This window comes from Scyliorhinus torazame, chromosome 20 (genome assembly GCF_047496885.1).
Source record: "Scyliorhinus torazame isolate Kashiwa2021f chromosome 20, sScyTor2.1, whole genome shotgun sequence".
Classification (NCBI taxonomy): Eukaryota; Metazoa; Chordata; class Chondrichthyes; order Carcharhiniformes; family Scyliorhinidae; genus Scyliorhinus; species Scyliorhinus torazame.
Genome location: NC_092726.1, coordinates 17,589,209 through 17,719,677, shown reverse-complemented (window position 1 = coordinate 17,719,677; position 130,469 = coordinate 17,589,209). Strand labels below are relative to the sequence as shown.

The 130,469-nt window shown below is 48.6% G+C and overlaps 2 protein-coding genes across 3 annotated transcripts; both read right to left on the bottom strand.

The window, feature by feature from the left end:
- Positions 1-18,730: 18,730 nt before the first annotated feature.
- On the bottom strand, positions 18,731-19,598 carry LOC140396924 (transcriptional and immune response regulator-like). Its single transcript, XM_072485856.1, has one exon. The coding sequence runs from the start codon at positions 19,493-19,495 to the stop codon at positions 19,175-19,177; it is 321 nt and encodes a 106-aa protein (XP_072341957.1). The 5' UTR covers positions 19,496-19,598; the 3' UTR covers positions 18,731-19,174.
- Positions 19,599-73,207: 53,609 nt separating this feature from the next.
- Positions 73,208-129,961, bottom strand: ido1 (indoleamine 2,3-dioxygenase 1). 2 transcript variants are annotated; one of them, XM_072485854.1, is made up of 10 exons: positions 129,709-129,960; positions 128,121-128,216; positions 116,258-116,377; positions 105,595-105,713; positions 101,908-101,922; positions 97,771-97,870; positions 79,740-79,857; positions 79,205-79,256; positions 74,679-74,827; positions 73,208-73,886 (listed from the first exon to the last, which is right to left on the bottom strand). In XM_072485854.1, the coding sequence occupies exons 1-10, from the start codon at positions 129,802-129,804 to the stop codon at positions 73,516-73,518; spliced, it is 1,236 nt and encodes a 411-aa protein (XP_072341955.1). In that variant the 5' UTR covers positions 129,805-129,960; the 3' UTR covers positions 73,208-73,515. The 2 variants fall into 2 exon arrangements, with proteins under 2 accessions (XP_072341955.1, XP_072341956.1); XM_072485855.1 differs by lacking the exon at positions 128,121-128,216 and having other exon boundaries at positions 129,709-129,961.
- Positions 129,962-130,469: the final 508 nt, after the last annotated feature.

Here is a 130,469-nt window from a genome sequence, read left to right as displayed (position 1 = left end):
CATGCTGTTAGACCCTGCATTATGTTGAATGAGGAGTAACTGGGTTTTGAACAGTGTAATAACTGCTGAATAATTTATTTGGATCTGAAAAACTAATTTAAAAAATCTGTCATATCAGGCTTCTCCATTAAGGTAAAAATGAGTGCACATTTTAATTTATTTAATTTATGATATTTCAACTTCTAGCTTAATCGGATGTGCATGTAATTCCTTGATTTCCAGTGTGTAAGAATAATTTAGCGTTTACCCTGCTTGATAACATCCCTATTGCTCGACACATGGAAATTCATGTCACAGAGATCACTCTGTGGGCAGTTTTCTTCAAGATAAGCAACAAGTACCAATGCTTTGGTACCAAAACCAATGTGTTTTTAAGATAAAGATAGATAGTTTTTTGAAGAATAAAGGGATTAAGGGTTATGGTGTTCGGGCCGGAAAGTGGAGCTGAGTCCACAAAAGATCAGCCATGATCTCATTGAATGGTGGAGCAGGCTCGAGGGGCCAGATGGCCTACTCCTGCTCCTAGTTCTTATGTTCTTTGCTGTTGACCACAAGTTCCAAGCCATTAATGTTTGAACAGGCTTATGGGCAGGCAGTTGCTGTATCTGCCCACTTCTCAGATTCTTCAACCAATATTTTAATCAAAGTTTTACTCAGATGTCTTTAATAGTAAGCAGAACAAAGGAGAAACACAAGTATAATTTCAACAATCTTTATTAAACACTCAATTAACCCATAAATTAACCCAAAATATATAATACCAGAAACACCCAAGATTCGGTTATACTACCCACAAAGATGGCTTGATTGAACTGTGGGTCCGATTCTCGAGTCCCGCTGGTCCGTCGTCACGAAGGTGAGTCTCACTGGCAGCTTCTTCCTTCCTTCCTTCCTTCTCAGGTGTCTCGATTGCCTCTGCCTGGAGTCTTCGCTGCTGATGTGCCTCGGGTGCCTGTTCTAATCCCCTTCCCTTTGCACCTTTTGCCATTTCCTCTGGCTTTCTGCCAATGAGGCCTCAGGAGAGGGTCTCATCATCCAATGGTCCGATTGATGACCATTTGACAAGACACCTGAGCCTGCCCCAGGTATTCCATCTTGGTGGTGTGGTCTGCACATAACCTGTTCCCATATAAGGTAACAGCAGAAACTCTGGGTGCCCAATCTGGGCTACTGACAATAGACCGGTGCATATCAATAGGGTGCGATGATCCCGTGATGGCTGATTGACGGGTGTGTTCCAGACATTTTTCTGGCACTTGGTCTGTGGGTTGTGTATTTGACTTTGGTCAAGTATGAATTCCCAACAGCCTGCCTGAGGTTTGACTGCAGTTTGATTTAAAGTGTCCAATTCTTCAATTCAAAATATCCAATTTAATCGGACTCAAAACTAGGCTCTGTCAGGTTACCACACAGTAGAGGATAGATTGGCTATCAGATGAACTGCACACTCAAACACCTAGGTTGCATGAACACTTTTGAGGCGGAACTTTCTGTATGTTTAAATAACTTGGGAAAGGCAGATGTGCTCATGCTCGTGTCATGGCCTCTCATGGATCACTTCTCATACCAAAATGAACACAGTGTTTTCCTTTGTTCTTCCATGAGATGTGGGGGTCATTGGCCAGGCCAGCTTTTGTTGTCTATCCCTAATTCCCCTTGAACTGAGTGGCTAGGCCATTCCATAGGACAGTTAAGAGTCAACCCCATTGCTGTGGGTCTGGGGTCACATGTAGGCCAGACCAGGTAAGGATAGCATATTTCCTTCCCTAAAAGATATAAGTGGCCGAACTTGCTTCATTATTATTGGGTGGCGAATGTGGACAAGGTGCAGCAGTGGTGGGAAGGAGAAGGGGTAGAGTGGGTTAGGATCTTGTAAGGGGGCTAGTTTGAGGACTATGGTGACGGCAGCATTGCCAATGGCTCCGAGTAGGTATTCAGGGAGCCAGTGGTGCAGTCCACGGTGAAGATATGGAATCAGCTGAGGAGGCATTTTATGGTGGAAGGGATGTCGGTGCTAATGCCGCTGTGCGAGAATCATGGGTTTGAGCCGGGGGGGGATGGATAGTAAATACAGGAGGTGGAGGGAAGTGGGGCTGGTCAAGGTGAGGGATCTGTATTTGGAGGAACGGTTCACCAGTCTGGAGGAGCTAAGGGAGAGGGTAGAGCTGCCGAGGGGGGGTGAGTCAGGTATCTGCAGGTTAGAGACTTTGCGCGAAAGGTCTGGAGGGGGTTCCCTAGGTTGCCAGGTTACACCCTGCGAGCAACTGCTGCTTCCAGATGTAGAGGGGGAGGGAAGAATTGGGGATATATAAAGTGGCTGGGGGGGAGGCATGGAGGCAAGCGGGTGTTGAGGATCAAGGAGAAATAGGAAGCAGAGTTGGGAGGGGAGATCAATTGGGGAGCATGGGGTGAGTAGGGTAAACGGGACTTCCTCTTGTGCAAGGATGAGCATGATACAGTTTAAGGTGGTGCACAGGGTGCATGTGACTCAGGCGAGAATGAGTGGGTTCTTTCAGGGGGTAGCAGATGAGTGTGAGAGGTGTTGGCAGGGGCCAGGGAATCACGCGCACATGTTTTGGGGTTGCGAAAAATTGGGAAGATTCTGGGCGGGAGTGTTCGCGGTCTTAGCTGGGATAGTGGAGGAGGGAGTGGACCCGGACCCTTTGGTGGTGATATTTAGGGTTTCAGAGAAGCCGGAGCTCATGGAGAGGAGGAAGGACAATGTCTTGGCCTTCGCCTCTCTGATTGCATGGCGGCGGATTTTGCTGGAGTGGCAGCCGGCATCGCCACCAGGGGTAGCGGCTTGGTTGGGTGGCCTGTACGACTTCCTGCGATGAAAGAGGATAAAGTATGAGTTATGGGGCTCTTCAGGGGGGTTTGAGGAAGGGTGGGGGATGTTTGTGACCGTGTTTGAGGGGTTGTTCATCGCGGGGCGGGGTGGGGGGTGAAAAAGGGGAAAAATCTGTACAGACTGTTGGGAAGTATGTTTCCCGGAGTGTTTGTTCACTGTAACCTGTTTTGATACATGTTTGTAATAAATTACATTTTTAAACAAAATAAAAGACATAAGTGAAGCAGATGGGTTTTTAAACAATCAATGGTCGTTGTGTGGTCATCATAACTGAGACTAACTTGAAATTCCAAATTTATTTTTAATTAGTTTGCAAATAGCCGGGCGGCACGGTGTGCAGTGGTTAGCACTGCTACCTCACGGTGCTGAATCCAGGTTAGATCCCTGCCCCGGGTCACTGCCTGTGTGGAGTTTGCACATTCTCCCCGTGTTTCCGTTGGTCTCACCCCCACAACCCAAAGATGTGCAGGGTCGGTGGATTGGCCACACTAAATTGCCCCTTAATTGGAAAAAAATGAATTGGGTACTCTAAATTTATTAAAAAGAAGTTTGCCAATACCCCGCAGTCGCAGTGGGATTTGAACCTATGTCTCCAATGCATGCTTGAGTTGAGTATATTCAATAAACTAAGCCCCCATTTTAAATTGCTTTGCTTTAAGTTATTCTGCGATGAAGCCACACAGATTTTAGGACTCGTATTTTAAATTTCCATCTTCAATTTTGATTTAATGTTGTTTTGCATTGTCAATGTGCATCATTGCTTCTCATCGATTTGATGTTGCGTCTCAAGACCCAATTAGCACCATTCTGTAGCTAATGGGACAAGGTCATTTGTTCACACTGGTGGAACCGTGATATTTTTTTCAACAAACTCTGAAGCAAAATTCTCAATGAAGGGTATCCAAACCAGCAGTTTGTTGGAAAAATCTGAAGCCTGGGATGCACATTTCTGTGCAGAAAGGGTCTATTTCTTAACTCTGTAAGCTGATTTTAATATGCCTGCTGTGGAGCTTCACATTGGGTGAGGCAGAGAGAGGCCATTTTAAAATCTGAGAGAGAGAAGCATGTCCTGCCATACACCAGTAAAAAAGGTCCTTGTCTCAGGGCTTATTTGGATGAAAAATAGAGGGTGCTGTCACCTCACTCTGCAAACGCCTGATTAATTTTGGAGCCCTAAGTTTGGCCCTTTATTCAACTTTGCAGCAAGTAAGGCAGTGAGGCCATTTTAAAGCTAGTGAGAGAGGCATTTGTTGAAGGTGAGACACAGAAGCCATTTAAAGTCCTTTGTGATTGTTTAAGGTTTGTGATTTAGTGCTGCAGTCACTTGACACTAATTTTAACCATGAGTGAGAAACACCCAATAAGTGATGGTAGTAAGTCTGCTGTTGTTAAGAAAACAAGAAAAACTTTTACCCTATCAATGAAATTGCAAGTTTTAAAATGTCTTGAAGCCAGGGAACAAGCAGTTGAAATTGGTAGCGCAACAGGGTACAGAAAACAATCTGTGATAACGCTGACAAGAAATGCACCAAGTGTTACACATTCGAATACCAGCAAGGTAAGTTGAAATCGAAGCAGCATGAAGGATAATATGGAAAGACTCATGGTAATTTGATTGAAGACCAAAATCCGCCCCTCTTCATTTGACGGTCATCCAAGCAAAAGCCAGAAGCCTGTATGATGACTTAGAGAATGAGCAGGGTGCGAGTTCTCAGTCAGAAAGTTTCAGTGTTAGTTTTGAAAGGTTTGGGCATTTCAAGAGGCTTTCCCCCCTGCATAACATTAAAATGGCCAATGAAGCAGCTTGTACCATTGCAGAAGCACTGATGAATTTCCTACCTAATTGAAGAGAATCATTGAAGAAACTGACTACTCAACAAAACAAGTCTCTGACTTTGATGAAATAGGGCTTCATTGGAAGCTCCTGCCATAACCTCCAATTCAGCTAGAGTGTCAATAAGCTGAAAAATAACCCCGCATCGAAACGCCACCCCCTTTAATTTTGTCAGCGAAGTGATTGTCAAAAGCTTCCAATTCATGAAAGAGGTGATAGAAATCTTCACAGAAGATGATTCAAACAGATAGCTCAGTGCCAAGGTGAACAAAGGTGATTAGTAGTGGCATTAGTTGCTATATGGTGATGTACCAGCAAAAAGAAAAGGAAGCTGTCCAACAGACCTTGTATAGTTTTTTCAAGATTGTTAACGATCCTGGCCCTTTGATCCATTAACTTCACCAGGACCTGGCTGTTCAAACATGTTCCCTTGAATTCAAACCAAAATCACTCCATCTTAGTCATTGAGCTACTGCATGCACAAGTTGCTTGTGTCTCCACTTACTCAGAATGGGCATGAAAAAATGGGCCAACACCTGGGAAACCTCTTCCAACCAGTTCCCACAGCACAACATATCCTCCTCTCAATTAATATCAACATGAATCATTATCCATACATTGCTCCTGATGAACGCATCGGAATTCATCAATGCCACCACTGTACCAACTCAGCATTCAGTATTTGAAGATCTCAAACCTGAGGTAAAGGTCATAGTTTACTGGGCAGTGATTTTTTGCATTCTTACCTGTGCATTATCCCATCACAGAGTCTGATGACATATTTATCCATCAATGGATGTTTAGTTACATATGAATGGCATAGCTCTGTTCTTTTGTAGAAACGGGATTGGGAAATCAGACAGCCAACATAAAGATAATGGATTTCAGCCTGTCTGTCTCAGGGGAGAATCTTTGTTTGAGGGGTTGGGCGCAGCTCAGAGAAAGAGAAAGAAAGAAAGACTGCTGTTCTGAACAGTTACAGGGAGAAGGCTGTAGAAATCGACCAGAGAGATCATGAAAGTTGCCACTGAGGCAGGCTTTGGATTTTGGAAAAGGGTTCAAAACGAATGAAGAGTCCCTATCAGAAGGAAAATTGCTTTGGAAATACAAGTATTGTCTTTGTCTGCCTGTGAAAGATGGCATGAGAGCTGTATGTTCTGTAGCAGTATTTTTTGATGGGACCTAATGTGTTAAGGTGAAGAAACTGCTTGTAATCTGTTATTGTTAGAGTTGAAGTTTACACGTTTAAATATTTTTCTTTTGTTTTAATAAAGTTTGTGTTTAAAATATCCAAGCTCTGTTTCTTGGAATAAATTGATCTTTCTGCACCATCTTAAAACTTAAAAAAAGGTTTTGGCATCTGGTCCAGTCTCTTAGCCACTGTTGAGAGCTGACCAGGCATCCATAAGAAGTATGGGATAGATTTCAACCTGTACACGGGTTTCTTCCAGGCAAGAAATGTCTGCAAGTACCTAACTCTGCTTTAATATTCATTCCCATGGAAATCTATGATTTACTTAATGTTGTTTCACTTAGTCAAGATTTTACAAAACGTAGCTGCTGCTTTTAGTAAGGACTTACTGTTCTGAGATCGATAGATTTTTGGACTTTAAAGGAATCAAAGATATGGGCAGGAAATTGGAGCTGAGATCAAGAATCAGCCATGATCTTATCGAATGGCAGTGCAGACTTGAAGAGGCATATACCCGCTCCTATTCTGTATGTTCACATTCATTAAAGTGTGTTATGAAGGAGGAAGTACCAACATATTTAAACTGGTAAACAAAAGATAGCATTACACATCCAGTTCAATTTAGGAGAGATCCTAACAGTAGCAACACATTCTGAAAATGATACTGAGCAAAGATATTAATGTAACTAATAGAGGTTTCACATTACATTTAATTCAAGAAAATTGTTGCACTTGTACTTCCCAATTTTTTTTTACTAACTTAGGATGCCACCTTTAGGAGGATTCTATAAATGCATTGTGCATTGACAATTAAATGCTCAGTTATAAGGAAGGGTTTGAAGTTAAAATCTATTAACAATGTACCATTCGTTAGACAATTCAAGACCATTACCAAGTAAAATGGTATTCAGATGTATCATTTTGAAAAATGATCTTCTGACATATCAAAGGGTTTGCAAGTTTGCAGTCAGGATATCTGCAAAAAGTTAAGTTGGCTGCTTAGTTATGACAAATATTTTCCTGCTCCTGTGTCTACAGATTTTAAATATCAGCACATAGGCTTCATCAGAACAGATCTTTATTCAACATTTAATCCTGTTCAAATCGTCTTGAATTGTCAATTTGTTCAGGCCTGGAGCCAAGTTACCTGTGACTTGAAACCACACTTGTGCCTGATACAATGTTACAATCCTCTGACATCAAAAATGGGAACAGTAAGAAGTCTTACAACACCAGGTTAAAGTCCAACAGGTTTGTTTCAAATCACTAGCTTTCAGAGCACTGCTCCTTCCTCAGGTGAAATCAAGGAGCAGTGCTCCGAAAGCTATTGATTTGAAACAAACCTGTTGGACTTTAACCTGGTGTTGTAAGACTTCTTACTATGCTCACCCCAGTCCAACGCCGGCATCTCCACATCAGAAATGGGGACAAGTGACTTTATTGTTTACATTCATTGCTCATGCAGTTTGATTAATTGATCTGGTATGTTAGATCAATAAAAACACTCCAATGTTTCATATTGAATGGGTCACACTGTTGCTGTTGCAGTGCAGGGAGCCTAGTGAAACATTGGAATATTTTTACTGTGCATATATATAAAGTATATAAACTGTTATTGTGGTCCCCTGCGTTCCCTGTGTGATACTAGGCTTGCAATGACGTGATATTGAGATGAATTATCAGACAACATCACAAAATTAAACAAAGCGTGAAGACGTTGATCTGACATTCTTCCCCAGATCAGCAAACGTCTCCCTCAGCTGCTTCCCTGATCTGGTCACAAATGAGACAACATTTGCTTATTGGTATTATAAAGCATTATTTCATAGAATTTACAGTGCAGAAGGAGGCCATTCGGCCCATCGAGTCTGCACCGGCTCCTGGAAAGAGCACCCCACCCAAGGTCAGCACCTCCACCCCATCCCCATAACCCAGCAACCCCACCCAACACTAAGGGCAATTTAGCATGGCCAATCCACCAAACCGGCACATCTTTGGACTGTGGGAGGAAACCGGAGCACCCGGAGGAAACCCACGCACACACGGGGAGGATGTGCAGACTCCGCACAGACAGTGACCCAAGCCGGAATCGAACCTGGGACCCTGGAGCTGTGAAGCAATTGTGCTATCCACAATGCTACCGTGCTGCCCATATTATACTCCAGGTTCAATGGAGACAAAAAAAAAGCTGTGGGATAGAAATTGGTATATCTAATTTAAAGGGTATAAAATGGGTGAAAGGTATAACCACCCAGTAACAGGACAGCCAAAACTGCATCCTACTACACTAAATTAATTTGATGCTTTCCATATCATTCACAGAGGACCTGGATACATGAACTGGGGCCAACACAGAATGTCATTCATGGTATAGAAAGACTTCCACAAAAACAAATCATTCCACAAAAACAAATCATTGCCTGATGGGAAGTGCTATAACACTAAAATGAAATTTAGATGCCTACATTTTTTTCTTACTAATTGGCATAGATTAAACATTATGGCTGTACTTGTGAAACAAGAACATATCTACCGATAGTGTGTTGAGAACATCAATGTGACAGGTCAGAGAAATAACATGCTTCATTTTATCAAGAATATATGAGATTCCTGAAAATCTCAATCAAATGCTCATATGTTCCTGGTTACATTTGTCTACAATCTTAAAAACTGAACAGCACAGCTGAGCACAACCTCTGCTCACCAAAAATGGGTCAGACCATTTAGCCATTATGGTATCTGACCGTGGAGCCTGCTTCATGTTGGTACCAGGTAGCTTATGTTCAATAATTTTGTATCTACTTTGTGCTGGTATTGGGAGTTTTATGCCTGAAGTTACTCACTGTATGGAAATGTTATTCAGATAGCATCATCAAATCTGATTTTAGGCAGTTACTTAAAATAATGTTTGAGGGAGGCTGAGCCTCAGTTCAAATCTTGGTCCTGTAAAAGCTCTGGGGCGTCATTCTCCGAACCCCCAGCGGGTCGGAGAATGGCCGTTGGCCGCCGTGAATCCCGCCCCCGCCGGTTGCCGAAGTCTCCGAAGGGAGAAAAGTCGGCGGGCCGTTAATGGCGCCGCTGACTTCGGAGAATGGCACGGGTCTGCGCAAGGCAGCCGATTTTCGGCCTGCCGATATTCTCCCTTCCGGATGGGCCGAAGTCCCGTCGACGTGATGACCGTTCACGTCGACGTAAATCAAACCTCCTTTTCATCGGCGTGAACCTGTGCTCCAGGTTCACGCCGACCAGCGTGGAGGTGAGTGACGGCCTGGGGGGTTGGCCGCTGGGCAGGCGATGGCGTAGCCGCAGTCTGAATGTGTGGGGAGAGGTGTGTCTCGGGTTGTGTGTGTGTGTGTGTGTGCGGCGGGGGGGGTGGTTAGAGTATGCTGGGCTCCTGTGGAGTGCCGGGAGGGGGGTCCGTGCCGGGGAGGAGGATGGGGGGTCCGTGCCGGGGAGGGGGAATGGGGTCCGTGCAGGGGAGGGGGATGGGCGGCCCGTGCCGGGGAGGAGGTTGGGGTCCGTGCCGGGGAGGAGGTTGGGGGGGTCCGTGCCGGGGAGGGGGATGGGGGGTCCGTGCCGGGGAGGAGGTTGGGGTCCGTGCCGGGGAGGAAGTTGGGGGGGTCCGTGCCGGGGAGGGGGAATGGGGGGGGTCCGAGCCGGGGAGGAGGTTGGGGGGGTCCGTGCCGGGGAGGGGGATGGGGTGGGTCCGTGCCGGGGAGGAGGTTGGGGTCCGTGCCGGGGAGGGGGATGGGGGGTCCGTGCCGGGGAGGGGGATGGGGGGGGTCCGTGCCGCAGAGGGGGATGGGGGGTCCGTGCCGGGGAGGAGGTTGGGGGGTCCGTACCGGGTAGGGGGATGGGGGGGGGTCCGTGCCGGGGAGGAGGATGGGAGGGTCCGTGCTGGGGAGGGGGATGGGGGGTCCGTGCCTGGGAGGAGGTTGGGGTCCGTGCCGGGGAGGGGGATGGGGGGTCCGTGCCGGGGAGGGGGATGGGGGGGGTCCGTGCCGGGGAGGGGGATGGGGGGTCCGTGCCGGGGAGGGGGATGGGGGGAGTCCGTGCCGGGGAGGGGGTTGGGGGGGGTCCGGGGAGGGGGTTGGGGGGGGTCCGTGCCGGGGAGGGGGATGGGGGTCCGTGCCGGGGAGGAGGTTGGGGTCCGTGCCGGGGAGGAGGTTGGGGGGGGTCCGTGCCGGGGAGGGGGATGGGGGGGGGGGCTCCGTGCCGGGAAGGAGGTTGGGGGAGTCCGTGCCGGGGAGGGGGATGGGGGGTCCGTGCCGGGGAGGAGGTTGGGGTCCGTGCCGGGGAGGAGGTTGGGGGGCCCGTGCCGGGGAGGGGGATGGGGGGGGTCCGTTGCGGGGGAGGGGGGTGCGAGGGCAAGTGAGTTGGTCCACCTGGCCAGGTGCCAGCCTCCAACAGTTGGACCCATGCGTTCCATGCCACCTGGCTGGGGGGAAGGATGGGCAATGTTGACATGTCGTCCCCCCCCCCCCCCCCCTCCAACCAGGCCATCATGTTTTCCGATCATCCAGCGATGTTGGCCGCCGTGGCGGCAGCCGCTAATGTCCATGGTGCCCTGGATGAGGAGGAGGAGGAGGAGCGTGCCAGAGAGGCGGCGCAGGCTGCCGCAGAGGGGCAGGCGGCAGCCGCCCAGGCTGGAGGGACACCTGACCGACAGGACGAGGAGGGGGAGGAGGACGTCGCAGCCCCACGGCAACGGAGGCACCCGAGGGCGCCCCGTGTGTACCGGCCCCGGCAGTCATACCAGGACCTCACGGACCGGGAATGCAGGAGGAGACTCCGGATGAGGCGGGAAACCGTGGCACACATCTGCCACCTGCTGGCACACCTGTCACCGCGTGGCACTGGCGGGGGACACCCTCTCCCCGTGTCCGTCAAGGTTACGGTGGCCCTGAACTTTTATGCAACGGGGTCATTCCAGGCACCGAGTGGGAACCTGTCCGGCATATCGCAGACATCGGTGCATCCGGGCAGTGACAGATGCCCTATATGCCATGGCGCACCGCTACATCCGCTTCCCTGTGGACCGGGCCAGCCAAGATGCCCGGGCCGTGGGCTTCTCTGCCGTGGCCGGGTTCCCCATGGTCCAGGGCGCGATTGATGGGATGCACGTCGCCGTGCAGCCACCTGCAGATAACAGGGCCGTGTTCACCAATAGAAAGGGAACCTATTCGATGAACATACAGGTGGTCTGCGACCACCGCATGATGATCCTGCAAGTCTGCGGCCGTTACCCAGGCAGTGTACACGACTCATACGTGTTGTCGCGGTCATCCATCCCCAGCATGTACGAGGGATGCCATCCCCGGCTGAGGGGCTGGTTGCTGGGCGACAGGGGCTACACATTGCGATCGTGGCTGATGACGCCTATACGGAGGCCACGCAATGAGGCGGAGAACCGCTACAATGATGCCCATGTAGCGACAAGGGGAGTGATAGAGAGGTGCTTTGGCGTGCTGAAGATGCGTTTCAGGTGCCTGGACCTCTCTGGGGGCGCCCTCCAGTATTGGTCAGATAGGGTCGGCCGCATCATTGTCGTATGCTGCGTCCTGCACAACATAGCCCAGCAGAGGGGCGATGTGCCGCAGGCAGAGGAGGGCGGAGTGGAGGAGCAGCAGGAAGAGGCGCAGTCCTCCCCAGATGAGGGGGATGGGGGTAATGGTCAGGGCAGACGGGGTAGACACAGGCGGGTGGCTGTCCACCGTTACCGGCTGGCCCAGCGGGCACGGGACAGACTGATAGCCGCCCGCTTCACTGACTAGATGGGCTTGGGAATCGGGTGGTATGGCCACAGACCGCACACCATGGCAACAGCCGACCACCCACACCCCCCACCCATCCGCCCACCCAGCACCCTCACCCCCCTCCCCACCCACATGCACACCACCCCCCCCATTGCCGATCCACCTGCGGCACAACGGGCCGGGCTCACACAGTTGAGGGTGGACGCGTGTCTATTGCAGGCCATGGAGGATGATGACAACCCGCCCTGCGGTGAGCTCCTGGCTCCACATCGTTGGACTATGTCAGACCCATGGCCACAGTACCACCATCCACCCGGACCATCCCTGCATGCGGCTGTGACACTGCAGCGCACAGTCCCGTCCTCTGCCCGAGGGGATATTGATAGCGGCCCAGGGGGAAGGGGGCAGACTCACCTGGGGCTGCGGTAAGACCACCCCTCACACACACACTTGCGCTCAACGTACATGACACCCCTGCATGCTTTGGACAGAGCACAAAGGCAGCTTCTGTAGGTGTAACATTGACTTTAATAACCAAACGAGTTCATGCACGTGCCCTAGCCCCTAAAACTCATCTGTGCCCTGCACCCGTGCCAACTTACTCAGTGTCTAATTGTTTGGCCTTACGGGCCCTTTGACTACGTCTACGTGGTTCCCCAGACGGTACAGCAGAACTGGAGGTGGACTCCTGTGATTCCTGCCCTCTGACACTGGATCCCTTTGGCGGCCGTTTCCTGGGGCGTCCTGGCCTAGATGGGCCAGGCTGCGGCCCGGGTGACGAGCTGCCAGCCTGTCCTGCCCGTTGCCCACCCGATGCACCTGGGACGGAAGGGGGGGAGTCCGAGGTGTCGCGGTGTACCGGGACCTCCCCTACAGAGGGAGCCGGGACGGACCACACCACCTCCTCCTCCCTCGGGGTGCCCGATGGCCCCCAGGCCTCTACATGGGTGGGGGATGCGAACGGACTGGCCATCCGACGCCCCCCCGACATCTGGCGCTGCCAGTCCTGGAGGCCCGTGCTGGTATCGACAGGGGTCTGCAGGTTTGCAGCCATGGAGCCCAGGGGGTTGCCAAACCCTGTCTGTGACAGTGCGACGCCGGCTTGCACATGGCCACTGGCGCCGATGCCCTCAGCGATGGCCTGCAGAGACTGGGCCATGGCCTGCAGAGACTGGGCCATGGCCTGCTGAGACTGGGCTATGGTGTTGAGCGCCTCTGCCATCTGGCGCTGGCACTGGCTCATGGCCTCCTGTGAGAGGGCAGCCATGTCCTGGGCCACAGGCGCCGCCTGCACGGAAAGCTCCAGGCCTCGCAAACCGTTCCCCATGTCTGACACCGTCGCACCCATTGCCTCCACCGCGGACACCACCCGTGCGGTGTCGGCCTGAGTGGCACGTATGACCGGCACCACTTCCAGCTCCTGGACGCGGGTGGACTCCTCCACCTGCGACTGCAGCCGCCGCAAGCCGGCCGTCACCCTCTTCGCTCGTCTCCGGGTCGGTGGTTGCATCGGATCTATGTGTGGGTGTGGAAACTCCAGGAACCCGGGATCCATCTGGGCGGCAGATGTTCGCTTGGGCTGGGCTGCCGTCCGACCGCCCGGCCCCTCTGCTGATCCTACCTCGACCTGCTGTACCGGGACGGCTGTGTTGTGCGCACCAGTGAGTGTAGCAGACGCCTCATCACTAAAGTGCCCAACCGAGGTGAGTGTTTCTGCGATGGTGGAGGGTGTTGGTGACAGCAGTGGCGTTGTGTCGTGCTCTTCGTCCCACTCTGACTCCATGGCACTTTGGGGTGGGGGTTCGTCTCCACCCATCCACTCTGAGTCACTGTCCGGTATTTCGTCTTCCTGGGTAGTGCTGTCCCGGGTAGGGGTGTCCTGGGCAGTGCTGTCCCGGGTAGTGGTGTCTTGGGTAGTGGTGACCTGGGTAGTGGTGTTCTGGGTAGTGGTGTCCTGGGTAGTGGTGTCCTGGGTAGTGGTGTCCTGGCTCGGATGTGACGGGGGCCTGTGGCTGCCCCCCTCGTCGCTGGGTGGTCGCTCCCGCACGTGACGGGGGTGTCGTCTCCCTGTTGCTCCAGGTCTCCCGTGGTGTGCGAGGGGCATCCTGCGGGCGTCGCATGCTAGAGGGTCCGGGTATCTCTGTCTCCCGTGGCCTCCGAGGGGCATCCTGCGGGCGTCGCATGCTAGAGGGTCCGGGTCTCTCTGTCTCCCGTAGCCTCCGAGGGGCATCCTGCGGGCGTCGCATGCTAGAGGGTCTGGGTCTCTCTGTCTCCCGTGGCCTCCGAGGGGCATCCTGCGGGCGGTCTGCATCTGCGGGGATGGGTGCCTGGACGTTTGGTCCTGCGATACGCAATGAAGCATGCATGGTTAGACACGCAGGCAGTGATCAGGTGATATGGGGGAGGGGGATATAGGGGAGGGGAGGATATGGGGGATATGGGGGAGGGGGGATATGGGGGAGGGGGGATATGGGGAGGGGGATATGGGGGAGGGGGGGATATGGGGGATCTGGGGAGGGGGGTTATGGGGGAGGGGAGATATGGGGGAGGGGAGATATGGGGGAGGGGGATATGGGGGAGGGGGGATATGGGGGAGGGGGATATGGGGGAGGGAGGATATGGGGGAGGGGGGATATGCCTCCGAGGGGCATCCTGCGGGCGTCGCATGCTAGAGGGTCCGGGTCTCTCTGTCTCCAGTGGCCTCCGAGGGGCATCCTGCGGGCGGTCTGCATCTGCGGGGATGGGTGCCTGGACGTTTGGTCCTGCGATACGCAATGAAGCATGCATGGTTAGACACGCAGGCAGTGATCATGTGATATAGGGGAGGGGGATATAGGGGAGGGGAGGCTATGGGGGATATGAGGGAGGGGGGATATGGGGAGGGGGGATATGGGGGAGGGGGGATATGGGGGATCTGGGAGGGGGATCTGGGGGAGGGGGGATATGGGGGAGGGGGGATATGGGAGGGGGGATATGGGGGAAGGGGATATGGAGGATATTGGGGAGGGGGGATATGGGGGAGGGGGGATATGGGGGACATGGGGGAGGGGGGATATGGGGGAGGGGATATGGGGAGGGGGGATATGGGGGGGATATGGGGGAGGGGGGATATGGGGAGGGGCTATATGGGGGAGGGGGGATATGGGTGAGGGGGGATATGGGTGAGGGGGGATATGGGGAGGGGGGATATGGGGAGGGGGGATATGGGGAGGGGGATATGGGGGAGGGGGGATATGGGGGAGGGGGGATATGCGGGAGGGGGATATGGGGGAGGGGGGATATGGGGGAGGGGGATATGGGGAGGGGGGATATGGGGAGGGGGGATATGGGGAGTGGGGGGGCTATGGGGAGTGGGGATATGGGGGAGGGGAGATATGGGGGATATGGGGGAGGGGGGTATGGGGGAGGTGGGGATATGGGGAGGGGGGATATGGGGGAGGGGGGATATGGGGATATGGGGGATATGGGGAGGGGGATATGGGGGAGGGGGATATGGGGGAGGGGGGATATGGGGGAGGGGGATATGGGGGATATGGGGAGGGGGAATATGGGGGATATGGGGAGGGGGGAATATGGGGGATATGGGGAGGGGGGTATGGGGGAGGTGGGGATATGGGGGAGGGGGATATGGGGGAGGGGGGATATGGGGGAGGGAGGATATGGGGAGGGGAGATATGGGGGAGGGGAGATATGGGGAGGGGGGATTTGGGGGAGGGGGGATATGGGGGAGGGGAGGATATGGGGGATATGGGGGAGGGGGATATGGGGGAGGGGGGAAATTGGGCAGCGGGGGATATGGGGGAGGGGGGATATGGGGGAGGCTCACACTGCCTGCTCTGATGAGGTCGTTCACCTTCTTGTGGCACTGGGTGCCTGTCCGTGGTGTCAGGGCCACAGCGGTGACTGCCTCTGCCACTTCCCTCGACAGACACCAGCTGTGGCGTGGGGCAACTCTGCGGCCGTGCCCGGGATACAGGGCGTCCCTCCTCTGCTCCACTGCGTCCAGGAGCGCCTCCACATCCCGTGACTCGAACCTCGGGGCTGAGCGGCGGCCAGCCATCCAGTCGGGTGTTCCGGTCAGGTGTTTCCGGTCGGGTGGGGGGGAGCAGCGCGGCCTTATGAGCCGTCACGCCGTGCGGCGCGTATGGCGCTGCACGGCGTCAACCACGTGCGCAAGCGCGGATCCCGTTACGTCGCTGCTAGCCCATTTCGGGCCGGAGACTTTCGACCCATTTTTCCGACGTGACACAAGTCGGATTTGCGCCGTTTTTTGCGCCGATCGGCGGATTTTGGCCCGATAACGGAGAATTTCGCCCCTGAACACTGAAATCAGTTCAGCTAACGTGGTGACAGCAAGTCCATGTTACTGCTTTATAAAATGGCACTTCCTCAACTGGATGTAATTAAATTATACACATAATGGCAGCTATGGAATTTTTCACTGCATGCTCGCATAATTCTGGACATTGGCTGCCTCACCAGTAATGTTTGCTTGTTCACTTCTTCACACAGAAGGCTGTCCTGAAGTCTGTGTGCTCAGGGGGAAAAAGATGTTTGTGATACAACCATCCAACAGTGTATTTGCAACGTACACTGCCTTGCAGTGGAATTCTCTTGATTTTTTGAATATTTCACTTGCTAATTTTTGTTTTAATAACAATTTGGCGTGGAGAAATTGAGACAATGCGTTTCTAGTGGTTTCAAAAGTATAAGGTAAAACTCAGACCTGTCATCCATTATCCTTGTCTTGTGGAACATTTTGGGGTGGAGAGACAAGTGAGGGTAGGAAGCGGCTCAGATACCCTGAAGCTGCTCGACCTAATTATTGAAGTTGTCCTCGAAAGCACTTCATCTATTTCACAGGAACTGTTGTGCCTTTCCATTCAATTCTTCATTAGAATGGCTATTTCACTGTTATTCTGTCATGGATAAACTTGAAAACTATCATAATGCATTCATAGACTTTCACAGCACAGAAGCAGGCCATTTGATCCATTGGGTGGGATTCTCCGACCCCCCGCCGGGTTGGAGAATCGCCGGGGGCTGGCGTGAATCCCGCCCCATCCCGAAGTCTCTGCCACCAGAGATTCAGCATGGGCGGGAATCCTGCACGTCGGCGGGGCGGGAATAGCGCCGTGCCGGTCGGCGGGCCCACCCCCGCCGATTCTCCGGCCCGCGATGGGCCGAAGTCCCACTGCTGGAATGCCTGTCCCGCCAGTGTGGATTAAACCACCTTTTGAATGGCGGGATAAGGCGACGCGGGCGTGCTCCGGGGTCCTGTGGGGGGGGGGGGGGCGCGGAGCGATCTGGCCCCGGGGGGTGCCCCCACGGTGGCCTGGCTCGCGATCGGGGCCCACCGATCCACGGGCAGGCCTGTGCCGTGGGGGCACTCTTTTTCTTCCGCCTTCGCCATGGTCTTCACTATGGCAGAGGCGGAAGAGATCCCCTCCCCTGCGCAGGGATGACCTCAGCAGCCGCTGACGCTCCCCCGCATGCATGGACCCACGTCACCTGGCAAAGACCTTTCGGCCCCGGCTGGCGTGGTGCCAAAGGCCTTTCCCACCAGCCAGTGGAGCGGAAACCGCTCCGGTGAGGGCCTAGCCCCTCAAGGTAAGGGTTTGGCCCTTTGGGGTGGCCCGACGCCAGAGTGGTTCCCTCCATTCCAACACGCCGGGACCCCCCACCCCGCCGGGTAAGGGAGAATCCCGCCCATTATTTCTACACCCGTCATCGAAGATCTGACTGCACTAATCCCATTTTCTAGTGCCTGGTCCATAGCCCTGGAGGTTAGAGCAATTCAAATGAATATTAAAAATACTTCTTAAATGTTACCAGTTTCTGAATCAACCATCCTTTCAGGCAGAGAGTTCCAGACTCCCACCACCCTCTGCATGAAAAACCTTCTCCTCAACTCCCCTCTTCGCCTCTTGCCTTAAATGTCTAGCCCCTGGTTATTGACACACACTTGACGTTTTTGTGCAATCCTCCCACCCCGCCATTCTTCACAAGACGTGAACATTGCACATTTTACAGGGCAATATAGATGGCTGGTTCGACAGGCTGAACAGTGGCAAATGAAATTTAATCCTGAAAAGTGTGAGGGAATGCATTTTGTGAGGACTAACAAGGCAAGGGAATATGCAATGAACCCTAGGAAGTACAGAGGATCAGAGGGACCTTGGTGTACATGTCCATTGATCCCTGAAGACAGGTAGAAAAGGTGGTTAAGGCATATGGGATACTTGCTGTGATTAACTAAGGCATAGAATATAAAAGCAGGAAGGTTATGATTGTTAGGCCACAGCTAGAGTAGTATGTGCAGTTCTGGTCACCGCACTATAGGAAACGATTGCCTCAAAAAGGGGCAGAGGAGATTCAGCAAGATGTTGCCTGGGCTGCAGCGTATTAGCTATCAAGAGAGATTGGATCAGCTGGGGTTGTTTTCCATGGAGCAGAGAAGGCTGAGGGAGGATCAGACTGAGGTGTATGAAATTATGAGGGGCATAGATAGGAGGATGGAACCTTTCCATTTAGTGGAGGGATCAGTAACCAAGGAGCATAGATTTAAGTTAATAGGCAGATTTAGAGAAGATGTGAGGAAAAGCATCTTCACCCAGAGGGTGGTGGGAATTTGGAACTCACTACCTAAAGGGTGGCAGAGGTGGGAACCCTCACAACATTTAATAAGTATTTAGATGAGCACTTGATAGCATACAAGGCTATGGGCCAAGTGCTGGAAAATGGGATTAGAGTAAATAGATGCTTGATGGCCAGGGTGGACATGATGGGCTGAAGGGCCTCTTTGTGAGTTGCAAAAATTATATGACTCTATTTTCCTAAACTTTATAAAGGGATAACGTGCTGGAATAGAAATGGATGAGGCTTTCTGGAAATCTGCTTGAGATACTCTGAAAGTCACCTCAGTGTACCCTCGAATATGCTTATGACCAGCTTCTCATGATGATGAATAATAAAACTTCTCTAAAATGTACTTCGCTTTCAACTTCTTCGTGTCACATTGGTATAGAAAAGCGGAGGGAGGGAAGGGGGTAAACAAGGCCCACAAAGTGACTCAAGAAACGCCCAACACATAAATCTTAGTTTTTAACATTTATTAATGACACTGTAAAATCATTTTGCACGGTTCACAGTAGCAAATCTGTCAATAAATATACAATGTTCCGCCCGAGTTCTTTTTCAAAGTTATCAGGACACAGCCACCAGCCCCTTCCTCCCGAGGTGGGACGGTACAGTTTTTGTTGTGTCCTCCTGATTTTAACTTGACCCTCAAAACGTTTGGGACCGGTGAGCGAGCCCTCGACCGGGCTGCAGAGGGCATGGGGTCTCGCACCTGTCAGATGCAAATCGCGAAGTTTGCGCACTTTCGAACAAATGTGCATCATTCCCCACTCAGCCGAGGCGAGCGATTAGAACTTTTCCAACGTCCTTGCAAGGTTGCGACGCAGTGCGCCTCCCTCATTCAGAACACCACTGGCTGCAAAGCAGTGAAACATGTCCACTCTCCCAGTTCATTTCTGGCTCTAGCTGAAACTGGACAACATCGTGACAGATTCCCTGCCTATCCGAAACAGCTGCATGAATTTCATTCTCTTCCTCAGTTTGAGTGCGACCAGCGATCGGGTGATGTGCTCGTTGTCCTGATTTGTGGCGATGATCCGCGCTCTCTCCTCGGCCCTCTTGTCCCCGGAGCGCTCGAAGAGGCGCTGGAGGGCCGCCTGGTTCACAGCCTCGAAGATGTTGGGCGCCGCTCTCTTGCGGAGGTCGGTGTCGAAGCGCTGCCCGGACACCAACTGAGGGCTGACTCGGTGCGCATAGCACTCGTTCTCCAGTGTCGTGGCCATGCTGCGGGCTTTCCTTTCTCAATAAGAGGCTGCTTTCTGGCGAGAGTCGGTCCCTTGTGCTGACTGTAAGCTGCAGGCGACCAGACCCTGGTATTTATAGAGGATCCGAGACACAGGGAGGACCCCAGAGGACTCTGTAAGAATGACCTCGACATTATCCTGGCGCCCTTGAAATCTCCACCCTCCCGGTCCTTGTACATAGCTAAATTTAAACCGCTTCAGAGTTCACTTTGAATTTACAACTTGCATTGGAGTTTTTTTTAACGAAAGTCAGAGTTTGATTCTCCCCAGAGCAGATCTATTCAGCAAGTTAAAAAAAAATGCGCTGTTTTAATGACGAATGCTTTTAAAATTAAAGGTGAGAATTTCCTAAGCATATTCCGCGTATAATTAAACGTCAGCAAACACCCCTCTAATCCTAATGTACCCCATTCTTACATTAATGAAAAATCTGCACAAGCCCTATGCTTGCTGCATTTGTATATTCTTCCTTTTGATTTACTTCTCAGTCTCTCTGGTTAAAATTTCCCACTCATTCCTTTGTGTACGTTTCCCCTTCATTTTGTCCAATACAGATTCACAGACTTGGAAAAGGGCAGACCAAAATGGTATGTAACGTTGTGGTCATGTCACGGTCATGGGCAGCACAGTAGCTCAGTTGCTTCAGAGTGCCAGCATCCCAGGTTCGATTCCCGGCTTGGGTCACTGTCTGTGTGGAGTCTGTACATTCTCCCTGTGTCTGCCTGGGTTTCTCCTGGGTGCAAGTCCCGAAAGACGTGCTGTTAGGCGAATTGGACATTCTGAATTCTCCCTCAGTGTACCCGAACAGGCACCGGAGGCTGTCTGGCAACTCAGGGATTTTCACAGTAACTTCATTGCAAGCCGACTTGATACAAGAATAAAGATTATTATTAAGTGCTTGCTCAGTCCTGGAGCAGGAACTGGAGCTTGTGGCTAATGTTCACAACAGCCAAAGAGTGACAGATGTTTGAGCACCATAGCAGATTTATTGATGTAATGTCCTGCATATCTCACACAAGGTAGACATACTGCATTTACCACTGATATTTATGGCCACACATAATATTTGTAACTTTTATCGACCACTTTAGAAAGCTTTCATCTTCTGAAAAAGAACTGGGGCGAAATTCTCCCGAAATGGTGCGATGTCTGCCGACTGGCGCCCAAAACGGCGCCAAACAGACGGGCATCGCGCCGCCCCAAAGGTGCGGAATGCTCCGCATCTTTGGGGGCCGAGCCCCAACATTGAGGGGCTAGGCCGACGCCGGAGGAATTTCCGCCCCGCCAGCTGGCGGAAACGGCCTTTGTTGCCCCGCCAGCTGGTGCGGAAATGACATCCCCGGGCAGCGCATGCGCGGGAGCGTCAGCGGCCACTGACAGTTCCCCACGCATGCGCAGTTGGGAGAGTCTCTTCCGCCTCCGCCATGGTGGAGACCGTGGCGGAGGCGGAAGGGAAAGAGTGCCCCCACGGCACAGGCCCGCCCGCGGATCGGTGGGCCCCGATCGCGGGCCAGGCCACCGTGGGGGCACCCGCCCGGGCCAGATCGCCCCGCGCCCCCCCCCCCAGGACCCTGGAGCCCGCCCACGCCGACTTGTCCCGCCGTTCAAAAGGTGGTTTAATCCACGCCGGCGGGACAGGCAATTTATTGGCGGGACTTCGGCCCATCCGGGTCGGAGAATCGAGCGGGGGGGCCCGCCAACCGGCGCAGCCCAATTCCCGCCCCCGCCGAATATCCGGTGCCGGAGACTTTGGCAACCGGCGGGGGCGGGATTCACAGCAGCCCCCGGCGATTCTCCAACCCGGAGGGGGGGTCGGAGAATGACGCCCCTGATTCTGAATTATTTTCATTATTAAATAGCTGCCATGGGAACTTTTGTATTATTCATACAAGATATAAATTATTTTTCCTCCCTGCCTTATTTCTGTCATTTACACAATCATAAAAAATGTATTTGCAGCCTGCCCTGCCTGACTCGGCTGGAGTGTTCAAGGCCAACAACAAAGGAGCTCAGAAATTTCTCTTGTGGCCACAGTGCAAAAATCTGTCTCCCTCTCAGAACACAAAATCAAACCTCATGCCAGATACTTTAACCTCTGAGTTTTTGTTCAAAATAGATGGAATTGGCAATTTTATTCTATCATTGGAATCCATGCTTCCACATCAGGAAAGGAAGGTTCTCTCTCAAAGAGTTTGAAAGAACTAAACTTGCCCTCTCCTGTTGATGTCAAATCAGTTTCAAAACATAACTCACAATCCACCGCGATATGAACAACCTTTTGTAAATGTTAATTAGCATGTTTTTCATTCCCATTAGTAAAATTGTGCTCTCAAAATGAAATGTTTCGAAAATGCATGATTCTGTGATTTTATTTTGCAGGTTGAAAGTGATGTTAAAAAGAATTAGAGTATTAGGAAAGTTGAGATCATCTTCATTCCTTAATGCCCTTGAGAAGATGGTGCTGAGCTGCTTTCTTGAATACAACTGAGTGACTTGTTCAGTCATTTGAGGGCAGTTAAGAGTCAACCATATTGCTGTGGGTCTGGAATCGCATGTGGCCAGACCAGGTAAGGACAGCAGATCTACTTCCCTGAAGGACATGACTGAACCACAGGCATGGTTCTGGCAATTTCATTCTCACATTAGTGATACTAGCTTCACAACTTGAGATTTGTTTAATTGATTGATTTTAATTCTCCAAAGACTATAATGGAGTTTGAACTCATATACAAAGGATCATTAGATCAGTTCTCCAGATTACTAGTCCAGTAACATAACCACCATACTATTCTACACAAATATACATTTGTCACTGTCTTCTTAATAAAGATGGTCATTTATCTGTAAAAGACATTTGAAAACAAAAATTTAAAGGAATTCCAACAAGATAAAAAGATAAAGGGTGAGACTTATGTTGAATAAGGGGAGCTCTGCTCTCCGGAGCTCTCCATTGTAGCGAGAAACGTGTCACGCTCTCTGAGGCACCTAAAACAATCACCCCCCCCCCCCCCACCACCACCACCCCACCCCACCCCCAGCCCGAGCACAATACGGAAGAGTCCCTGCCCAAATCATACCGAGCAACCCCAGCCCAATCGCTCACGTATAAAATGCTAGCTTGGCATCTTGGCAGTGCCAACCTGACACTGCCTGTGCCAGCTGGCAATGCCACCTAGGCACCTTAGCACTGATAGACTGGCACTGACAGGGTACCCAGGTGGCACCAGCAATGCCAGGACTCCCTGCCCAAAGGGCATGCAGCTGGGTCCTCCGATCCCTTGAGAGACCCCCATAGGTGCTGTTGCGTCTGTCCCTATTTGTGGGGACTAGTACTGAACAGCTGCCCAAGGTCTCTGAGGCAAAATGGTTGAATCCCAAAGCCTCGGGAATCTGCACATTAGAGTGAAGCTGACTGCCTCGCTCTAAAATGCAGATTTGTTAAAAAGTGATCCTGCCCATTGTGAGCGGGATTCACTTCACAACGTCTTGCGAGACTGTGTCAAATTTCGCGAGATGTTGCAAACCAGGTAGATCCCAGGAAGGGGGTCTTCCGGTTTTCAATGGCCATGCTGTGCTTCGGAGAGCTGTTTTTCTGGTGCAGCTTGGCTGTTGAATCACTCCCAGAGTTTTAAAAAATTCTTTGATGGGATGGAAGTGTCACGAGCCAGGTGAACTTTTATTTTGCCTATCACTATTTGCCCTTGAGAAAGTGGTGGTGATCCTTCTTGAACTGCTGTAGTCCATCTTGTGCGGGTACACCCACAGTGCTGTTAGGGAGGGCATTCTAGGATTTTGATCCAGCAACAGTAAAGGAAAGCAGATGTAGTTCCAAGTCAGGCTGGTGAGTAAAAGCAAATTACTGCAGATGCTGGAATCTGAAACCAAAGAGAAGAGCTATTCACCAGGGTGGTGAGTAAAATGGAGAGGACGTTACGGTTGTGGCATTCCCATGTTCTGCTGCTGTTGTCCTTCTCCAGTGAGATATAAACAAGCAGAATAGATTAGTGCTAGTTTTATCCTGAATTAGAGTACAGAATCTGCTCAACTTTTACAAAATGAAGAAACTGATGTGGAACATAAACTCTGACACAGACCACTTGGGTCGAATGATCTGCTTCAGAGCCATTTCTGTGCTGCAAGCCAGGGCTCCTGTTGTCACTGATAGCTCCTGTAATTGTGAACTTGGAGAAGGTAGAGCTGCATATGTGGACAGTCAAAGAAATGCACTGTTCATCTGCAAGTTTTTAATGATTGAAAAGAGCTGAAAGTGTAGCTCTTGTACTTGTTGAAATAGAGGTCTTGTGGTGCAGTGGGTAGCGACCCTGGCTCTGAGCCAGGTTTGAGTGCTGCCCCAGGACTTGATGGACAAGGAAGGTACATTCATAAAATCCTTGCAACACACACCAATGGTAGCTGGTAAGAGCAGGAGAGACTCCTGGTTAGCCATTTCTGATGTGGAGTGGTGCCCCTCAAGCTATAAGTGTCTGGCAACAGGCTAGTGACTGGTTCCTTGAAAAGCCTTGCTATGGGAATGGATGAACATCTGCCTGGTGTACCACTAAGTGCAGGAAGAGAAACAACAACTTGTTAAAATGAGAATTGTGGTAAAGTGTTTTTAATTTGAGAAGCTTAACCTCTATTGGCAAGCTTGACTGCAGTTGCCAATGCCCATAACCACTTCTCCAAGGGACATTGATGAACAGTGCACTTAACTATATTTACCTGGTTTCTATCTGCTTTTTTTGGTGTTTCATTGATAGCAGCTGGACAATGTACACGTAAGGACTAACTTCGTTTCTGTACCCTTTCATGAACAAACAACTTGCCAATAAGAATTACCGACATCTGCTAGGTTTTGGTGGGCTGCCGGCATCTATGCAACTGTTTACCATCATGAGTCAGTACATTTAGGAAAAAACTGGGATTCGAAACAGCATTAGAATCACAGAATTGTTACAGGGCAAAAGGTTGGTCCATCGTGTCTGCACTGGCTCTCCAAACAAGCATCATGACTTAGTACCATTCCCCTGCCATTTCCCCATACCCCACACATTGTTTCTATTCGAGTTATATGAACCTGCCTCCACCATACCTCCAGACAGACCCGAACCACTCGCTGTGTAAAAAAAAGTGTATTTCTCACCACATTTCCTTTGTTTGCAAATCACTCTAAATATGTGCCCTCTTGTTCTTGATCCTTTTATACATGGAACAGTTTCTTCCTATCAACTCTGTACAGCCCTCTTATGGGGCGAAATTCTCCCCCAACGGCGTGATGTCCGCCGACTGGCGCCAGAAACGGAATCAGCTCCGCATCTTTGGGGGCCGAGCCCCAACATTGAGGGGCTAGGCCGACGCCGGAGGAATTTCCGCCCCACCAGCTGGCGGAAATGGCGTTTGTTGCCCCGCCAGCTGGCGGAAGTGGCGTTTGTTGCCCCGCCAGCTGGCGCGGAAATGCGGCGCATGCGCGGGAGCGTCAGCGGCCGCCGACAGTTTCCCGCGCATGCGCAATGGGGAGAGTCTCTTCCGCCTCTGCCATGGTGGAGGCCGTGGCGGAGGCGGAAGGGAAAGAGTGCCCCCACGGCACAGGCCCGCCCGCGGATCGGTGGGCCCCGATCGCAGGCCAGGCCACCGTGGGGGCACCCCCCGGGGTCAGATCGCCCCGCGCCCCCCCCCCCCCCCCCCCGGGACCCCGGAGCCCACCCACGCCGCCTGGTCCCGCCGGTAAATACCAGCTTTGATTTACGCCGGCGGGACAGGCAATTTCTGGGCGGGACTTCAGCCCATCCGGGCCGGAGAATTGAGCAGGGGTCCCGCCAACCGGCGCGGCCCGATTCCCGCCCCCGCCCAATCTCCGGTACCGGAGACTTCGGCAGGGGCGGGGGCGGGATTCACGGCGGCCAACGGCCATTCTCCGACCCGGCGGGGGGTCGGAGAACGACGCCCAAGATTCTCAACATTTCTGTCACATCTCCTTTTAGCCTTCTTCTCTCCAAGGAGGACAGTCCCAACCTCGCCAATCCACCCTCATAACTGAAGTTTCCCATCCTTAGAATCATTTTTGTAAGCCTCTTCTGCACTCTCTGTGCTCGGTGAATAGATGAATGCGTCTTATTTTTAAGTGACGCCAATCATTACCACAGCCTATGTTGAAGGAAAGGGACAAAATCTAGGTGGTTGAAGTTACTCAACACTTTCCCATGAAGTGTGATATTCATTTCTGGCAGCAATAAGTCATGACCTCAAATGGACCATAAAAATAACAAAAACATTGTAATATTTAAACAAAAAACAGTTCATTGTACTTCCTGTGTTTCTCAGGATGACTGAACATTCAGTTCAGTTAAAAGGTTGAGATAAATATCATGGAGGACGTCATAAAGCTGTAGCAATTGGTAATAAGGGAATTAGCCCACACAGGTAGGTGGAATTGAGATCCAGTTATCAGTCCCATAATTGGAGACAAACTAGTTTACAACTCTAAGCAATGTAGATAATTTCATTCATTTCAGAAGTGAAATGAATCTACCTCTGGGTTATCTTACATTCTATTCAGATTAACCTTTGTTAATTTCAAAAATAGTATACACTGATTTGTATTTTTTGTCATTACTCTGTGGTACACATGTTTTTAATCTCCATTGTTTGGGTTCCGACGTGGGGAAAGTACAATCGCCATGAAGTGAAATGCCGCCATTTGTTCATATTAGCGGAAAAGGGCAGCACAGTCACAAAGTGTTTAGCACTGCTGCCTCACAGCACCAGGGACCCAGGTTCGATTCCGACCTCAGTTAACTGTGTGGAGTTTGCATATTCTCACTGTGTCTGTCTGGGTTTCCTCCGGGTGCTCCAGTTTCCTCCCTCAGTCCAAAGATATGCAGGTTAGGTCAAATTGCCCCTTAGAATGGAGCTGCATGAATAGGGTGGGGCATTGGGCTGAGATAGGGTGGTCTGCCAAATGATTGGTGCAGACCCAATGGGCCAAATGACCTCCTTCTGCACTGTATGAATCCTATGAAAAGACAATAGTTTTGAAAAATGCTAACTATAATTGCACCAATGTGTTCTTGCAAAAAATAGTGAAGGAGAAAATGTGTTTACAGGTATTAAAAAATATAGCAGAATTTCTGAGCAAGTATTTTGAACAACATTATTTCATGATATTAAGTGGAGTAATAAATTTAGTTCATTTTTATGCTCAGGGATGTTAACAGTGCATAATAGATAACTTTTCCACGTCAAACATAAGGGGCCAACACATTAATATTGATCAGGTATGCTTGCCAACTCCAATCCTACTGCAGAACAAAGCCTCCTACACTTTCCAAATACAATGTTGAGCCACAGCCTTGGAATAGCACACCTGCATGCAGAAATTTCCAATTCCATCATTAATTGAATAGCTTCTGTGGGTAAGGTTGCTAATTGACTGCAAAATTCGGGCTAGTGTTATATGATGAGCCTGCATGCAGAAAATGAAAGGCACTCTCCAAATTTTAAGACAGAATACTATCACAGTTGGAGGTTGCTTCACTGCATTTCAAGCTGAGCTAGATTGAAAGTAATGTCCCAGAGATAAAAGGACAATGTGTAGATTCACAGCACCTGACAATTCACTCATTTTTCATGTGTTTTCCTATCCCTTTTCATTTCTACGTGACCCTCTCCACATTACAGCAGTTTTTTTATTCATTCTTTCAAGGACCTTGGGTATCATTGGAACAGCCAGTTTTATTGCCCTTGTATCACTGCAGTCCATGCTGTCATACAGTGCTGCTAGGAAGGGAGTTTCAGGACTTTGGCCCAGTTACAATGATACGTTCCAAGTCAGGATAGTGTGTGGCTTGGAGGGGAACTTGCAGGTGGTGTTGTTCCCGTGCATCTGCTGCCCCTGTCCTTTTAGGTGATCAGGTCCGCAGGTGAGTAAGTTGCTGCTGAAGAAGATTTGATGAGTTAATACAGTGCATTTTGTAGATGATACACACCACTGCCACTGCATATCAGTGGTGGAGGGAGTGGATGTTGAAGGTGATGGATGGGCGCCAATCAAACGGGCTTCTTTTTCCTGGATAGCTTCTTGAGTACTTTTGGAGCTGTACTCATCTAGGTAAGGGGAGCATATTCCATAACAAGTCTTCAGCTTTGGGGAATCAGGGGAGTTCCTCCATAGAATTGCCAGCCCCTGACATCTCTTGCAGCCACAGTATTTATATGGCTAGTCCAGTGAAGGAACAGTGATATAGTTCCAAGTTAGGATGTTATGTTGCTTGGAGAGGAACTTACAGGTAGTGTTGTTCCCATGCATCTGTGGTCTGTGTCCTTCAAAGTGATAGCGGTCGTGGATTTTGCAGATGCTGTCGAAGGGGCCTTGGTGAGTTACTACAGTGCATCTTGTAGACGGTCCACACTGCTGCTATGGTATATCGGTGGTGGAGGGAATGGTGGATCAGATGCCAATCAAATGGGCTGCCTTGTCCTGGATGGTGTCAAACTCCTTTCCGGCACTCAGGCCTGAAAGTAGAGTATTCCATCACACTCCTGAGTTGTGCCTTGTCAAGGATGAACACGCTCTTGGGGGTATCAGTATGTGAGTTTCTTGCTGCAGAAATCCCAGTTTTTGACCTCTTGTAGTCACAGTTTGGTCCAGTTTCTGGTCACCCAGAATGTTGATAGAGGGGAACTCAGCAATGGTAATGCCACTGAATGTCAAGGGGAGATAGAGTATGGTACCATGGTGTCACGAGTCCTCCAATATTCTCCCAATCATTGATTGTGTGTTCACCTGAACAGAGAGGCTCAGAACGCACCACACCCCACATCATGAAACATGAACTGAAATCTTTATACACAGACTGCAGGAGGTATCGCTGGATGGTGATGAAGAACTAGAATCCATGGTAGATTTCCCAGTTGTGAACATTGAGGTAAATACATTGTTCCAACTGCTACCCCATTTGATATCACCTTGCAAAACAGAGGCCCGGGTTGGGGGGCGAGTGCGGGGGGGGGGGGGGGGAAGAGTTGAATTTTGGACCTTTTTGGTTTTGAGGGTGCTACTTGTTTCCTTAAGCAGCTGAGTGGGGATAAACAAAAACAACCTGAACCGCTTCCCACTCTGATCAGAAAATGGATGTGAGTCAGTGGAGTTAAAGGACAAGGCATTTTGATATGTGCTATCATTCTCTTTTTGTGTGATACTGTTTCAAACAAACAAGACATTTAAACAGAGAGACATTCATGAAGTTAGAACATGAAGGCATGGTCATTTAAATCAAGTCAATGTTTTTTTTAAATTATGTCTGAAAACAAAACTGTTTATGAAAAGGGCAGCACGGTAGCATTGTGGTTAGCATAATTGCTTCACAGCTCCAGGGTCCCAGGTTCGATTCCGGCTTGGGTCACTGTCTGTGCGGAGTCTGCACGTCCTCCCCGTGTGTGCGTGGGTTTCCTCCGGGTGCTCCGGTTTCCTCCCACAGTCCAAAGATGTGCAGGTTAGGTGGATTGGCCATGATAAATTGCCCTTAGTGTCCAAAATTGCCCTTAGTGTTGGTTGAGTGGGGTTATTGGGTTATGGGGATTGGATGTAGGTGTTGACCTTGGGTAGGGTGCTCTTTCCAAGAGCCGGTGCAGACTCGATGGGCCGAATGGCCTCCTTCTGCACTGTAAATTCTAAAAAAAAAAAAAACTGAAAACAGAAGTAAAATAATGGGAGACATGCACAGGTTACTCTATTTGCTGCAGTGCAAGTTTTTTCCAACTATTTCAGAGTTGAAGTGAATTTTATTTTTAGCCGGGACTTGAACTGAATTTTCAAAGCAAGGCTCTTTGGGAATGAAGCCAATGTAGAAATTTGTCAGTGTGGTCACAATATCTCCTTTAATAGCAAAATACTGAAGAATTAAATTTTTCTCGTCCCTCTGCTTTCAAAACTAAGCTTAACTAATGCAACTCCAGTGGAAAATCATTATAGAAGCTATTTTTGTGAGCATGGGCCAATGTTAACAAGAGGCGCCTTAAAAGGAAATCTGATGACACAAGCGCCTCTGTACTGCTTTCCTTTAAGATTGTGAAACAATAGTGGACTTTGGAGTTCAATACAAGGAAACAGCTGAGAGGTTGCAATGACCAGACCTACTTCACCTGCAGGACGTTTTATATGGAGTCAGACAACAAATGCTGCTACACCCAAGGGAGGTGGGATGCTTCTTGCAGCCAAACTGTATCTTTGTAAATTAATTTTTCTTAACCATTCATGTGGGTGTCCCTGACTTGGTCACAAATTATTGTGCATCTCAAAATGCCTTTGAAAAGGTGACAGTCAGTCACGTTCTTGAAACACGTAAAGGTGCTCCCACACAATACTGTTCTAATTAAAGTAAAAAACATTTTGAATCTCGTGTTTATTCTTGGCATATTGCCACAATATTAATTAGCTTGCAAGACATGTTATCCAGCTATTCACACACAAATATATATATTATATGGTCAGGAATACAAGGAATGTTATTAAGTTACTGATCACGTCGGCTTGATTATGTTCAAGAAAAAGTTGAGGAAACGATAATCCAGAGCATCTGGATTACTAGTTCAGTGATGTTACAATTATGCCATTGTCTCCCCCTGAAGGACATAACACCATGAAATCACCACTGAGGATGAGGAGTTGCTCAGTGCAGTGGCCAATGAAGGAACGAAGAAATAGCCAAAAAATTTAAATCAATTAAGTGAAAATAAGAATGAGGTAGGTTCTATGAAATATATATATATATATATATATATATATGATACATAAAGAAAAAATAGCCCTTAGAGATCTACACATAATAGTAACTCAAAACTTTATCTGAAAGAAATGTTGGTCAAATGCTCTCCCCACAGATGTACCAGGCAATGACATCCCCAAGAGAGAGTCTAATGTTAAGCACCTGACAGCCACTTGGTGAAGTAGGAGAGCAGAAGTCAATCTTTACTCAGTTTTAGATTTATCACAAACTGAAACATTAAAAGTGTTTAGCTCCAAATTCTGCTCCCACACCAATGGCAAAAAGTGTCTCTTTACATGTCCCCAAGTAATAATCCTCCTGGAAATACTGGATATTCTATGGCAAGTAGCTCATCTCCTGACTTCCCAAAGTTTGACCATCATCTACAAGGTACAAGTCAGAAGGCGATGGAATCCTTTCATTTATTAACCAAGGCATTGAATATGAGAGCAGAGTTGATGCTCAAACTATGTAAAACATGAGTGTGGTTAGCACTGCTGTCTATGTCGCTGAGGCCGGGTCACTGTGTGGAGTTTGCACATTCTCCCCGTGTCTGTGTGTTTTTCACCCCCACAATTCAAAGATGTGCAGGTTGGGTGGATTGACCATGCTAAATTGCCCCTTAATTGGAAGAAAATAATTGGATACTCTAAATTTTTTTTAAAACATGAGTTCGGCCAAAGCTTGCGTGCCGTGTGCAGCTTTGGTAACCTTATTACGGAAAGGATGTAATTGCATATGAAAGAGGACAGAGGAGATTTACAAGAATGTTACCAGAACTGGAAAATTTAGCTATGTGAAAAGGTAAAATAGGCTGGGGTTGTTTTCCTTGGAACAAAGGCAGAGGGGAAATTTGAGGGAGATGTACAAAATTGTGAGGGGCCTGGATAGAGTGGTTGGCAATGGCCTATTTACTTTAGCAGAGAGGTCAGTCATTCAGGGGGCATACATTTAAAGTGATTGGTAGAAAGATAAGAGGGAAGATGAGGAAAATGTTTCACCCAGTGGGAAGTGGGGGTCTGGAACTCACCTCCTGAAATGGTCGGAGAGGCATAAACCCTCAGCTAATTTAAAAGATGTCCAGATATGCACCTCAAGTTCTGTAATCTGCAGCACATACATGGCAGCACCATCAATTCCAAGTTCCCCTCCAAGTCATACATCGTTCTCAATTGCTGTTACTTCATTGTCATCAGTTCAAAATCTGGAACTCACAACCTAACCGCACTGCCAGAGTACTTTCAACACATTGACTGAGTGGTTTAAGAGGGCAGGTCACCACCATCACCTCGAGGGCCATTATGCATGGGCAATGAATGTTGGGTTTGCCAGCAACAACCAAATCCCAGTAATACGTAAACAAAAATGTCACTCCCTCTGGTAAACACTTAAATTTGTTAAATGGAGGAGCCAGGATAATTACTGGGAGAGGTTGAGTTCAGCTTTGATGAATGTATTCCCGACATCCACTTCATGATGTTTCCTCTTTGGCTCATCCAACAGCAGTTTCAGCAACTGGGGAATCAAATCAAAGTCTGCTATCAGGAACTAAGAGGCTCAGATGGGCGACAGTTCCTTGAAGAAAATAAAGATTTAATCTCTCAAACACAATATCCACAAGGAATCACAGGTTACAATTTGTACTGTAATCTGGAGGCCAAGTTTTTTGAGGCTTGCTCATGGAAAACAAAAGATCTTGTGGTGTACAAGCAATGATGCCTCATTCATCACAATTTCTTTCCACAAGCTGTGAAAGATACTCCAGTAGAATACATACCAATCGGAGAGCAGTATATGGCATGTGTTTAAATCAAGATGCTCAGTGGTGTCCAAACTCTACTTAACGCTAGTTATGGCTTTTTGCAATGTTAAAATAGTTCAAAATTGAGTTTCAAAGGTTCTTCGGTCTTCCATATAGAATTTTTGTTAAAGACTACTTTGCGTCAATGTGATTGACTCTGAATTTTTGGCAAGTATGGTGGTGGAACTGTGAAAATATTACTTTGGAAACGTTTGGTTTATATAGTTTGACAGAATGTTGACATAATAATTTTAAAAGATATTTTCCGAAAGAAAGGTTTCAGACTCTTAAACTCCCACAAATATTCAACATTCAGAAGAATTAAACATTGTGTTTTAGTTACAGAGGCAACAAACAGGACAGTAACTATGTAACTCATTGTTGCAGTCAAGACAGGAAATGTTTTGTGCAGTTGAGATAAGGGAATTACTTCAGAGCTAAAAGGAAATATTGGGCTGCCAAGGTCTTTCAAGTATCCTGGCCGAAGGAGCAGATGACTATAAAAGGTCAGATTCAAAATACATGAGGATCTTAAAACTAATATATACCTGTCAAAACTGACTTGAAACAAATGGCTCCAGTGTTCAGCTGTCCCTTTGTGTTTTCATTGTTCTGTGCATTTACCAACTGGAGCATGTTGTGTATTGCACTCCCACTTCTCTCAGCTACATCACTCATGACCATGCATTCGATCTGGAGGTCACATTCTGAAATATCTTTCTATAACTTCTCTACCGGTCCAAAATCTTTTTCTCATTTACACTCATGCCATAACAAAAGGTTTGGCAAAACAAGCTTTTGGCAGATGCAGAGAAGGCGTTTGACCGGGTAGAGTGGGACTATCTATGGGAAGTGTAGGGGCGGTTTGGGTTTGGTAGGGGCTTTATCGACTGGGTCAGGCTGCTGTGCCAGGTCCCGGAAGCTAGTGTAAGGACGAACAAGACGACCTCTGACTATTTTAGGCTGTACCGGGAAGACAGGGATGTCCCCTCTCCCCACTGCTGTTTGCGCTAGCCATAGAGCCGCTGGCAATTGCTCTGAGAGCTTCTAGGGGCTGGAAAGGGCTGGTTCGGGGCGGGGTGGAGCATAGGGTATCGCTGTATGCGGATGATTTACTCCTATATGTAGCAGATCCAGGGGCAGGGATGAGGGAGATTATGACGATTCTGGGGGAATTTGGCAGGTTTTCAGGATACAAACTGAATATGATGAAGAGTGAGATGTTTGTAGTCCAGGCAACAGGCCAGGAGGGTCGGCTGGGGGAGCTACCGTTCAGGTTAGTGAGGGACAGCTTTAGATATCTGGGGACACAAGTGGCGTGCGACTGGGGCCGGTTACAAGTTGAACTTGTCCCGGCTGGTTGAGCAGATGAGGGGCGGGTTTCAGAGGTGGGATGCGCTCCCGCTCTCACTAGCGGGGAGGGTGCAGACGGTTAAGATGATGATATTGCCGAGATTTTTATTTGCGTTCCAATGCCTCCCGATTTTCATACCGCGGTCTTTTTTTAAGAGAATCAACAAAATCATTTTGGGCTTTGTTTGGGCGGGTCAGTCCCCAAGGTGAAAAAGGTGATGCTCGAGGGGAATCAGGGGGAGGGGGAGCTTGCCCTGCCAAATTTTAGTAATTCTTACTGGGCGGCCAATATTGCGATGATAAGGAAGTGGGTGGTGGGAACGGGGGCTGCTTGGGAGTGGATGGAAGCGGCCTCATGCTGGGGCATCAGCTTGGGGCGCTGATAATGGCACCATTGCCATTCCCGCCGGTGAGATATTCCACCAGTCCCGTGGTGCTGTCGGCCCTGAGGAACTGGCGTCAGTGGAGGAGATTTATTGGTGCAGTGAGGGCATCGGTTTGGTCCCCAATATGTGACAACCATCGGTTCACTCCAGGGAGCTTAGATGGGGGATTTTGGGCATGGCAAAGGGCGGGGATTGAGAAGATGGGGGACCTGTTTCTGGAAGGGAGCTTCCTAGCCTAAGGGCGCTGGAGGAGAAGTTTGGGCTGACAGCAGGGAATGATTTCAGATATCTACAGGTGCGGGACTTTCTGCGCAAGCAGGTACCATCCTTCCCACTCCTGCCACTAAGAGGGATTCAAGATAGGGTAGTGTCTAGGGGATGGGTGGGGGAGGGGAGCATCTCAGACATCTACAAAGAATTAATGGGGGCGGAGGAGACGCATACAGGGGAGCTGAAGCGTAAGTGGGAGGAGGAACTGGGGGGGTGAGATGGAGGATGGTCTATGGGCGGAGGCGCTGAGCAGGGTCAACGCGACCGCTACATGCGTAAGGCTCAGCTTGATCCAGTGTCATGTGAGAGTACCTTTAAGAAATGGGTGTTTAAGAAATTACCTTTAAGAAATGGAGCTGCTCATGTTACTGAAGTGATGTCAGAGTGTGGGTGGAGCTGAGCTCTACTTCTGCTTTTTAGTTTCAGTTTGAGAAAAAGCTTGGGTGTGTCTGTGTTTTTCAGTGAGCTGCATCTGGAGTTAAACAAAGGGCTGTACTGTTGATCTCTGCCATGAAGGACTATTGATCATTTGGTGAATTCAGAAGAATTATAAATGTTTCAGTCTTGAATGCAAACTCTGATGTGCTTCTGTTTAGAGGTTTGTTAGGTCTTTTGGGTGTAAAAGGACAGCATACAGCTTACTTATGTTGTATTCTTTGGGGGTTATCTTTGAATTAATGGTTGCTAAGATATTCACTGTTTGTTTTAAAAAAGGTTAACTTGAGTTCATAGAATAAATATTGTTTTGCTTTAAAAAAAAGGAACTTTTCTTTTTCTGAAGTACCACACGTATAGAGTGCGCCGTGTGCACAATCTATTAAAAGTTGTGGGTCAGGTGAACTCCATGATACACTTTGGGATTCTCTAATTCCTGACCCATAACAATAGTTTAAGGTGGTGCACCGGGCGCACATGACAGCGGCCCAGATGAGTAGATTTTTTGGGGTGGAAGACAAGTGTGTCAGGTGTGTGGGTGGACCAGCGAACCATGTCCACATGTTCTGGGCATGCCCAAAACTTAGGGGATATTGGCAGGGGTTCGCAGATGGCATATCCAGGGTACTGAAGACAAGGGTGGAAATGAGTTCAGGGGTAGCGATCTTTGGGGTGTTGGAGGACCCGGGTGTTCAGGAGGAGAGAGAGGCAGATGTTCTGGCCTTTTCCTCCTTGGTAGCCCGGCGACGGATACTATTCTCTCGATCTATTCCTCTGAACAAATATCTCTTTATACGTATTCAAGTAACCATCTAATCAGTGCTCTCCACCTGTATGTACTTAACCTGAAGTGATACAATTAGCACCCCTACGTGGCCCATAATTAACCACTTGAGCACCTAAATTGACCTAGAGGTGGAGAGGCTGACTTCAACCTTCCCTGTTCCTGACATAACTGGGGGGGGGGGGGGGCCTCATACAAGGCGGTTATTTGTCTCATCAAGTGTGGATACGTTTCCGAATTTGACCCCATCAATGTCTAGCCTACTTTTTGAACAATGCATTTTAGTCGAGAAGTGGAAATAGTTTCTCTCTGTTCCTCTGAATATCTTGTGGGAATGCTGTCTCCATTACATCAGTTGTCAACTGCACATTGTGCTTCCCTGCCTTGGTTAATAAACTAACCCATTTAGTCTACTTTGTCTTTTCCAGGTTTATGGTTCTGTAGGATTTCTAGCTCCAAGCCATTTAGTTTTTGCCTGATTCAGAGCAAATGAATGTGATGAAATGCACATAGATCTGATTCAAGTACATAGATAACTATCAGCAACAAGATATCCTGCTGGTGGTCAAGAATAAATATTGTTTGTGCAATCCGAAAAGAAGGTTTACTCAACATGATATACATGCAATAAGCCAAATTCAAGGATAAACAATTTATTTTTATTTACACATTCGCAGGATGTGAATGTCACTGGCTAGGTCAGCATTTGGTCCGCATCCCGATTGCCCCTTGAGAAGGTGGTGGTGAGCTGCCTTCTTGAACCACTGCAGTCCATGTCGTGTAGGACACCCACAGTGGTTCTGGGAAGGGAGTGCCAGCATTTTGACCCAGCAACAGTGAAGGAATGGAAATATATTTCCAAATCAGGGTGATCTGTGTCTTAGAGAAGAACTTACAGGTGATGGCGTTTCCATTCATCTGTGGCCCTTGTCCTTCCAGGTAGTTGCTGCAATGCATTTTGTAGAAGGTACACACTGCTGCCAAGGTGTGCAATTGGTGGAGGGAGTGAATGTTTAAGGTGGTGGATGGGGTGCGAATCAAGTGGGCTGGTTTGTCCTGGTGGTTTCAAGATTTTTGAGTGTTGCTGGAGCTGCACTCATCCTAGGCAAATGGAGAGTATTCCATCACACTCCTGACTTGTACCTTGTAAATGGTGGAAAGGCTCCCGGGAGTCAGGAGGTGAATTACTGCAGAATTACCAGCCTCTGATCTGTCCTTGTAGCCACAATATTTACACGGCTGGTCCTGTTTAATTTCTGGTCAATGCTAACCCCCAGGATACTGATTGTGGGGAAACCTCCCGGATGTGATTCAGAGATGATAATTCCATTGAATGTCAAGGAGAGATGGTTAGATCGTCTTGTGTTGGATATGGTCATTGCCTGCCACTTGTGTATCACAAATGTTATTTGCCACTGATCAACCCAGCCTGAATATTGTCCACGTCTTGCTGCTTATGTAGATGGACTGCTTCAGTATCAGAGGAGTTGCACATATTGCTAAACATTGTATAATCATCAGCGAATGTCCCCACTTCTGACCATATGCTGGAGAGAAGGTCATTGATGAAGATGGCTGGGACTAGGACACTACCCTGAGGAACTCCTGCAGTGATGTCCTAGGGATTAATGATTTAGCTCCAACAACTGTAACCATCTTCCTTTGTACCAGGTATGACTACAACCAGTGGAAAGTTTCCCCCTTAATCCCATTGACTTAAGTTTTGTAAGGGCTCCTCAATGCTGTACTTGATCATAGGCTACCTTGAACTGGCGGCACGGTAGCACAGCGGTTAGCACTGTTGCTTCACGGCACCAGAGTCCCGGGTTCGATTCCCGCTTGGGTCGCTGTCTGTGTGGTGTTTGCACGTTCTCCCAGTGTCTGCGTCGATTTCCTCTGGGTGCTCTGGTTTCTTCCCACAAGTGCTGAAATATGTGCTTATTAGGTGGATTGGACATTCTGAATTCTCCCTCAGTGTACCCAAACAGGTGCAGGAGTGTGGCAACTAGGGGATTTTCACAGTAACATCATTGCAGTGTTAATGTAAGCCTACCTGTGTCAATAATAAAGATTATTTTTATCGATTATTATGATGTAAAGGGCAATCAGCCTCGCCTCACCTTTGGAATTCAGCTCTTTTGTCCATGGATAAACCAAGGCAGTGGAGTGGCCCTGACCCAAACTGAGCATCAGTGATCAGGTTATTGCTGAGAAAGTTATGCTTGACAGCACTGTTGATGACCCATAAGATCATAAGACATAGGAGCAGAATTAGGTCACTCGGCCCATGGAGTCTGCTCCACCATTCAATCATGGCTGACATTTTCTCATCCCCATTCTCCTGTCTTCTCCCCATAACTCCTGATCCCCTTATTAATCAAGAATTAACCTTCCATTACTTTGCTGATGATCACGACTAGACTGATGGGGCAGTAATTGGCTGGCTCAGATTTGTCCTTTGTGTGTACAGGACATACCTGGGCAGCTTTCCACATTGTCAGGACAATGCCAGTGTTACAGTGGTACTGGAACAGCTTGGCTAGGGGCTTGGTATGTTCTGGAGACAAATCTTCGGGAACATTGTCAGGGCTCATCGCATTTGCAATAGCCAGTGTATTCAGCCTTTTCTTGATATAACTTGGAATTAATCGAATTGGCTGAAGACTGGCATCTGTAATGCTGTGAACCTCAGGAGGAGGCAAGATGAATTATCCACTTACCACTTCTGCCTGAAGATTATAGTAAATGCTCCAGCCTCATCTTGTGCACTGATTACTGGGCACCTCCATCATGGAGGACGGAGATATTTGTCGAGCTTCCTCCTCCAGAGAGTTGTTTCATCGTCCACCAACATTCACGACTGGATGCGGCGGGATATTTACTTGCCCTGAATCCATGAGACTTTATGGAGTCTCGAATCGATGTTGAGGACTCGTTGTTGGGGAACTCCCTCTCAACGGGATACCACTGTGCCATGCCATCTCTGTCCTACCTGCGGGAGAGAACAGATCCAGCAGGAATGGTAATGGTGGTCGTCTGGGACATTTTCTGTCAGATATGATTCCATATGCATGACTATTGTCAGGCTGTTGTTTGACTCGGCTATGGGTCAGCTCTCCCAATTTTGGCACAGGCCTCCAGATGTTAATAAGGAGGGCTTTTTGCAGCATATACAGCATTTGTTGGTGATACCTTATCTGATTCCTCCAGCATGATTATGAACAACCACAATAAACACATCTGCGTAAATTCATTAAATGGTGAAAAGGCTGGTGTAGTTTGTATATAAAGATGTCTTGTCACCTCTGGGCCCAAGATTTGTAGGTTATATGTATGGTGCGATTTTCTTAATTGGCAACTTTTATTACAGCTAAAAGACCGACAGAAAGGAAGAATTATTATTCACAAGTGAGGTAGAACTTGGGTTATCACTTTGGAGGTACCCCAAGTTGTGATTTACTCATATTTCTTTCAATTTAATACACTGTATTAAACTGATTGAGTGATCGCTTTGTGGATCACCTCCGCTGAGTCCGTAAGCATAGCCCTGAGTTTCCAACTGTTTGCAATTTGAATTCACCATCTTGCTCTCATGACCACATTTTAGTCCTCAGCCTGCTGCAGTGTTCCAATGAAGCTGAACACAAGCTGGAGGAACAGCAGCTCATCTGTCAATTAGGCACTTTACAGCCTTCTGGACTCAGCATTGAGTCCTACAATTTCAGTCCATCTACTCTGTTTCTGAATCCTGGCTTACATATTTTTGCTTTTGGGCAGCACTGTTCATTATTATGCCTTGAACACTTAATTTTGACAAATGCTTTGTTTCTTTACTGCAACCACTTTGACTTTTGTTCCATAACATATTTGCCATTTAATCCTTCCCACCATTTACCCTATCTCAGAGCTTTCCTTTTGTTCTTTCTTCAGCTCCCCCACTTTCAACGGCATAAAATCCATAACATTTCTCCCTTCCTTATTGAAAATACTGAGCAGGTACTTCCGGTTGCGGCTATGTGGAGCTAAGCCGCACGATTCGGCAGCTCTCGCGATCACGGACTTTTGGGCTCGCTAGAGGAGCCCCAACGGAATTTTTTTTACAGACAACCCGTGGGGAAGAGAAGAGAGAGGCCCCCTTCCAACTTTTATGGACCGGACCCGAAGTGAAACGGCCAAAAAAGCGGCATTGGAGCAGCAGGAGAAGCGAGGGGGAAAAAGCAAAATGGCGGCGGCCGGGGTCAAAGAGGAGATGCAGGAATTCATCTAGCGCTGCTTCGAGGAGCTGCGTAAGGAGATGCTGGCACCTATGCTGGCGATAATTGAAGGACTCGGGATAACCCAGAAGGCCCACGAGGTGAAGATCCAGGAGGTCCAGAAAAAAGTGAGTGAGAATGAGGACGAGCTCTTGGGCCTGGCGGTGAGAGTGGAGCGGCACGAGGCCCTACACAAGAACTGGGCGGGAAGACTCGAAGACCTGGAGAACAGGTCGAGGAGAAATAATCTGAGGATCCTGGGTCTCCCAGAAGGAGTGGAGGGGGCCGATGCTGTGGCATACGCGGGCACGATGATCGGGGCGTTGATGGGCGCGGAGGCCCCTTCAAGGTTGCTGGAGATGGACGGGGCGCACCGGATGCTGGCGAGGAAGCCCAAGGCAAATGAGCCGCCAAGGGCGATGGTGGTGAGATTTCACCGGTTTACGGACAGAGAGAGAGTTCGAAATGGGCCAAGAAGGAGCGGAGCAGCAAGTGGGACAACGCAGAGATCAGAATATATCCGGACTGGAGCACGGAGGTTGCTAAGCGGAGAGCGAGTTTCAACCGGGCCAAAACGGTGCTGCAACGGAAAGGAGTGAAATTTGGAATGCTGCATATAAGGACCAACACGACTACTTCGAAATGCCTGAAGAGGCGTGGACCTTTATACAAACTGAAAAGTTGGACTCTAATTGAGGGTTTGTGAGGGTGGGGGGTGTTTGAGGGTTGAAGTATGATGGTTGTATATAGGGGGTCAATCACGCGCAGGAAATGTTATATGGGCTGGGGGAGAGAGACAAGGCCGTGACAGGAGCCGCGCCAGAGGGGGCGGGGCAGGCTTTGGAAAGCGCGGGGTTCTTTTCCCGCGCGCGGGAAGAAAGGCGGGAAGGGTAACGAAGGAACGTATATTGATTGGGAGACTCCCACACGGGGGGGTCAAAGGGATGGCGGGGGAAGCCGGGGTCAGCAGGTGTCAGCTGACTTACGGGAGTGATATGGGGGAGCAAAAAAGCTAGACAGGGGTCTAGCGGGGGGGGGGGGGGGGGGGAGGGAGGGGAGGGGGTGAAGGGGGGGGGGAAAAGGGTTGCTGCTGCACTGGCCGAAAGGGAATGGGACACAGAAGAGGTGTTCGGGACGGAGGTCCCCCGGCTGGGGGACTGGAGGGCGAGGGAGACACGGTCACGCGACTGGCCCAGAAAAGGAGATGGCTAGTCGGCAGGGGGGTGAGAGCCCCTCCAATCCGGCTGATAACGTGGAACGTGAGGGGCCTGAATGGGCCGGTGAAGAGGGCTCGATTGTTCGCGCACTTGAAGGGACTGAAGGCAGACGTGGCTACGCTCCAAGAGACACACCTGAAGGTGGCGGACCAGTTCAGGTTAAGAAGGGGATGGGTAGGACAGGTATTTCACTCGGGACTGGACGCAAAAACAGAGGGGTGGCAATTTTGGTGGGAAAGCATGTGTCATTTGAGGCCAAGACTATCGTAGTGGATAATGGAGGGAGATATGTGATGGTGAGTGGTAGGTTGCAAGGGACGTGGGTGGTGTTGGTAAATGTATACGCCCCGAACTGGGATGATGCTGGATTCATGAAGCGCATGTTGGGGCGCATTCCGGACCTGGAGGTAGGAGGCCTGATAATGGCAGGGGACTTCAATACAGTGCTGGACCCAGCACTGGACCGCTCCAGATCAAGGACGGGAAAGAGGCCGGCGGAGGCCAGGGTGCTCAGGGGGTTTATGGATCAGATGGGGGGAGTGGACCCATGGAGGTTTGCAAGACCGCAGGCCAGGGAATTTTCTTTCTTCTCCCATGTGCACAAAGCCTATTCCCGGATAGATTTCTTTGTTCTGGGCACTCATCCCGAGGGTGGAGGGGACGGAGTATTCGGCCATAGCCGTTTCGGACCACGCCCCGCACTGGGTGGAAATGGGGCTGGGAGAGGAGCGGGACCAAAGCCCGCTGTGGCGGCTGGATGTGGGACTGCTGGCAGATGAGGTGGTGTGTGGGAAGGTGAGGGGGTGTATCGAAAGGTACTTGGAGGCCAACGACAACGGGGAGGTGCGAGTGGGGGTGGTATGGGAGGCGTTGAAGGCGGTGATCAGGGGAGAGCTAATCTCCATCAGGGCTCATAGGGAGAAGACAGGGCATGGAAAGGGAGAGGTTAGTAGGGGAGATTTTGAGAGTGGACAGGAGATACGCGGAGGCCCCGGAGGAAAGATTACTTGGGGAAAGACGACGGCTCCAGACGGAGTTTGACCTGTTGACCACGGGGAAGGCGGAGGCACAGTGGAGGAAGGCGCAGGGGGTGACCTAAGAATACGGGGAAAAGGCTAGTCGGATGCTGGCACACCAGTTCCGTAAGAGGACGGCAGCGAGGGAAATAGGGGGAATCAAAGATGGAAGGGGAGCCACGGTTCGGAGTGTAACGAAAATAAACATGGTATTCAAGGCCTTCTATGAAGAGCTGTACAGATCCCAGCCCCCAGGGGGGGGAAGAGGGGATGAGACGATTCCTAGACCAACTGAGGTTCCCGATGGTGGAGGAGCAAGAGGTTTCTGGTTTGGGGGCACCAATCGGGTTGAAGGAGCTGAGCAAGGGTTTGGGGAGTATGCAGGCGGGGAAGGCCCTGGGGCCAGACGGGTTCCCGGTGGAGTTCTACAGAAAGTATGTAGACCTGTTGGCCCCGCTACTAGTGAGGACCTTTAACGAGGCAAGAGAGGAGGGGACCCTGCCCCCGATAATGTCGGAGGCGACAATTTCCTTGATTCTTAAGCGAGACAAGGACCCACTGCAATGTGGATCGTACAGGCCGATTTTGCTCCTTAATGTGGACGCTAAGTTATTGGCAAAAGTGCTGGCCACGAGGATTGAGGACTGTGTCCCGGGGGTGATTCATGAGGACCAGACGGGATTCATAAAGGGCAGGCAATTAAACACTAATGTGCGGCGGCTCTTAAACGTGATAATGATGCCATCGGAGGAGGGAGAGGCGGAGATAGTGGCAGCTATGGACGCGGAAAATGCCTTTGACCGAGTAGAGTGGGAGTACCTCTGGGAGGTGTTGCATAGGTTTGGGATCGGGGGAGGGTTTATCAGCTGGGTTAAGCTCCTTTACAGAGCCCCGGTGGCGAGTGTAGTGTCGAACCGGCGGAGGTCGGAGTACATTTGGCTGTACCGAGGAACGAGGCAGGGGTGCCCCCTGTCCCCCCCTGTTGTTTGCATTGGTGATCGAACCCTTGGCCATATCACTGAGGGTGTCCAATAAATGGAGGGGGGTGGTCCGAGGGGGAGAAGAGCATCGGGTGTCGCTATATGTGGATGACCTGTTGCTGTACGTGGCGGACCCAATGGAGGGAATGGTGGAGGTCATACAGACTCGGAGGGAGTTTGGGGAGTTCTCGGGCTATAAGCGCAATGTAGGGAAGAGTGAGCTTTTTGTATTACAGGCAGGGGACCAAGAAAGAGGGATAGGGGACCTACCGCTGAGGAGGGCGGTGGGGAGATTTTGGTATCTGGGGATCCAGATAGCCAGGAGTTGGGGGGCCCCACATAAACTGAATCTGACGAGGTTGGTGGACCAAATGGAGGAGGACTTCAAAAGATGGGACATGTTGCCGCTCTCGCTGGCGGGTAGAGTGCAGTCGGTCAAAATGGTGGTCCTTCCGAGGTTTTTGTTTGTGTTTCAGTGCCTTCCCATCGTGATCACCAAGGGCTTTTTCAAGAGAGTAGGTAGGAGTATTATGGGGTTTGTGTGGGCGAATAAGACGCCGAGGGTAAGGAGAGGGTTCCTGGAACGCAGTAGGGACTGAGGAGGGTTGGCGCTGCCAAACCTAGGGAGCTACTACTGGGCAGCAAATGTGGCGATGATCCGCAAGTGGGTTATGGAGGGAGAGGGGGCGGCATGGAAGAGGATGGAGATGGCATCCTGTAAAGGAACGAGCTTGGGGGCGTTGGTGACAGCACCGCTGCCGTTCTCGCCATCAAAGTATACCACGAGCCCGGTGGTGGCGGCAACGTTAAGGATCTGGGGCCAGTGGAGACGGCACAGGGGTGCAGTGGGAGCCTTGGTGTGGTCCCCGATCAGGGGTAACCACCGGTTTGTCCCGGGGAAGATGGACGGGGGATTCCAGGGCTGGCATCGGGTGGGGATTAGAAGAATGGGGGACCTGTTCATTGACGGGACATTTGCGAGCCTAGGGGCACTGGAGGAGAGGTTTGAGTTACCACCGGGAAATGCATTTAGATATATGCAGGTGAGGGCTTTTGTGAAGCGACAGGTCAGGGAATTCCCGTTGCTCCCGGCACAAGAAATTCAAGACAGGGTGATCTCGGGTGTATGGGTCGGGGAGGGCAAGGTTTCGGCAATACACCAAGAGATGAAAGAAGAGGGGGACGCGCTAGCAGAAGAGTTGAAGGGTAAATGGGAGGAGGAGCTGGGGGAGGAGATCGAGGAAGGTTTGTGGGTGATGCCCTGGGTAGGGTTAATTCCTCCTCCTCATGTGCCAGGCTCAGCCTGATACAATTTAAGGTGGTTCACAGAGCGCACTTGACGGGGGCAAGGTTGAGTAGGTTCTTTGGGGTAGAGGACAGATGTGGAAGGTGTTCAGGGAGTCCGGCGAACCATGTCCATATGTTTTGGTCATGCCCGGCACTGGAGGGGTTCTGGAGAGGTGGCGGGAGTAATATCTCAGGTGGTGAAAGTCCGGGTCAAGCCAAGCTGGGGGCTAGCAATATTTGGAGTAGTGGACGAACCGGGAGTGCAGGAGGCGAAAGAGGCCGGAAGAGTGGGGGAAACTGGCACGTGCGGGCGAGAGCCAGTGTATAAAGCTATGTAAATATACCATTTTGCCATGTATATATCTTGCTCAGTGCATAGTAATGAGCGATTCCAGGGCACAATGGCAACAGTTGAGGTGAATAAGGCCAAGCCAGACTCCTCGGCACCAGCAGGAGCCAAGACAAAGGAAGGCCAACGGACATTTCGGGACCGCCCAACGATCAGGGAACCGCTCCAGTATTGGAGAAATCGATCCAAGTGATCGGAACGCAGTCTAATCACTTGGAACCAGGTACGGGGTCCGCCCAAAGCGGCGGGAAGCCCCTGGGGACTATAAAGTAAAACCCCCAAGTTCAAATCGTCCTTCTTGGGCAGGGTCACTCAGCAACGCGAAGCAACCCCTGAGAGTGAACTGTCCAGCGGCCGCCAATCAAGTAAGTCTCAAGTCAATGCTCGCTACGAGTTAGGCGCTCCTAGCTACCAGTCCATACCAGCTTTTGAATCCTGCAGACTCAGGACCTGAACGAAAGGCCATTTGTTCCCCTGACCTGGTGGGCCAGTCCGAAGCTAAGTATTGGCCTTTTAGTGATAGGAATAGTCTAGAAAGTAGAGTTTATGCATGAGTAGTGACTTACTGTCTATAATAAATGTGTTTTGATTTGAATCTTACTAATTGGTGTGTTGAGTTATTGATCATTACTTGAACTTGAACCTCGTGGCGGTATCATAAAGATACCTGGCGACTCTAGAGCAAAGGTTAAACAAACAGAGCAAATTACGATTTAAGAGCCAACCAAAAGTTAGCAACACTACGGAGAAGACGGGACGAAACAGACTGAAGAAAAAAAAAAGAAAATTCTTCTACCTACCTGGTAAACTACTAGTAACTAGAACTCAACACACGGAAAGACTGTGAAGTTAGAGATGGAAGGTCTGAAGGCACCTCACCAGCTTCAAGTCACCGGTAATGTAGATGTATGTTTTTAAGCAGCAATTCAAATTTTATGTTGCAGCCTGCATGCACAGCCTGATGAGAGGCGTATTGTGTTGCTGCTCACGGTAGCAAGTCCTCAAGTCATCAAAATTTATAATACCTTCGCGTTCGACAGTAAAGCAGAAAGCAAAACCTTTGAGGAAGTAATAAAATACTTTGATCGACATTGCTCCCTGAAAAAAATGAAACATTCGAGCGTTATATCTTTTGCATGCGTACTCAGAAGGCAAGCAAATTCTTCGATAGTTTTCTAACCAACTTGCCGTTGAAGGCGCAGTCGTGCAATTTTAGTACTTGAAAAGTGTCGATGATTCACGATCAGATAGTGTTTGGGATATTGAACGATAAGGTATGCGAGAGGCTGTTGAGGGAAGAAGAGCTTCAGCAAGAAAATGCTATCAACATTTGTCATGCAAGCGAGCTAGCTGTACAGCAAATTAGTGCACTCAATCTGAAATATTTTGGTGCCAATGTGGCAGAAGATGCCAGTGCCATAAGCATAGTGATGCAGCCAAAAAAAATTGTGGTCTAAGTGCGGGCGGCCATTTTAATTGGCCAACCGAATCTGCCATTTTGTGCCAGTGGTGCGGCAATCGACATTTGCTACGACAATGAACACACCTTCCCAAACACGTGACAAAGTGTGGAAGAACAAATCACTTTGCTACACAATATTTTTCACGTCCAACAGTGGACCAAACAGGACCAGTTAACTTAATTAAAGAGTTACGCATCGAAGACCTGGCTGCTGTTGATATGATTTTGACTGAGGACACGAGTAGTCCGAACAGGCAAAACAGCAAATTCTTCCTCACAATTTGCAGCCATAGTGATGTGGATGCGAATACCATAGAAGATAGATGGACAATTCCGTTGATGGTTAATGGCACACTAATCAAATGCAAGCTCAACATGGGAGCGAGGGCTAACCTTATCTCTTTGTCAGCTTTAAAAGGCTGAAAACTAAATTGAAAATAGTTTGTCGATCAGTACTACTGAAGGACTATAATGGTAATGAGATCACAACGTTAGGAGCATGTGAGCTTGTAGTAACTGTAAAAGACAGAACTTGTGTGATTAAATTTTCCACAGTGGCGACAGAGCGCAAATCTCTCAGGGGTGGAAGCGTGTGAAGCACTTGGGCTCATTAAGCGGGTTTACAGTGTAGAAAGCATGATACCCTGCCAACATGCATCCATAGACTCCATCATAAAGGACTTTCCGGAGATATTTCAAGGTTTTAGCATTCTGCATTTTACGTACCCGCATCCAATTGTAGGAGAATGCGAAGGCAGTTGTACATGTGCTGAGACTGACAAAACATAAATTTCTTTACCCGTCAGTCTGGCCTCAATAAAAGTCGAGATGGATTTGCAGGTACAGCATTAGTTATTTTATTTGACTTGCAAGCCTGACTCAGTTCACAGCGGTACAAAACACATCTTGCTTTCTGTACCTCCGGAATCGAGTGAGTCTGTAGGACAAATGAATCTCTACTGATACATTCAAATGGCATCAAGTTTCACATACACGATTCCCATAGGTCATCCTATACCCCTCCTGACCTGGCCATACATCCTAATTGGCTCACTTCCAATCCCTTTCTCTGGCCCCCTATTACCCAGCATCCTTTTCCCCTCCGTAGCTGGACACACCTCCTCCTTGCTTTGCCATGCGTTCTGAAATCCTTTGTCTGTGAACTCACCAAAATGAGACTGGCCTATCTCTACATTACAGTAACTAATATCTCTAAAACAATTATTTTATATCACATTCGTCAAGACGTTAACCAGCTCCATTGAAGGACAAATTGAAGATCGAGTGAGGCAGAATAACGGCTCTAGGAGTCATCATCGAGGAACCCACAGACTGGGTTAACTCTGTGGTATTCCTCAAGAAGAGGAATAATGACCTACGAATATGCATGGACCCCAAAGACCTGAACCTTAACATCAAGAGAGGTACTACCTGATTCTGAAGAGGGAGGAAATAACTTGCGAGATAGCTGGAGCGGCATCTTTCAGCAAGTTGGACGCATCACAAGGCTTTTGGCAGCTCAAACTGGACAAAGCGAGCACCAAGCTATGTACGTTTAACACAGCCTTTGGCCGCTATTGTTTCCTTCAGATGCCATTTGGCATAATTTCTGTTTTAGAAATGTTCCATCGTGCCATGGAGCACATAGTTGAAGGGTTATCAGGTGTCGGAGTCTATGTGAATGACACAATAATTTGGGGGTCCACAAGCGACGTGCATGACAGAACAAAGAGCCGATGCACATGGGTGAAATCATCACAATTCCTTGGCAGAAGGTGGGCACGGATCTTTTTCACTTCAATGGAAAAGAATACCTTTTGGTCATAGACTACTTCTCTAATTATCTCCAACATGCTAAAGAGATTTTTTTACCGGCATGGGATACCAAACACTGTTATGACTGACAATGGTCCCTACTTCAAAAACTATGAGTGGACTGAGTTCACCCATCATTATGAATTTAAGCACATTACTTCAAGTCCTTTATTTTCTCATTCAAACAAGAAGGCAGAAAAGGGTGTGCACATTGTTAAACAGCTGCTGAAAAAAGCCATTGACAGCCAGGAAGACATATATCTGGCACTTTTGAGCTATCGTTCTGCGCCACTTATCAGTGGGCTGTCACCATCCCAGCTGCTGATGAACAAGCAACTCCGAGCGACCCTGCCTTCCATTACGACTGATCGTGTGGATCGAGAGCTGGAGAGGAAACTGCTTCTTCAGAAAGGAGGCAGAAAGGGTTCTATGATATATCTGCAAGCAAGCTCCAGCCAGTGCATTCAGGTGACACGTTAGACTGGAGGATGCCAGTGGAAATGGGTGGTCAAGGCTGGCAAAGGTACTGCAACAGATAGGTCCACATTCGTTCCTCATCATCACCAAGGATGGCTCAGTCTTCCGGAGAAACCGTACAGCACGGTAGCACAAGTGGATAACACTGTGGCTTCACAGCTCCAGGGTCCCAGGTTCAATTCCCTGCTGGGTCACTATCTGTACGGAGTCTGCACATTCTCCAAATGTCTGCGTGGGTTTCCTCTGGGTGCTCCGGTTTCCTCCCACGGTCCAAAGACGTGCAGGTTAGGTGGATTGGCCATGATAAATTGCCTTTAGTGACCAAAAAGGTTAGGAGGTTATGGGGATGGGGTGGAAGTGAGGGCTTAAGTGGGTCGGTGCAGACTCAATGGGCCAAATGTCCTCCTTCTGCACTGTATGTTCTATGTATGTGGCACTGTTGAAAGCTCAACGTCCCTTCGTTTTGAGTCCAACAGAAGAGTTGGTATGTAATCAAAAAACACTTGAAGAGGATACATACCAACAATCAGAGTCAGCATTTAGAGAAACATCCGCGCAGCAATAAACACAGAACAAGCAGGAACACCAACAATAAATGAAGGTGGAATGTGATCGTCTATTCAGCCATTGCTCAGGAGATCAACCAGATTACATCGTACACCTGAGAGACTGAACTTATAGTGAACTGTGTACAGTTACATGTTTGAAATTGTTATGCATATCATGTTTGGTGAAGCACAGTTACGTTTGTAAATGTTAACACTTCCAAAGGAAGGGGGATGTGGTGATTATGCACAGAAATGTATATAGTTGTCTATTAATGTATTTAGTTATCTATATGACCTCCGACCAGCAAGTGGCAATAGAGGTTCACATGTGACTGCAGAGATCATGCAGTTGGTAGTAAACAGTATGAGTGGAGACTCGCATTAGAAGTAGCTCCAGGAAAATTCCATTATTCGTTACCGTTTGTATTATATTGTTAGTTATCTTTCCACGTTTTCATTTTGTTAAACTATCTTACTGGTCAAAGAACTAGATGTTCTCAGTGCATCGTGACCACGATCACAACACAGAACATAATATCGACTACACCCCTTTGCACCCTGCTGTCGGAAAGGATTCTATTCCATTCTCCCAATTTCTCCATCGCATCTGTTCTGATGATGCTACCTTCCACAATAGCACTTCCAACATGTCTTCATTTTCCTCAGCTGAGGATTCCCACCCACTATGGACAACAGAGCCCTTAACTGTGTCTGACCCATTTCCTGCACTTCTGCTCTCATCCCTTCCCCTTTCTCCCAGAACCATAACAGAGTTTCCTTTGTCCTCACTTTCCACCCCACTAACCTCCATACTCAAAGGATTATCCTCTGTCATTTCCACTAACTCCAGCATGATGCCATTGCCAAACACATCTTCACGTCCCCTCCTCTGTCAGCATTCCGAAGGGACTGCTCCCCTCCCTGACATCCTGGTCCATTCCTCTATGACCCCCAACATCTCATCCCCTTTCCATGGCACCTTCCCATGCAATCACAGGACATGTACCACTTGTCCCTTTACCTCCTGTCTCCTCCTTTTGGGTTCCAAACACTCCTCTCAGATGAAGCAGCGATTTACTTGCACTTTTTTCAGGTTAATCTATTTAACTCATATGCTGACCAAGCATTGCACCTTTTGCATCACATCTACTCCCTTTGCCTGTGTTCAGTGACATCCTTGTCATTTTGTCTCCCACCCAACCTATCCCTGACCAACTTTTTTGCTCCATCTGTCCCTCTGCCCTTTTTCGACAGATTAAACCCATCACATTCCTACTTCTCTTCAGTTTCAAAGAAGAGTCATTTTGGATTTGAAGTTAAGTCTATTTCTTTCTTCATAGATGCTGCCTGACCAGCTGAGTTTTTCCAGCTGTGTTCATCTGATTCCTGGTCAGAAGTCACTTAGAGGAGGGAATTAAAAATTATTGGAGGCCATCAACAGTGAACTGGCCTTTAACTTCTGAAATTATCTTCAAGCCTGAGCCAGAAAGATGGAAAAAAGATGTCTTTCATAGAATTTACAGAGCAGAAGGAGGCCATTCAGCCCATCGAGTCTGCACCGGCTCTTGGCAAGAGCACCCTACCCAAGGTCAACACCGCCACCCTATCCCCATAACCCAGTAACCCCACCCAACAGTAAGGGCACTGTCTTCTGTCCACTGAATTCTGTAGTCATACAGATTATATTTTTAACTTGAGCTGTGTTAATCCAAGCCATTGTGGCACAGGCAAAATGTATAAAGCTGTATAAAACTGACTCAAAATCTTCATCAGCATGAGCAAAATTGGAATCAATGGGAATCAGGGGGAAATGCTCAACTGGTTGGAGTCATACCTGGCACAAAGTAAGATGGCTTTGGTTGTTTGAGGTCAATCATCTAATTTCTAGGACAAAACCGCAAAGAGTTCCTCAGGGTAGTGCCCCAAGCTCAACCATCTTCAGCTGCTTCATCAATGACCTTCCTGTCATCATAAGGTCAGAAGTGGGAAGTAGGCTGATGATTGCACAATGTTCAGCACCATTCATGACTACTTAGATACAGAAGCAGTTCATATCCAAATGCAGCAATACCTGGACAATGTCCTGCTTTAGGCTGACAAGTGGCAAGTAGCATTTGTACCAAAAATGACCATCTCCATCAAGAGAGAATATAACTATCGCCCCTTGACATTCAATGGCAATAATATTGCTGAATCCCTCACTATCAACGTCCTGGGGGTTACCACTGACCATGAACTGAACTGGACTCGCAATATAAATACCATGGCTACAAGAGCAGGTCAGAGGCTAGTAATCCTTCAGCGAATAACTCACTTCCTGGTTCCCCAAAGCCTGTTCAACATGCAAGGTACAAGCTAAAAGTGGGATGAAATACTCTCCACTTGTACAGCTCTTTTAAAAAAAAAAATGATGATTCAAAGTTTTTCCAACGAAAATTTTCAACCAATTAAACCTTCCCCCCGTAACAGAAAAGAAAAAGAGAAAGAACATAACAAAACATAAACATATCAATCCAACATAATACAGAACTTGTACAATGGGTTCCTCCTGCCCATATTAACACTCACATATGTTTATGTTTTTCCTTTTTCAAGTGCCCCTAGGAAAACTCCCTTCCCTGCCCACCCATATACCTCCCCCGAAAGAGACACCCCCCTCCCCTCCCCCCCCGTTGCTCTTTTTAGCCTTAGTTTATTACCTCTGATTATGTCACCTTTGCTCACGAGTCGCCAGGTATCTTTCTGATACCGCCACGTGGTTCAAGCTCGAGTTATGATTAATAAGTCAGCACACCACTTAGTAAGATTGAAATCAACGGTCATTTATTATATACAGCAATTAATACTTATACAATAATGCTACTTATAGACTAATACCTATAACTAACAGGCCAATACTTAACTTTAGGAAGGGCCCACCAGGTCAGGGAAACGAATGGCTTATCGAATCGGATCTGGCCCGCGGGATTCAAAAGGCTGATGCGGGTCGATGGCTAGGAATCTCTATCGGGTAGCGATCGCTGGAGTCAGACTTACGGTTCTTTGTCGAAGGTTCTTGCGAAGGTTGCGAGCAGGTGAAGAAGGGAGAAAGAGAGAGATCTGAACTTGGCCCCTCACTTTATAGGGCCCAGGGGCTTCCTGCCTCTCGGGGCGGCCCTTGACCCTGAGTCCCAAGTGATTGGACTTGTTCCCAATCACTGGGTACGATATGCTCCAATAATGGGGCGATTCCTCGATCGGGGTGTGGTCGTTCACCTGTCTTTGTTTTGGTCACTGCAGGCGCCGAAAGGTCTGGCCCGGCATTCAATTGCTAATATGTTGCAATTGTTCCCGGGAATAGCTGATTAAACTGCAGATGTCTGTGTTGATGTGCTGCTAATAGTCTTAGGTATCGATCTGGGCCGACTTCCCCAGATCCGAATACGCTATTCTGTCTGCAGCTGTCCATTTGTGTCCTGTTGGCTGCTTTTCCCATCAGCCTTTTCGGTTAGCCATTTTAAATCGGGTTTTGGCCAAATTAATAGGGAATCAGCCATTTTAGGTGGCTAGACACCCCCCTCCTCCCTCCCCCCCTCCCTGGGTTGCTGCTGCTGCTGACCGACCTCCTTCTAACGCTCCGCGAGATAGTCTAGGAATGGTTGCCACCACCTGTAGAACCCCTGCGCAGACCCTCTCAAGGCAAACTTTATCCTCTCCAGCTTGATGAACCCTGCCATGTCATTTATCCAGGCTTCCACACTGGGAGGCTTCGCGTCTTTCCATAATAGCAAGATCCTCCGCCGGGCTACCAGGGACGCAAAGGTCAGGATACCGGCCTCTTTCGCCTCCTGCACTCCCGGCTCGTCCGCCACCCCAAATAGTGCCAGCCCCCAACTTGGCTTGACCTGGACTTTCACCACCTTGGACATAGTCCTCACGAAACCCCTCCAGAACCCATCCAGTGCCGGGCACGACCAGAACATGTGGGCGTGATTCGCCGGGCTTCCTGAGCACCTCCCGCATCTGTCTTCCACCCCAAAGTACCTACTCAGCCTCGCCCCTGTCATATGCGTTCTGTGAATAACCTTAAACTGTATCAGGCTAAGCCTGGCACACGAGGAAGAGGAATTAACCCTACTCAGGGCATCAGCACACAGACCCTCTTCAATCTCCTCCCCCAACTCCTCCTCCCACTTGCCCTTCAGCTCCTCTACCGAAGCCTCCTCCTCTTCTTTCATCTCCTGATATATCGCCGAAACCTTGCCTTCTCCGACCCATACACCCGAAATCTCCCTGTCCTGTATCCCCTGTGTCGGGAGCAGCAGGAATTCCCTCACCTGCCGCCTCACAAACGCCCTCACTTGCATGTACCTGAACGCATTTCCTGGGGGTAACCCAAACTTCTCCTCCAGCGCCCCTAGGCTCGCAAACGTCCCATCTATAAACAGGTCCCCCATCCTTCTGATCCCTGCCTGATGCCAGCTCTGAAACCCCCAGTCCATCCTTCCTGGGACGAACCGATGATTATCCCTGATCGGGGACCAAACCGAGGCTCCCATCTCACCCCTGTGTCGTCTCCACTGCCCCCAGATCCTTAGCGTTGCCGCCACCACCGGACTCGTGGTGTACCTTGTCGGCGAGAGCGGCAGCGGTGCTGTCACCAGCGCCCTCAGGCTCGTTCCTTTGCAGGACGCCATCTCCAACCTCTTCCATACCACCCCCTCTTCCTCTATTACCCACTTACGGATCATCGCCACGTTGGCTGCCCAATAGTAGCCACCCAGATTCGGCAACGCCAGCCCTCCTCTGTCCCTACTACGCTCCAGGAACCCCCTCCTTAACATCGGGGTCTTGTTTGCCCACACAAAACCCATGATGCTCCTACCTACCCGCTTAAAAAAGGCCTTGGTAATCATAATAGGAAGGCACTGGAACACAAAAAGAAACCTCTGGAGGACCATCATTTTAATCGACTGTACCCTGCCCTCTAACGAGAGTGGCAACACATCCCATCGTTTGAAGTCCTCCTCCATTTGCTCCACCAGCCGCGTCAAATTAAGTTTGTGCAGGGCCCCTCAACTTCTAGCTACCTGGATCCCCAAGTACCGAAAGCTCCTTTCCGCCCTCCTCAATGGCAGGTCGTCTGGATGCAACACGAAGAGCTCACTTTTCCCTACATTGAGCTTATAGCCCGAGAAGTCCCCAAACTCCCTTAGGATCTGCATGACCTCCACCGTCCCCTCCACTGGATCTGCCACATACAGCAAAAGGGCGTCCGCATACAGCGACACCCGATGCTCCTCTCCCCCTCGGACCACTCCCCTCCATTTCCTGGACTCCCTTAATGCCATGGCCAAAGGCTCAATTGCTAATGCAAACAGCAGGGGGGACAGGGGGCACCCCTGCCTCGTCCCTTGATACAGCCGAAAATACTCTGACCTCCGCCGATTCGTAACCACACTCGCCACCGGGGCTCTATATAGGAGCTTAACCCAGCTGATAAACCCCTCCCCAAACCCAAACCTCTGCAACACTTCCCAAAGATACTCCCACTCCACTCGGTCAAAGGCCTTCTCCGCATCCATAGCTGCCACTACCTCCGCCTCTCTCTCCACCGATGGCATCATAATTACGTTTAGGAGCCTCCGTACATTGGTGTTTAGCTGCCTGCCCTTTACAAATCCCGTCTGGTCCTCGTGGATCACCCCCGGGACACAGTCCTCAATCCTCGCAGCCAGCACTTTTGCCAGCAACTTAGCATTCACATTACTGAGCGAAATCGGCCTATACGACCCACATTGCAGTGGGTCCTTGTCCCGCTTCAGGATCAGAGAGATCAGCGCCCCGGACATTGTCTGGAGACTTCCACTTGTACAGCTCTTGACGAGTTAGTTTTCTTGGTTTCTCTTGTTCCCTAGTCTGGAATATTATGTCAAGTTTAAATTCTATATTTGTATTATTTTGGAAAATGTCACATTGTAATGTTTTATTTCTGACATTCCATTCAACAGCTGTTTTCTGTTCTTTTTCAAATGTTCTGGCACTGAACTTGAATTTGCTTTTGTTAATCCGGGAAGTTTGTATAACCTTTCCAAGTTTTATTAAGTTTGAACTATCTAAACATCAGGAGCAATAGCCAATCACCTCACCAAAAAACAAATTCTCTCTGGCAACAGTGTGAGACTTTAAAATCAGAATTAATCTGTACCCAATAACTACCTATTTGGCACGATTGTGAAGCCAAGCAAGAATTCTAAGTTCACCTCAAAGCTCTGCATTTTGTCAGACCTACTAGATTTTTAATGAGCTTTTGTCAACAAATAAGAGTGAGATTCTCATTCATGAAGATTTTCAACAAAAGCCTAACCTAAAACCTACAAAGTAGTCAAGCTTCACTTTCTTTTCCCTGGCCATTGGTATACAACATCCCTTTGGCTTGCAAAATGGCGAATCATGCAGCACAGGGGGATAAATCTGTTTGCCTTACTTGAACTCGACGCCAAAGCCTTGATTAAATGATCCAAACAGTCGAATTGTTGCTTCAATGTTCTAATTGTGTCCTCCATTCTAAATTTGGTGCTGCCATGTGCGTCCATTGCTATGTGGGGTTTCTTTCTGGTCTCAGGTGGCAAGGTAGCAAAGAATAGTCCTGGTCTTCTAAAAACAGACCTTTCAATCAGGAAGGCCTCTCAATGTGTTGATTTATCCAATTCTTCTGATCATACAATGTACTAAGGGCTAGAAGCTATGCCTAGTTTTTGCTAACAAAAAAAAAGACTTTCAGGAAATGGGATTCAGAAGGAATGGAGTACAAGGAAACTGCACGTTATTCTGATTTCAAAAATTACCTTTAAAGATAATATCTTATCTGCCCGATGAATGTTTGGCAACAAAACAAAACTTGGCCATTTGATGAACTTTACAGTTATCTCTTAAACTGGAACCAGTCTGAGATCATTGCAATCCCAAAATCAGTTGGGTGGCTGCAATTCCAAAAATAAATCTGTAATACTGGAATTACACACTTAATGGGCATGTGGGGGAGGAGAATATTGTACACAGATTCACTGGAACTAACTACTCATCGCAATTACGATACATTTGTTGGAAACTACTTACTGAAAACATCTGATGAATAAGAAATTCTTTAAACATGCCCTTTATTACTTGCAGAATCTAACCAAAACGTAACAGGCACAAATAAACACAAAAAAGGAACTAAAAGACTGCAGTTTTAATTCTCACTATCCCAATGTTACTTTTATTTTAAGCAACCACCTTCCTCACTCTGTTTCAGCCAAGTAACTTTCTTAGTGGTCGAGTGGAGTGGTAGATGCTGCAGATCGCTCCACAACAGACAAGAAATGTTTTGTTTTACCATGAGAACCTGTTTCCCATGTCTTCTATAATTGGAATATCTCATTGTTAAATGGTACTTTTACCAATTGGCGTGGGTCTGAGCAGATGATCTCAAAACAGCAGTATCACAGAATAATAAAATGCACTCTCAATACCATTCATTCAGGGTTGCCAATCTCAATAACAGCTTTTTTGAAAGAGTTTCAATCAAAAGTAAGCCCTTTTTCAGAGCAGTCCTGCAAATGTTGAAAAAGGTTTGATTGCTGGTCACCATCGGAAATCATAGTTTAGCCATTTGAATTTACTGAGGACAGGAATTTCAAATGTCTGTCCCTTCAAGGGGTTATGGTGCTGTGCAATATGTTACAAATATTGGAAGCTTTGGAAGAGGAGCAACCTTTTCAGTCCTTGGAACCTGCTTTATCATTAAATTATAGCTGACCTGCACCACAACTCCAGTCTCCTGCCTTTTCTCCACAGCGGTAAAGCATGGAAATGTGAGCAGCATTGCCACTGAAGAGTTGAATGTCAAGATGGGATACTCGAAAGGGGCATACCACTAAATGAAAGCCACCATCAAATAAAGAGGTTCCCGCTGCATTGACGAAGTTTGCGAACAGAATCAACACAGCCATCCACCTTGGTTGCACCTGACTGCAAATGAGGAAGAATCAGGTTTGAATCAGAAGCATGGCACAAATAAGCATACTCTTCATATTTCCACACATTTCTCGTGAGCAGGATTTTCAATGCAACCCGCTGTATTTCAGGGCGGTGGAGGGTGTCCGCTATTGGCTGGAGGTGAGATCTTCTGGTCCTGCCGTTGTCAACGGGGTTTCCCTTTGAATGCATCCCTTGCCACCAGGAAACCCATGGCAGGGATGCACCATCGGTGGGACTAAAGATCCCGCCAGCATTAACGGCTGGAATATTCCAGCCAGTATGTTCCTCCAAGTGTGGCAGAAACCCAAGCTGGATACAACTGTCTGATATAAAACAAAGTAAGAAGGAAAAGCTTGCATTTATATCACATTTTCATGGCCATTGAATGTCCCAAAGTGCTTTAAGCCAATTAATTATTTTTGAAGTGTAGTCACTGTTGTAACGGGAAAATATAGCAGCTGATTTGTGCAGAGCAAACTCCCACTAAACAGTAATGTGATAGTCTTGTCATGTTGATTGAAGGGTAGGTATTGACCAGGGCACTATGGACAACTCCCTTGCTCTTTGAAATCGTGCTATGGGATGTTTTACATCCGCCCAAGCAGAAAGATGGGACTTGGTTCACCATCTCAGCTAAAAGATGACACTTCAACAGTACAGCACACCCTCAGTGCTTCACTGGAGTGCCAGTCTTGACCCAGAGGTGAGTGTGCTACCAACCGAACCATAGCTGATGTAAAAAAATCAGAAAAGTACCATTTTAATCACTGCACATTACCACTTCCTTACAATCTTTCATTATTCCTGAGCCATATGGCACATGGCACACTTTTTCTCAGAGGTGGAAGGCAAAGTACAGAGGACAAATGCGGAGACATTCAGGAAATTCCTCTAATGTAGGAATGCCAAATTTCAAACGATCACAGCAATATAGACCACAGGAGAAAAGGGTGCTGATTGGCTGGCAAGTCAACTCTGATTGGCCGAAGGGTTGCCCTGGAGACAGTGTGGAGAACTATAGGCTCCCCAAGCTTTGGGTAATTCAAAAAAGGGGCAAGGTTTGAACATTTTCATTTTGTTTTTGGAAAATGAGTCTCTGTGTATGCATGTTGCTCCTAACAAGTGTAAGAGAGCCAGTTTTCTGCAGTCCATTGGGAAGAAGGCATAAGTCTGCAGTGGTCTCTCTTATGAAGGGGAAATGACAGAGAGATGTTTTGACATGTCCAGGTTATGGCTACTTAGTAGTAGCAGAATCTGAAACGCTTCTTGGATCATTAGATCATCTTTATCATCCAAATTATGTAACATTTAGATCTCTAAAGTCAACCCCACTCTAACATCAAACCGACCACCATTATGGCAACAATGTCAGACAAGAGATACGGCAGATTAAGAAGACTCATCGCCATCTTCCCAAGCAAACTAAGGATTTGGCACTAAGTTCTCATGAACAACTACTGAAGAAACAAAAAGTAATTCAGTAAATTAATGACAAGAGTAAAACCAAACTTTAAAATATTGTCTACTCTGAAAAATCAATAATACCAGGAGCATCATGAAGCAACTTGACAACATTTAAAAAAATGTATTATCCCTCTTTAACAAGTCTGCTTGTTAAGCAAACAAGGAATCAGAGCTCGCACAAAACCTGTTTTTTATGGTTTTAGGTTATGCTAAATGAAAAGCTTTGCTCAGAGCTGAAAGCTCAACAGTATAGCACAAGTAAAAGGACTTACATTTTTAAATAAGGTGTTTGCTGGCCGCATGCCTATTGAACTATAATCCAAATCATTTGTAACAAAAGACACAATCTGGACCAATTAATCTTCCAAGCTGTAGTTGGTGCATCTGAATTCTTTCCAGTAACAGGTCTCAGAAAATTACTGTATAATTAACTCAGTTTGGGATTGGTAGATAATTCCTCACATTAAAAACAGTAACTGCACTTCACAAGATAATGCATTGGCTGTACATTGCTTTGGGACATCCTAATGTCAAGAAAAAGACAGCTCATAAATTCATAAAATATAGGAGCAGGATTAGGCCATTTGGCCCTTCGAGTCTGCTCCGTCATTCGATTATGGCTGATCTTATTCTGGCCTTAACGCCGCCGTCCTGCCCGTTCTCCATAACCCTTCAAACCATTACCAATTGAAAATCTGTCCCAACTCCTCCTTAAATTTACTCACTGTCCCTGCATCCACCACACTCGGAGGTAGTGAATTGCACAGATTCACAGCCCTTTGGGAGAAGTAGTTTCTCCTCGCCTCTGTTGGAAATAAAATATCCTATGACTATGCCCACTTGTTCTTTAATTAACTTGCGCAAGCAGCATTGGAACTCCTGCCCGACAGGGCACCTGCACCACATGGACAGCGGCGGTTCAAGAAGGCAGCTTACCGCCATCTTCTCATGGGCAACCAGGTCATGGGCAATAAACGCTGCCGGCATCCCATGAACAAATAAACAAAAAGGTAATGCATTCGGGGAGATAAGCATTTAAGACTTGAGGAATACATTGGTGGGAAGCCCAAAAACGATGGTAGAATGATAAATAAAGGGTGGAAGGGGTTGGGTACTGACCAGCTCCTTGAAGCACACGACCCAGTGCTGGGAGCCCGGGTAATGGGGGCGGGGGGGGGGGGGGGGGGGGGAGGAGGCCCGCGCGCGTGCGCGCGCCGTCTGGCCCGTTAACGGTTCTGGCACGCGGCCAGGAACAGGTGGAGCCGCCATTTTACTTTGATGTCTGGGACCGCGCCATTTCTTCATCCTTCCACCGTCCCGACTCCACGGGGACGGAAACACAAAAAAAAACATAAACTCAGGTAATCTCAAGATTCGTAATTTGGGCCACTTTGAACATTAAAGTGTTTACCGCACCCTCTCGCAAGAGCCACCTCATTTCAAAAACGTCGCGTTTTCGGGGCTGTTTGCAACCGCAATGTGTATTTCCCCCCCCCCCCCCTCCACCCCAAAAACAAAATATAATTTCGTTGTCACTGATTCAGATAAGCACACTGGTGTATTTTCCCCCTTTTGTGCATGAGGGGCGTATGCACAGCTCGGCCATCACAGGCACTCCTGGAGAAAAGATATCTTTGAAGCACCAGAGAAATTCAGATGCGAGTTGATTTTCCGTGTTTCATTTTATGTTCTTCGAAAAAAAACTCTTCCAACGCACATTGCATCTGAACCCCCGCCCACCCACACACATAGACACACACACACATAAATCTCTTCAATGTGGAGGGTTTTATTTGTGAAGGTGCAGCAACAAATTGGAAAGAAGGACTTCTCAGTGACAATCTTAAAAAAACACTTTGGCTGCTAGATTTCACATTATAAATTCTGCTTTTGATGCACACAAATTATAACGGTTTACAGCCTGTTGTAGTGAACCGGGAGATTGAAACAAAGCATTATAATGACACTCCTGAGGAGGCTGTTCAACCCATTGAGTCCGTTTGGAGCAATCCAGTCTGTTCCATTTCCCTGCTCTCTCCCTGTAGCCCTGCAAGTTTATATCGCTCAATTTCCTTTTTGAAATGATTGAATACTTCCATTACCGACTCCCTTGTCGGCAAGGAGTTTCAGGTCATTCCCATCGCTGCTCAGAAGTTCTTTTACACCCCGAGGGCTGAACGTGTGAATTACTTTCCCTTCAGTCCGGATGAAATGATCAATCGAACACCAAGCTGCTTTAACAAATGTTTATTCTCGGCCGGAGCTCACCACTGTATCTCGGAGGGGTACAACAGCAAGCCAAAGTTAATACTTCCAACAGCAGTTTATATACATTTTATGACACTGTTTCTTTTCTTTAGAACAGCCCCCTCGCATTCTGTCTGTGCTTTCAGCTCAATTATAGTTATCATAGATAGAATTTACAGTGCAGAAGGAGGCCATTCAGCCCATCGAGTCTGCACCGGCCCTTGGAAAGAGCACCCTACCCAAGGTCAACACCTCCACCCTATCCCCATAACCCAGTAACACCACCCAACACTAAGGGCAATTTTGGACACTAAGGGCAATTTATCATGGCCAATCCACCTAACCTGCACATCTTTGGACTGTGAGAGGAAACCGGAGCACCCGGAGGAAACCCACGCACACACGGGGAGGATGTGCAAACTCCGCACAGACAGTGACCCAAGCCGGAATCGAACCTGGGACCCTGGAGCTGTGAAGCAATTGTGCTATCCACAAGGCTACCGTGCTGCCTTAATGCTTTTTTAGATTGTGTTTATCTTTAAAGTTAGCAACCATTCCCAAGGCCGTTACTGCAGTTTGTCTGGTGCAAAAGCAGAAGTGATTACAGCTTGCTACAAAAGCCTGTCTTGACATTCCAGCACACAAAAGCTCTATCTCACATTTTATTTTCCCATAAAATTCTATTCCATCTTGAGCCAAACTCTCATTCCCCCCTATTATCATTTCATGATAACTTCTAATCCATAGCTACTCGTCTCAGTCTCTCCCATTCCATCTGTACTTCTATCAGTTTCTTATGTTCCTCAGCACTTTCTTTCACATCCATTAACTCTTCAAGGCCCACTTCATGTTGCTGCATTAACTGTTGAGAAATTACTGCTGCACTGACACGTTTACACAAGCATTTCATTAGGAAGCTAAGCATAATTATTACAAGTATTACAACTACCAGGATTATTAATCCATGCACCAGATAAGGCCCCCATGATCCGGCAAACAACCAATCTAACCACCCATCTCTTGATATTTCATGCAGTTTCTTAACCTCTTTGCGGATATGATCCACGAGGTGGGTGATGTTCTCCGAACTATCGGGGATGTAGGTGCAACATTCCAAACCGATCACGGCACAAGCCTCACCTTTGTTTGCAAGGAGGTCATCAAGGGCCATTCGGTTTTGTAGGGCTACGGTTCTTTTTTTAAAAAAATAATTTTTATTAAAGGTTTTCATAAAATATCAATAACAAAATGAGAAAGAAAAAAGAACCCAACAGGGTTAAGTACAAAACACAATCTAAAAAAGCAGCCCCCCAAACCCCTCCCTCCCCGTACATAAATAATAAATTAACATTAACACCCCGACTTAAGACAACAGGTGTATACGGCCCCTCTGACCCTCCAGTGTAAATAACATAAACAAAAATAAAGTAAACCCACCCCCCCCCCCGAGCTGCTGCTGCCATTGACCAATGTCTATTGTTCCGCCAGAAAGTCTAAGAACGGTTGCCACCGCCTAAAGAACCCTTGTACCGACCCTCTCAAGGCGAATTTCACCCTCTCCAATTTAATGAACCCTGCCATATCGCTGATCCAGGATTCCACGCTTGGGGGCCTCGCATCTTTCCACTGAAGGAGAATCCTTCGCCGGGCTACCAGGGACGCATAGGCCAGAATTCCGGCCTCTTTTGCCTCCTGCACTCCCGGCTCCTCTGCCACCCCAAATATTGCGAGCCCCCAGCCCGGTTTGACCCTGGATCCTATCACCCTCGACACCGTCCTCGCTACGCCCTTCCAAAATTCCTCCAGCGCTGGGCACGCCCAGAACATATGGGTGTGATTTGCTGGGCTCCCTGAGCACCTAACACACCTGTCCTCACCCCCAAAGAACCGGCTCATCCTTGTCCCGGTCATGTGTGCCCTGTGCTGCACCTTAAACTGTATGAGGCTGAGCCTCGCGCACGAAGAGGAAGAATTCACCCTCCCTAGGGCATCTGCCCACGTCCCCTCTTCGATCTCCTCTCCCAACTCCTCCTCCCACTTACCTTTCAACTCCACTACCGAGGCCTCCTCCTCCTCCTGCATCACCTGGCAAGTTTCCGAGATCTTCCCCACTCCCACCCACCCCCCCGAGAGCACCCTGCCCTCATAGAATCATAGAATTTACAGTGCAGAAGGAGGCCGTTCGGCCCATCGAGTCTGCACCGGCTCTTGGAAAGAGCACCCTACCCAAGGTCAACACCTCCACCCTATCCCCATAACCCAGTAACCCCACCCAACACTAAGGGCAATTTTGGACACTAAGGGCAATTTATCACGGCCAATCCACCTAACCCGCATATCTTTGGACTGTGGGGGGAAACCGGAGCACCCGGAGGAAACCCACGCACATACGGGAGGATGTGCAGACTCCGCACAGACAGTGACCCAAGCCGGATCGAACCTGGGACCCTGGAGCTGTGAAGCAATTGTGCTATCCACAATGCTACCGTGCTGCCCCAGTACTGTGTGTGGCAGTAGCCGCGGGAATTCCACCACCTGCCGTCTGGCAAACGCCCTTACCTGTAAGTACCTGAAGGTGTTCCCCAGGGAGAGCCCGTACTTCTCCTCCAGTTCACCCAAGCTCGCGAACTTCCCGTCCACAAACAGGTCCCCCAATATTCGTATCCCTGCCCTGTGACACCCCGAAAACCCTCCACCTGTTCTTCCTGGGGCGAACCGGTGGTTCCCCCGTAATGGGGTCCACGCCGAGGCCCCAACTTCCCCCCGATGCCACCTCCACTGCCCCCAAATTTTGAGGGCCGCCACCACCACCGGGCTCGTGGTATACCTCCTTGGAGGGAGCGGCAACGGCGCCGTTGCCAGCGCCCCCAGACTCGTACCCACACAGGACGCCGTCTCCACCCTCTTCCATGCAGCCCCCTCCCCCGCCATCACCTACTTGCGCACCATTGTCGCATTGGCGGACCAGTAGTACCCACAGAGGTTGGGCAGCACCAGCCCCCCCCCCTATCTCAACTCCACTCCAGGAACACCCTTCTCACCCTCGGAGTCCCTCGCGCCCACACAAACCCCATTATACTCCTGTTAACCCGCCTGAAAAAAGCCTTCGGGATAAACATGGGGAGACACTGGAACAGGAACAAAAACCTTGGGAGCACCGTCATTCTGATTGACTTCACCCTACCCGCCAAGGACAGCGGCAACGCGTCCCACCTCTTGAACTCCTCCTCCATTTTCTCCACCAGCCTTGTAAAGTTAAGCCTATGCAGGGCCCCCCTGCTCCTGGCCACCTGGACCCCCAAATCTCTGAAGCTCCTCTCCACCCTTTTTAGTGGGAGCTCGCCAATCCCTCTCTCCTGGTACCCCAGCTGAACTACGAACAGCTCGTTCTTCTCCATATTGAGCTTGTACCCCAAAAAGTCCCCGAATTCCCTAAGGATCCTCATTACCCACCGGGTCCGCCACATACAGCAGCAGGTCGTCCGCATAAAGCGACACCCTATGCTCCTCCCCACCCCGCACCAACCCCCTCCAGTTCCTCGACTCTCTCAATGCCATAGCCTGGGGTTCAATCGCCAGTGCGAAGAGCAGGGGGGACAGGGGACACCCCTGTCTTGTCCCTCCGTGCAACCGAAAGTACTCGGACCTCCTCCTATTTGTGGCCACACTCGCCATCGGGACCTCATACAACAGCCTAACCCACCTGACAAATCCCTCCCCAAACCCGAACCTCTTCAGCACCTCCCACAGGTACCCCCACTCTACCCTATTGAAGGCTTTTTCAGCGTCCATCGCCACCACTATCTCCGCCTCCCCCTCCCTCGCCGGCATCATGATAACGTTCAAAAGCCTCCGCACATTCGCGTTCAACTGTCTCCCCTTCACAAACCCTGTCTGGTCTTCATGGATGATCTGCGGCACACAATCCTCAATCCTCGGGACTAAGACCTTCGCCAGCACCTTGGCATCTACATTTAGCAAAGAAATCGGTCTGTAAGACCCACATTGCAGGGGATCCTTGTCCTGCTTCAGGATCAAGGAGATCAGCGCCCGGGACATCGTCGGGGGTAAAGCCCCCCCCTCCCTTGCTTCATTAAAGGTCCTAACTAACAGCGGGCCCAACAGGTCCATATATATTTTATAGAACTCGACCGGGAAACCGTCCGGCCCCGGTGCCTTCCCCGCCTGCATGCTTCCTATCCCTTTGATCAGCTCCTCCAGCCCAATCGGGGCCCCCAGTCCCGCCACCAGTCCCTCTTCCACCTTTGGAAACCTCAATTGGTCCAGGAAACGGCCCATCCCTCCCTCCTCCTGTGGGAGCTCAGATCGGTACAATTCCTCGTAGAAGTCCCTGAAGACCCCCTTGATGCCAACCCCACTCCGCACCACGCTCCCTCCCCTGTCCTTAACTCCCCCGATCTCCCTAGCTGCGTCCCGCTTCTGAAGCTGATGCGCCAGCATCCGGCTTGCCTTTTACCCATACTCGTAGACCACCCCCTGGGCCTTCCTCCACTGCACCTCCGCCTTCCTGGTGGTCACCAGTCGAATTCGGCCTGGAGGCTGCGCCTCTTCCTCAACAATCCTTCCTCAGGCTCTTCCGCATATAGTTTCATAGAATTTACAGTGCAAAAGGAGGCCATTTGGCCCATCGAGTCTGCACCGTCTCTTGGAAAGAGCACCCCACCCAAGGTCGACACCTCCACCCTATCCCCATAACCCAGTAACCCCACCCAACACTAAGGGCAATTTTGGACACTAAGGGCAATTTATCATGCCCAATCCACCTAACCTGCACATCTTTGGACTGTGGGAGGAAACCGGAGCACCCGGAGAAAACCCACGCACACACGGGGAGGATGTGCAGACTCCGCACAGACAGTGACCCAAGCTGGAATCGAACCTGGGACCCTGGCGCTGTGAAGCAATTGTGCTATCCACAATGCTACCGTGCTGCCCACTCCTGGCTACCCTCACCATCTCCCCCACCAGCTTCTCCCTCTCCCCCCGCTCCCTCCGCTCCTTGTGGGCCCTAATGGAGATCAGCTCTCCCTCAGCACCGCCTTCAGTGCCTCCCACACCATCCCCACTCGGACCTCCCCATTGTCGTGGGTCTCCCAGTACCTCTCTATACTTCCTCGGACCCACTCGCTCACCTCCTCGTCCGCCAACAGCCCCACCTCCAAGCGCCACAGCGGGCACTGGTCCCTCTCCTCCCCATCTCCAAGTCCACCCAATGCGGGGCGTGGTCCGAAATGGCTATTGCTGAATACTCGGTATCCTCTACTCTCGCTATCAGCGCCCTACTCAAAATAAAAAAGTTGATTCGAGAATAAGCCTTATGGACATGTGAGAAGAATGAAAATTCCCTAGCCACCGGCCTTGCAAATCTCCAAGGGTCCACCCCTCCCATTTGGTCCATAAATCCTCTCAACACTCTAGCCGCCGCCAGCTTCCTACCCGTCCTAGACCTGGAGCGATCCAGTGCCGGATCCAACACCGTGTTAAAGTCTCTCCCCATTATCAGGTCCCCCACTTCCAAGTCTGGGATCCGACCCAACATACGCCGCATAAACCCGCATCGTCCCAGTTCGGAGCATACACATTGACCAGTACCACCCTCTCTCCCTGCAACTTACCACTTACCATTATGTACCTACCGCCATTATCTGCCACAATGCTCGACGCCTCGAATGACACCTTTCCCACCAAGACCGCCACCCCTCGATTTTTGGCATCTAGCCCCGAGTGAAACACCTGACCTACCCACCCTTTCCTCAGCCTTACCTTGTCTGCCACCTTCAGGTGTGTCTCCTGGAGCATAACCACATCCACCTTGAGCCCCTTCAGGTGCGCGAACACGCGGGCCCGCTTAACCGGCCCATTCAGTCTCCTTACATTCCAGGTTATCAGCCGGATCAGGGGGATACTCGCCTCCTCCCCTGCCGACTAGCCATGACCCCTCCTCGGCCAGCCACGCACCCGCATCCCACACCCGGCCCGTTCCCCACAGCGGCATACCCCTGTCTCGACCCCCCCCCACTCGCTCCAGCTCCTCCTTGACCTTAGCAGTAGCAACTCGATTTCCTCCCCCCCCCCCACCAAACCCATCACCCCCCCCCCCCCCCCCCTGAACAAAGGCCCACGCCTCCTCTGGAGACTCAAAATAATGGTGCCGGTCCTTGTAGGTAACCCACAGTCGCGCCGGCTGCAACATGCCAAACTTCACCTTCTTCCTGTGCAGCACCGCCTTCGCTCAATTGTACCCTTCCCTCATCTTCGTCACCTCCGCACTCCAGTCCTGATATATCCGAACCTCCGCATTCTCCCACCTGCTGCTCCTCTCCTTCTTGGCCCACCTGAGCACACACTCCCGATCGACGAACCGATGGAACCGCACCAGCCCGCGGAGGCTCGTTAGCCTTGGGCCACCTCGCCAACACTCTCTGGGCCCCTTCCAGCTCCAGGGGCCCCTGGAAGGACCCCGCTCCCATCAGCGAGTTCAACATGGTGACCACATAGGCCCCCACGTCCGGCCCCTCCAGCTCCTCCGGGAGGCCCAGAATCCGCAGATTCTTCTGCCTCGACCAATTCTCCATCTCCTCGAACCGCTCCTGCCATTTCTCGTGGAGCGCCTCGTGCGCCTCCACCTTTACCGCCAGGCCTAAGATCTCGTCCTCATTCTCAGAGATCTTTTGTCGAGCCTCTCGGATCGCCACCCCCTGGCCGTCTGTGTCTCCAGCAGCTTATCAATAGAAGCCTTCATCGGAAAGGGAAATGGGAAGAAGAGCTGGGGGAGGAGATCGAGGAGGGGCTGTGGGCAGATGCCCTAAGCAGGGTAAACTCGTCGTCCTCGTGTGCCAGGCTAAGCCTGATTCAGTTTAAGGTATTACACAGGGCGCATATGACTGGAGCACGGCTCAGTAAATTTTTTGGGGTGGAGGATAGGTGTGCGAGGTGCTCGAGAAGCCCAGCGAATCATACCCATATGTTTTGGTCATGCCCGGCACTACAGGGGTTTTGGATGGGGGTGACAAAGGTGCTTTCAAAAGTAGTGGGGGTCCGGGTCGAACCAAGCTGGGGGTTGGCTATATTTGGAGTTGCACAAGAGCCGGGAGTGCAGGAGGCGAGAGAGGCCGATGTTTTGGCCTCTGTGCCCCTAGTAGCCCGGCGCAGGATATTGCTAATGTGGAAAGAAGCCAAGCCCCCGGGGGTGGAGACCTGGATAAATGACATGGCGGGGTTTATAAAGCTAGAGCGGATTAAGTTCGTCCTAAGGGGGTCGGCTCAAGGGTTCACCAGGCGGTGGCAACCGTTCGTCGAATACCTCGCAGAAAGATAGATGGAATGGAAAAAAGAAGGCAGCAGCAGCAGCCCAGGATCGGGGGGGGGGGGGGGGGCGAGGGGGGGGGGGGGGGGGAGGAACCAGAAGGACTCTCAGGGTTGTTAATATATACTGTATAATATGTATAGGTCGTTGCTACAGATAATTATATATTGGACTGTTAAATTATATTTTTGGAGAGTGTTACTTGTGATAAGGCAGTTGCCAATTAGGGTTAGTTTTCATTTTTGTTATTTATTATTTATTCATTTTTTTGTTTATAAAATAGGTCATTGCTATTTGTGTTGTTATAATATTGTCTAAAGGATGCACAATGTACTGTGTTGGTTGACCAAAAATTTTCAATAAAATATTTATATAAAGAAAAAGAAGCCTTCATCGGCTCTAGCAGGTCCGTTTTAATCTCTCTGAGGCAGCACTGGATACCCTCCTGTTGCTCCTCCGCCCACGCATCCACGCTGCCTGGTCTCCGCCCGCCGCCATTTTGTCCTTCCCTCCCTTCTTCTGGTCCACCACCACCTTTTTTGTCGCCCCGCTCCTAGTTAAAGCCATATACTGACGGGGAGCTATTATTAACTCCTTCCCACCAAGAAACGTCGAAAAAGTGCCCTTGGGGGCCCTGAAAAGAGTCCAAAAGTCAGTTTTTGCGGGAGCCGCTGAATGTGCGACTTAGCTCCAGATAGCCGTAACCGGAAGTCTCGAGAGGGAATCCTTTTGGCAGTGTTCGCTTCACCAACCTGCCCCAAAAGGTCTGTGGAAACTCCTGAAAAAGGTCTGAGAGTCCGTTCCAGACAGGAGCTGCCGAATGTGCGACCTACTCCTCCATGGCCGCCACCGGAAGCCTCGTCCCCGCTTCTTCAGTGGCCTTGGTGAGATCTATTCACAGTTGTTCCCTCTGCTGCTAGAATTCACCTTTGATAAAGGCCCTCAGGTCAGCTTGCAGCTTTAAGCTTGCCCTTCTCCCGCCTGCATGCTGGAAGAGGCTGTTTATCCTGCAGTTGCAGCCAAATCTTTTACTGTTTCTGCCGGGTCTGGTAACCAAGAGACATACGATTCCTGGGGGACACTGTCGGGGGAATGCTGCAGCCTTCTTCCCACACCGGGAAATGTCAAACAAATGCCATGGGGGCCCTGTGACGAGCCCAAAAGTCCGTTCCAAGCGGGAGCTACCGAACATGCAACCTAGCTCTGCATAGCCGCACCCGGAAGAGGCTACAGTTCTTATTGCCACCATTTCATTATTTATCTCAGTCAATGCTTCAGTGGTGTCGTTTGCTACCTCTTCCAGGATTTTTGCTATCTTCCTTATTATTTCCTTTATTGCAAGAGCTACCCCGATAGGGGGAAGCAGGATCCCAAAGTATCGTTGCGTTTCGGTTATTGCTCTCTTTTGTCGCTTCATCATTTGGTAATGGTCGCCTAAATTGGCGAGGTAGTGTATAAAGGGGACTACATACCCCAGATAACAGGATCCCATCCAATTCTCTGGAAGCCAGGGATATGCCTTGTGGCCACAAATAAAATACGTCCCATTGTACGAAGAGCTAAGAAACACGGACAGTAAAGAAAGAGGGAGCTGTGGAGACATCTATGGACGGTTGCTGGAAAGGGCAAGAACACCACTTGACTGAGCCAGGTGAAAATGGGAGGATGAACCTGGGATAGAAGTGGGTTGGGAACTCTGTAGTAAAGCACTGAGGAGGCCAACTCCACCTCCTCCTGCGCAAGGCTAAGCCTCATTGAGTTTAGCACAGCTAATCAGAACCCAAATGAGAAGCTTCTTCATGGAGGTAGAGGATAAATGTGAACAGTGCCAGGGAGACCCGGCCAACTGCGCCAAATGTTCTGGACCTGCTCCAGACTTGTCGGGTTATGGACAGCCTTCTTCGAGGCAATGTCTAAGGTTGTGGGAGTGAGGGTTGAGCCGTGCATGAGAGTGGCAGTCTTCGATGCATCGGACCAGCCAGATCTTCATATGGGGAAGAGGGCCGATGCCCTGAGAGGGGATGGGGGAACGGGCAGATGGAGAGAATGTATGAAAATTTTGAAGTACTAGGTGCATGTTATGAAAAAAAACTCGATAAAAGCAAATTACCGCGGTTGCTGGAATCTGAAACGAAAGAGAAAATGTTGGAAAATCTCAGCAGGTCTGGCAGCATCTGTAGGGAGAGAAAAGAGCTAACATTTCGAGTCCGATGACAGCTTTGACAAAGAGTCATCGGACTCAAAACGTTCGCTCTTTTCTCTCCCTACAGATGCTGCCAGACCGGCTGAGATTTTCCAGCATTTTCTCTTTCGCATTAGTTGTGAAGTTGTTATTCTGTAAAAAAAACTGAAAATGGCAACAAAAATATTTGGAAAAAGAAAGATGCAGCTGCAGGTATGTTCGTGAAGGAGTCAAGTAGGTTTTTTCATTGTGTTGATTCTCTCACTGCATGCCATTATCCCAGTCTGGTACTGATGTACTTCAGGACAGTTAGTGGTGCTATCGTGCCACTCTTGAAGAGCAGTGATGACCCCAAGCAGAATACATTCTGTGCCCTTGATGCCCTCAGTTCCTTTTCTTAGTTCTTAATATGAAGAAATACTGATTCATCAGCTGAGGGTGGGTGTTCAGTGGTAATCAGCAGGGAATTTCCTTGCCCATGTGGGAACTGATGCTATGGGTTTTCATGGGGCCCAGAGTCAATTCTGAGAACTCCCAGTGACACTCCCTTTCAACAGTATTCAACTATGCTATCAATTCTGATAGTTTTGTCCCACAAACGGGAAATTATATACTCCGGAAAGTGATGGAAGATTTCGCTGAAAGGTGATTCAATGAGTATTTCTATTATCAGGTTATTATTTGACTAGTCTGGGACATAAGAACATAAGAACTAGGAGCAGGAGCAGGCCATCTGGCCCTTCAATGAGATCATGGCTGATCTTTTGTGGACTCAGCTCCACTTTCTGGCCCTAACACCATAACCCTTAATCCCTTTATTCTTCAAAAAACTATCTATCTTTATCTTAAAAACATTGAATGAAGGAGCCTCAACTGCTTCACTGGGCAAGGAATTCCATAGATTCACACCCCTTTGGGTGAAGAAGTTCCTCCTAAATTCAGTCCTAAATCCTCTTCCCCTTATTTTGAGGCTACGCCCCCTAGTTCTGCTTTCACCCGCCAGTTGAAACAACCTGCCCGCATCTATCCTATCTATTCCCTTAATAATTTTATAATTTTTCATAGAATTTACGGTGCAGAAGGAGGCCATTCGGCAAATCGAGTCTTCACCGGCTCTTGCAAAGAGTCCCAAAGTCATCACCTTCACTCTATCCCCATAACCCAGTAACCCCACCCAACACGGTGAATCTCCTCTGCACACCCTCCAGTGCCAGTACGTCCTTTCTCAAATAAGGAGACCAAAACTGAACACAATACCCCATGTGTGGCCTCACTAACACCTTATACAATTACAGCATAACCTCCCTAGTCTTAACACCATCCCTCTAGCAATGAAGGACAACATTTCATTTGTCTTCTTAATTACCTGTTGCACCTGTAAACCAACTTTTTGCGACTCATGCACTAGCACGCCCAGGTCTCTCTGCAGCATGTTTTAATATTTTATCATTTAAATAATAATCCCTTTTGCTGTTATTCCTACCAAAATGGATAACCTCATATTTGTCAACATTGTATTCCATCTGCCAGACCCTAGCCCATTCACTTAACCTATCCAAATCCCTCTGTAGACTTCCGGTGTCCTCTGCACTTTTTGCTTTACCACTCATCTTAGTGTTGTCTTGGACACATTGCCCTTGGTTCCCAACTCCAAATCATCTCTATAAATTGCGAACAATTGTGGGCCCAACACTGATCTCTGAGGGACACCACTAGCTACTGATTGCCAACCAGAGAAACACCCATTAATCCCCACTCTTTGCTTTCTATTAATTAACCAATCCTTTATCCATGCTACTATTTTACCCTTAATGCCATGCATCTTTATCTTATGTAGCAACCTTTTGTGTGGCACCTTGTCAAAGGCTTTCTGGAAATCCAGATATACCACATCCATTGGCTCCCTGTTATCTACCACACTGGTAATGGCCTCAAGAAATTCCACTAAATTAGTTAGGCACGACCTGCCCTTTATGAACCCATGCTGCATCTGCCCAATGAGACAATTTCCATCCAGATGCCTCGCTATTTCTTCCTTGATGATAGATTCTAGCATCTTCCCTACTACCGACGTGAAGCTCACTGGCCTATAATTACCTGCTTTATGCCTACCTCCATTTTTAAACAGTTGTGTCACGTTTGCTAATTTCCAATCTGCCGGGACCACCCCAGAGTCTATTCAATTTTGATAAATTATCATTAGTGCATTTGCAATTTCCCTAGCCATCTCTTTTCGCACTCTGGGATGCATTCCATCAGGGCCAGGAGACTTGTCTACCTTTAGCCCCATTAGCTTGCCCATAACTACCTCCTTAGTGATAACAATCATCTCAAGGTCCTCACCTGTCATAGCCTCATTTCTATCAGTCACTGGCATGTTATTTGTGTCTTCCACTGTGAAGACCGACCCAAAAAACCTGTTCAGCTCCTCAGCCATTTCCTCATCTCCCATTATTAAATCTCCCTTCTCATCCTCTAAAGGACCAATATTTACCTTAGCCACTCTTTTTTGTTTTGTATATTTGTAGAAACTTTTACTATCTGTTTTTATGTTCTGAACAAGTTTACTCTCATAATCTATCTTACTCTTCTTTATAGCTTTTTTAGTAGCTTTCTGTTGCCCCCTAAAGATTTCCCAGTCCTCTAGTCTCCCACTAAACTTTGCCACTTTGTATGCCTTTTCCTTCAATTTGATACTCTCCCTTATTTCCTTCGATATCCACAGTCGATTTTCCCTCTTTCTACCGTCCTTCCTTTTTGTTGGTATAAACCTTTGCTGAGCACTGTGAAAAATCACTTGGAAGGTTCTCCACTGTTCCTCAACTGTTTCACCATAAAGTCTTTGCTCCCAGTCTACCTTAGCTAGCTCTTCTCTCATCCCATTGTAATCTCCTTTGTTTAAGCACAAAACACTCGTGTTTGATTTTACCTTCTCACCCTCCATCTGTATTTTAAATTCCACCATATTGTGATCACTCCTTCCGAGAGGATCCCTAATTATGAGATCATTAATCAATCCTGTCTCATTACAGGACCAGATCTAGGACCGCTTGTTCCTCGTAGGTTCCCTCAACAGTTCTCCCAATTTTGGCACGTCCTCAAATGTTAGTGAGGGAGACTGTACCGGCTTGACTGAGTCTTTGTGACCAAACGTGCACCCAAGTTTATACTTATCTTTGTGATAGCAGTTTGCTAGAGTGCCTTGCCAGACCATTTCAGAGGCCAACTAAGAGTCATTCATGACAAAAAGGCTAGACTTGCTGAGGAGAACAGATTTCATTTTCTAAATAACATTTATTACATAGACCATACAATTATAAATATTGTTAACTACATGTGATTTTGTCAAAAATGCAAGCTTTTAAATTTCTGTTAAAATGTTCTATTTGTTTTGGTTAATTGTTTGTGCGAGTAACTGGTGTCAGTGTTAGCGTTGACCTTTGTCATTAATTGTTCATGATGTTAGCACTGAGCATTTGCCACGGCTAATGTTATCAATAAATAATCTGCATTGCCGACTGAAAAATTCTGTATTAATTACATATAATATTACAATAAATCAGTTAACTTCTGTTTATATCATCAAATTTTCTCGATCATTACTTTTTTAGTTGCGTCTCGGACATCTTTAAGCAAGCACATGATTCCTGAGCCACCAGTTCCCCGTCTCTCTAAGGCAGATGGAGCGTTCTGTAATATTTGTGATGAGCTATTTTGCTTGGCTTTCTCTACTTTTGCTTTGGCTGAAGTTATAATGATATACCGAGTGACAACTGTGATGTGATAGTTCCTCAGAACAACAAGGGCAGCTATGCAATCATTATAGAGCTCACAGAGAACAGGATTGCGGCTGAACACGATGTACTCTCGCACAGATGGACCTGCGGTTATAGTTTGGATAAATGCCTTGTGTGATGGAGGCATGTAATCCCTCATCCGGTGCAAGAATTCAGCTGTAATTCAAATAGAGCATCAATTAGAGATCAGGATTGAGACCAAATATTGTCAATATTAATTTGAATTGTAACCACAGAACGTGTTGGAAAAAATGTCTGGAAGCATCCGCATCGAGAGATAAACAGAGTTAACATTTTGAGTCCACTTCTGCAGAAGAGTCATATTGAAAAGGCCCAGAACCTTGGCTCTTCAGATGTCTCCAAGATGCGAGTCAGGATCTTGTGGAGGTCTGATGCACTGACTCATTGGGAATTGAGTTGGAATTGGAACTTCCACTGGGCCAGTCCCCTGTTCTCCAGGACTTGCCGACAATGTCTCCAACTCTGAGTTAGTGTCAGAGACTTCAGACAGTTCCGACTTACTTACCTGGAGAGTTAGACCCAGGAAATGTTCGATAGCAAAGTCCCAATCTGACTGTGTAAATATACACCTATCCCTCGTTTACCTCGATCCTCCAACTACCCCCTAACCAGATTGAGCTAGCGCTCACCACGTGACTATCTCCTGCCCGACTCAACCTGACTAATTCCATTACACCCCACCCTAAATCCCCTGATCGCCCCCCCAACTCGACCTGATTAGCTCCATCACCTGACTTCCCCTCGAAGCCCAGACTGCCACCAACCCAAGCCTTTACCATCCAACTGAACCCCCACATCTCAACCCGACCAGCTGAATAAGCCCTGACACGTCAATTTCACCACCCAGACCTTTGTTTCTAAAGATGTAACAGTTCAAATTAAAAAAAGATAGGTTGCCATTTCACATGAAATAGTGAACTGTCTTACCGCTTTCTTTATTGTGACAGATTCCCAAAAACTCATCAAAGGATTGCAGAGTGGAACTTTGTGCGGCACTTCCACCTGAGAAGTGCCGAGGTTTATCCCACACTCCTTCATACAATAAGCCTTCGGGAAAGGCTGGGTTATCCATCCACCTGCAAAGAAAAGTGTCATGAATTACAGCACATTTCATGTAAAGCTTCAGTACACCATTTCAACACGGTGAGTCATCCGTTTTGAATTCAGCTACGAAGATGGTACTTGGAGTGCAAGTAATTTATTTGCAGTTCAATATTTTTTAAGTATTGAACTTACTCTGTGATACCTTTTCTCAAAGCTGTCCTCAACCAGTTAGTGTGTTCAATTTCAGGAACAAATATTGGATTTCAGATCAATATTGTATCCTGCTGATTCTGACCCCCTACAAGATTGTTCTGATCTCCGGTTCACTATCCATATGGAGTTTCCACATTCTCCCCTTGGTTACGTGGGTCTCACCCCCACTAACCCAAAGATGTGCAGGATAGATGGATTGGCGATGCGAAATTGGAAAAAAAAGAGTTGGGTACTCTAAATTTATTTTGAAAAATATTGTTCTGATCTCTCCAGTATCTTTCTTCGCTGTCTATGAATAACAAACCAAATACAGAGACTTAGCAACTCTCTACACTTTACCCTTTGACTTCTCGAAATGCATAGTTGGGGTATGGTCCCGTTATTCACCGGTAAAGGCTTGCATTGGTTACAAAACAACTACCAAATCAAACAATGTGAAACAATCTGCTTGTAGCCTTCTGCTGCAACCATAACTCAGTTAAGCCATGTTGTACATCCACTGGCTTGGTGCTACTCAGCATACTCTCCTCCCTGCTCCCACTCTGCACTCTCACATCCCAAGTTCCAGGCTGCAAGCTCTGGCAGTGAGGGAGTTGCAGAGCTCTAGTTGGGAAGAGGGGGGTGGGGGGAGGAGGCAGGTCAGCCTTCAGGCCATAACAATGCCACTGTGCAGAAGAATAGTTGATTCAGAGATTATCAATCCAGTGAATGGCTCCACCAGTTGTCCACCACATCAATTCAAGTCTCTGTTCCTAGGATTTTAGGAAGTGGAAATTTGATTTTACTGGAGGAATGGCCACTGTAAGAGAGAATCATAATTTTAATACGGTCTGGGGAGCTTGGGGTAGATATGAAGCTGAGCAAATCGGAGGTACAGAACCTTTGTGATAGGAGGGTCAAAAGCTAGACAGTTAGGATCTTGAAAGCTCCACTACAACTGAAATGCCAGAGACTTTTTTTCCAGGATGGACACAAAAGGAAGATGGGAATGTGAGTGGAGAGAGAAAAATGAAATTAATTGGAGATGTCCTTAACCATGATTTATATGATGCAAGTAGCAATCAGGTTACATCAAATGGCAAGGGTTGGTAAAGAGTACAGGTTGGAGAGATTTTATGTGGAGGGAGTGATTATGGGAGCATGGGAGACCGGTGAACTAAGAGGAGAAAATGCTTGATCAATTGGCATGAAGGTTGAAATCACCTTGGATGAGAAATTGCTCAATACAGAGGCTGAGGGTGGAAAACTGTGAAGATGCCTCAGTGAGAAAATAAAACAGTTAATGTACATGTAAATCACACTGGGACCTTGACCCCTTTCGTGTGGAGTTTTTTTGTTTTTGTTTTTAATTGTTGCAGCAAAAGTCTGTAAACCAGAAAACAATGGAGAGGAGAGAATTTATACAGCTCCATCTTCCTCCAGAATGTAATATAATTATCGTTATCACTTTTCTTTAAATCTCTGGTATATCCACAAGACTCGAGTTGTTATTGGAACATAAAATTTAAATGCTGAGGAACAATTTATCCATGACTGTACCTTTTTATTAAGTTATTAAACTGTTCACTATAAATTAGGATATAAGAACAGTCCTGATGTTCAGTTTCCCAAATGGTTTGGATTCAGCCTATGACTGCTTCCCATCTTGCATTCTCGTCCCTTCAACTAATGGCAACTTCTTTGGTAAAATCTAGACTTTATGGTAGGGGCTATAGAAAACACAAGTTCACGTATGAATGCAACTTTCTATAAAACCTTAATAAAACAAATCCAAGACAAATGCAGCAGTGAGGTAATGCTAATAAAAAGTATTCTGGGATTTGTATTGTATTGGTCAACATTAGAAATAAAGTATAGTTTTAGGTAGGTTTAATTAAATGTTTCTGTGTCCGGAAGGGTAAAACCTGCAGTTTGATTCATGCTGGACACAGGCGTTTGTATGTGCGGGGGTTGGTTAAGTTCAAACTGTATTTCTATTGTGCTGAGAGCGGGCTATGGCATGAAGAATAAATAAATCAGCAGTGGATGCTCAGCAACGGGGTCTTAAAAACGTATCTACCTTACAGGTTTGATTGCAGTTGGAGATAGGCAGTGAGAGAGAAGGCAGCTCTGCTGGAAACAATTGGTTTTATAAGGGTAAAGAGGGAACATCTCTCTCAGCCTTGCTGGAACAAAAGCTCCATCATGGAGTAATAATTAAGAAAACAGATGCCAGAAATCTAAAGGCCAACTAGTTAGGGAGGGTGGCACGTTAGCACAGTGTGTCAGACATTTTGCTGCTGTTGTATAAAGAGTCAAAGGTTTTGTTCCTATTCCACAAACAGCTTTAATTTACTTCAACAGACTCTGCACAAAACTCTAACATCACATCACCTGACACAAAGGCCACCTGAAGCCACTTTACATATCAGTGTCAATTATTGGATACTTAACATAAATGAGGCAACTAATTGGAATGTCTCTTAACCCATTACTTAACACAGTGGTTAGCACTGTTGCTTCATAGCGCCAGGGACCCGGGTTCGATTCCTGGCTTGGGTCACTGTCTGTATGGAGTCTGTATGTTCTCCCCGTGTCTGCGTGGGTTTCCTCTGGGTTTTCCGGTTTCCTCCCACAGTACAAAGATGTGCAGGTTAGGTAAATTGGCCATGCTAAATTTCCCTTAGTGTCCAGAAAGGTTAAGTGCAGTTACTGAGTTAAGGGGATAAGGTGGAGGTGTGAGCTTAAGTAGGGTGCTCGTTCCTAGGGCTGGTGCAGACTCAATGGGCCGAATGGCCTCCTTCTGTACTGTAAATTTTATGAATCTATGAAACTAGAGAAATAGAGATAAGTTTCCATAAAGTCTGGAATGAAGTGAACAGAGACCAAGGTATTGTTCAGAAGAATTCAAGGAAAAGTAAACAAAGTGTTCTGATTTAAAGAGACAAGCGGGAATCAGATTTAAAATGGGAAAGCAGGCTTCAGAGGAAAATGGTATGTTTGATGTCACTTTAGTACAGTCTGTGAATCGAGAGCTAAACCAATTGTGAACAGTTTGCACAACAGTCAAGACAAAGACTACTAAAGGGGTTGATGTAAAATGCTGGACTGGGTTCACTGTTAAAAGTTGAGCTGAAGCTTTGTTTGAAAGTGTCATTTTTAAGACCTGGTCGGGATGTACAATTGCAAAGTGCTGGGCAGCACAGTAGTTAGCACTGCTGCCTCACGGTGCCGAAGACCCAGATTTGATCCTGGCCCCGGGTCACTCTCCGTATGGAGTTTGCACATGCTCCCAGTGTCTGTGTGGGTCTCGCCCCCACAACCCAAAAGATGTATAGGCTAGGTGGATTGGCCACACTAAGTTTCCCCTTAATTGGAAACATTAAAATAGAAGGAATGCGAACTTCTAAGGAAACGCATTATTGTGATAGAAATTGTCAAAGCATATTTTTGGGAGTGAAATCTTGAATCTCTCACAAGACAATAATCTGGGTGGAATCTGAGGAGATATCCACAGGGCGGCAGGGCGGCACAGTGGTTAGCACTGCTGCCTCACAGCTTCAGGGCCCCGGGTTCAATTCTGGCCTGTGTGGAGTTTGCACATATTTGCATGGGTTTCCTCTGGGTGCTCCGGTTTCCTCCCACAGTCCAAAGATGTGCAGGTTAGGTGGATTAGCCACGCTAAATTACCCCTTAGTGTCCAAAAGATTCGGTGGGTTTACTGGGTTACGGGGATAGGGTAGAGGTGTGGGATTAAGTAGGGTGCTCATCCCCAATTGTCATTGAAGTGAACATTTGAGAGGACAGTTAAGCGTCAACCCCATTGTTGTGAATCTGGAGTCATATGTAGGCCAGACCAGGATAAGGACGGCAGATTTCCTCCCCAAAAGGACATTAGTGAATGATGGCTTTTTAAAACAATCAATGATAGTTGCATGCTTACCATTACTGAGACTAGCTCCATATTTCAGATTTATTAATTGAGTTTAAATTCCATCATATTATTAGTAGATTACCAGCAGATTACTTTTTTTGTGACCAGGAGATGACCAGTTCAGTGACATTACCACTGTGGCATCATCCCCATCCACTGCTTACATAGAGAACCAACATCCATGTGGACATGTTGGGCTAAAAAAAGCAGCTTACGTGCTGCAATTTATATGTAATTATACTTTTTGAAAATCAGGCTCAGTGCTTTAATAGTGAATACGTACCCAGAAAAAAAGAGCCGAATTATTCCATAAAAAGTAACAGGATCCACATGCTCTAGGGATAGAAGAGACAAAATACAGTTTTGATATTTGAACTTGAGACCAAAGGGGTGTTCGTGGAACAGGAAGTAGCTAGAATTTAGACTAAAGTCTGGCTATAGTCTGGCACTGAAGTTTTGTTGCAGTCCAGCATTGGAACTGAGGAGGTAAAATTGTCATCTGCACTAAATTGTATGGCAGGCATGTAGATCTGCAGTTCTGAAGATTCTGATGTCCATCTTGCAACAGTATCTTTCTTAATTGAATCCTTCCATACAGGAAAATCTCAACGGTCACACAAATTCTCCTCGTCATCTTTCACAGTAGCCCTATCTGTCAAAATTCCATCCATCATTTTTTCAATAACCATTGTGTTTCAATATAGTTTAAATAGTGATACTATTTCAGTTATTTAAATAACTAATGGCAAATTGATCGGTCAGCATTACACTCAAATTAGCAAGTAAGCCAATGCTATTATAATTGTGTCTAAACATACCATCCATCTTCTTGAGAGAATTATTCATCTTCCTCATTGATTCAGCCATATCTTGCAAAGCAGTTTTAATTGAATCATCATCACGGTTCAATATTGCTTCAGTTGCAATGGAAATAGCCTGGGGAGGGTGAAAATGTAGCATATTATAAATTCAAATAAACATTTGTTTTTATATCATAAAGTCAACTGTGGCTTAGTTGGTAGCACTCTCAGCTGAGTCAGAAGGTTGTTCTTCAAATCCCAATCCAGGACTTGAACATGAAATTCAAAAGCTGACATTCCAGTGTAGTATTGAGGGAGTGCTGTCCTCAGTACTAGAGGTACCATCTTTTCGATGAGACATCAAACCAAATCTTCACTCTCGAGTGGAAGTAAAAGATCCCATGGAACTCTTATTATGATGTGGAAATGCCGGCGTTGGACTGGGGTGGGCACAGTGAGAAGTCTTACAACACCAGGTTAAAGTCCAACAGGTTTGTTTCGAATCACTAGCTTTCGGAGCACTGTTCCTTCCTCAGGTAATTCACCTGATGAAGGAGCTGCGCTCTGAAAGCTGGTGATTCGAAACAAACTTGTTGGACTTTAACCTGGTGTTGTAAGACTTCTTACTGTACTCCTATTATGCTCAGGTAATAGGCCCGCAAATAGATGGAGATGATGGATAATTTTTACTTTAAAATAACAATATGGCCTATGGACAATTTACCTTGACACAAGATGGCTGCAAAGGTGACCCATGGTGATTTCTGTACAAAGGATTAACTGATGTCTGAACATGCTTCCAGAAAGTTTTTTAAAGTTTTAAAATTCCTTGAATAGGCATACCAAGTCGAAAATAATCCGTGGAATTCATTGTTTGTGGGCTGATCCAAAAATCAAAATCTACAGACTCTCAGACTTACTGTCTCCAAGCTCAAAACTTAACGAGAGGTGCAAAGAAACCAGTCAAATCCAAAGTAGGTGTGAAAGACCACCATCCAAGAACAAAGAACAAAGAAAAGTACAGCACAGGAACAGGCCCTTCGGCCCTCCAAGCCTGCGCCGACATGCTGCCCGTCTAAACTAAAATCTTCTACACTTCCGGGGTTTGTATCCCTCTATTCCCATCCTATTCATGGATTTATCAAGATGCCTCTTAAACGCCACTATCGTCCCAGCTTCCACCACCTCCGGCAGCGAGTTCCAGGCACCCACTACCCTCTGTGTAAAAAACTTACCTCGTACATCTCCTCTAAACCTTGCCCCTCGCACCTTAAACCTGTGCCCCCTAGTAAGTGACCCCTCTACCCTGGGAAAAAGTCTCTGACTATCGACTCTGTCTGTGCCCCTCATAATTTTGTAGACCTCTATCAGGTCGCCCCTCAACCTCCTTCATTCCAGTGAGAACAAACCAAGTTTATTCAACCTCTCCTCATAGCTAATGCCCTCCATACCAGGCAACATCCTGGTAAATCTCTTTTGCACCCTCTCTAAAGCCTCCACATCCTTCTGGTAGTGTGGCGACCAGAATTGAACACTATACTCCAAGTGTGGCCTAACTAAGGTTCTATACAGCTGCAACATGATTTGCCAATTTTTATACTCAATGCCCCGGCCAATGAAGGCAAGCATGCCATATGCCTTCATGACTACCTTCTCCACCTGTGTTGCCCTTTTCAGTGACCTGTGGACCTGTACACCAAGATCTCTCTGACTGTCAATACTCTTGAGGGTTCTACCATTCACTGTATATTCCCTACCTGTATTAGACCTTCCAAAATGCATCACCTCACATTTGTCTGGATTAAACTCCATCTGCCATCTTGCCGCCCAAGTCTCCAAACGATCTAAATATTGCTGTATCCTCTGACAGTCCTCATCGCTATCCGCAATTCCACCAACCTTTGTGTCGTCTGCAAACTTACTAATCAGACAAGTTACATTTTCCTCCAAATCATTTATATATACTACGAACATTAAAGGTCCCAGCACTGATCTCTGCAGAACACCACTAGTCCAATCAGAAAAGCACCCTTCCATTGTTACTCTCTGCCTTCTATGACCTAGCCAGTTATGTATCCATCTTGCCAGCTCACCTCTGATCCCGTGTAACTCCACCTTTTGTACCAGTCTGCCATGAGGGACCTTGTCAAAGGCCTTACTGAAGTCCATATAGACAACATCCACTGCCCTACCTGCATCAATCATCTTTGTGACCTCCTCGAAAAACTCTTATCAAGTTAGTGAGACACGACCTCCCCTTCACAAAACAGTGCTGTCTCTCGCTAATACGACCACTTGCTTCCAAATGGGAGTAGATCCTGTCTCGAAGAATCCTCTCCAGTAATTTCCCTACCACTGACGTAAGGCTCACCGGCCTGTAGTTCCCTGGATTATCCTTGCTTCCCTTCTTAAACAAAGGAACAACAGTGGCTATTCTTCAGTCCTCCGGGACAACACCTGAAGACGGTGAAGATCCAAAGATTTCTGTCAACCATTCTCCATTACATCGCCATAGCTCCTACCTTTATAGTTTTGAGAGAACAATAAGCATACTCACCATGTGGCCAAAGCTATCTACAGATAATGAATCGTATTCCTGCAGGAACCAGTCAGTCTGGAAACCGACAGGAGAAGAAGGACAATTCCTCCCGCCAAAAGAACAGAATCCTACCTAACAACCAGTCAATCCTGCAGTGTGAGATAAGTCTATTTCATTTTCAGCTGCAAAACTTACAGAAACTAAGCCAGAATCTTGCCTGGAAATCCAGAGAACTCTAACTTCCATTCATCTCCAAAAAAAACACTAGACTAAGCCTGCAATATACCATTTGAAGAACCATTATAGCTTCTTGCTATTCTGTGGTAGTCTAGCTGCATGCTTAGTTCTCTGGAATGCGTCTTTATCTGTGAAAGTGTGTCTCTGTGTAGGTGAGTGATTGTGTTTGTTGTATTTACACTTCAGGGTGGTTGTGTGCATAAACATGATCTTCAAATTTAAACATATACCAAAGCCTGTTTCTTGTTTGTTACCAAAAATCACAACATTCAAGTGTTTAAAACACTGCTTGAAATCGAACCCTACATGTTGTTGCGGACAACCAAGAAGGATTTATCCATAATGCTCTTTTAAAAAAGAGCAGGGGAGTTATCCCAAGTGTGCTGGCTGATATTTAACCTCAGTTGACATCACACAAACATTATCTTCTCATTATCACATTGCTGTTTGTGCGAGTTTGCTGTGCGCAAATTGACTGCCATGTTTCATATATTACAACAGCGACGACACTTTAAAGTTACTTCTCTGGCTGTAAAGTGCTTTTAGGACATTTAGAAGTACTGAAAGCTACATGGAAGACTTTCCTCCCTCCCTCAATACTTAGGGAAAGTAACATTGCTGGGTTTTATCTTTTATGGGCGTCATGGAAATTGTGATTCGTGTAGTTTGGTGTCTGCAAATCACAATTCCAGTTCAACACATGATGATATATTGACTTTGATGTCCCTCAACTAGGCATTCAAGCACAAAGCCTGTCAACTGTTTTTGAATGGTGTAACCTTGAATTGGAGCTGAATATTTCTTTTTTTTTTTAAAGTGCTATTAAGAATAGCACAGTTGGTATCTCGAATGCTGCTATTAACAGTTTAGGTCAGGTACATCAAAGTTACTGCAGCAAGTATAGCTGCAGTCGTACCACTCCTTGACAAGTCAACCGTCATATTTTAGGTTGAAGAAAGGTATCATGAATGTCCCTAAATTTGTTACATTGACACAATTACAATTCTTATCTTTCACCAAAATTATTGTCCTTATTTTTGCAAAACAAATTTTGAACCAAAATTTCCCTAAATGAGATCCTATGAAGGCACAGCTATAGTTGCTTGCATTTTCCGAAGGAACATACTGAGGTGCAGATAGACCATAGGATTGTTCTGCAGGAGGCCATTCAACCCATCATTTCTGTTCTGTCTGAATGAGCATTTGCGAGCATTCGCCACTCCCCGGCTTTCTGTAGCCTTGCACATTCTTCCTTTTCACATAATAATCCAATTCCGCCTTGAATGTCTTAATTGGACTTACTTGCACTACTTGCTCAGGCAGTGCATCCCAGATCCAAACCACTTACTGCATGAAATGATTTCTCCTCATGTCTCCATTGTTTCTTTTGACAGTTACCTTAAATCTGTGCCCTCTTGTTCTGAATCCTTCCAACAATGGAACAGTTTTTCCTATGTACACTGTTCAGACCCTTCACAATTTTCAATACTCTAACAAATTTCCTCTCAACTTTCTCTTCTCAAAGGAATACAGTCTAACTTCTCCACTCTATCTAGGTAACTCAAGTTCCTCATCCCTGGAACAATTCTTATGCATCTTTCTGTACCCTCTCTAATCCCTTCACATCCTTCCTAAAGGTTGGTCTCCAGGACTGGATGCAATACACCAATTGATGCTGAACCAGTGTTCTATACAAAAGTGTAACTTTCTTGCTTTTTTACTCTATGCCCCTATTAAGAAAGCCAAGAATGCTGTATGCTTTATTAACCACACTCTCAGCCTGTCCTGCCACCTTCAATGATTCACCATCTGTTCCTGCATCCCCTTTAGAATTGTTTTGTTTATTTTATTTTGTCTCTGTATTCTTCCTCCTAAAATGACTAGTTTCAAACCTCTTGAATTTCACCTGCCATTGTCCACCCATTCCACCCATCTATGTTCTTTTTAAGTGCTACACTATACTCCATTCAGTTAACAATGCTTTAAGATGTTGTGTAATCCACAAATTATGTAATTGTGCCATGTAAACCAAGGCCTAAGTCATTTATGTATCTCAGGAGGAACAAAGATCCTAACACCCACCCAGGGGAACCCCATGACAAACCTTCCTCCAGTCTGAAAAACAACCATGACTGGGATTATCCAGTTACCCCCTCTCGAAGCGGGATTTGAGTTCTGCTCCAGAATAGCGCCTCGGCCCAAAATCAAGATTTGCGGCAGGTATCAGATCTGCCATGAGTCTCCAGGTCCGCTCCGCCGGCAATAATGGGATTCCCATCCCGCAACAACAAGAAAATAGAAAGCACGAATAAACATTCATTCAAATGCAATTAACAGGCTGGAAGCACCAGTGGGCCTATCAGGGAACCTATTCTTTATATATAACAGGGAGTGTCAGATCCTCTGCACTCCCAGTGTAGATAGCAAGCTGAATGCACATGGTTGTACTGCTGTTGGCTTTGTTAATAAAGGGACTCTGGTGAAGGGACTTCTGCCTCCGTGGACTTATTACATATTTAAAAACTGGTTCCTGGTGCCATGGCCCTTTAGGGGGACGAGGGTGTCATGGCTGGAGCTCCTGCTGCAGCTGTGAAAGTCTAGCAACTCACTCATTATATGTTACTTTCAGGCTTCTGGCTGTTTAAACAGTTGAATGCTGTCACTTACACTGGAAAGCCCTGAGGTCCACTGGTCATGTAGATTTCCAATCTGGAAACGCTCATTGTTTTATCAGTACTCTAATCAAAGAGATCAGCGTGGCCAAAGCTGAATCTCAGGATCACCAGGTGCTGGGATACCTCACTCCTTAGATGCATGAGATACCCTCAATTACGACTCAGGAGAGGAGTTTGATAATAGAAAGACTTTAATAACCAGAAAACCAGACAGCTGCCGAGATGTGTGCTCACTGCACGCTGCCTGCTGAACGTAACCTTATATACAGCTTCCTGGGGGTGGAGCCAGAGGCGGAGTCCCCCAGGGTTCCAAACCCGGTCTTAAAGGGGCCTACGCATTACGGGTACATATGTAGACAGATATAATTCACCACATTCACCCCCTGTTTAAAAAAAACGCATAGTCCGTCGGGGGTGAAGTGGAATTACAAGTTCAGTCTTTTGGGTGGTCTGATTGCCCGTGTCGGCCTTCTCAGCTCCAGCTGTGGTGTGGCAGATACGGTTGTCCTCGGTGGTGGTATATCCGGGAGCACGGTTGTCTGAGCCTTTGCCCGCGTTGGAGCAGGGGGGTATCCGGGGTGACTAGGGTGATTGGTGCCGGCACCGGCTGGGGGCGCTATGGGGGGGGGGGGGGGGCGCTGTCGGAGTCAACCGCCGGTGCTGGGAGGGGAGCGTCGGTGGAAGGGGGGGGGGTGCCCGGTCTCGCAGGGAAACGGTGTCCTGCCTGCCGTCGGGGTGCTCGACGTAGGCGTATTGAGGGTTTGCGTGTAATAGTCGGACCCTCTCGACCAGTGGATCTGTCTTATGGCTCCTCACGTGCCTCCGGGGTAGAACTGGAGTCGTCAGCCAACGTGGAAGCAAGACCGCAGAGGTTGACTTCCTGGGGAAGACAAAAAAATGGTTGTGAGGGGTCTCGTTCGCAGCCGTACAGAGGAGTGACCTAATGGAGTGTAGCGCATCGGGTAGGACCTCCTGCCAGCGGGCGATTAGGAGACTTCTTGACCGTAGGGCTAGAAGAACAGCCTTCCAAACTGTTGCATTCTCCCTCTCCACCTGCCCGTTTCCCCGCGAGTTATAGCTGGTCGTTCTGCTCGAGGCGATTCCCTTGTTGAGCAGATACTGACGCAGCTCATCGCTCATGAACGATGTACCCCGGTCGCTGTGGATATAAGCGGGGAAACCAAACAGGGTGAAGATGCTGTGCAGTGCCTTGATTATGGAGGCCGAGGTCATATCGGGGCAGGGGACAGCGAATGGGAAGCGGGAGAATTCGTCGATGACAGTGAGGAAGTAAGTGTTGCGGTTGGTGGACGGGAGGGGCCCTTTGAAGTCCACGCTTAGTTGCTCAAAGGGCCCAGAGGCCTTTACTAGGCGGGCCTCGTCTGGTCGATAGAAGTGTGGTTTGCACTCTGCACAGATCTGGCAAGCTTTGGTCATGGCCTCGACCTCCTCGGTGGAGTAAGGTAGGTAGCGGGACTTGATGAAATGGGCAAGCCGGGTGACCCCCGGGTGGCAGAGGTCATCGTGGATGGCCCGCAGACGGTCTTTCTGCGCGTTGATACACGTGCCGCAGGACAGGGCATCTGGGGACTCGTTGAGCTTCCCCGGACGATATGTAATATCGTACGTGTAGGTGGAGAGTTCGATCCTCCACCTCAGAATTTTATCATTCTTTATTTTGCCCCGTTGTGCGTTATCGATCATAAAGGCGACCGACCATTGGTTGGTGACGAGGGCGTACCTCCTACCGGCTAGGTAGTGCCTCCAGTGCCGCACAGCCTCCACTATGGCTTGTGCCTCCTTCTCGACTGCAGAGTGTCGAATTTCCGAGGCGGTGAGGGTTCGGGAGAAGAACGGTACCTGTCTGCCCGCCTGGTTGAGGGTAGCAGCCAGGGCGACGTCTGATGCATCGTTTCTACCTGGAAGAGAATGGTTTAGACCACCGTGTGCATGGCGGCCTTGATGATATTGGCCTTGATACGACTGAAGGCCGACTGAGCCTCAGCCGTCAGGGGAAAAACTGTGGTCTTAATGAGTGGACGGGCTTTGTCCGCATATCTGGGGACCCACTGGGCATAATAGGAAAAGAGCCCCAGGCACCGTTTGAGTGCCTTGAGGCTACGGGGGAGGGGAAGTTCCTTAAGGGGGCGCATGGGGTCGGGGTCTGGCCCTAGGACCCCGTTTTCCACGACGTAGCCGAGGATGGCTCGCCGGGTTGTGTGGAACACGCATTTCTCTTTATTGTATGCCAGATTGAGGGCCCGGGCGGTCTGGAGGAACTTCCTCAGGTTTTTGTCATGGTCCTGCTGGTCATGGTTGCAGATGGTGACGTTGTCCAAGTACGGGTATGTAGCCCATCAGCCGTACTGGTCCACCATTTGATCCATTGCCCTTTGGAAAACGGAGACTCCGTTTGTGACACAAAAGGGACCCTGAGAAAGTGGAAGAGCCGACCGGCTGCTTCAAAGGCTGTATAGGGGCAGTCCTCTGGGCGGATAGGGAGTTGATGATAGGCCGATTTTAGGTCGACCGTGGAGAATACTCGATACTGGGCGATTTGGTTCACCATTTCTGCTATGCGGGGAAGTGGGTACATATCGAGTTGTGTAAAGCGGTTTATTGTCTGGCTATAGTCCACCACCATACATTGTTTTTCCCCGGAGCGGACTACCAGTACTTGTGCCCTCCAAGGGCTGTTGCTAGCCTCTATGACCCCTTTTAGTAGCCGAAGAAGCTCTGACTTGATGAAAGTCATGTCTTGGGCACTGTACCGCCGACTCCTGGTGGCGACGGGCTTACAGTCGGGGGTGAGGTTCGCGAAGAGGGAGGGGGTGCAACTTTGAGTGTCGCCAGGCTACATACCATGAGCGGGGCAGGGGTCCGCCGAACTTCAGGGTCAGGCTTCGGTGGCTGCACTGAAAGTCCAGACCGAGCAGCAGGGGGTCGCAGAGGTGGGGAGGAAATAAAGTTTAAAACGGGCGTATTTGGCGCCTTGGATAGCGAGGTTCGCGACACAATACCCCGTGATTTGGACCGAATGAGACCCAGATGTGAGGGCGATAGTTTGGGAGGCAGGATAGGTGCACAGGGAGCAGCGCCTTACCGTGTCTGGATGGATAAAACTCTCGTGCTCCCGGAGTCAAAAAGGCAGGGGGTGTCGCTGCCGTTGATTTGAACCTGCATCATTCAGTTTCGCAGGTGCTTCAGCCGAGATTGATCGAGCGTGATCGCTCCTAGTTGCGGGCAGTCAGAGTCCTCGGTTGAATCGGACTCGCAAAATGGCCGCCGCCATCGGTCGCACGTTTTGAGTTTTGAAGATAGCCGCCGCGAAGATGGCCACCCCCATGACTCGCACGAGGCCGATGACACGTCGGAAGTAGGCATGTCCGGCCGCCGCGCGGCCGCGTTGCGGGGCCTGTGGTCCCGGGTGTTCGATTTCTGGGCCCAATGAGGCTTTTGTTTCTGGCCTATGGGCCCAGCCAGGCAGACCTTCGCGAAGTGCCCCTTCTTTCCGCATTCGCCGCAGTTAGCGGAGTGGGCAGGGCAACACTGGCGTGAGTGCTGGTCTTGCCCACAGAAATAGCATTGGGGGCCCCCCGTGTGAGCGGGTCGCCTGAAGCGTGGCCAAGTCTGGAGGGGATCGAGAGGGGTTCGCAAGGTCTGCGGAGTACGTGCAGAGATTATGGTGGGCCGCTTCCAGGGAAGAGGCGAGCGTTACCGTGCCTTGGTGGTCCTTCGCTCCGTCTTCTAGGAGCCGCTGCCGGATGTACGTGGATCGGATACCGGACACGAAAGCATCACGAATATGTAAGTTCATGTGGACTTCTGCCATCACCTCTTTATGGTCGCAGTTCCTGGCGAGCGTGGTGAGTCTCTCCATCTAGCGTTTCCCCGGAGCGCTGGCGGCATGTCGAGAGCAAATGTCTGGCATGTACCTCATTTATCGGCTTTACGAAGTGCTTCTGTAGGATTTCGACCGCCGTTTCGTACGTCGTAGCTTTCTCGATCACGGAGGATAGTCGGTGGCCCACCCGGGCATGTAGTAAGCTCAGCTTGCGAGGTCCGTCAACTTCAGTCTCTGAGAAATTCAGATAGGCCTCAAAGCACCGGAGCCAGTATTTAAACATTTCAGTGGCTTCCGGCGACCGAGAATCCAAATTGAGCTTCTCCGGCTTTAGACCGCTGTCCATCTTGATGTAGTCTGGTTATTAAATTGAGATACCCTCAATTACGACTCAGGAGAGGAGTTTGATAATACAAAGGCTTTAATAACCAGAAAACCAGACAGCTGCCGAGAACTGTGCTCACTGCACGCTACCTGCTGAACGTAACCTTGTATACAGCTTCCTGGGGGCGGAGGCGGAGTCCCCACGGGTTCCAAACCCGGCCTTAAAGGGGCCTACGCATTAAGGGTACATATGTATACAGATATCATTCACCACAATGCACAACTCCACAGCAGATCAAGCAGGGGATTAGCATAGCTGAATTCACACAAATAACATATGCTCCACTGGCTGCTGAAACCCTCTTTGGCACTTAGCCACTGTCAGGATAAAAGCTTCACTGGTGAGATGATCAGCTAACACACTTCCAAAGCTCAGACGATTTCTCGCAGCCCGATAGGTCAACTTAGCCACAATTGTTTCACACAGTTTGAGTGCACGAATCCTGGATCCGGCCAGGAAACATGAACAGAGTTCTGACATAACCTCTGTTGTGGAGATGTGCCCTCACTTTAGCATCTTAACATGGAGCCGCACACCTGCACATTGCGAACATCTCCTCCACACAATGTGGAGCTGCAAGTTGATGTTGAAGTGCCAGGTATTTCAGTGGATGCTCTGCTGGTAGGAGTGCAGAAAATTGTCAGGAAGTAAATGTGTGATGTTAATACTGATCATCCACAGGCCATCCCTCCTTGCCTGTGCCCTCCCAGAATCCATATCGCTCTAGCCTCCTCTCAACTGTCCATCATCAGTTAGATCCCAGCTATACCCTAGGCTCAATATCCAAACATAGCTCAGTGGAAGAGGGAATCACAGGCAGGGCTTGAGCCTCGTGGCAATTGGGCCGCACAGGGATGTCCACTGTCACCAGACCACAAGGCTCACCATCACAGGGAATGAAGGGAGGAGCCACCCTGGTTCAGAGGCAGTGGATGAACATTAGGGTACATGGGCAGTGTAAGTAACTGTGCGAGATTAATGTAGTGACCACCAGCTCAGTAACGCTGCTGCAGGCGGCAGGAATGGTGAGGATAGCTCAGCACTCATACACAGGATGACCATGGGATTTCGAGTAAAAGGACGGTCAGCATGATCTTGCTGACTAATGTTCTCTCTCTCTCTCCTCAACCCCCCCCCCCCCCCCCCCTCCCCCCGCAACAGATATGAAATTTGGAACACAGCCAGCAATGCTTGCTGTCTACCTGGCTGCTGCTTGGTGGTGAGTGGCAGAGCCATCCCAGGCAAAACCCTGCATGACAGGAGCCTGTCCCAAAACAGCAGGGGGCAGTCAGTGAGGCTCAGGTGCCGGGCGTCCATCAGGCTGGGGAGGGGGAATGAAGGCAGCGCATCTATAGGCCTTGTGTCCATTGTTGGTGCTGGGCCTTTGAGGAACTGCTGGGCTCCATGTGCCGACGATGAATCCGCCTAAACAAGGAGACCACGTGGCACCTGTGCCAGAAGGTGGCAGATCTGACATCATGAGGGTTAGGAGGAGGACACCTGCTCCCCGTGGCCATCAAGTTAATAGCTGCCCTCAACTTTAATGCCTCTGGTTCCTTCCAAGGTTTCGAGCGGGGTCTCCCAAGCATCTGCACACAGGTGCATCCGTGATGTGATGGACACCCTGTCTGCCCAGACCTCGGGCAACATCACCGATAACCTGGACCAGGCCCAACAGGATTCCCGGGCTGCAGATTCACTGCCATTGCTGCTATGTCCCAGGTCTATTGGGCTATTGATGACACCCACGTCGCCCTTAGAACATCAGCTCAACTGGGGGTTCCCTTTGTCAACAGAATGAGTTTCCACTCCCCGAATGTGCAACTGGTGTACAATCAGCAGCAGCACATCATGCATGTGTATGCATGCTACCCAGGCAGCATGCATGACACACACCAGAGTTCCTGGCACCTTCGAGGCGCTCCTGCGGATGAGGGGTTAGCTAATGGGGGACAAGACCTACCTGCTGAGGTCATGGCTGATGAAGCCTGTGCGAGGCCCCAGACTGAGGCGGTGACCCGTAATCATGAAGCCTACTCAGCAAGCAGGAGCATCATTGACTGGTGCATCCGGCTGCTGAAGATGTGCTTCCGTTGTCTTGACCGCTCTGGTGGGGCACTGCAATGTAGCCCCTAGAGAGACTCGCACATCGTGGTGATCTGCTCTGTGCTACACAACTTGGTGCAGCAGCGGGGTGACATGCTGGAGGAGGATGAGGAGGAACATCAGGCCTCGTTTGATGCGGAAGACCATGAGGTTGTCCAGGAGGAGCCCGTGGAGGACCCAGAGTTGGCTCGACAACTCATCTGGTCACGATCCAGGCCAACAGTCTGGAAGCTACATCACCACTCCCCATGATTCCCAAGCTCTACTATCCTATTCCCTGTCCCCCCACCCTTTCCCCTTTAATCCTCCTTCGCCTTAAATCCCTCTTACTTTTTAAACTACCCGCCCATTATCCTTCCACCTCACCCTTCCTGTCACCTTTTAGCCCCATCCCTTCCCACCATCCTGTTGCCCCACTCCTTCTGCTGAACATTCCTCTCCCCCACCTCTCTCTCTCTCTTCCCCCCCACCCCAGTCCCAGCCCTTTCCCATGACCAGAGCTCCCCCCCCCCACCCCCCCCACCCCCACCCCCCATCCAAGGGTCATCTCAGTATCACACCAAGGTGATGCGCCTGGGTTGGCAGTGTCTGTGACTCCTTGGTGGGAGGGAGGATGATGATGAATTGCTGTGAGATGAGCTCTGGTGTTCATCATTAACTGAGAAAGCCTGATTCAAATCTTTTTGGTAACATACCACTGACACCCTAATGATCCCAGGTTGTGCAATGAAGCTCCTCTTTATAGGACATGTTCTTTTGGGGGAGAGTGGGTGGTGGGAGATGTAGCAAGGGGTCGTAGACTGGGATGCTGTCATATCAGGATGTCTCACACAATTGCTGTCTTGTCCTGTCAGTTCTGGGTGAGGGTGGAGGGCTTGTCGGACGTCCATGGGTCTGAAGTGCACTAACCTCCCCCAGGCCACAGCCCATGCCCAACCCGCACCTATGGAGAAAAAATAAGAGTGAGAGCCAGCTGTGAGTGGTAGTGCAAATGTGGTTAATAATTTGTATTTACATTAAGTGTCTCCTTCCCCCTGACTCACTATGTGCCAACTTAGTGGTCTTGAATCTTTCTACGCTTCCATGGCCTCCTGCTCCTTCTAGGTGTACCCCCAAATTGCGCATAAGGAGTGGTGGTGGCTGGCTGATTTCCGCATCCTCTGGCCTGTGATGTCCTTGGTGGGCGTCCTCTGGTGGGCATGGTCCTGGAGGGGCCCAGCAAATTTTCAGGTATCATGGGTAACAACGTGTCAGCCTGTTTAGTGCACTTCCCAGGAGATGTGCCGTGTCAGGAGGGGGTATTCAAAAGGGCTGGAGACTTCCAATGCCTCTCTGGCGGGAGGCCCGAGATGGGCCCCATCACGTCTTCCTCTCTCAGGGTGCCCGCTGGCCCCTGGCTACTCCATGGAATGGAGGGGCAGCTGGAATGAGCTCCGGAGGCCTCAATGTCATCTGGCACTGCCAGTCCTGAAGGCCATCATCTGAACCATGGTGCTGATGCCCTCAGCCATGGTGCTCTGCGATTGGGACATGTTCTTTAGCGAGTGGGCCACGTCCCTCAGTGCCTCGGACATGTCCCTCTGTGTCTGTTTATTGTCTGGCCAATGCTCTTGCTGCCCTCAGCCATGACTCTTTGTGTCTAGGCGAAGCTGTGGAGCACTGCAGCAATGTCCATCTGTGCCTGGTACATATCCGCCTGTGGCTGGGCCCTCCTGTCCTGCATCTCAGTCATGGACATCACAGAGTGACCCAAGCCTTGGATGTCCTCACATGGTTCTGATGTCTTGGCCCTGGCTTTCCACTTGTGATGCCATCCTTTCACTGTTGGCCTGGGTGCCACACATCTCCTGCACCTGAAGGCGATTTGACTTCTCCAGTTGTGCTTGCAGGCGCTGAAATGTTGCTGACACCCCTTCCTGAAAGCCTGTACATTTGCACCAATGATAGCCAATTCCACAGGAGCGACATCTATCCTGGGGGCAGCTGTTCCCTGGGATCGGGCAGCCCTCTAACTGCCCGCTCCTATAGGAGTTCCTGCCTCCATCTAATACGCTACAGCAGGTGTGTGCTGCTCACCAGAGAGTGACCCAGGAGCCTGTCTGCTAACATGTCTCACCAAAGTGATTGTGCCTATGCTGCTGGATGTTGCAGGTGAACACAGTGCCGCAAATTCAGTGTCTTCTCTGGAGATTTGCTCCAGGTTGTTCTGAGGGGTTGGGGGGGGGGGGCATGGAGTCCAGATGGTGTGACCACAACTGGTGGATGTCCTGGAATACAAAAGATATGGGTCAGCTCTTGGGAAGGACAAGTCTGTGGGAGATGAAAGACTCACTTGAGATAGAATGTCTCGATCAAGCTGCTTTGGACTCTCACTTCTTCGGCACATGCCGATCTCCATGTCAGCTACTGCTTGAACTCACTCCCCTGCAAGTTCCATGGCCCTCTCCTCAGAAGGTGTGAGAACATGTATCTTGGAGATGCCCTCGCCCGTCTTCTGACTCTCCCCCCTGTTCTGTCCTGTTTTATAATTGGGGACACAGAAAGGACATTGTAATGCGCCAGCAGGGCAGGTTTGGTGGCATTTATAGCAGGTGGCATTTGTCGGCAAGGGACCTAGCCAAAGAGGGTAGGGGTTGTGGTTGAGTTTCTTGGGGGGTGGGTTCTGAGGGAGATGCTGGTAGGTGCTATGTTAGATGGTTACAAGAGCTTAGGGGAAGATAGCGGGGGTTCGAGACTGAAGTGATGCCAGGAGAACACAGGTGGTTAATCACCCTAAATTTCGAACGAGGTCATTTATCATCTTTCTGCACTGCATATTGGACCTCTGGGTCAGGCTGCCAGCACTTACTGCCTCTGCCACCTAATCCCAGGCTGGGTTCATGACAGCTGGCTGATATCTGCATCCCAACCTGGAGAATAGGATGTCCATCCTCTCCTCAACAGGGCCCAAAACTCTTTCAATGTCAGCATCCGGAAACCTTGGTGCTGGTCTTCTTGCAGCCATCTTCTTGCTCGAATGACAGTCTGTGGTGAGCGGAGCGCATAAATGCTGCTCCAGCTTGTCAGGCTAACAAGGTAATTCCCGACCTCAAGAATCACTCGCCTGAGGAATCAGAATCTGGCGAGATCCACATGGGCAGAGTGATAACCCATTTTCATGTTATGAAGCACGCCTTTTCAGTGTTCAATCCGCCAGTGGGAAACACGCTGGTTTTTCTGCTGTCAGGAAGGAGCACTGAGCTGTGGTTTGGCAGGATTGAACCCCATAACCAGTACTGTTTCCTGAAATAAAAATATGAAGTGCTGGAGAAACAAAGCAAGTCTGGCAACATTTGTGGAGAGAGAAGCAGAGTTAACATTCTGAGTCCAATATGACTTCTTTGTAACTCTTTCCTATTACTCAGCCAATTTTGAAAAACAGCTTCTTCCCGCTGTTACCAGACTCCTAATCGACCCTCTTATGGACTGATCTGATTAATACTACATTCCTGTATGCTTCACCCGATGCCGGTGTCTATGTATTTACATTGTGTACCTTGTGTTGTCCTATTACATATTTTTTTTCATGTACTATATGATCTGTTTGAGCTGCACGCAGAAGAAAACTTTTCATTGTACACGTGACAATAAACAAATCCAAATCCATTTTGTGACCATATTGCTATTTCTACTATTCATTTTATTCCTTGAGATTTAACTTTGCTCGTAAGTCCGTTGTGCAACATTTCATTCAATGGTTTCTCAGAAGTGGGCTCGTTTGATTCTGTGGCAATAGTTCACTTGTATAAGTGAAAATTTGTTTCTGAACTTCTTAGTAATTAAGAATAGTCCAGGGTAATCGTACTTTTATAAATATTTGTTTAAGAAAATGACAACATTTATAATTACTGACAGCATTAATTCGTTTTGGAATTTAGTAGAGATTTCATTTGCCTCAGCGAAGAGAAGCTTTAGGATCCAGTGTCCTAAATGAACAAGAGTCTGGACAGCCAAACAAGTCACATCAAATGTTAAATTCAGCTCTAAAGATTACCTCAATACAAACTACACCTAATTAACTCAGTGCATGACAACAATTTTAGGGCAACTGGTGAGACAGAAGTTTTATCTTATATGCTGCTGATCAAAGACACAGTATGACCACAGATCACAATGTAAACTGCATGCATTGGAACAGGATGGGACTTTGAGAATTCAGTGAGTAGGAATTTGGTGCAGGGGTGAAAGAGGTGCTACTTTTGCCTTCAATACGTATAGTGGTTTATATAAGAGCAAGGCAGTATAGTGAGGGGAGCATAACTGTCCTTGACATCAAAACAGCATCTGAGAAAAATTCAAGTCAAGGAAAATCTCCACTAGTTGAGGTCACACATTCCACAAAGGAAGATGGTTGTTGTTGTTCAGGCCAATCGTCTCAGTCCCATGACATTTCTGCAGGGGTTACACAGGGTAGTGTCCTAGACCCAACCATCTTCAGCTGCTTCATCAATGACCTTTCTTTTAACATTTCATGAGAGGTCACCATGTTTGCTGCTGATAATTGCACAATTTTCATTTTCATTTTCCACTCCTCAGATACTGAAGCAGTCCGTGTCCATAAAAAACTATGAATCTTAGTGTTGTATACACTCATCAGCTGAGCATCCAAAGCCCTCAGGTGTGCAGAATTTCAAAGATTCACAGCCCTGTGAACTAAAACTGCAAAACCTTCATTTCAAGGGAAATTAGGCATGAATAACAAATGTTGCTCTTGCCAGCAATGCTGAATCCTGATGGCAAAATAACAAAAAATACCTAAAACTTGGAGGGGTGCAAGAGAGTGCGGAGTTGGAGTTGACATGGTGGATGCTGAAAGGCTGATTCCTGACTGGAGAGTCGAGAACCGGGGATCTTGGTCTCAGAAGAAGGGGTTGGCCATTAAGGACTGAGGAACTGAAAAAATGTTGTCACTCACAGGGTTATGAATCTTTGAAATTCTGATGCCCTGAGGGCTTTGGATGCTCAGCTGATGGGTGTAAATAACACGAATATTCGTAGTTTTTTTGGACACTGGGTGAATCAAGAAATATGGGGAGAGAGCAAGAGAGGTGATGTAGAACTTCTGCTAATACATTATTAAATAGCTGCTGAGACTTCTGCTTCCATTTCTAATGTTCTTTGTGTTAAATAAATTTAGAGTACCCAATTAATTTTTTCCAATTAAGGGGCAATTTAGCATGGCCAATCCACCTACCCTGCACATCTTTGGGTTGTGGGGGTGGAACCCATGCAGAACCCGGGGAGAATGTGCAAACTCCACACGGACATTGACCCAGAGCCGGGATCGAACCTGGGATCTTGGCGCCGTGAGGCAGCAGTACTAACCACTGCGACACTGTGCTGCCCTCATTTCTTATGTTCTAATGAACTCCTCATCTCACTGGTGCTGCTATGGAGATAGATTTTTTCAGGGGACAAGCATCCCTCGACAGAGAGAGTAAAGAGGATAGCTATTCGTAAAATGCTGTCACTTTCTTCCAGAACAACAGCCAAGGACAGCTTTGGAAGAGGCATAGCAGCAGGACATTCATAAGCCAGTCCATGCAGGACACTGAGGGAGGTGATTCAGACAGGTAGGTCACACTAGATTGAGTTACACATACTACTCCGAGTTTGGAAATGTAGCATGTAAACTTCAACCGAGCAGAAATTGTGTCTGTTTCAAAGTAAATGTTTGTTTCACACTATTGGCTATTTCAAAGCCAGTGTGTATCTTGTCAAAAGTAACTACTGGATGTAGTGATATGTGTATATATCGAGATATATAAAGAGTCAATGACTACACCATAGTGTAAGACAACCACTAGATGGCAGCACTAGATTCATGTATTAGAGAGTGTGTTAGAGAGATAGATAATAGCATAGTTAGCACATGTAGTTAAATATAGTTAATACTTTATTCTGAATTACTTAATCACTAGTTATAGTTCTGTAAGAGTGAACAAACTCAATATTAATCAATTCGTTATTCATTAACCCTATTTTGCTTTAAGTTGAAGATTGGTGGTTTCTTTAGAATCAAACCATTCTGGATCTCTAAAGCAAAGAGTAACAACATATTACCAACGAGTAATATAACACTGGATAACAAACTTAAACATGAAATCACCGGTAGATTTTAGACAGTTATTGGAATATCAGAAAATCATGACCTGCTATTGGACCATGCATTGCATTTTTACAACATTAAGCTTGTAACATGTTTTATCTTTTATTGGGTGTACCTTGATGCCTTGTACTGCTGCCAGTTCCACCTCTAGTGTCACCAAGAAGAATCCCTTCATGCTGTCTCCTCCTGGCAGTGTGAAGATAATGTCCAAATTTCTGGAAGAAATATATTACCATCTAGTGGCCATGCAAAGTACCATCTTAAAAGCTACAGATATCAAACGTTCCTCTGCACAATTTTTTTCAACCATCAAATACAGTTTACCTTACTCAGATGTACAAATCTTATCCTTACAGTCTTGACCTGTTAAATTTGTTATAGACTTGAGAAGTAGAGCCTTTTCACTGAACAGAATTGGGATGGAACCTCTTTGAAGAGATTATTTGTACAATTTTATAAGTCAAAATGATATTTAACATTGGGACTATAGAGGAATGACTCAGAATGGTTCATACAAGAAGAACAGTTGAGGCAAGATTTTAAGCCAGGAAACATAAAAAATGAAATGAAAAATGGCAAGAGCTAGAAATATGAAATTAAAATAGATCATTCCTTTCAGTTAGCATTTGTCAAGAGAAAACATAAGCTATAGCATATTGAGTATAGGCCCTTCTGTAGAACAAGTATTTTCTGTTTCTATTTCAGGAAACGTGACGGAGCTGGAGGAGAAATCAAAGCTTTTAAAAGAGCTCTAAAGAGGATGAACATTGTGAGTGACAGATCCACTACCAAAGTAGTGAGGGAAATTGTTTTTTATTGTCGGGATTTTTTAAAAAAATGTTTATGGTATGTGGGAATCGCTGGTTAATTTATTGCCCATCCCTCATTGCCCTTCAGAAGGTGGTGGTGAGTTGCCTTCTTGAACCACTGCAGTCCTTGAGGTGTAGGTACATCCACTGTGCTGTCAGGGAGGACGTTCCAGGATTTTGCCCCAGTGACAGTGAAGGAACAGCAATATATTTCCAAGTCAGGGTGGTAAGTGACTTCGAAGGGAACTTCCAGGTGGTGGGGTTCCCAGGTATCTGCTGCTGTTGTCCTTTCAGATGGTAGTGGTCGTGGGTTTGGAAGGAGCTGTGCAAGGAACCTTGTACATGGTACACACAGCTGCCACTGTGCGTCGGTAGTGGAGGATTTGAATGTTTGTGAAAGGAGGAGCAATCAGGTGGGCTGCTTTGTCCTGGATGGTGTTGAGTTTCTTTTGTCTTATTGGAGCTGAACTCACCCAGACAAGTGGAGAGTACCCCATTGCACTCCTGACTTATGCCTTGTAGATGGTGGACAGGCTTTGGGGGTCAGGAGGTGAGTTACTCACCGTAGCCTTTGACCTGCCCTGGTAGCCACAATATTAATATGGCTCGTCCAGTTCAGTTTCTGATCAATGGTAACCCCCAGGATGTTGATTGTGGGGGATTCAGCGATGGTAATGCCATTGAATTCAAGGGGTGATGGTTAGATCCTGTCTTTTAGAAGCTGGTCATTGCCTGGCACTTGTGTGGCGCAAATGTAACTTGTCAACCCAAGTCTGGATATTGTCCAGGTCTTGCTCCATTTGGACATGGATTGCTTCATTATCTGAGGAGTTGCGAATGGTGCTGAACATTGTGCAGTCATCCGCAAACATCCCCATTTCTGACCTTGTAATGGAAGGAAGGTCATTGATGAAGCAGCTGAAGATGGTTGGGCCCAGGACACTACCCTGAGGAACTCCTGCAGTGATGTCCTGGAGCTGAAATAATTGACCTCTAACCACCACAACCATTTTCCAGATTTTTCAGGTATGACTCCAACCAGCAGAGAGTTTTCCCCCTGATTCCTATTGACTCCAGTTTAACTAGGGCTCTTTGATGCCATACTCGGTCAAATGCTGCCTTGATGTCAAGGGCAGTCACTCTCACCTCACCTCTGGCATTCAGCTCTTTTGTCCATGTTTGAACCAAGGCTGTCATGAGGTCAGGAGCTGAGTGACCCTGGCAAAACCCAAACTGAACGCCCGTGAGCAGGTAATTGCTGAGTAAGTGCCGCTTGATAGCTCTGTTGATTACTCCTTCCATCACTTTGCTGTTGATGGAGAGTAGACTGATAGGGCAGTAATTGGCTGGGTTGCACATTCCTGTTCCTTGAGTACAGAACACACCTGGGCAATTTTCCACATTTCCGGGTAGATGCCAGTGTTGCAGCTGTACTGGAACATCTTGGCTAGGGGTGCGACGAGTTCTGGAGCACAAGTCTTCAGTACTATTGCCGGGATATTGTCAGGGCCCATAGCCTTTGTGGTATCCAGTGCCTTCAGCCGTTTCTTGATATGGCGTTGTGTGAATCGTATTGGCTGAAGACTGACATCTGTGATGCTGGGGACCTCCGGAGGAGACTCAGATGGATCATCCACTCGGCACTTTTGAGCAAAGATTGTTGCGAATGCCTCAGTCTTGTCTTTTGCACATACGTGCTGGGATCCTCCATCATTGGGGATGGCTTTGGGGGTCAGGAGGTGAGTTACTCACCATAGCCTTTGAACTGCCCTGGTAGCCACAATATTAATATGGCTCGTCCAGTAGGTTGTTTAATTGTCCACCACCATTCATGGCTGGATGTGGCAGGAAGCTAGAGCTTAGATCTGATGCGTTCATTGTGGAATCGCTTAGCTCTGTCTATTACTTGCTGCTTATGCTGTTTGGCACACAGGTCTGTGTTGAGCATATGGTGTGGACTGATGCTGAAGAAAAAAATCATTAGATATCATGCAGCAAGACTGTAGATCTCAAAGGGATGCACTTGAGAACCTTTCTAGTGACAAGATACCCCAAAAAAGAAAATTGGATAAAATGTAATTCATAAATAGTAGCCTTACATTCAGGCTTTCTTGGGTAAATCTTCATACCTGCCAGGATGCTAGTTGTCAGTACTGGGAACTTAGATAATTTTAGCATGTAGTATCAAAATAAAGGACCCTGGAATTGAACACAGCAGGGATAGAATGCTCCTTCGAAAGGCTTCATCTAAATACATTCGGTGGTTACGTTTGCCTTTGCAGAATGATCCCCAATAAAGGTCATCATGCCTTTGTTGTGTTTTGTGGATCATTCCAGCTGCCACTATGAAAAACCCAGCTGGTGATCAAATTCACAGCGTGCCGATGCTGCTCATCATACTTTAATTCTGTGAATGCCTAAAAAGTCCCCAGTTTTATCAACAACTGGTGCAACCTGTCTGTGTAGCCAGAATAACTATGCATGCAACAGACATTCACAAGTCCTGTCAACCTGAGGAATCAGACTGTTGCCTGCTGTTGACAAGCATGAATAATATAATGACATGACATTCATGAAACCAACATAATGCATATCCATTCCACAACTCTGATCACATTTCATTCTAATCCCAGAGTCATGTAATCTACAGTGACTTGAATGGGACACTAAAAAAAAAGTATATTTTGCTTGTTGCAAATTGTGCACAGACTTTCATCTGATCTTGTCCAGTGCTAGTGAATTGAGACTACTCAAACTCTTTTCATGTTGGACTCTTAGAAGCCATCAGGGAAAGGACGTTTAAATTATTTTAATCTGATCTGGTAATTGATGGATTGTCAGGTAATTTCAGCCTAGAGCTCCATCAATATCTCCCAAAGATTCTATGTCAAATTTCACAGTGAATATGCAAATGAGGACAAGCAAATTAATGTTCATCTGAAAGTTGATTAATTAACAGAAGTAAACTTAATGATGAAAGATACCTTTCATCCCTACATACAAATGGAAGCTTATGCATGTTAAATTATAAAGTTACCCTTAAAATTTGAAAAGGCATGGAATGCGGAAAAGGCTGATTGGCCCGCAATCTTTCACAAACCATCCATTTCAATCTCCAAATAGAAAATGCTGCAAAATTATCTCCTGAGCCCAAAGCTAGCTGAGAATAGCCCAATATTCCAAGTTCCATTGCTTGTTGTGTTTGCATCTCAGCATTTTAAACACTCAGAAAGATTTCCTTTCAACCTTTCTTGATCTTTTGGAAAGGATTAGAACTTTGTTGACATGTTTTAACTGAACTGCATGAGAAGAGTGAAGGTTGAACCTGGATCAGTTTTGGGAGGAGGATATTCATTCTGTCACCACACTGCTGATGCACATCTTTTTCTAATTTGAGAGGCATTATTTTGAAAGGGAATAGAACAATAATAATCTTTACTTACCCCAGCTCCATTTCCCTGGAAATATTCACCAAAGATTTATGTGAAAGGAATAAAAAAAGTGAGCATTTTCTGAATATTGTATGAAAAGCAAAATTAGCGACCATTGTACAATTTACATAACAGTTCTTTTAATATGCAAGGTGAGACATTTATAATGGAAAGTGAGATGTGTTGGACCACAAATAATATAAGCATTCATAAAACAGGGAATAACGGTTAGGCACCAGGGGAGGGTATAGCAAAGATTGTCTTGTTGTCAATTATTTATTTTCATTTGCATTTCTCAAAGCCAAGACATCAGGGTGAATCTATGGAAACCAGGGTTTGTCAGTAGTTTATCTTGCAATCTGTGGATAAAGCAAGAACTGAAAAGGGATTAATTCACCAAAGTTATTTAAGGGAGAGATATATGCAAAATATGCTAATCGACTTCATTTCTAGCTGGAATGGAAGCAACCCACTCAGAAGGTGAGAAGCGTGTTTTCCTGCATTTCCCATAAACACAGATAAATAATTACAGTGGATTATTGTCTTGTTGACAAAGGATTTGGGAATTCCTCAAAGATATTGTTTGCTGTGAAAAACCTGCTTATGATCTGAGATGCAAAGATTTGTGTGTCAGCTATGCACACTGTTGCCTTCCAGCGACTCATGGTTTATTGGTTTCAAGTCAGTGAATTCAAAGAAATTGGCTTTGTATCTTCAGCAGTGGAAGTGAGTTTTTCAGAATGGGGATCTGTAACTAATGGTGTTCCACAGGGATCAGTGCTGGGACCACTGTTGTTTGTAATATATATAAATGATCTGGAGGAAAATGTAGATGGTCTGATAAGCAGGTTTGCAGATGACACTAAGATAGGTGGAGTTGCAGATAGTGAAGGGGACTGTCAGAGAATACAGCAGAATATAGATAGATTGGAGAGTTGGGCAGAGAAATGGCAGATGGAGTTCAATCCAGGCAAGTGCGAGGTGCTGCATTTTGAAAGGTCAAATTCAGGTGTGAATTATGCAGGAAATGTCAGAACCCTTAGGAGCATTGATATACAGAGGGATCTGGCCGTTCAGGTCCATAGCTCCATGAAAGTGCAATGCAGGTGCATAAGGTGGTCAAGAAGGCATATGGCATGCTTGCCTTCATCGGCACAGGGCATTGAGTTGACAGATCATGGACGGGATTGTCCGAGCCCGTGCATGGTCGGAGAATCGACGGTGACGCGGGAAATTCCCGCCACCCCGCTCCGACGCCGGGACGTGATTCTCCGGCGACCGGAGAATCGGCGCCAATCGTGCCCGCGCGGTCGACACGCCACCGGCCGGGGGCCGCTGAAAGAGTCCCCCTTGGTGATTATCCGCGGTCGACCGGCCGAATTCCAGCCGAGTTCCGCCGAGTTCCAACCTGATACCACTCGGCGGGAGCTTGGACCCATGGCCACGGTGGCCGTCCTGGGGGTGGGGGGGGTATCTGACTCCAGGGGGCCCTCCATGGCATCCAGGCCCGATATCGGGACCTACCGATCAGTGGGCTCCCGTGATCTGGAGCGGGCCTACCTCCTTCCGCGCGGGCCCACTGTCGGTCTCTGCCATGTTGCGTGATGCGGAGATGGCCACCACGCGCATGCGCCAGCGCAGAAAAGGCCACCACGTGCATGCACCGGCATGGGGACGGCCGTCGCGGGCATGCGCCGGCGTGGAGACGGCTGTCGTGCGCATGCATGGACCACCGTGCAGGGCCACCTTTCAGCGGCAGAGCAGCGTGGGGCAGTCCGGCGCCAAATGCTGGCCCCCTGAGGACCGCTGAATCGCTGGGCCAGGAGGCCCGTTGACGCCGGCGTATACCACTCCGGTGTTTACGCCAACCTCAACACTTGGCCAGGATTTCGGAGAATCTTGGCCCATGTTACAGTTGTATAAAACTTTAGTTAGGCCACATTTGGAATAGTGCAGTCCTGGTCACCACAGTACCAGAAGGACGTTGGATGCTTTGGAGCGAGTGCAAAAACGTTTTCCAGGATGTTGCCTGTTCTGGAGGTTGTTAGCTATGAGGAGAGGTTGAATAAACTCAGATTGCTTTTGTTGGAAAGACGGGGATTGAGGGGAGACCTGATAGAGGTATACAAAATTACAAGAGGTATAGACAGGGTGAAGAGTCAGAAACTTTTTCCCAGATTGGAAGACTCAATTACAAGGGGGCACAGGTTCAAGGTGAGAGGGGGAACGTTTTGGGGAGATGTGCAGGGAATGTTTTTCACACAGAGGATGGTGGGTGCCTGGAATGTGTTGCCAGTGGAAGTGGTGGAGGCAGGCAAGATAGCAATGTTAAAGATGTATCTTGTTAGACATTTGAATGGGCGGGGAATGGAGGGATACAGATCATTTGGGCAATAAGTAGTAGGTCTAAAGAAGGAATCTGGATCACACAGGCTTGGTGGGCCGAAGGGCCTGTTCTTGTGCTGTAATGTTCCTTGTTCTAAAGGGGTCAGGATTCAAATACTTTGTTTTTATTGATTTTAGTGTTTCATAGAATTTACAGTGCAGAAGGAGGCCATTCGGCTCATCGAGTCTGCACCGGCTCTTGAAAAGAGCACCCTACCCAAGGTCAACACATCCACCCTATTTCCATAGGAACCCCACCCAACACTAAGGCCAATTTTGGACACTAAGGGCAATTTATCATGGCCAATCCACCTAACCGGCACATCTTTGGACTGTGGGAGGAAACCGGAGCACCCGGAGGAAACCCACACACACATGGGGAGGATGTGCAGACTCCGCACAGACAGTGACCCAAGCCGGAATCGAACCTGGGACCTTGGAGCTGTGAAGCAATTGTGCTATCCACAATGCTACCGTGCTGCATGTAAATTATTCAGTCACACAATTTAACAAGCAACTTGCTTCAATAGCTTCTTGATTTTGAAGGTTTGCATTTTTAGAAATACTTTTTTTAATAGTATGAAATTTGATTTTCTTTTTGGTTGAATTGCATGTTTAAAAATTCTGAACAACTTTTTTTAACGACTTTAACACATTATTGGAGAAGCTGGAAAAGTGTCTTGCAAAACATAGCTCAACAGTTTTTGCTCCCACCCTACTTAAAATGCATAAACAAAATATTAAAGCAAACTTGATACCAAGAAATTATTTCTGTTGTTGAGGAATCTATGACCAGAGGCATAGCCAAAATAATTAGAGCCAGAGTGAAATTCAGAAATACTTCTTTACCCAAAGTATAGTAGAAGTTTGCAATTGATCCTGCAAACTGCAATTGATGACAGAAAATTGTTAATTTTAATTCTGAGATTGATAGATTTTTGTTCACCAAAGGTATTAAGAGTTATGAGGCAAGGCAGTTCAATGGAATTTGTAAATTAGCTAGGATCTCAATGAACGGTGGAACAGGCTCAAGGGACAAAATGGCCTTATCTGTTCCTATATTCCTCTCCCATTATTCATTTGCAAGGCTGACACATGATGAATGAATAATTTCCTGAGGTATTGATTGCCCGCCAGCAAATCCCGACAGATGTTGTCTTCGGATAGTGATTAGTAAAGAAATGAAGTCAGAGGGGAAACTGAAGTATCTTGCAAGACCTTGACCAATTTACCACACCTATCAAGGAAGAAAAACACCAACATAACAAGAAATATTCCCCATACACAAATGGAAGAATCTTTCAAAATTCTTACTTTTTGGGATCCTTTTTCTTCCAATTTGTTAATACACAGTCTGCATGAACTAAGATAGGTGGTAGCCCAATGATCTTGGATATTTCGCAGAATGGAACTGCAAGGCTCTTGGGCAGCACCTAACATTGAAAGTAACGAAAGAAATATAAACACGAGTAGGCCATTTGGTCCTTTGAGCCTGTCTTGCCATTCAGGACAATCATGTCCGATCTTCTTCCTCAACTTCACCTTCCAACGCAATCCACTTTTCCTTTTGTATCCTAAAATCTATTGACCTCTATCGTGAACATGTTGCCCGACTGATTAACCACAGCCCTCTGGGGTCGAGAATTACAAGATTCACAACCTCTGAATGAAAAAAATTATCTTCACCTCAGTCCTAAAAGACCCTCATGACTCGATGAAACTATGACCCCTAATTCTAGACTCTCTAGCAATACCAAGCAATAAAAATCAATCCTTTAGTGCGAGCCATGTAGCCTTCAGTTTTCTCGGCCACCATACTCTGGAATACCTTTTCCACATTCCCCATGTTCTTCACTAAATGTAAGATCCACCCACTTAAACCTCCTACTTTGACAAAGCATGTGTTCACCCCAATTAATCTGGGCTTCTTTGATTTATCTTCCATTTTTAATGATGCAGTGGGAATTATTTTAATTTTAAAAAGGAACAAAATAAATGTGAGTTGTATCAATACCAAATACGTTAGATATGTATAAAGCTGCAATATGGTTGAATTTTAATATCTACAACAATAGTTTAGATTTAACATATTTTGGTATAATATGCACATGACATCTGCAACGTTTTAAAAAAGAACATTCTCTCTCAAACATTATCTGTTCCCAGATTTTTGCCAATACCCATATTTCAACATTACTGGATTTGCTGACTATGACGTTGAATTCTTCTACGTTATTGTGCCCAGCAATTGCCCAGACTCCACATATTGGTATAAATTATGATTGTGCGGAATTGTAAACAGGTGATAACAAACCAGCAGCCGAGGAGAGTGTCATGGAAATCATAATAAAGACAAATTCCTCGAGGTTCGATTTAAGGAAATTTATTTACACAAATATATTTTCAGAGAGAGAGTGTTCTAGCTGCAACGCCAGTGGACTGCACTCTGAGATTCGATTGAAGAATGCATTTCTTTATAGTCTGAAATAACAGCTTGAAGTAAACAGGCATGTTTATATTAAATAGACCTTGGAAAGTACACAAGATGAAACACGTAATACGTATGTTCTTGCCCTTGGCTAAAAACAACTCGAGTACACATTTTGTTACCTTTCGGAGGACAATGTGTTATCATAATAAGGCCGAGACCAGAATATTAAGCAGTATTTTGTTTATGTTACCTGACCTACTTATTTTCGCTATAAAGCAGTGTTGAACTATAGTCAAGCATTTCCCAGCATGCTTCTAAGTTGGCAACTCATTAATTTCCCTTCCACAGAGAGAAACAAAATGAGCTGTCCAAAATCTAAATCTTCCCCATTCTACTAACTGCGTGGTCCTGGTGACAAACGTATTGTATGGAGAATTGTGAAGTGAGCTCAAATCTCCACAGTGGCTCGGTTTAATTGTTTATGGGCACACTCTGCCATCAGGATTTTGTATAGCTCAAAATACTTTTATTGCTGCATTGTATAAGAATACAACAAATGATTAATGGACAAAGGCAGCAGCCTGAACATGATGGGATAGATGCAGATGGAATGACAGTTTTGTGAAAATTTAATTTGTCGCGCAACATGACAAGAGGGCAATAACAGACTTAACTTTCAATGTGGTATTAGATAATATGAAGCTGCGTATATTAGTTACAGAAGTATGCCATCAGGCTATTAATCAACAATCAATTATAAAAGCATATAAAACCAAATCTGAAGAAGAAATAAAAATTCAAAATCTAATGATAATGCTCTGTTCAGATCTCCTCACGGCAGCTGGTGGAATTTAATTCAGTTCATAAGTCTAGAATTGCAAAGCTTGTCTCCGTTATTGTGACCATGAAAAAATTGTCAATTGTTCACTCATGTCCTTAAGGGAAGGAAATCTGTCACCCTTACCTTGTCTGGCCTACACATGACTCCAGACCCACGGTAATGCGGTTGACTCTTAACTGCCCTCTGAAATGGCCGAGCAAGCCATTCAGTTGTACCAAATCACGACAAAGTTAACAGAAGAGAATTGAACCAGGTGGAATACCAGGCATTGACCTCAGCACAATAAAAAACAATGACAAACTCAGCCGTTTCGTCCCTGCAAAGTCCCCCTTCCCCCATATCCCCCTTCCCCCATATCCCCCTCCCCCATATCCCCCATATCCCCCCTCCCCCATATCCCCCTCCCCCATATCCCCCCTCCCCATATCCCCCTCCCCATATCCCCCCTCCCCCATATCCCCCCTCCCCCATATCCCCCATATCCCCCCTCCCCATATCCCCCTCCCGATATCCCCCATATCCCCCCTCCCCCATATCCCCCCTCCCCCATATCCCCCTCCCCAATATCCCCCCTGCCCATACCCCCCATATCCCCCTCCCCCATATCCCCCTCCCCCATATCCCCCTCCCCCATATCCCCCCTCCCCCATATCCCCAATATCCCCCCTCCCCATATCCCCCCTCCCCCATATCCCCCTCCCCCATAGCCCCCTCCCCATATCCCCCTCCCCCATATCCCCCCTCCCCCATATCCCCATATCCCCCCTCCCCAATATCCCCCCTCCCCGTATCCCTCCCTCCCCATATCCCCCCTCCCCCATATCTCCCCTCCCCCATATCCCCCTCCCCATATCCCCCCTCCCCATATCCTCCCTCCCCCATATCCCCCCTCCCCAATATCCCCCCTCCACCATATCCCCCATCCCCAATATCCCCCCTCCCCCATATCCCCCCTCCTCCATATCCCCCATTTCCCCAAGTGAACCCAGCCCTAACCTTAACCTCTGCAATGCACGCGCAACCGATGGCGTGCATTCATATACCTGCCTAACAGTGTTGCCTTTTACCCCTGCCCCCCCCCCCCCACTGGAGAAGCGCGCACACAACAATAGGGAGAATGTGAGGACTGGAGGAGGCCCCGCTGATGAGAGGCCACTGACCGAACACGAAAGGGCCCTGGATCTGGCTGGCGGACATGAGGACCGTGAGGTTGCTGATGCAGAGGTCGGGGGCGTACTAGCAAGTGAGCCACCGACAGCCCATCCCCATATCCCCCCTCCCCTATATCCCCCTCCCCCATATCACCTGATCACTGCCTGATGTCTAACCATGCATGCTTCATTGTGTATCGCAGGACCAAACGTCCAGGCACCCATCCCCGCAGATGCAGACCGCCCGCAGGATGCCCCTCGGAGGCCACGGGAGACAGAGAGACCCGGACCCTCCAGCATGCGACGCCCGCAGGATGCCCCTCGGAGGCCACGGGAGACAGAGAGACCCGGACCCTCCAGCATGCGACGCCCGCAGGATGCCCCTCGGAGGCCACGGCAGACAGAGAGACCCGGACCCTCCAGCATGCGACGCCCGCAGGATGCCCCTCGGAGGCCACGGGAGACAGAGAGACCCGGACCCTCCAGCATGCGACGCCCGCAGGATGCCCCTCGGAGGCCACGGGAGACAGAGAGACCCGGACCCTCCAGCATGCGACGCCCGCAGGATGCCCCTCGCACACCACGGGAGACGGAGAGACCTGGAGCAACAGGGAGACGACACCCCCGTCACGTGCGGGAACGACCACCCAGCGACGAGGGGGGCTGCCACTGGCCCCGTCACATCCGAGCCAGGACACCACTACCCAGGACACCACTACCCAGGACACCACTACCCAGGACACCACTACCCGGGACAGCACTGCCCAGGACACCCCTACCCGGGACAGCACAACCCAGGAAGACGAAATACCGGACAGTGACTCAGAGTGGATGGGTGGAGACGAACCCCCACCCCAAAGTGCCATGGACTCAGAGTGGAACGAAGAGCACGACACAACGCCACTGCTGTCACCAACACACTCCACCATCGCAGAAACACTCACCTCGGTTGGGCACTTTAGTGATGAGGCGTCTGCTACACTCACTGGTGCGCACAACACAGCCGTCCCGGTACAGCAGGTGGAGGTAGGAGCAGCAGAGGGGCCGGGCGGTCGGAGGGCAGCCCAGCCCAAGCGAACATCTGCCGCCCAGATGGATCCCGGGTTCCTGGAGTTACCACACCCACACATAGATCCGATGCAACCACCGACCCGGAGAGGAGCGAAGAGGGTGACGGCCGGCTTGCGGCGGCTGCAGTCGCAGGTGGAGGAGTCCACCCGCGTCCAGGATCTGGGAGTGGTGCCGGTCATGCGTGCCACCCAGGCCGACACCGCACGGGTGGCGTCCGCGGTGGATGCAATGGGTGCGACGGTGTCAGACATGGGGAACGGTTTGCGAGGCCTGGGGCTTTCCGTGCAGGCGGCGTCTGTGGCCCAGGACATGGCTGCCCTCTCACAGGAGGCCATGAGCCAGTGCCAGTGCCAGATGGCAGAGGCGCTCAACACCATAGCCCAGTCTCAGCAGGCCATAGCCCAGTCTCAGCAGGCCATGGCCCAGTCTCAGCAGGCCATGGCCCAGTCTCTGCAGGCCATGGCCCAGTCTCTGCAGGCCATCGCTGAGGGCATCGGCGCCAGTGGCCATGTGCGAGCCGGCGTTGCACTGTCACAGACTGGGTTTGCCAACCCCCTGGGCTCCATGGCTGCAAACCTGCAGACCCCTGTCGATACCAGCACGGGCCTCCAGGACTGGCAGCGCCAGATGTCGGGGGGGGCGTCGGATGGCCAGTCCGTTCGCATCCCCCACCGATGTAGAGGCCTGGGGGCCATCGGGAACCCCGAGGGAGGAGGAGGTGGTGTGGTCCGTCCCGGCTCCCCCTGTAGGGGAGGTCCCGGAACACCGCGACACCTCGGACTCCCCCCCCCCCCCCTTCCGTCCCAGGTGCATCGGGTGGGCAACGGGCAGGACAGGCTGGCAGCTCGCCATCCCAGTCGCCCGGGCCGCAGCCTGGCCCATCTAGGCCAGGACGACCCAGGAAACGGCCGCCAAAGGGATCCAGTGTCAGAGGGCAGGAATCACAGGAGTCCACCTCCAGTTCTGCTGTACCGTCTGGGGAACCACGTAGACGTAGTCAAAGGGCCCGTAAGGCCAAACAATTAGACACTGAGTAAGTTGGCACTGGTGCAGGGCACAGATGAGTTTTAGGGGCTATGGCACGTGCATGAACTCGTTTAGTTATTAAAGTCAATGTTACACCTACAGAAGCTGCCTTTGTGCTCTGTCCAAAGCGTGCGGGGGTGTCATGTACGTTGAGCGCAAGTGTGTGTGTGAGGGGTGGTATTACCTCAGCCCCAGGTGAGTCTGCCCCGTTCCCCCTGGGCCGCCATCAACATCCCCCCGGGCAGAGGACGGGACCGTGCGCTGCAGTGTCACAGCCGCATGCAGGGATGGTCCGGGTGGATGGTGGTACTGTGGCCATGGGTCAGACATAGTCCAATGATGTGGAGCCAGGAGCTCACCGCACGGCGGGTTGTCATCATCCTCCATGGCCTGCAATAGACACGCGTCCACCCGCAACTGTGTGAGCCCGGCCCGTTGTGCCGCAGGTGGATCGGCAATGGGGGGGGGCGGGTGGTGTGCATGCGGGTGGGGTGGCTGGGGTTGGGGGGGGGTGAGGGTGAGGGTGCTGGGTGGGTGGATGGGTGGGGGGTGTGGGTGGTCGGCTGTTGCCATGGTGTGCGGTCTGTGGCCATACTACCCGATTCCCACGCCCATCTAGTCAGTGAAGCGGGCGGCTATCAGTCTGTCCCGTGCCCGCTGGGCCAGCCGGTAACGGTGGACAGCCACCCGCCTGTGTCTACCCCGTCTGCCCTGACCATTACCCCCATCCCCCTCATCTGGGGAGGACTGCGCCTCTTCCTGCTGCTCCTCCACTCCGCCCTCCTCTGCCTGCGGCACATCGACCCTCTGTTGGACTATGTTGTGCAGGACGCAGCACACCACAATGATGCGGCCGACCCTATCTGACCGATACTGGAGGGCACCCCCAGAGAGGTCCAGGCACCTGAAACACATCTTCAGCACGCCAAAGCACCTCTCTATCACTCCCCTTATCGCTACATGGGCATCATTGTAGCGGTTCTCCGCCTCATTGCGTGGCCTCCGTATAGGCGTCATCAGCCACGATCGCAATGGGTAGCCCCTGTCGCCCAGCAACCAGTCCCTCAGCCGGGGATGGCGTCCCTCGTACATGCCGGGGATGGATGACCGCGACAACACCTATGAGTCGTGTACACTGCCTGGGTAACGGGCGCAGACGTGCAGGATCATCATGCGGTGGTCGCAGACCACCTGTACGTTCATCGAATAGGTCCCCTTCCTATTGGTGAACACGGCCCTGTTATCTGCAGGTGGCCGCACGGCGACGTGCATCTCATCAATCGCGCCCTGGACCATGGGGAACCCGGCCACGGCAGAGAAGCCCACGGCCTGGACATCTTGGCTGGCCCGGTCCACAGGGAAGTGGATGTAGCGGTGCGCCATGGCATATAGGGCATCTGTCACTGCCCGGATGCACCGATGCGCCGATGTCTGCGATATGCCGGACAGATCCCCACTCGGTGCCTGGAATGACCCCGTTGCATAAAGGTTCAGGGCCACCGTAACCTTGACGGACACGGGGAGAGGGTGTCCCCCGCCAGTGCCACGCGGTGACAGGTGTGCCAGCAGATGGCAGATGTGTGCCACGGTTTCCCGCCTCATCCGGAGTCTCCTCCTGCATTCCCGGTCCGTGAGGTCCTGGTATGACTGCCGGGGCCGGTACACACGGGGCGCCCTCTGGTGCCTCCGTTGCCATGGGGCCACGACGTCCTCCTCCCCCTCCTCGTCCTGTCGGTCAGGTGTCCCTCCAGCCTGGGCGGCTGCCGCCTGTCCCTCTGCGGCAGCCTGCGCCGCCTCTCTGGCATGCTCCTCCTCCTCCTCCTCCTCCTCCTCATCCAGGGCAACATAGACATTAGCGGCTGCCGCCACGGCGGCCAACATCGCTGGATGATCGGAAAACATGACGGCCTGGTGGGGGGGAGGGGAACGACGACATGTCATCATTGCCCATATCCCCTCCTCCCCCCAGCCAGGTGGCATGGACTGCATGGGTCCAACTGTTGGAGGCTGGCACCTGGCCAGGTGGACCAACTCACTTGCCCTTGCATCCCCCTACCCGGCACGGACCCCCCATCCCCCTCCCCGGCACGGACCCCCCCAACCTCCTCCCCGGCACGGACCCCAACCTCCTCCCCGGCACGGACCCCCCATCCCCCTCCCCGGCACGGACCCCCCCCCAACCTCCTCCCCGGCACGGACCCCCCCCCCAACCTCCTCCCCGGCACGGACCCCAACCTCCTCCCCGGTACGGACCCCCCCATCCCCCTCCCTGGCACGGACCCCCCCCCAACCTCCTCCCCAGCACGGACCCCCCCAACTTCCTCCCCGGCACGGACCCCCCCCAACCTCCTCCCCGGCACGGACCCCCCAACCTCCTCCCCGGCACGGACCCCCTCCCGGCACTCTCCCGGAGCCCAGCCCACTCTAACCCCCCCCCCCCCCGCCGCACACACACACACACACAACCCGAGACACACCTCTCCTCACACATTCAGACTGCGGCCACGCCATCGCCTGCCCAGAGCCAACCCCCCAGGCCGTCACTCACCTCCATGCTGGTCGGCGTGATCCTGGAGCACAGGGTCACGCCGATGAAAAGGAGGTTTGATTTACGTCGACGTGAACGGTCATCACGTCAATGGGACTTCGGCCCATCCGGAAGGGAGCATATCGGCAGGCCGAAAATCGGCTGCCTTGCGCAGACCCGTGACATTCTCCGACGGCAGCGGCGCCATTAACGCCCCGCTGACTTTTCTCCCTTCGGAGACTTCGGCAACCGGCGAGGGCGGGATTCACGGCGGCCAACGGCCATTCTCCGACCCTCTGGGGGGTCGGAGAATGACGCCCCTGGTGTTTCACGCCAGACATTCCTGAAAAGAGTAAAGAGCTATTCATCTACCTGCAGGGGGCTGGCAGGGACCCGGGGTGCTTCTCGCAGCTTTAGCTGCGGATACGGTCCCCCGCACTTCCGGTTCCGAGTCCGCGCAGCGGCCACGCCGAATACGATGGCGGACTCAGCCGGCAGACCTGGATCAACAAACAAGGTCCCAATGATCTGCCCTGCGCCACTCCATCTAACCCACCCGATCGCCGCCCCGGCCGCCCGTAGAGCCCTCCCTAGTACTTGATCCCTGCACCCCCCACCAGTGCGGCCACGGACTGAGTCCGCAGCCGCCGTGCAAGAGTCCTGACCGGCCAGACGTGGTTAGAACCACATTGTTCGGAATTCGGCCGGTCAGGAGCAAAGCATCACTGGAGGCCCTCTGGTTATGGCCCCCCCCCAGCCGCACCGCGTAAATCGCGTGCGATCGATTCCCCGGGGACCGGAGAATCATGGGAGTGGCATCGGGCCGGATTTGGATGTAAAAGTGGATTCTCCACCCCTCCGTCAAACGCGGTTTCGGCATGGGGCTGTGGAGAATCCAGCCCCAGGTCTCAGTAGAGGTAATCTGATTCCCTTCCACTTCACAGGAGTGACTGTTGGATTAATCGAGCAATCTGGCTCTCATGATTCATTTTCGTTATGCTATCCCACAAATTATTTTTGTAACTTGACATACTGGGGCCGGGATTCTCCGGCCCCCCGCCAGGTCGGAGAATCCCCCGGGGGAGGCACGAATCGCGCCCCACCGCCCCGATGCCGGCTGCCCTATTCTCCGGCGCCGTTTTTTGGGCCGCGGTGCGATTCCCGTCATGCCGGTCAGGGGCCGTTGACAGCGGCCCCGATGGGCCGAGTGGCCGTCCAGTTTTGGCCAGTCCCACCGGCGTGAATTACTCACCTCATGCACGGCGGGACCTGGCAGGTGAGTGTGCGTGGGCGGTCCTGGGGTGGAAGTGGGGGGATCCGACCCCGGGGACTTATCGGTCCTGCGGGCGGGCTATTTCCGTGGGAGCCTTCTTTCCTCCATGCCATGCCCCTGTTTATCCGCCATATTGCCCGGAGGCCGGCGCAGAGAAGAGAACCCCCACGAATGCGCAGAAATACGGTGGCCGGTCTGCACATGAGCGGAAATACGCCGGCATGTCCGCCCATGCGCAAGATCACGCCGGCCGTTTCGCGCATGCACGAACTCGCACTGGCCCTTCGGCGCCGGCTGGAAAACTGGCGCCAACCACTCCGGCGTCAACCTAGCCCCCGAAAATTTGGAGAATTCCTCACTTTCGGGGGTTGATGACACCAGAGTGGTTGGTGCCAGTTTTCCCGCCGGCATGGGGACTTAGTCCCCAGAAGGGAGAATCCCGCCCCGGGACTCCTGGGGCAGGACACTCCTGCAATCGGCGGGGCGGGCCGTACCAGGGCCAAAGAGTGGCGTGAACCACTCCGGCGTCGGGCTGCCTGGAAGGTGTGAAATCCTCCGCACTTCCGGGGGCTGAGCCGGCGCCGCGCCAACCGGCGCCGAAGGGCCTCTGCCGGCCGGCGCAAGTTGGCGCATGCGCAGAATGGCTGGCGTGATTCCTGCACATGCGCAGGGGGTTTCTTCTCCACGCCGGCCATCGCGGAGCCTTACACAGAACGGCGCGGAGGGAAAGAGTGCCCCCAGGGCACAGGCTCGCCCGTAGATCAGTGGACCCCGATCGCGGGTCAGGCCATTGTGAGGGCCCCCACCGGGGCCGGATCCCCCCGCGCTCTTCCCCCCCCCCCCCCAAGGACTGCGCAAGCCGCCCTCAAAGCCAAGTCCCGCCGGTATGGACCTTGTCTAATCCACACTGGCGGGACTGGCCAAAAACTGGCGGCCGCTCAGCCCATTGGGGCCCGGAGTATAGCCAGGGGCCACTGCCAACGGCCCCCTGACCGGCGCTGTGCGATCCCCGCCCCTGCCCAAAAACCGGCGCCGAAGAATTCGGCAGCCGGCTTCGGAGCGGCAGGGCGGGATTCACGCTGGTTTAGCACAGAGCTAAATAGCTAGCTTTTCAAGCAGACCAAAGCAGGCCAGCAGCACGGGTTCAATTCCTGTACCAGCCTCCCTGAACAGGCGCTGGAATGTGGCGACGAGGAGCTTTTCACAGTAACTTAATTTGAAGCCTACTTGTGACAATAAGCGATTTTCATTTCATTTATTTTGTCAGTGGAGATGTTGCGCGGAGGACAAATGCTGTCTGGACCAACACTCAACACCCAACACTCGGTCTAAGCTGCCCTTCCATATCTCCCTGCAGCCTGAAAAGTAAAGATATTTTGAAATGTCTCTGAGCAGATAGCTGATTTATTCTTCAGCCCACAGAAAATAAGCCAATTGTTATATAGATGTGAAGTATTAAAATATAAAATGGAAGACATTGGTGAGTAAAGCAGATATTCAAACAAGTTTTGCTTCACTCAATTTTCTAATGTCCTGATCCTTCTGGACAACAGTTCTATTTAAGGTTCACAAAGTTGAATTAGACATTTGTAATGTTATAAAATGATTTCACTGCCAGACCAATTTGTATCATAACATTAGACACATGCATTCAAACCTTTGCAATGTTGTATTCTCCCTCCTGCCACACGTAGCCCATTGTAATAAAGCTGAGTGCCATATGTGCCAACCGTAGCTGTTTATGCCCAATTAGAAAACCTGTGCTCAGAAGTTGCATCTGTTGAAACAAAAAGAGGAGACAAAAAGTCAAGAGTCTGACTGGAATTTACACCACCTCATTTCATCCTACAGTTTTTGATCCAGTTCCCCTACCTATTGCCAGTTTGCACCATTACCTGCTGAGAGTAATTACCCATTTGGTTCCGACTACAAAGACAATCACCAGTATCTTACTCATGTATAAGATTGCATACCGAGTGTGAACAGGCAATTGACTAAAAGGGATCGAAGATAACATTTCTTCTGTCCTCATTTCAATATCCATATGTATGTACAGGCAACTGGTTTCACTGAATAGGAATCAGGACTGAAAACCAAGATCGTTTTGCCCATCTGGGACAATTAAACGATGGTTACTTGCAGCATGCCCAGATGTCATATAAGACCAGTGGGTCCCAAGTTTAATTTCCACTGAGCTGATGACAGGAGAGATAGCAGGAGGGGCTTTCATGCTTCTGTGCTAGGAAAAGTAAAAATCAGCCATTGTTCCCACTCCTGGTCCTTCTACAATGAGACCAGCTGACAAAAATGATTGTTGGGTCAGGACAGGGATTCTCAATTCTGATGTTCCAAAAATAGCCTATTGAGGGTTGAATTTTATGCCACCCGCTCACCGGACACATTTTCAGTCGGACACCACATTAAATATGAGGGGTGTCTGGTCCATCACCTTCTCAAATACCCTAGTCCCAGTGTCCATCATAGGGTGTGTGGTGGGTCCCAAGTTGGGAGATTTCCAACATTTTTAAATAAACAATTAATGAACAATTGTTACAAGACCAGTTTATCCATATTTCACACGCCTTGAAACAATTGACATGGGCAGAGTGAAGGAAAAAAAATCTGTTAAGGCAGGAAGGAAGGTGAGTGCCCTTTGCAAATTAGGGTGACCCCCTCCCCCTAAAATGTTGCCAGCCCAACCATTCCCCGAGCAACGTCCCAACCACTCCCTCTCCAGCTTCCACCCAACACCCCCTCCAGCCAACACTCCAGTCTCCTCACCCAACATCTCCTTTCAAACCTCCCACCCATCATCCCCTCCAGTTTCCCCAACACCACCAGCCTCCCCCCCCCCCAACCAATCACTGCCTCCAGCTATCTAGCCTCCCTTGCAGCCCCAGTCCAAACTCCCTAACCCCTCCCTGCAGATTCGCACCTCTCCATATTCTGCCACTCCCCTCCAGGTTAATCCCCCATGCCTCCCCTCCCAGACTTAGAACATAGAACAGTACAGCACAGTACAGGCCCTTCGGCCCACGATGTTGTGCCGACCATTTATCCTAAACTAAGATCAACCTAACCTACACCCCTTCAATTTACTGTTTACTGCTGCCCATGTGCCTATCCAAGAGTCGCTTAAATGTCCCTAATTACTCTGACTCAACCACCTCTGCTGGCAATGCATTCCACGCACCCACCACTCTCTGTGTAAAGAACCTGCCTCTGACATCTCCCCACAATCTTCCTCCAACCACCTTAAAATTATGTCCCCTCGTGACAGCCATTTCCACCCTGGGGCAAGGTCTCTGGCTATCCACTCTATCCATGCCTCTCATCACCTTGTACACCTCTATCAAGTCACCACTCTTCCTTCTTCACTCCAGTGAGAAAAGCCCTAGCTCCCTCAACCTTTCTTCATAATTCATGCCCATCAGTCCAGGCAGCATCCTGGTAAATCTCCTCTGCACCCTCTCCAAAGCATCCACATCCTTCCAAGAATGAGGCGACCAGAACTGGACACAATATTCCAAGTGTGGTCTAACCAGGGTTTTATAAAGCTGCAGCAAAACGTCGTGGCTCTTAAACTCAAACCCCCGTTAATGAAAGCCAACACATCATACTCCTTCTTAACAACCCTATCAACCTGGGTGGCAACTTTGAGGAATCTATGTACGTGGACCCCAAGATCCCTCAGTTCCTCCATACTTCCAAGAATCCTGCCTTTATCCCTGTATTCAGCATTCAAATTCGACCTTTCAAAATGAATCACTTCACATTTATCCAGGTTGAACTCCACCTGCCACTTCTTAACCCAGCTCTGCATCCTGTCAATGTCTGTTGTAACCTGCAACAGCCCTCGACACTATCTACAACTCCCCCAACCTTTGTGTCATCAGCAAACTTACTAACCCACCCTTCCACTTCCTCATCCAAGTCATTTATAAAAAACACAAAGAGCAGAGGTCCCAGAACAGAGCCCTGCGGGACACCACTGGTCACCAACCACCAGGCAGAATATTTTCCATCCACTACCACTCGCTGTCTTCTTTCGGCCAGCCAATTCTGTATCCAGACAGCCAAATTTCCCCGTATCCCAAGCCCCCTAGCTTTCTGAATGAGCCTACCATGAGGAACCTTACCAAATGCCTCACTGAAATCCATATACACCACATCCACTGCCCGACCTTCATCGATGTGTCTTGTCACATCCTGAAAGAATTCAATGATGCTTGTGAGGCATGACCTTCCCCTCACAAAGCCATGCTGACTATCTTTAATCAAACTATGTTTTTCTAAGTAATCATAAATGCTATCTCTCAGAATACTTTCCAATATTTTGCTCAGACGTAAGACTGACTGGTCTGTAATTCCCTGGGATTTCCCTATTCCCTTTCTTGAACAGGGAAACAACATTCGCCTCCCTCCAATCATCTGGTACTACTCCAGTGGAGAGTGAGGACGCAAAAATCATCGCCCATGGCGCAGCAATCTCCTCCCTCGCTTCCCGTAGTAACCTTGGGTATATCCCGTCAGACCCAGGGGACTTATATATCCTGATGCTTTTCAAAATTTCCAGCACATCCTCCTTAATATCAACCTGTTTGAGTCTATTAACCTGGTTCACGCTGTTCTGATGAGCAACAAGGTCCCTCTCGCCAGTGAATACTAAAGCAAAATATTCATTGATGGCCTCCCCTATCTCCTCAGACTCAGACTCCGACTTCTCTGGCTCCAGACTGCTCCATCCTCCAAATTCACTCTCCCCCCCCCACCCCCCCTCCCCCCCCCAAACTCTCCCCTCAACTCTCCAATCTTTTCACCATTCCACACTTTCCCACCCCTCCCCATCCCTTATTCCAACACGCCTCCACCAACCCCTCTGAGCACCCCCATCCAGGCTCCCCCCATGCCAACTACCATCTATCCCCCTGCATCCCCCCCAGACTCTCTCTCCGCCAACTTCCACAGACTCTTTCCCACCAATACTCTCCCACCAGACTTTCTCATCTCTTTCCCAATCTCGCGTCAGAATCTCTTCCCTCTACTAACCTCCTCCAGACACTGCCCTCAACACACACTGCAGCCACCCCCACTATCTCCTTCTAGACTCTTCCACCATCCCTATCCAGATTGCACCACTCCAGCCTCCCCCCCCCCCACATCACCATTCTCCCTCCAGATTCCCCGACAGCACCTCTCCAGACTCCCACGCCCCCAGATTTGCCCCTCCTCCTCTCCACCATCACCACCTTTCTCCAGACTCCCCCACCACCTCTCGTCTCCCACACACCCCCACTTAACATAGAACATAGAACATAGAAAATACAGCACAGAACAGGCCCTTCGGCCCACGATGTTGTGCCGAACCTTTGTCCGAGATTAATCATAGATTATCATTGAATTTACAGTGCAGAAGGAGGCCACCCGGCCCCCCGAGTCCGCACCGGCCCTTGGAAAGAGCACCCTACCCAAACCCAACACCTCCACCCAACACCAAGGGCAATTTGGACATTAAGGGCAATTTATCATTGGCCAATTCACCTAACCCGCACATCTTTGGACTGTGGGAGGAAACCGGAGCACCCGGAGGAAACCCACGCAGACACGGGGAGGACGTGCAGACTCCGCACAGACAATGACCCAAGCCGGAATCGAACCTGGGACCATGGAGCTGTGAAGCAATTGCGCTATCCACAATGCTACCGTGCTGCCCTTAAGAACAAATAAATCTACACTATATCATTTTACCGTCATCCATGTACCTATCCAATAGCTGCTTGAAGGTCCCTAATGTTTCCGACTCAACTACTTCCACAGGCAGTGCATTCCATGCCCCCACTACTCTCTGGGTAAAGAACCTACCTCTGATATCCCTCCTATATCTTCCACCTTTCACCTTAAATTTATGTCCCCTTGTAATGGTGTGTTCCACCCGGGGAAAAAGTCTCTGACTGTCTACTCTATCTATTCCCCTGATCATCTTATAAACCTCTATCAAGTCGCCCCTCATCCTTCTCCGCTCGAATGGGAAAAGGCCTAGCACCCTCAACCTTTCCTCGTAAGACCTACTCTCCATTCCAGGCAACATCCTGGTAAATCTTCTTTGCACCTTTTCCAGAGCTTCCACATCCTTCCTAAAATGAGGCGACCAGAACTGTACACAGTACTCCAAATGTGGCCTTACCAAAGTTTTGCACAGCTGCATCATAACCTCACGGCTCTTAAATTCAATCCCTCTGTTAATGAACGCGAGCACACCATAGGCCTTCTTCACAGCTCTATCCACTTGAGTGGCAACTTTCAAAGATGTATGAACATAGACCCCAAGATCTCTCTGCTCCTCCACATTGCCAAGAACTCTACCGTTAACCCTATATTCCGCATTCATATTTGTCCTTCCAAAATGGACAACCTCACACTTTTCAGGGTTAAACTCCATCTGCCACTTCTCAGCCCAGCTCTGCATCCTATCTATGTCTCTTTGCAGCCGACAACAGCCCTCCTTACTATCCACAACTACACCAATCTTCGTATCGTCTGCAAATTTACTGACCCACCCTTCAACTCCCTCATCCAAGTCATTAATGAAAATCACAAACAGCAGAGGACCCAGAACTGATCCCTGCGGTACGCCACTGGTAACTGGGATCCAGGCTGAATATTTGCCATCCACCACCACTCTCTGACTTCTATCGGTTAGCCAGTTCGTTATCCAACTGGCCAAATTTCCCACTATCCCATGCCTCCTTACTTTCTGCATAAGCCTACCATGAGGAACTTTATCAAATGCCTTACTAAAATCCATGTACACTACATCCACTGCTTTACCTTCATCCACATGCTTGGTCACCTCCTCAAAGAATTCAATAAGATTTGTAAGGCAAGACCTACCCCTCACAAATCCGTGCTGACTATCCCTAATCAAGCAGTGTCTTTCCAGATGCTCAGAAATCCTATCCTTCAGTACCCTTTCCATTACTTTGCCTACCACCGAAGTAAGACTAACTGGCCTGTAATTCCCAGGGTTATCCCTAGTTCCTTTTTTGAACAGGGGCACGACATTCGCCACTCTCCAATCCCCTGGTACCACCCCTGTTGACAGTGAGGACGAAAAGATCATTGCCAACGGCTCTGCAATTTCATCTCTTGCTTCCCATAGAATCCTTGGATATATCCCGTCAGGCCCGGGGGACTTGTCTATCCTCAAGTTTTTCAAAATGCCCAACACATCTTCCTTCCTGACAAGTATTTCCTCGAGCTTACCAATCTGTTTCACACTGTCCTCTCCAACAATATCACCCCTCTCATTTGTAAATACAGAAGAAAAATACTCATTCAAGACCTCTCCTATCTCTCCAGACTCAATACACAATCTCCCGCTACTGTCCTTGATCGGACCTACCCTCGCTCTAGTCATTCTCATATTTCTCACATATGTGTAAAAGGCCTTGGGATTTTCCTTGATCCTACCCGCCAAAGATTGTTCATGCCGTCTCTTAGCTCTCCTAATCCCTTTCTACAGTTCCCTCCTGGCTATCTTGTATCCCTCCAATGCCCTGTCTGAACCTTGTTTCCTCAGCCTTACATAAGTCACCTTTTTCCTCTTAACAAGACATCCAACCTCTCTTGTCAACCATGGTTCCCTCACTCGACCATCTCTTCCCTGCCTGACAGGGACATACATATCAAGAACACGTAGCACCTGTTCCTTGAACAAGTTCCACATTTCACTTGTGTCCTTCCCTGCCAGCCTATGTTCCCAACTTATGCACTTTAATTCTTGTCTGACAACATCGTATTTACCCTTCCCCCAATTGTAAACCTTGCCCTGTTGCACGTTCCTATCCCTCTCCATTACTAAAGTGAAAGTCACAGAATTGTGGTCACTATCTCCAAAATGCTCCCCCACTAACAAATCTATCACTTGCCCTGGTTCATTGCCCAGTACTAAATCCAATATTGCCCCTCCTCTGGTCGGACAATCTACATACTGTGTTAGAAAAGCTTCCTGGACACACTGCACAAACACCACCCCATCCAAACTATTTGATCTAAAGAGTTTCCACTCAATATTTGGGAAGTTAAAGTCGCCCATGACTACTACCCTATGACTTCTGCACCTTTCCAAAATCTGTTTCCCAATCTGTTCCTCCACATCTCTGTTACTATTGGGGGGCCTATAGAAAACTCCTAACAAGGTGACTGCTCCTTTCCTATTTCTGACTTCAACCCATACTACCTCAATAGGGTGATACTCCTCGAACTGCCTTTCTGCAGCTGTTATACTATCTCTAATTAATAATGCCACCCCCCCACCTCTTTTACCACCCTCCCTAATCTTATTGAAACATCTATAACCAGGGACCTCCAACAACCATTTCTGCCCCTCTTCTATCCAAGTTTCCGTGATGGCCACCACATCGTAGTCCCAAGTACCGATCCATGCCTTAAGTTCACCCACCTTATTCCTGATGCTTCTTGCGTTGAAGTATACACACTTCAACCCATCTCCGTGCCTGCAAATACTCTCCTTTGTCAGTGTTCCCTTCCCCACTGCCTCATTACATGCTTTGGCGTCCTGAATATCGGCTACCTTAGTTGCTGGACTACAAATCCGGTTCCCATTCCCCTGCCAAATTAGTTTAAACCCTCCCGAAGAGTACTAGCAAACCTCCCTCCCAGGATATTGGTGCCCCTCTGGTTCAGATGCAACCCATCCTGCTTGTACAGGTCCCACCTTCCCCAGAATGCGCTCCAATTATCCAAATACCTGAAGCCCTCCCTCCTACACCATTCCTGCAGCCACGTGTTCAACTGCACTCTCTCCCTATTCCTAGCCTCGCTATCACGTGGCACCGGCAACAAACCAGAGATGACAACTCTGTCTGTCCTGGCTTTCAACTTCCAGCCTAACTCCCTAAACTTGTTTATTACCTCCACACCCCTTTTCCTACCTATGTCGTTGGTACCAATGTGCACCACGACTTCTGGCTGCTCCCCCTCCCCCTTAAGGATCCTGAAGACACGATCCAAGACATCCCTGGCCCTGGCACCCGGGAGGCAACATACCTTCCGGGAGTCTCGCTCGCGACCACAGAATCTCCTATCTATTCCCCTAACCATTGAATCTCCTACAACTATTGCTTTTCTATTCTCCCCCCTTCCCTTCTGAGCCCCAGAGCCAGACTCCGTGCCAGAGGCCTGACCGCTAGGGCCTTCCCCCGGTAGGTCATCCCCCCCAACAGCATCCAAAACGGTATACTTGTTTTGAAGGGGAACGGCCACGAGGGATCCCTGCACTGTCTGCCTGTTTGTTTTTTTCCCCCTGAGTGTAACCCAGCTATTCTTGTCCTGTACCTTGGGTGTGGTTACCTCCCTGTAACTCTTCTCAATCACCCCCTCTGCCTCCCGGATGATCCGAAGTTCATCCAGCTTCAGCTCCAGTTCCCTAACACGGTCTTTGAGGAGCTGAAGTTGGGTGCACTTCCCGCAGGTATAGTCAGTGGGGACACCGGTGGTATCCCTCACCACCCACATCCTACAGTAGGAGCATGTAACTGGCCTAGCCTCCATCCCCTCTTACCTTAAAGAATATAGCTGCTGTGTGGACTGACTAGATCTCCGCCCTCCGACTCTGCTCCCAGTCAGCTACACTTCCTGTAAACTCCTGGCTCTCTTCGCACTCTTTGCGGAAATGTCGGAAACAAAATGAAAGGAGCACCTTACTCCCTCCTCACCTAACTCCCTCGGTCACCAAACTCTCACTATCGCACTCAAAAAGCACCAAATTTAGCACTCCCTCGGTCACCAAACTCTCACTATCGCACTCAAAAAGCACCAAATTCAGCACCCAGTGCAAACAAAGTCTGCACTGTAGGGGATCACTTTTATACTGTCTGACTTCTCCAGGTCCCCTCTCCAGATCCCTGCCCACCACTCTCCTCCAGAAACCTGCTCCAAAATCCTCCTCCAGATACCCCACCACCCTCCTCCAGACCCTCCCCTCAACCATCCCCGCCCCAGACCCCACTCCATCCCTCCCCCAGAGTGCCCTTAACCAGCCCTCCTCCAGTACCCCCCTCCAGACATCTCCCACCATCCCCGTCCAAACCCTGCCCCACAACAGACTCTTTTGTCTCTCCCATCTACTGCCCCACTTCAGACTCTGCTCTACTCCAGACTCTGCCCTTATGGACTCCCCCTTCAACCCCTACAGCACATGTTTAAAGGAACTTCTACTCTTTTAAAACATGTACGGGAGAAGAGCTGTGCCTAATCAAAGTAAATTCTTCCGATGTTATCTGAGAATCTGTAACTTGACCCTTGAATTGATGTATTCTTGTCTAAAATGATTCACTTCACCTTCATTCTACAGGTCAGACAGTTCTCTGTGAATTCATGCAGACATTCACATGGTACCCGTCACAGAGATAAGAAAAACAAGATTAAAAATGATGAAATATTTCATGTAGCAACAGTAATAAATGTTTTTAAACTGTTGTTTTAAAATTAACTCAACTTAATTGATACATGTCACTTTTCTGGGCCTCCAGATATAAACATAGCAAAACAGCAGAATGTCAACTACTTTCAATGCAAAATGTTTTCTTTAATGTCTTTCTCAATGGGCTCTCTTCACGCATTTAAATCTGGGGTGCGATTCTCTGCTCCCGCACCGTTTCAGAGAATCGCCTGGGTCGCCAAATTTTCCCGCGATGCCGGTCCGACGCCCACGGAAGCGGCCAGATCAGCACAATCGCGTTTTGCGCGGCGCGGTACAGTGAATTGCCCGAGACAGCCAAAATGGCGATTCACCGGTACCCCCGCGATTCTCAGTGCCGGATGGGCCGAGCGGCCTGCCAAAAACGGTGGGTTCCCCCCGGCGCCGTCCACACCTGGTCGCCTGCGGGGGGGGGGATCCTGCACCGGGGGGGCCTCAAATGTGGTCTGGCCCGCAACCGGTGCCCACCGATCGTCGGGCTGGCCTCTCTGAAGGCTGACCTCCTTTCTTCCGCAGCCCAGCAAGATCCGTCTGACATCTTCTTGCGGGGCGGACTCGGGGAGGACGGCAACCACGCAATCGCGGGTTGGCGCCGGGTGACGCCCAGTTATGCGGCGCCGGCCGTGTCATGTATGCGGCGCCGCCTTTACGCGGTGCGCGTAAATGACGCGGCGCCGCTCCTAGCCCATTTTCGGGCCCTGAATCGGTCGGTATAGGGGCCGTTTTGCGCCGTCGTGAACCTCAACAGCGTTCACGACAGCGTGAACACTCTGTCTCCATTTCAGAGAATCGCGCCCCTGATACTTTGGTCTACATTTTCATTGAATCAGGTTGACTCGGCACCCCTTTAAAAATAGTGGCCGTGTCTCAATTTTGGTATTCCCGATTTTGGAATTCCTGATCCCATTCCAAGGCAGACAATTTTTGGGACTGCTTTCTGCTAGAATGCCTATTTCTGCCTGACATGGCCGGCTCCATTGCAGAGTTAGGTATGTTCGAATCCTCCACAATTTTCACGGAGTTGGGCCAGGTTTTTAAAGACTCATGATTCACGGCCCCTTATAGGAGTCACCCTAGAGCAGTAATTTTCAAAGTTAGGGTCGCGACTTGCTGGTGGGTCGTGGGGCCATTGGTTGCTGGGCTCCTGATCGGGGGAAGAAATGCCCAATGGCCGCAACCGACTTTTTTAAATGCCAGCCGTGACTGGCTTTCAGAATGCCGGCCATCCCACACATGCATGTTTCCTGAGCAGCGCCCAAGCCCGGAGCCCAGGGAGGCAGACCGCCTCCTCCTGACATCAGCGCGCTGACCCAAGGGCGGATTATATTAAAAAATCGATGGTCTTCTCTCCAGAAGCGGCAGCAGAGTGAATGTACACTGACGTCACGTGCTCTGGGCACGAGAAAGATTCCTCCATTTTATAGCTGCCAGCAATGCTGGTGTGAGCTCCAGCGTCTCTGGGGAACAACCCATGAAGAAGCTAAAAACAGGAACAAAGCAGTATGACGATGATTTCTTGAGTTATGGGTTTATTAAGTGTGCCACTGCAAATCAGGTTGCAACGTTTGTGTGTTTTATATGCTGAGAAATACTGCCAAATTAAAGATCAAAACCCTTAAATTTCAAAGGCATTTCAAGACTAAGCATAACAAGTTCAAGGACAAACGTCTTCATTTTTTTCCACGGATGCACGGATGAGATCTTAAATCATCAGCTGAAGTCTTCCGCAGAAAGTTAACATCGAACGACAAAGCAAGTGAAATCGTGAGGACCAAGCAGGCTCACCTGTCACATTAAAGGTAAGCAAAAATGGTGGGTCATGAAGTTCGGGTGGCGTGGACCACAAAGATCAGGCAGCATGTGTCGCAAAGGTTGGCCGGTGTGGATCCCGAAGGATGCCTGGTTGGTAAAAATGGGTCCTGGGCAAAAAGGTTGAAAAACACTGCCCTGGGGGATGCACCCTAGTGTGCAGGAGGGGACCTTATAAAGGGTCAGTTCAGAAGTCGCATGGCACAGTGGTGGGCTTTTTCAACAGCCCTCCTCAGCATCTGGCAACCCCCGTGGCTGTCTCTGCAGTTCTTCCTGGGTCGACTGACCAAGCTCCAGCTTGCATCCAGCCCCAGCAAGTTTCCACCTTTGTAGGCACTTTTTCGATTGGTAGGTGGACAGGCCAGGCAAGGAATTTTTCTGACTTCCCTGCCCGCCTCAAGGATGAAAATCCAGGCCTTTATGGCAAAATGCATTTAAGCTATATGCCAGAATTTCAGTTCTAAAACATACCATGATGCAGCACAGGAGGTCATTTGGTCGACCATGCATGCGTCGGTTCTTTCACTGTTTTTGCCCCAGTAAATTTATTCACTTCCAAGTATTTCTTCTTCGAATGTTTGAATTTGCTTCCAATATCCTTTCAGGCAGTGCATTTTTAATATCTACCTCTTTGATCAAACTTTTGATCATGCGTGCTAATATCTCGCTATGGCTTGGAATCAAATTTTGATGAACAATCCCATTGTGAAGCACAATGGGACAGTTTGTGATGTTATAGATATGATACAGATGGAAATGGTTGTTGTTGTATCTGAACTCATCGTGAATCTATGTTAGAGAAAGAAATATTTGATTTTGTTTGTATGCACAAGTGGGATTGATGACTTATTCTGTGTGCTATATAAGGTTCATTGGTAGCAACTTTGCCACTCCTCACCATGCAAATCTTGCCCAGTTTGAGAATCAAGCAGTTTCATGTCAGATGCAACCCGATAAGTTTGATGTAAAGCATCAGCAGGATTTGCCAGTTAAAATAACTGGCTTCACATCATCTCAAAAGAATAACCTGTACTGTACCACTGTCTTGCTAATTTTCTTTGTAGCTTTTCAAGTGGCGATGACCAAAAAAGGAATTGCGCACCTAGTTCTCGCATCAAAAAATAGATTTTTTTTTAGTCGTTTAGTTGGCTATTTTTTCCTACACAAAACACCATTCATGCATTAAAAGTGTGGTAAATGAAGAACCTACATTATTCACTTCACATCGAAGCTGATGATGTTCAATCAGGTGAGTTAAGTTGTTTGCGATATCCATCCAAGGTTGGTAGAATTTTGGGAGGTCAGACTGGTAAGAAAATATAATTATTTACCAAGTGAGCTTAATGTAAATTTTGTAGAGCTTGGATTGAGAGAAAAATATCCGCGTGGTGGAAAACAAAGTCATAAGTATTTTTTTAAATTTAATCTCATCCCTTAATTTCTAATGAGATAAATTCATGTTGCTTTTCAATAGACTAACAACAAATGTTATAAAATATTTAGGTTCTTATACTGGGACAAAAATGTTAACTGAAATGCTGAGAAGGGTTTATTTGACTTCCAAGCAGATTATAAGCTTTTTTCTGTTTACTTCGATTCTGAACATGTCAGTTGTCGCATCAAAAAATAGACTTTTTTTTTAGTAGTTTAGTTGGCATAATGGTCTTGATGGAGGGTTGCGGAGGTGAAGGTGCAGGGACTGAGGGCCCCAATTGGGCTGAGGGAGGTGATGGATTGCATGGGGTCAATGCAGGCAGAGAAGGCCCTGGGGCCGGATGGTTTCCGAATCGAGTTTTACAAGAAACTTGCAATGTTATAGGAATGATACAGATGCAATTGCAACCTATTGACTGGGCCATTTGAACCCTGAACGGTCCACGTAATCAACCGGGTCGGGGGGCTCTCCCGCCCCTCCCAGCTGTCTGTAAAAGCAGTCCAAATAGTGACCCCCTCTTCCTTAGCCCTTCCATTTTCTTCCTTTCTTGTCCTTAGCTAATTTCAGTTTCAAAGCCATGATTGAATCTGCCTCCACAACACACTGAGGCAATGCACCCCAAATCTTAATTCGCTGCATAAAATATTTCCCCCCCATAGAATTATAGAATAGTTAAAGCACAGAAAAAGGTAATTTGGCCCACTGTGTCTGTACTAGCTCTCAGAAAGAACAATGCAAGTAATTTTTCTGATCTTCTTAAATCTTTGTCCTCTGTTTCTCCACCTTTCCTCCCAATGGGAACAGTTTTCTCTCAATCAACTCTGTCCACACCTCTCATGATTTTGAACATCTCTGTCAAATCTCTTAAACTTCTTTGCTCTGAGGAGGACATTCCCCAGATTGAGCAATTTATATATACTTCATCCCAGAAGCTATTTTTGTCAATCTTTTCAGTACTTTCCCTAAGGCGTTTGCATCCCAGTGAAAGTCCAGTGCCCAGAATTGGACACAAAACTTCCATTGTGATGGAACCAGTATTTCATAGAGGTTCAACTAATTTATGTTGCTTTTGTCCTAAATGCCTCTATCTATAAAAACATTTTAAATGTCTGTTAAATTTTCTATTGTCATCCACCTGTCTCTAAATTTAGCTTCTGACTGATAAACTAGAACACTTTGAAGGTGCAGAAAAACTTATTTTTCATCTGTTCTCATGATTGCTAAATCCCAGGAAGAAAAACCTGCATATATTCATTTTTAAAATGCACTTCTCACATTGTATATTCAAAGTCTGAGGATCAAATAGAAGTGAAACATGAATTTCGATTCAATATTTGGCACCGGCAGAAAAACAAATACATACCAATGGATCTGGTAAAACAAATCCCCACTCTTTCGAGACATGAAATTCCTCCAGATTTATGTAATTTATGCCTCTTGCCTTTTCTTCTCTGTTCATTGCGTAACTAGAAATAGTAATATTTCTTGACTCGGAGACTTACACAGCAATGTTGGAAGATTCTACTTGCAAATTTTGTTGTCAGACCTGCTTTAACCACAGGCAGAGCATTCAACAGACACACACATAACAAAGTGAGATGAACATTGGACTTTACTCTGGATCTAGAAATGGTTGCTTTGGATGGCTTTTTAAATGGCCAATGTGCACGTCATTTCATGAGCAATCTCGAAGCTTTCTGAAATGACTGGCTGACATGCAGATTTCACCTAGGGGCGGTATCAGGGGTAGCTAAATGACGTTTACTCTTTCAGGAGATAGATCACCACAAGATAAAAAACAGCTAAGTCAGCTACATCCAACAGAAGGGACACGAAGTACATGCAATTGTTTACTTGTATTCTGCCTGATGCATAGTATCCTGAAGATCAAATATTCTGTTGCCTGTTTATCTTCAGAAAGTCAGAACTGAGCAAATGCATGAATAAAACTGTTAAGAGATTGGTTGTCTATAACTGACTTGCTTCTTTTCAGAAGTGTCTATTGGAGGTTTGTCCAATCTTTTTGCTCAGGAGGGCATCATTTGTATATTTTCTTGCTCAAGGGGCCGATGAGCAAATTTCAGAAATAAAGGGTTTGCCACAAAAGTAAATTGAATTCAAAAG

What these genes read in the sequence shown, in the direction of transcription:
- LOC140396924 (XM_072485856.1), bottom strand. Translation starts at nt 19,495, where the DNA reads ATGGCCACGACACTGGAGAACGAGTGCTATGCGCACCGAGTCAGCCCT.
- ido1 (XM_072485854.1), bottom strand. Translation starts at nt 129,804, where the DNA reads ATGAACAGAGAAGAAAAGGCAAGAGGCATAAATTACATAAATCTGGAG. An exon ending in GAGAATACAACATTGCAAAG is followed by an intron (nt 105,714 to 116,257) that starts GTTTGAATGCAT and finishes TTTCAATGTTAG; the next exon opens with GTGCTGCCCAAGAGCCTTGC. An exon ending in CTGTCACAATAAAGAAAGCG is followed by an intron (nt 73,887 to 74,678) that starts GTAAGACAGTTC and finishes TTTGAATTACAG; the next exon opens with CTGAATTCTTGCACCGGATG.